The sequence below is a fragment of the Panicum virgatum genome, chromosome 5N (genome assembly GCF_016808335.1).
Source record: "Panicum virgatum strain AP13 chromosome 5N, P.virgatum_v5, whole genome shotgun sequence".
NCBI lineage: Eukaryota > Viridiplantae > Streptophyta > Magnoliopsida > Poales > Poaceae > Panicum > Panicum virgatum.
In genome coordinates this window covers 46,186,849-46,301,315 of record NC_053149.1, presented here as the reverse complement: position 1 = coordinate 46,301,315, position 114,467 = coordinate 46,186,849, and the positions used below count along the sequence as shown (strand labels likewise).

Here is a 114,467-nt window from a genome sequence, read left to right as displayed (position 1 = left end):
TAATGCGGAGGCCTGCAGAATAATGCCTTGTCTCTTGTATTCATTTCATTTCATGGTGACCCTAGAAGATCACTTTGCCAATGTCATATACTACTGTGTATATATATACATCATGAATCGGCCATGCGGTTCGTGGAGCAGACGAGCAGTAGAAGATCGGCATGCACAACTCACCTGACGGCTCGAGGGACCTTTTTGTCTGCACAGTCACTGGTGACTCATCAGCCACGCCACTTGCATGCAGGACAGCAGGAGCTGCGGACAAAAAAACCCTCCACTGCACCTTCAGCCACACCCCCAGGCAAAACAAAACCGTTCGTCATCGTGTGTAGTAACAGTGGTAAACTGGTAATAGACATGTACATGCACTAGAACAGAACACGCGCCAGCTCGGGTCAGGGCAACGCCAGGCAGCGCGACGTGTGATCTACTCAGAAGTCAGAACCCATCATCGACCACAAGGCAGCAACCAGCGTGCGATCAGCTAGGGCCGAGGGCCCGGTACGTGGCATGCACACCGCACGGGTTCGTGGCCTCGTGGGCATGTTATCCGGCATCGGATCGGATTCCAGTTGTCTAAGGACACTGCAGATAGTAACTGTATGCAATGCAACTTTAATTTGGTGAGACCACGGGGGATTAGTAGTTAGACTAACGGTAATGCTATGATCCGGGCCGTCCGAACTGTGACAACCCCGCCGAGTTAAAATACTTAATTAAGCGTAACCGCCATCATTTGAACGCATCAGGTATATTAGCTTAATTAAGTGTAACTTGACAGGCTATTTCCAACCCATAGGCCGATCGAAACACACCAGAAGTCTCGCACGAAGGCAAGCGCAGAAGGTACCAGCATGATAAAATCTTAAAAACAGCAAATAATAATAATGCTTTCACAAAACAACTTTAAATTTAAAGTTTACAAAAGAAGAGATAACAGCGGAAGAAAATCTAACTTACAGAGCATTTTTACTAGAGAATAAATAAAATAAACTAAATAATTCGAGAACTACCGAGACGTGAAGATAAGACGCCACATCGAGCCTACCGATATGACACCTAGTTAGCTCCTAAATCTAAAATAGGGTAAACAACAAACCCTGAGCAACTAATACTCAGCAAGACTTACCCGACCAGTGGGTATAACTTAGCCCACATATCTAGACATGCAAGGCTTTTTGGCTAGTGGTTGATTTTTGCAGAAAAAGCACTAAAATGAGTCCTTATTTTTTTCTTCCATTTTTAGCTCCAAATTCTATATGTCAAAATCATCAACTAGTATTTGCACCTGCTAAGCAATCGTAACAAACATAGAGTAATAATTCATGATAATCATTTCCAATCATCACTTAAATTCCATATAGCATTACTACGATGCGGTGCTGCGATCAAGGTGCTCATATCCGAGAGCGACTGACGGCGAATCGATCCGCTTTAACCTTGCAAGGTGAACCTAACCAACACGGCACGCGTATGCCTCGTCGGACCACACGCACCAACCATTCTCCTCCCCGCCTCGAACTATAGGAACCAGCCCAACGACATATGGTCAGCCGAGCTCAACGTGAGACCACCAAAAGTAAACATATGCATCCCCAATTCTCCGCGACTACTTGACCACCCCAGGAGTTGGGTGCGGGTTCCTATACTTTCGAAGCAAGGCGGTACTCGGTTTACCGGTTTCGACTACCTCCTACTCCCGGCATGCGGCTAGTACAATTCAAACTCGATCACAGGGCCAGACAACGAACGGTCCTTAACCGACACAGACGGGGCTAGACATTCCCCGCCCGGTCTCCAATTCCTTTCCTTTCCTGCATCTTCCAATATTCTATATATTCAATTTATTGAGACATCCTATATCTCGCGAGTAACAGGAAATTACTCGACTATAAAATATCTTATATCTCGCGAGTAACAGGATATCACTCGACTTCTACCGAGACCTATTAAGTATAGCAGTGCTACCGACCTACACATACTAGTATAAGGCCTAGGAAAACCTAGGGATCATGCAACTAAGATTTCAAACAACTCCTGAAATGTAATGCACAAGTAATAAGCATACATAGCGATTCATAAATTGAAATAGTAGGACATTCACCGGGGCTTGCCTGAGGGTAACACTAAGTCAGTGTTAATGCTATCAAGGCCTTGGGCCCTTCCGACCTTGGGTCGTGTCTTCAGTTGCGCCAGCTGGTCCTTCTCTCTTTAGGATACATCCACCAAACACCGTCTTAGGGTTTGGCTCCAACATCGCGTGCTTCACGCTCACGCACTGTACATCTAGCGCATCTACATGAGATGCATATGACATGAGAATGCAAATATGACATACAACAACAACTTAACAAGTACCGAGTATAAACACTACTAATTTGTACCATTTATACTTAACATTCCAAATGCAACCCGGAATATCCGGATTTTCCGGAGTATCCGGGTTAATACCCGGAGTATCCGGGTTTCACAACATTTTCGCCCCCAAAACTGAAATTCTTGTTACGACAAAACTAACCCACGAAAATCGAAACTCTTCTAAACCCTAGTAGAGTGATTCGTATGGAGATGATTGACCAAAAAGAAATCGCTTAAAACACCCTAGAACAACCAATCCATTTAGCCCTAGCTTTTTGTACCTTGAGTAAGCTTCCCTTGCAAGAAAACTCAAAAACGAAACCACCGCAAGGTGGAATACTTGGAGGAGAGGATCCCCCACGCCGATTGGAACTCCCTTAGGCCTTGGAATGGATTTGGATGGAAGGATTTAGGGTTTAGGGCCAAGGGGAAAGGGAGAGCTCGTGAGGGAGAGAGGAAAGGAGAGAAAACGGTGTAATAACGTTTGGGAACAGTCACAAGACCCAAAACACGTGATATATAATTTTAGATCCGGACTATCCGGGTGAAAATCCGGAGTATCCGGATACATCCGGAGTTTCCGGGTTCAAACTCGGAGTATCCGGGTAAACCTAACAAAATGGCAAACTACTGTGTATGCCATGGGGTGCAGCAGCGCGCGCGGCGCACGGAGCAGTGGAGAAAGGGCCGGGGAAAGGGGTGGGGAAGGTGGAGGAGCTCACCAGGAATCCATTCCCATGATCGATTTGGGTGGAGGAGAACCGGAGAAGCGGATCGACGCGAAGGAGCGGAGCTCGGGCAGCACTCCCGTGGCGGTCGGAGATAGGGCTGTCGATTCCTGCCGGGGGAAGCTCGAGCGAGGCTCATGGAGGTGCGGCGGAGGTGCGGGACGTGGTTGGGAAGGTCCACATACAAGGGATCGACGAACGGCAGCCGGAGATGGCCGGGGCGCCGTCGGAGGCGAGCACAGCTCGGCTCGGCACGTTCCGAGCTGGAGGAGGAAAAAGGAAATGAGAGAGAAAAGAGTACATGGCCGGGTATTTATAGACGCCCAACCACCTGGTCCGGAGTATCCGGACATAATTCCGGAGTGTCCGGGCAGGTCCAGACTATCCGGACATATTTCCGGACTATCCGGGCCCAACTAGTTCCAAGGCGATAAAATCTAGATTGAGTCGATTCTGATTTTTTTTGAAAATGGTTCGAACCCTTTATTACAAATCGTTTTACGAAATTTCCTCATCACCTAGGTTAAATTACTAGCAAAAATTTTTATTTAGTAGTTTTGTTCATGCAGGTTTAATGCTAATGATCATGTTAACCCCTTGACTAACCTTAATTACAGGTGATTAACACCCGGGGTGTTACACGAACCTGGTGGAAATATTGGACACACGTCCCACATGAGTCTTCTTCCCTACCTTATATTGTCCTTTTACGGTTTCACCCACACTGCACCACTAACATCTCTCTCCCTCTCTCGTAAGCTCTGATCACTGCTGGAGAACCAGCCTTTGCAAACAGGATATCACCGCCAGTTCAAAATGAACCGGCCTCATCACAGCTGGTTCCAATATAATGTTGGTGGCCGTAGTGGCCGTTGAAATTGGTGGTTATGTGCCTCAATCAAGTCCGCTGACGGCGCAACACGTGATGAGCTTGAGATAGTGCAGCCCTCGGCGCTGCAACATTGACGAGATTCCGTAGTTGCCAAATTAGCCCATGGTGGGAGGAGTCATTGTGACGGCGCCACCATTTGCAGGAGACACGCTTGCTTAGGGTGCAGTGCGTCTGCTGCGGCAAGGCAAGCACCGGAGCTGCATGCAGAGGTGCCATTGCAGCCAGTACGGGAGTCCGTGGCGAAGCTGGAGGAGCAACACGTTGATTGGGCCTTCTACCTCCCCATGGCAATGTCTTACAGAACCTCGCTTCATCGCGTCTCCGGTGGCATGCTCATCCTCAGCCACGAGGAGTCTATTTATGACATTTCGTTTATAGATTACAATGTACGCATGATTTGATTTAATGGTATTGCGATCAGTAGTTCGTGATGTTGCGATGGATAATTTGTGATGTTGCAATGATCTTTTTATAGTGCATGAGATGATTTGAGATGTTTCATCGGTTGACCTTTTGATGCTGCACAGTTATTTTTTTAATTAATGTTGCAGTATGTCACTACTACAATTCTAGATTTTGCGAGGCACTTGAAAAAGGTCTCTGAGGCGGACATAAAAAACAACCGCCTTTGTTAATACCCATCATTAACAGAGGTGGTCATTTCTTATTAACTGAGACGGTTATGAAAACCGCCTCAGAATTGTGTGATGTTGCAAGGCATAATAATCTTTCGATAATGCTGCATGAAAAATGAGGTAGGAAATATAAGTGTTAGATAGCAAAGAGCTATTTTTCTTATCTTTGATGTTGCAAATTGTGTTTTTACATATTATGGAAGGAATTTTCTAATATTGCATTTGGTATTTTTCCTTAAAAAATAAATCAAGAAGAGCTGCCGATTATATTAATAAAGAAGAAGGTTGACAAACAACATTACATACGGGTGCTTCGACAAATGCATTTGGTATTTTGAGATGTTGCAACAAATTTTGGTGTCTGCTCAATATTACACGCAACATAGCATATATATATACTATGTTGCGGTGAGAATTTTATACCTGAGGCTATTGTCCGATGCAAGGTCCGAATGTCGGACATTCGGACGCTAGCAAGGCTGTTATATTAATTGTTCTACTAGAAGTAGCTAATGACTCACCTGGTCTGCTCCATCATATCTCCCGTATATGGTGCGGCATGTGTCGGCCCGGCCGGCTCCTCCGTCGGCTATCGTCGCGCGCCGTGCTGCCCTTGTCCTGTCGGCCCTGATCGAACACTGCTTGCATATATACGGAGTAGTATATGCAGCGAAAGCAGGCTCAGTGCTTGTCCTATCAGTTTGTTGTTTAGCCTGTTTTAATTTCTTGCTAGCTTGCTGCACAAACTAAATCCAATCATATCGCATTTTCCGATCTGCACGTACGCACTGCTCGCAAACTACGCTAAAATGTTCCCGGGCCGTGTTCCGCAAAAGAAAATTATTTTTAAGGAAATGAGATCGATCTTTATATACAGATCAACGAGTCGATTACATCAAGTTGATATAGCAGCCATACAAACTAAAGGTCATGCATCCTGAGTTCCTGACAAATGATTTTGGTTAGCTCGACCATAAAACCAAGTGCACATGCTTGCTGCGGGTTTCTCCCAGAATCATGAACTTCTACTACGCTTGTTGAGTCCCTGACACTACTGCAGAAAACGTTTATAGGGGCGGGTAGATTGGCATCTTCAGGGGCGGGCGCGCCACCCGTCCCTGTCTCACACAGCTAGAAATCAACTTTTACAGGAGCGGGTAGTACAGGGCCCGCCCCTGAAAATCAATTTCCAAGGGCAGGCCATGGCACCAACCGCCCCTAGAAACCCTTTTTCAGGGGCGGCCCACCCCGTGAGCCGCCCCTGAGAGCATCTCCAACAGTGCCCAAAAACCACTCCTAATAATAGTTTTTGGGAAAAAAACTAAAAATCTAACCTCCAACAGTGGCCCAATCCTTTGCCCAATATTTTGGCCCGCCCAAAACAAACGCTGCCTCGAGCCAGATATCCGCCGAGGCTCGGGCGCTCCCAATCCCGAAATTCACCGCCGATCCCTGCCTTTTCTCGCTTCCCGCGCGCCTCCCTGCACGTTTTTCCTCTTGTCGCGCCATTTTTCTTCCTCATCCTACCAACTCAGTAGCCGCCGCGCTCCATCCCATACCTTCCACGGCCTGTTGGGCTACCAGCGCCGCCTCTGCCGTTCGCACCCCTCCATCCCTCCATCCAGGTCGCGGATCTCCGGAATCGACAGCGTATGCTCCTGTTCGTCCGGCGCCGGATCCACTTCATCGACGGCGGCGGCTCCCCTCTGCCCAGCAACGCTCTGCTAGATTGCCTCCCGTGTTGATTTGCGTCGATTTGCATCCAGGTACTGAGCTTTAGGTCCTCCACGCACTGAACTTTGTTGATTTGCTTTGATTTGCATCCCGTGAACTTGCATTGTTCCAACAAATCTGTCAAGTATCCTTGTTGGTGTTAATATGCGATCGAGTATCCTTGCGTGTGCTTGGTGTTAATCTGTCAACAAATCTGTCAAGTATCCTTGCGTGTGCTTGGTCAAGGATGAGGCGGCGATGGAGTAAAATATGCGATCGATGCGGCTAAAGGATAAAACAATATGTGAACGATGCTTCCAGTTCTAGAGGAAAAGGCGGCGAGAAGATTCTGGGTTTGTTAAACCTCCCGTGAGAAAAATCAAAGACTTGGACCCACCTCTCTTGATGATGTGTCACAGTTTAACTTTTTTGAGAAACTACTTTTGGGAACTGTTGGAGGAGCTATTTTTTTATTCTCAATAATTTTTGGCAAGGCTCCGTAATCAGAATTTTTGGACTCTAGTTTTTTTTTGGTACTCTTGGAGGTGCTCTGAAAATAATTTTTCCAGGGGTGGCTGACGCCATCACCCGCCCATGGAAAACCTTTTACAGGGGCGGCTCAAAGCATGAGCCGCCTCTGAAATTCATTTTCCGCCAAGCCAAAATTTGAAATTCCATTTAAATTTCTGTTTCCCGCCAATTTATTATAATATGTTTCCCTCTGTATTTAATTATTCTATTTTTTATTTCCCGCCCATTTCACTTGTAAAGCAATTGCACCATTCGATTTAGGTTTTCAAAATTCTATTTATGTTTTATTTAAATTTATGTTTCCTGCCAATTCTATTTCGATTCAGGATTTTTTTGATCGATGATGAATATATTTCGTAAGCATTACTAATTACAAATTCAACATAAAATCATATAAAAGTATCATTACATGCATCATTAGATTACATCCATCATAAAAGTGCGTAGATTACGGACATCATTTACATTGAGAAACGCTAGTAGAGCCAGCCCGAAGTTCCTGATTTTCCCACTGACGAAGGCTTGCATATTTTGGGTCGAGTGATAATTCATGCTCAGGGTGAACAAATTCTCCACCTATATGGACCACTTCATGCAAAATAAAGCGACATAAATCGTCGACTATAAAAAGAAGTTATTGCTCATGGAGTGGACCATTGTGGAGTGGCCGTTGATCCTGAAAATAAGAAATCCATTCCAAAATTAAGCCAAGTGTTAGATGCAAACACTTAGAATATACAGTTATGCATCTATCCTAGCAAAGAGTAGATGCTTACCAGTTCGGGATCTTTTGTGTACCTCCCGAACTCCATCACGTGCTCGCACACGTAGTATCCACAGTACACGGAACCTGCAGAACCTGCAGGTTGCTTGTGGCATGGATAGTGTGTGCGCATCACCATATTTTTTCCCTATGGGGGGGTGTTCTCCTCCTTTGAGCACGTAGTGCCTGTAAGCCCTGTTTTTTAAGAAAAGGAAAATAAATAAGTAGTTATTTATGTATGCAAGATTCAGCATGAAGTCGAAGTATAGGATCACGATTTTGCTAACATGCTGAAGATGCCCTCGAATTCCTTATAAGTCTTCAGATCAAAATCATCGGAGTCTAATACTAGCATACCTCCACGCTTTGGCTTGATTATAAGTACAATCCAATGATTTCTGCAAAAATATCATATATGATTTATTAGTCAGATATTCGAAGGAAGTGCATGTTATACCAAATCATTGAGACTACACTTACCGAAAATTATATGGTGCCCATATGACATCCCTGTCTTGCCACTCTTGAAACTGATGCGATATGTACGTAGCAACTATCGAAATAATTTTTTTATGTTCCTGCTTCCGCACTTCATTAATTTCCTTGCGCGATTTACATTTTTTGAAATCATCGTGGTCGTCGTTCCACAACATTGGGCCGTAAGGGCGCTTCTCAGCAATAGCTAACGGGTCAAGGAACGCGACCTTCCTACCTGTCGTATCCGCTTGTCGTTGCATCATCCTGTAGAACGAAATATCACAACAAATTAGATATGTATGCATTTATAAGTATAGACCATTGCATATAAGATATGAATTTGGATGCGACACATACATGCACCAGAGGCTGACCATTTCTACATTAATTTCATTGAGGCGGAACATTTCTTGGATGTCTTGAAAATCGAACATGATATCAGTGATACCCACAGTTCGTAATCCGAATATTTCCGGAGGGTACCTAGCCCAAATGCTTGTGAGGTGAAGTCTACATGCCCTTCTGTACCAAGTGTGCATCTTTTTCATAAAACCTGGACAGTCTTGCAACATAGAGTGGGGTAGAAAATCTTTACCATACTCAAATTTATTCCAAGTTGTTGTTGTTGTTGTTGTTGTTGTTGTTGTTGTTGTTGTTGTTGTTGTTGTTGTTGTTGTTGTTGTTGTTGTTGTTGTTGTTGTTGTTGTTGTTGTTGTTGTTGTTGTTGTTGTTGTTGTTGTTGTTGTTGTTGTTGTTGTTGTTGTTGTTGTTGTTGTTGTTGTTGTTGTTGTTGTTGTTGTTGTTGTTGTTGTTGTTGTTGTTGTTTGTTGTTGTTGTTGTTGTTGTTGTTGTTGTTGTTGTTGTGCAGGTGAAGCTGGTGGCGGTGAAGCTTGAGCTGTTGGGGGCGGTGAAGCTTGAGACGGTGGCGGTGATGCTGGAGCCGGTGGTGGCGATGCTGGAGCTCGTGGTGACAGGGCCGCCGGTACATAATCTGGAGCCGGTCGAGTCTGATGTGCCGGCCCTTCTGGTGAAACAAGCAGTACGATATCTCGTTTGTACCACAGAATGGTGATGCCAATGCACTCTCCAAGCGTGGTCCTCCCATCCGAAGTAGGGATGTCTATGTCGTTGTCCTCATAGCTTGTTTTCAGTAGCTCCTGCACTCGCACGCATGCATATAGGGGCGGGATTGGTTTTCCATCAAATAAACCCGCCACTGGATCCACGTGCGCCTTGGCAGCTTCCCTCGTCTTTCCAGCTCTGTCTATTGGATAGAGCAGCATGCATGGAGTAGTATTTGTGATGCAATCCACTGGATATGGTTGTGCTGTGGTTGAGGCAACACTACTCTGAGCACAGGCCGTATTCACTGGGGCTAATACCGGAGGGGGCATCGTCAACATCTGGCCGGATTGCAGCTGCCCCAATTGCAATGGATTCATCCATATTTGCCCTGATTGCTGCTCTGCTAATTGTGCAAACATTTCCTTAAACTTTGATTCCGCTGCTTTCTCGGCCGTTTGTATCATCTCTTCCTTGTAGCGGTCATGCCTCTTGTAGGTAGAGCGGTCCTCCTTGAATCCATCCCTAAAGGTCAACTTTGAGGACATGCCTCTGATGCGGCCTCCGTGCTCTTTGGTCCCAATGGCTGTACTAAGCACATCCTTGTCCCTCTTGACGCTGAACTTTCCTTGTTTCTGAAGCTCGGTAAGTTCGTACATTTTTTGTGCGACGGCTTCAGTCTCGGGTTTGTCAAAATGTGGCTTGCCTTCCACTATCTTAGGCTTCCTGGCTTGAAGCCAGAACATGGCACGCTCAGTAAGGCCTTCAAAAGGGTCTGGCTGCCCTGCGGCTATTGCAGCCTCTCTTTCACGGCGCCATTGATCGGCCTTTCTTTTGTATCCACCCGGGCCAAGATGGACTTTATGTACATCGCTCGTTGCCTGCTCAGTATTTTTCTTGCTTAGCGCTAGAGATTGTTCGGTGCTCTTTTACCGAACAAACTCTTCCCATTGTGCTTGAGTGATTTTCCTGTAATCCGCAGATGGTGTTCGGCCCTTTTTGACATACTTAGTGTTGAGTTCGCTCTTGCACCGGCGGAAACTCTCACCCAGCATCTTTCTAGTATAATGCCTCACCCTATCTTGAGTTCCTCTTGGCAAAATTAATGTTTGCCTCAACATCTGCCACATCTCCTCCTTCCTTCCCTCAGGAACTGTTGGCCAATAGGGGATCGTTGGATCTAAAACCATCGTTGTCCTTATTATTGAACCGATTACATTCCTAAACTTTGCGCAGACCTCTGGAGGCTCTATGGGCTCGCCTGCAGCACTAATTACGTTGACCACCCATTGGCCTTTGGGGTATTTGTTTCTTCTACGCTGACCCCATTTCCTTTTATTCTGGCTGCCAGAGGAAGTAGTTTGAGGTTCCAGACCAGAGCTTTCATTGCCTTCTAGTTCTTCCTCTATTGTGTTTGCACGTTGGCCTCGACGTCTACTTCTTCCTGTCGCAGCATCCTACATGGAACGTACCTGGATTCATGAACTTATTACGCGTCTTTCTTGAAAGTGTACAATAAATACTCGATTGCAAGTCCTTACCTGCGCTGGACTCAGAACGTAATCTAGATCAAAATCCGACAACGAAAACCTTTGTCTTGGAGGGATCGGATGGGGATCTATGGGATCCAACCACAGTCTTGCTACGAACGCCTCTTGTCCTTCCCGGTCCACTTCGTTTTCCCCACTTTGAACTCGGGCGTCGTCGCCGCAGTCCATCTGAGAGGCGAGTTGTTCAATTTCCTCCTCTTGCATCATTGGCGTTTCCCTTGGCGGGGAAGATGGCGATGGATTAGACATTTACAACTTCTACATTAAACGAGGATGGCCAAACGAGTTTAGTCGTATCATACGGCATGCGAGGATTTATATATACATCCAAGAATATTGCAATAAAATCATATACACAATAAAGTCCTCGCAACAAATAATAAAGTCAATAATTTATATATATACACACAATAATAGGTTTTCAAGTCAATAATGCTAAAATCCTTAATTCCACCACTTATATATAGGGGTACAACAATAACGTCCTTTAAGTCCACATATACAGAAATTCTAAGATATATTTATCAACATAAACAGAAATTATTTCTAAGACTAATAAATAACTATAAGAATTATTTCTAGAAATTCTAGGATCAACATATATAGAAATTATTTCTTAGACTAATAAATAACTATAGGAATTATTTATAGAAATTCTAAGATATATATATCAACATATACAGAAATTATTTCTAAGACAAATAAATAACTATAAGAATTATTTCAAGAAATTCTAGGATCAACATATATAGAAATTATTTCTTAGACTAATAAAGAACTATAAGAATTATTTCTAGAAATTCTAGAATCAACATATATAGAAATTATTTATTAGACTAATAAATAACTATAAGAATTATTTCTAGAAATTCTAGGATCAACATATATAGAAATTATTTCTTAGAGGAATAAATAACTATAGGAATTGTTTCTAGGAATTTTAGGACACATTTATCAACATATATAGAAATTATGTAAAAAATATATGTAGGAATTCTAGGACACATTTATTTCTATGTAAAAAAATTGAAAAAAACCCTACACTATCGCGGGGCGAAGGGGCGGAGGCGGAGGCGGCGGGGCTCGACGGAGGACGAGATCCGGGGCGGCGCTGGTGCAGGTCGAGGACGGTAGTGGCGGCGGCGGCGCTGGTGTGGGTCGGCGGCGGCGGCAACGCTGAGGACGGGATCCGGGCTGGCCCTGGTTCGGGTCGAGGACGGCGGCGGCGGCGGCGCTAGTGCGGGTCAGCGGCGGTGCTGGTGCGGGTCGAGGAGGAGGCGGCACGGATGACCGGATCTGGGGCGGCGGCGCAGATGCCGCTGGAGCTCGAGGACAGTGGCGGTGGCGCGGATCCCGCTCGAGCTCGAGGACGGCGGAGACTGCGTGGCTGGACGGCGGCGGCGGCGTGGAGAACGGGCGGCGGCGCGGGCTCGTGTCGAAATTTTGGCAGCCTGCCGGCGTCCCGCTGTTCCAAATCGAAATTTGGCTAAGTCCCTGGGAGCCTAGATATTTATAGGAGAGAGATTTTCAGAGGCGAGTGACGTTACCACCCGCCCCTGGAAACGATCTGTAGGTGCAGGTGACATCACCATCCACCCCTGAAAAGCCATTTCCAGGGCGGGTGATGGTGTCACCCGCCCCTACAGATCGTTTCCAGGGCGGGTGTGACACCCTAGGTGATTAAATCGCTAAATCAACGTCATGCATACAACATCATGCATAATTGTCAGTAAATTTGAAAATTATGTTTTCTTGCATATGTGTATGGGTGTATAGGTGTGTGCATATAAGACTATTTCATAATATGATTGTAATATTTCAAGCTCAACTTGTCATTAAAAGTATTTACTAGAAAAACACTCATAATCTAGTGCCTTGTAAGTCTACATGAAATAATTAGGAATTCAAAATCTTAGTTGTGTTAGATTTAAAATAGCTTTCAAACTGTGGCTTAATTGAACATTTTCCTGAAATAAAACTTGTAGAGTTTTAAATGTTGAACAACTTTCATGCTCAAATATTTTTAAATTTCCATACAAAAGTTGAAGAAAATTTGAGTTCAAATTTGAATCGGCTAATAACGTACGTTCGTCGGGATTTCAAATTTAACTTTTGAACTGAGCCCCAAATGAAAATAAGCCTGAAACAAAAGTGGTAGGGTTCGAAATTTGGAATAACTTTCGTGTTCAAAACTTTTCGAGTGTCAATTGAAAATTTTGAAAAAAAATTCAAATTTGAGTCAGGCAAATCTCTTTCTCTCTCTCTCTTCTCTCTCTCCCTCCCCTGTTCTGTGCCGGCGAGTCGAGAACGCCGGCCACGCGCCGCGCCCTCGCCTCTCCCCCGTCCCTGGTTTCTCCCGAAGCCTCTCGGCCTCTCCACGCGGCGTCATCTCCCTGCGCGCACGGCGAGGATGGCCGGTCGACGCGCCACGGCGACGACGCGCCGAGCCGTGCCGTGCGCCACTTCTCAGCTCGCTTGCGCCCTCTGCCCTGCTCTCCTCCTTCCCATTTGTTTCGCAAGCAAGACTCCTACCTCCCCCTCTACTCCCCTCCCTGCTCCAAGCGCCAAGCCGAGCTCCCCACGGCGTCCAGAGCCGCTCGTCGCCGCCATTAGCGCCGCCGCTCGCCGGTCTCCCGCGGAACCCCCTCCTACGCCCTTCCTCGTGCCCAACCGACCCCGCAACAAGCTTCCTTGCCCTCCACCGGTGCTCCCCGACCCACTCACCGTCGCCCACGACTGCCGGACGGTCGCCGTCGCCACCTACCGCCGCCGCCGGAGCCCCTGCTCCGCGGGGAACCCCCAAGCCGGCCTCCCCAACCCCGTCCAAGACCATCTATAGGTCCCTCTCGACGTCCTCTTGCTCATCCCCCTGTTTCCCCTCGCCGCCGGCAGCCACAGGCGCCGGATTCCGGCCGCTCGCCGCCTCCCCTGCTCCAAAGTCCGGCCACAGGCATATCTGCGAGGAAAACATTTCTTCTAGGGGCCTCAAAGCAAAAAGTTCTTTTTCCTTTTTGTTTTCCAAAGCAGTGAACTTGTAAAATCAATATAAATTTGTAGAAAAATCATAAAAATGCAAACTCAATTGATTTGAGTTCCTTGTTACTAAATCTACAACTTTCATTACACGCACATATTTATTTTCTGTATTTATTTTAATCTAGGAAAAAGATTAGATTACATAGGCTATAATTATTATAGGAGTTCTACTCAGCATCTATGGGTAAAAATTTGAGCACCAGTTAACACCTGTAACTAGATGAAACCCTAGTCTTGGCTAGATCTAGTAGGGTAATTTACTTTTTATTCCTAGATGTTCTGGTATAGACATATGAATGAAACTTTTTCTGTGTACTTACAATACTATATGAACACCACTGTCCAAGTTTCGTTGTTTTAAGAATTGTGTAGCTAGCTCTGTGAATTAATCCTTAAAAAAATGGTGCCATATTGTGATAAATAGTTGTTGCATCTGGAAAAATCTGATATTTTTACCAAAGGCTTAAAATGGGTACTCTATCATGCTGCCAAAGTTTTAGACACTAGAACTTAGTATTTCTATCGTGAAAAATGAATCTTTTTAAATACAACTATAACTTGCTATATTTATCATGCTCTGTATATTACTGATTTTAATTCTGAAAAATTATCGTAAGCTCGTATTAGGATCGCCAACACTCAATTAAAAGTTCATTACCAGCACTTGCATAGTTTGGCCTGTGCAAATCAATTTGTTTTCTCGCAGTAGCTGTGTAAAATGTTTTTCCTGCTTTTTCTACTTCTTGAAACTTACTGAATTTTTTTAGTAGGTTGTTAGCTAAGTTATGCTTGCTGTGTAAAAATCTCATGACCAGAGGCTAAGAGTAACCTTACTTTGGCTATTTGTGCATATTTAACTAGTATATGTTGATTTGTTTATCTTGTTCAAATAATTGGGTTTTGAAAACCACACCTAGTTCTTTTTATGAACTAAAACATGTTAGATTCTACTCTATAAACGGTTACCCAATAAAACAGAGTTAATGATGTTGTACCACTTAACCTGAGTTGTTGGATTACAACTCTATAATGCTTTAATCTTAACTTGTTATCATCATCCACTCATGTATCTGCATTTCATATAGACACGACTACTCTCGCCGACGGTACGTACGAGCTGGTGCCTGAAGCGGAAGAAGGTCCCGGAGAAGCTCAAGTGAACTTCGCCGGTGCCGTCGAGAACCCGAACCCGACTTCAGAAGCCTCGGAAACTAACTTAGCTCAAGAAGGCAAGCCCCGGTGCATCCATCCCCGTATTTTAAATGCTATTCCAATTTATGTTCCTATTATGTATCTGTGCATTTAAGTTTACAGGAGTTGACTGGAACCTAATTGCATGATCCCTAGGTTCCCTCAGTTGATCTACTAGTATGTGTAGGTTGTTAGTACCGCCATGCTAAATAGGACTCGGTAGAAGTCGAGTGATTTCCGTCACTCGCGAGAACTAGGACCATTTGGATTATCGAAAGGTTGTTGAGGATAAAACAATGTGGAAAGGAAATGGAGACCGGGCGGAGATGAATTTGGCTAAGGTTATGAATTGGATGGAAAGTAAGTCTCCGCCTGTGTCAGTTAAGGACCGATCTGTTGTTGGCAGTGCTGATCGAGGATTGAACAGTACAAACCACATGCCGGAAGTAGGAGGTAGTCGAAACCGGTAAGCTCAGTACCATGTGCACACTGGTAGTTATGAACTTGATACTGTCTTCCTAGTGGTGCTAGTGGGTAAACTCATGGCTGACCCTTGGTAGGTAACGGTGGGGCTAGCGGTCCCGAGTTGCAGGGCAGTTCATCTATTCGGTGTGCATATCGGAAACGGTTGACAAGTATAGTCCGACGGGACTGATACATGTCGTGCGTGTTAGGTCCACCTTGCAAGGTTTAAAATCGGATCGATTCACCGTGACTCGCGGATATGAGAGCCTTGATCTCTTTGTCACATCGTAGTAAATACTTGGAATGAGAGTGGAATGATTATACTGGTATTGGAGAATTAAATTGGTATACCATGCTTGCTCTACATAGGTGTGCGAACATAGTAAATGCTTGCTACATTGAACTTGAGATAAAATGCTGAAAGCTAGGACTCACTTTTAGCTGCGTTTTGGCAAAACAAAACCCTCAAGCCAAAAGCTTTGCATGTCTAGATAGTGGGCGGAGTATACCCAGAGTCGGGTAAGCCTTGCTGAGTATTAGTATACTCAATCTTGCTTGTGGCTATATTTTGTTTCAGGTCAAACCTTTGAGGATATGATTGCTAGTCTGACCTGGCCTTGCACTCTTCCGCCTGGTTGGTCCGTGGAGTGGGACACGTCCCCGACCGACAATGACAAGAACGAGTGATGTCACGAATCGGGCTTCATCATGACACCCATACCGTCGTTAGATATCTTGTATTGTATCCGCTGCAATAAAGAACTCTGGTGTTTTCCTTTTATACTGGCGCTACAAAAAGTACTTTGTTAAGTATGAAACTTGGTTTGTAATTCTAATATTATGTTAAACTCTGTGGTGTAGTATATTGTGAGGTGTTGTAATCTCTGGACTCGCCTTCGCGTGAGTTATGCTGCTTTGTTCGATCCAGGTTTAAGTGGTTTCATCAGGATTTTACCCGACGGACTGCCGATGTGCTCCGTCTGCTGTGCGAGTTAAACCTAATTGCCTTTGCAACGAAGGTTAGCGCACTTAAGCCGGTTTATGTCGGGCGGTTCTGCCACAGCGGGTGGTGGCGTCACCCGCCCCTGGAAATCTTTTTCAATTTATTCTGAAAATAGTTTTATGTCCAAATGAGTAGCAAATCTCATCCAAAAAATATGAAAATTTAACCCTAACATTATTGACACAAATAAAATAAAAAATATGTGCACAATATTTTGACCATATATTATAGTTTATAGTGTATAAATCACAATGTAGGCCTCTCACTACTATAACATCAAGCCATTCTTTGAGATTTTCACACCCTCATAGAAAATATACACTGGAATAAAACTTTCATATTTTTTTCATGTTCTACTGGTCATAACAATGATAGAGTTAAATTTTCAAGTTTTTTGGATCTGTTTTGCAATTTTAAGGAACTAATTGAATTTTTTGAAGAAAATTGAAAATCATTACTAGGGGCGGGTGGTGGTGTCACTCGCCCCTAGAAACTAATTATTAGGGGCAGATTGTAATATAACCCACCCCTACAAATCTTTTTCAATTTATTCTAAAAAAAGTTTTATGTTCAAATATGTAGCAAATCTCATCCAAAAAATATGAAACTTTAACCCTACCATTATTGACACAAATAAAACAAAAAAATATGAATAGTATTTTGACAATATATTATAGTTTATAGTGTATAAATCACAATGTAGGCCTCTCACTACTATAACATCAAGCCATTCTTTGAGATTTTCACACCCTCATGGAAAATATACACTGGAATAAAACTTTCAGATTTTTTTCATGTTCTATTGGTCATAACAATGATATGGTTAAATTTTCAAGTTTTTTTTGATCTGTTTTGCTATTTTTAAGTAACTAATTGAATTTTTGAAAAAAATTTAAAATTATTACTAGGGGCGGGTGGTGATGTAGAAACCCATTATCAAGGGCGGGCAGTGGCGTCACCCGCCCCTAGTAATATATTTCTAGGGGCGGGTGACGCCACCACCCGTCTCTAAAAATGGTCCACCTATATATACACGAATCTGCCACACTTAGCCACATCCAGAATAGATCTTGACGCTGCCACCTCCCCCCGCGCGCCGTCGCCGCCACCTCCCCCCCCCCCGCGCCTAGCCGCCATCTTCCAGGTACGTGTTATATTTTGTTTTTTTTTTCATTCTTTCCATTTATAAATGGAAAGTACAGTTAGTTAGCGATTTATTAATTTAGTTAGTAATTTATATATTGATGCATATATATTGATGCATATATTGATCCAGGTACGTGTTATATTGATGCATATAATTTAGTTAGTGATTTATATTTTAATGCAAATATATTGATGCACATATAATTTAGTGAGTGATTTAGTAAATAAACTCATGTATATATTGTTGCATTTTGTATATATAATTTTTTAATGTCTTTCATATTGGTGTATTTTAAATAAATACACATGTTTGAGCAGCGTATCGATATGCCAAGTGGTGGCTTTGGTCATGGTATGCCGCATCAGGATTACGACCCGCCCCAGGCTCATAATCCTGGCATCGCTTTCAGCAGAGTCAACAGGACTAGACCAAGGCGATGTTCTTAACAGAACAATCCAGCTCCAGGCATAGTAAGAATTTTTTTGTCTATAATCCATAATATTTGATCTCAGTAATAAAAATGATTATTAATGTTTATTTACATTGCCTCTAATGCAGCGTATCGATTTGTTTAAATGGCTTACTGAGGTTGTAAGGATCGATGGACCAAGAGGGGGGGTGAATTGGGCCTTTTTCAATTTCTAAAACAAAGTAAGGCAACCTTAACCTATGCAAAGCTAGTAGGGCACCAATTCACCAACCGGATAACTAAGCTACCTACACAAGCTAAGAGAGATAAAAACAAAGTAAAGCATAGCAAGGTAGAGCTAAGTTATGATCTCTAAGTCAAGCACATGAGTAAATTGCATGAAGGAAAATGCTTGAATAAAAGGAATGGACAAGAGACAACCGGATTTTTTCCCGTGGTATCGATGTGTTGGCACACACCCCTAATCCACGTTGTGACACTCTCAAAGAGTCTTGTCACCTCCCAAGTCACCGAGACGAGGGCGCTCACTAAGAGTCTCCGTTCACCATCCCGGCGTGGTGGAGATCAAGCCACGTACAATCTTCTTCTCCGGGCTCCCACAATCCTTGGCAAGCTCCGCGAGAAACACCCCGATCACCAAGATCGCCTAGGTGATGCCAATCACCAAGAGTAACAAGCTAAGGCCTTCATTTGAGCAAGAACCGATCACCAAGAACGGATGCACACTAGCTTCTCTCTACTCAAGTCCTTAATCTTGCTTCTTGATTGATTGAATGCACAAGTATGTGAATGATGAAGCTCAAGGTGGCTCTTGACTATGGTATGAGTGTTTTGATGTTGCCTGGTGTCAAGAGTGGGCGAAATGACCCATTGGAGGGGTATATATAGGTAGCTCACACAAATAGAGCCGTTGGAGAAAAGCTGCCAGAAAACTGCGTAGCGCCGGTTAATCCGACGTACCCCCCATTGTCATCGTCGGTTTAACCGGTGAATGTAAACTGCCTCTTCTGAAAACTAGCCGTTACAACTGGGGCAGATTAACCGACGTAGCATCGGTTTAACCGGTGAGTGTAGTTGTCCACTGAACCACTGAAAAACCAAGTCTCTGGACAACTGCACCGACGTTAACTCAAACCTATCGTCGGTTTAACCGGTGAGTACAACTTTTGAATTCCTCTGAAAAAACCATCTCACTGGTCAATTGCACCGACGTCTTGATTCAAACAGCGTCGGTTAATCCGGTGAATAGAACTTGAATTGCCCTGGAAAAACCAACTCTGGACTAATGCACCGACGTTAAATTCAAACACGTCGGTTTAACCGGTGTATTGAATTTGTCCAGACTCTGCTGACTTCGTTTAACCGACGTATAGAAAATTGAGAGCGTCGGTTAAACCGGTGTATAGACTTTTTCTGATTTTGTCTTTTCTGATTTGAGTCTTGAATGAAATCCAAATATTCTTGAGATATAGTTTGAGAACCACTTATTTGAACTTCTAGAAACCTGAGTGACCATAGTGTGCATCCATTTTCAAATGATCATGTCCATGCTCAAGTTACTTAGCCTTAACCCCTCTTAATAGTGCGATCACTATAAAACTATAAAACCTATACTAACCTAAGTGTCCTTCTCAACCTTGTGACACTTAGGACTAGAAAGATCCTTAGCCTTGACATATATAAGTTGAAAACCGAGATCGCCTTTTAGAATAACCGAAATTGAGGGGCCTCTTTTGACATATGACCAAATGAGCGATAATGATCTTTTAAGCTGCACAAACTCATTAGTCACAATAATGGTTGTCATTAATCACCGAAACATACCTTGAGGGCCTAGATGCTTACAATCTCCCCCTTTTTGGTGATTGATGACAACACAAACATAAATAACGAGAGAGCGAGAAAGATAAAGCAGGATAAACACAAGCAAACTCGAAGGCAGGACCAAAGAGCTCAACGGCTCAAACGAAATCCATAGATATGTCTCAAAGAACGGCAAACTCAAGCGACAAATGTACATATCCATGAATTAACACCAAATGTGATACAAAGAATCAAAGTCCTGATAACTACGAGCTCTCTCTAGCTCTACCCTCCCCCTAACTCTGGTGCTCCCCCTAACACCTCTCCCCCTTTGGCATCAAAGCACCAAAAGGCGAGCTACGGGTCGTGCTGTCGTGGTACGGCGACGAAGCGGTCCGGGTCGTCGTCGTCGGACGGAGAACTCTCACCCTCGGTGATAGACGGAAGCTGCTGGTCTGGGTCTGAGCTCACTGGGGGAGTAACTGTCGTGGAGGCTCTCGTGCTGGCACTGCCTGGTAGAGGATCCGTAGAAGTCGTAACCGGGTCAGCAGAAGAAGTATCAATATCTGAAGAGGTGACTGCTGAGGCTGCCGGCTGCGTCGACTGTGGAAGCAGGGACTCCTCTACTGCTCCTCTCCCTGAAGGTGCTGCCTGAAGTGAGGAAGGGAGGGCGACCGACTGAACCGCTGACGGTGAGTCCTGAAAGAGTGTGGTCGCCGGCAGTGGTGAAAAGAGCGGACGACCGGCAGACCCAAAGAGTGCTGACATCGAGAACGTGGTCTCCGGTGTCGCTGAGGTAGCTGGAGCTGCAGTAGGAGCTGGAGGAGGAGGAGCTGGTGTGACGGCAAGCTGAGGTGCTCCAACACCCTGAAGGCCTGACTGTCCTGGCTGCTGCGGGGCGAGTCCGGTGTGAGAGTAAAGCTGTGAGATCATCCCGAACATCGCCATCATGCCCTGCTGCATCTGCTGGAACTGAGCGTCTGTCCTCTGTGAAACTCTGTCAATGAGGCCGACAAAACGCTCCTCTGTCGCTGCCCGCTCTCGGGCGGCCTCTCTCTGTATAGCAGCAATCTGGGCCTCATGGGCTCTCCTGGCCTCCTCCTGAGCAAGCCTGTCCTCTCTCTGCTGGGTCACGAGCTGCTGTAGCAGTGAAGTGAGCTCGGACGGCTGAGTCACCTGAGACTCAGAGACTGTAGCAGCTGCTGAAGTCGGAGGTGCTGGCTGTCCTGAACCTCCTGCCTCGTGATCGTGACTGGCTGGGGCAGTTGAAGGAAAGTACTCAACGTCGTCGGAGGAGTCTGACTCAAGCTCAGACCAGTGAATCTCATCATCTCCCCCGGGAAGCTGTGCCTCTGCTGCTAGGAGTGCCTCATCCTCCTCTGCCACTCGTGCCTGAACCTCCGGTGACAGTCGAGCCATCGCTGCTCTATCTGCGTGTCTGCCCCTCCTCCTGTCCTGTGGAGCCGTGGGTCGGTAGACAGGGAACCTGGGAGCCTCGTCGTGACGATAAGGGGCACTGATGGGTGACTCTGCTGGCACTATCATAGAGCATATGTAACTGATCCAGTGCGCATAGGGAAACTGTCGCACCACACCCATCCCATCAGTGATCACATCCTCGATCTCAGCCAAAATAAAGTCAACTATGTCAAAGGGCTCGTGAGTGAGGATGTGTAGAAGCAGGAGCTGCTGCAGTCCCGTAAACCCCTCTGGGTAGCCACTCCTCGGTAGCAAAGTCCTCCGGAGGGCCATGTGTACTGCGTAAGCCTCTGGGGTCAGCAAGCTCGGCACTCTGGCGTAAGAGGCTGGGAACGGCTGGCGGAAGCACTGAGTGATCGCCTCGTGAGAAGGAGCAATCCCGCCAACCATCGCCCTGCGGGGTGGATCTGAGTCCCCGTAAACCCTCTCGTGCAGCGAGACGTCGACCAGGTCAACTCCAAGAATACCAGCAATGGTCGCCCTCGACAAACCAAAGTCCTGCCCTCCAAACATGAAGTGTACGGCTCTGCGCTCGGGGGCTATCCAAGCTGTGGCGTAGAACACTCTGACCCAGTCCTCGATATAACGGTTCTGCTCCATCTCTAGCAGTCTAGGCAGACCTCTGAAGTGAGCAAAGTGTGCTCTCACATCTGCTCCCCCTGCGGCTGTCCTCAGTGAGACCCAGTCAAGAACCCTGTGCTGAAAGATCCGGTGGCCCCGCCTCTGGTAGGTCTCGTAGAAACTGGCCTGTAGCAAAGTCCAGAACCTCCTGTCGACTCTGCTGTCTCGGGTCACCGGGAACCAGACCTCCTCGTCAACACTCCACCTGAGCCTCTTGACCTTGGCCGCATTGGCTCGGGTCAAGTTCTGGAGCAGCACACCTGGCTCCAGACGCACAACAGTGTCCATACGGAACACTGCGCGCTCGGCCTCTAGGGCCTCGGCTCTACGAGCTGCTGCAGCTGCAGCTGTGGACCTGCGAGGCTCCTGTGGCTGGTGACCTCCTCGCGTCCTCGGTCCAGTGCGACGCTCGGTCGCTGGTGAAGTCTCTGCTGCTGGGGATGTCTGCCGAGTGCGGCCAGACCGTCGTAGAGTCGGTGACTCCTGTGTGCTCTGCCCCTGAGACTGCTCGGACTGCTCTGCCTCTGAATCTGAATCTGCAGCTGTATCTGACTGATCTGACTCTGCTGCTGCTGCTGTCCCGGCTCTGGTGGCCCTGGCACCTCTCACTCTGCCCATGCCCCTGCCTCTGCCTCTGCCTCTGCCTCTGGGGTCCTCCCTGATCTGGAACGGGCGAGCGCGGCCTGATGCCTGCTCCTCGGCGGCCTTGGCCACCATCTCGGCCCTCTCGGCCTCCTTCTCTGCACGTGTCCGCTTGCGAGCGGGCTTCTCGACCACAACTTCCTTCCCTTTCCTCTTCTCGCGACCCATCTCGACTGACGGTGAGCGAAACATGAACGCGGCGCGAAAGAAGCAGCCCAGGCAAATCGTCGAGCACCTGGTGAGCGCAGATCGGCTGCGGCTGCGGCGTGGAGGTGCGGCTGCGTGGGTGGCAAGGCGTGTGGGAGCGGCGGCGTGGCTGCGAAAGTGGTGGTGGCGGCGTGAGTTCACGGCGGTTGGCGACCGTGGCGGCGAGCAGCGGCGTGGGTTGTGCAGGTGCGCGCGGGCGGCGCTGGGTGAGCGCGAGGGTGCGCGGCGGCGGCTAGGAGTGACGGCGCACGGCGGCGGCAAGGTGGAACGGTGGTGGCAGCGCGGGCGCACGGCGGCGGTGGAGAGACGGCGGCGGCGCGAAGGGAAGGCGGCGGCGGCTCGAAGATGGATGCGGGCGAAACAGAGGAAAGAGAGGCGGCGGCTCGAGCACGACTCATATATGACAGGTGGGACCCGCGATTTTCCTTTACACCGGTTGATCCGACGCGTAGGGTTTGAACGCCGGTTGATTGCGTCGGTGTAGTTCACCCGAGATTCTACCATATCTGTTTTTGAACGCCGGTTGAACCGATGCTGTCAAAAATGAACTCGTCGGTTGATTGATCAAAACACCGGCTGATTGCTAGGTCTGATTTGCATTTATGATCACCGGTTGATCCGATGCACTGACTTTTGAATACGCCGGTTGAACGCCTGAAAACTTGACTGAGCTGAGACAAACTTAGTAACGCCGGTTAAACCGATGATGATGCTCCATTGAACGTCGGTTTAACCGGTGAAGCCAAAAACCCCACACTCAGCTCACTCTTCTATGCTAAGTCCAATAAACTTATAAAATTCAAATAAACTCAAGTTAATGGACTTGCATAGGCGACTTTACCCCTCAAAATAAATAGGATAGCACACTTGCTTAAATAAATTTCTTTTTAAACACAAGGAAAAGCCGCAAGAAAGACAAAGCGCCAAATAAAATGTATGAGCCATGTCATAGGAATATTGAAGATAGAAAGCTTCAAACTCATCATGACATTGCTCACTAGGCAATAACGCACCTAACACTTTGCTCTTTTCACTTTTCATGAATTAAGATCTTGTATATGAAAACAAGTCTCATTTTCATCAAGTGATCTCCTTTGTGACCCTTACGCATGCAATGATGATGCAAACTACAACCACATGCGAAAGTATAGTAAACATGAAGTGCACACTTATATGACAAGAAATGCGTAACAAGAAATTAAGATCTACTTGTCAAGTTTGAACCCACGGGAAGCTTCTTCATGATGAGCCTTTCTACAAGCCTAGAGGAAAACAAGTGGACCACCACCTCTAGCTAAACCCTTGCTCATCACTATCTTACCATGGTTAGACAAGTGTCCTATATGTATGCATTTTTCTATATGACATGGCAACTTACATGACGTTTGCCGCATCTAACACATTGAGCTCATTTCTTAGCCTAACAAAGGTACTCTCGTCTAAAGGTTTTGTGAATATATCCGCCAATTGCTCCTCGGATCTCACACCTTGAAGGGAAATGTCCCCCTTGGCTTCGTGATCACGCAAGAAGTGATGGCGAATATCAATGTGCTTTGTGCGAGAGTGTTGAACTGGATTCTTGGCAATTTTTACGGCACTTTCATTGTCACAAAGGAGTGGGATCCTATCTAGTTTCACACCAAAGTCCAAAAGGGTTTGCTTCATATATAGGATTTGGGCACAACATGCACCGGCCGCTATATATTCCGCTTCCGCGGTGGACAAAGCCACGGAATTCTGCTTCTTACTCGACCAAGAAACTAGAGAACGCCCAAGCAAGTGGCAACCCCCGGAGGTACTCTTGTGATCCACACGGCTTCCGGCAAAATCCGAATCCGAGTATCCCAAGAGATCTAAACTAGCGCCTTTGGGGTACCACAAGCCTATGCTAGGAGTGTGCTTGAGATACCGAAGGATCCTATTCACAGCCGAAAGGTGTGACTCCTTTGGGTTAGCTTGAAAGCGGGCACACAAGCACACACTAAACATTATATCGGGCCTAGATGCGGTAAGGTAAAGCAAAGACCCTATCATAGAACGATAGAGGGATTGATCAATCGGTTTACCGTCCACATCCAAGTCGAGATGCCCATTGGTTGCCATGGGTGTCTTGATTGGCTTGCACTCATCCATCTTGAACTTCTTCAAGATATCTTTGGTATATTTTTCTTGATGGATGAATGTCCCTTCCTTCATTTGTTTGACTTGAAAACCAAGGAAGAAGGTCAATTCGCCAATCATGGACATCTCGAATTCCCTAGACATCATGGTAGCAAACTCATGGCTTAGTAAATCATTAGTTGAGCCAAAGATAATATCGTCAACATAAATTTGACAAATGAAAAGATCCCCGTTGACGTCTTTTGTGAACAACGTGGTGTCCACCCTCCCGATCTTGAAGCCTTGCATGATTAGGAAGTCACGAAGCCTCTCATACCAAGCCCTTGGAGCTTGTTTTAGCCCATAGAGTGCCTTGTGCAACCTATAAACATGGTTAGGATTCCTCGGATCTTCAAACCCGGGAGGTTGCTCAACATAAACAAGTTCGTTAATAACGCCATTTAAGAATGCACTTTTCACATCCATTTGATACAACTTAATGTTATGATGTGAAGAGTAAGCAAGAAGGATACGGATAGCTTCAAGTCTTGCGACCGGAGCAAAGGTTTCACCAAAATCCAAACCTTCGACTTGAGAAAACCCTTTTGCCACAAGTCTTGCTTTGTTGCGTATCACCACCCCATGTTCATCTTGCTTGTTCCGAAAGACCCACTTGGTGCCGATGATGTTCTTGTCTTTTGGAGGAGCTTCGAGAACCCAAACTTCATTGCGGGTGAAGTTGTTCAATTCTTCTTGCATAGCCATCACCCAATCCGAGTCCTCAAGCGCTTCCTCTATGCTAGTGGGTTCAATACAAGAAACAAACGAGTGATATTCGCAAAATGAAGCATGTTTAGAGCGAGTTCTTACTCCCTTTGATGGACTACCAATGATTTGACCAATTGGATGATCCTTGGAGATGCGACCATGCTTCACTAGCGGTACTTGCGTGGATGCTTGTTGGGGTGGATCATGGGTGACTTGTGCTTGTGGTGGAACGTTTTGCTCTTCTTGTTCTTGGACTTGGGGTGTTGGCGTAGGCACATCTTCTTGAGGTTGTGTATCATCTTTTTCTTGATCTTCATCCACTTGAGGCGCCGTGGAGGTGCTTGGTGTAGATGAGGAAGGTCCTCCCCCTTGATCATTGTCTTCATGCACCTCTTCCGGCTTGATATCCCCAATGGACATATTCTTCAAAGCTTCATCAATCTCCTCATCACCTACATTCTCATAGCCAACAACCTCCTCTTGGGAGCCATTAGATTCATCAAACTCCACATCACATGTTTCTTCAACTAACCCGGAGGTTTGATTGAATACTCTATATGCTTTGGAGTTTGATGCATAACCAAGAAAGAAACCTTCATCACATCTACTTTCAAACTTACCGAGCCTTTTCTTCTTATAGATGAAGCATTTACAACCAAAGACTCGAAAGTATGATATATTTGGTTTCTTCCCGGTGATGAGCTCATATGGAGTTTTCTTGAGGAGTCGGTGAGGATATACTCGGTTGGATGCATGACACGCCGTGTTGATTGCTTCCGCCCAAAACTTCTCGGACGTGCCATAATCATCCAACATTGCTCTAGCTAGGGTGATGAGAGTCTTGTTCTTTCTTTCCACCACTCCATTTTGTTGAGGCGTGTAGGTGGCGGAAAACTCATGCTTGATGCCCTCTTCATCGCACCATTCTTCAATCTTCATGTTCTTGAATTCGGTGCCGTTGTCACTCCGGATCTTCACAATTGGGGAGTTGTACTCCCTTTGAGCTCTTCTTGCAAAGGTCTTGAAGATTTCCGGAGTTTCACCCTTATCGCCTAGAAACATAACCCAAGTGTAACGTGAAAAATCATCAACAATTACTAGGCAATAGAGGTTACCACCAATGCTCTTGTATGTAGTTGGACCAAAGAGGTCCATGTGTAGTAGCTCGAGCGGCTTGGAGGTAGACAACATCGTCTTGATGGGATGATGTGTTGCAACTTGCTTCCCGGCTTGACATGCTTTACATAGCTTGTTCTTGTCAAAGGTGACGTCCTTCAAGCCGGTGATCATCCCTTTCTTGTGGGCTTTCTTGAGGTTGCTCATGCCAATATGAGCAATTCTTCTATGCCAAAGCCACCCAAGAGAAGACTTGGTGAAGAGGCATGTCATGGTGCTTGTTTGCTTTGAAGAGAAATCCACCAAGTAAATGTTGCCATGCCTAAACCCCGTGAATACCAATGACTTGTCTTTTTCATGAGTTACTACAACACCATTCTTGTCAAAGGCACACGTTAGTCCAAGATCACACAATTGAGCAATTGAAATAAGATTAAAACTAAGTGCTTCTACAAACAAAACATTAGAAATAGATAAATCTTTAGAGATTGCTATTCTACCCAAACCTAAAACTTTTCCCCTTGAGTTATCACCATAGGTGACATGTTCATGATCGCCGGGGTCTTCAAGGGAGGTGAACATGCTATCATTGCCGGTCATATGTTGAGAGCAACCGCTATCAAGTACCCAATGTTTTCCACCGGCTTTGTAGTTCACCTACACACATGAGAATTCACTTTTGAGTTTTAGGAACCCAAACAAGCTTTGGGCCTTGCACATGTGTGACAAGAGCTTTTGGGACCCAAAGTTGCTTGGGGAGCTTCTTCTTTGACTCCTTAGTGAGTTTGCCAATGAATTTGGCCTTCACTTTACCCTTCACCTTACTCAAGAGAAAATGGTTATTTTGAAATATTGAAGAGTAATTCTTGGGTAATTTAGGAAGAGGACGTGATGGTAAAGTGCACTCCCTAGTGTGGTGCCCGGTGACTTGGCAATGTTGGCAATATGATCCAACTTCCTTGATGAAGCTAATCTTGATCTCCGGAGAAGGAGTAGTGGCTATGTTTGGCTCCGGAAATGAACCAAGACCTCTCTTGCCATAGTCACGGGCATTGTTGAAGAGAATCTCTTTGTGGATGTATTCTCCTCTTGAGAGCTTCTCCACACTACTCTTGAGGCTTGCAACTTGATCCATCAATTCCTTTTCCCTAGAAGGTGCAAGCTCGGACAAAGCATTAGTAGCATTTGCATTAATGAGTAGGTCATCACATGAAGTAGAAGCATTGACCTTCTCAATAGTTTCATGAGCAAAGTTCTCAAGACTTGGGTCAATTGCTTCATAGGCAAATTCAAGTTCTTGATACTTGTGAGCCAACTCCCTATGCTCTTGTTTAAGCTTTTTGTGGCTCTCTTCAACTTGCTTAGCAAGTACAAGTGACTCATTGTGCTTTTTGAGCAAGTCATTGTACTTGCCAAGCAAATCGGAGTGGGCAAGCTCTAACTTTGCACGAGTGCTCTCAAGAATCTTGACTTTGCCCTTTTCCCTCTTGATGACGGATGTATACTCATTAATGAGGTTAGCAAACTCATTAGGGTCAAGCTCATCATCACTATCATTTTCACTCTCACATACCTTAGAGTTACCTTTGGCCATGAGGCACATTGGAGGTGGAGGTAGTGATGGTTCTTCATTTGTGAGGGCGATGGTGACTATGTCTTCTTCATCACTTGAATCTTCGCTTGATGAGACATCGGTCACCCACTCTTGTTTTTCCACCAAGAAGCTTCTCTTGGTGTGCCCTTTCTTCTTTGGGAAGAGCTTGGTCTTCTTGTCATGGCTCTTTTTCTTCCCAAGTCTCTTGTTTTTGTTCTTCCTTTCTTCTTCTTCATCATCGCTTGAATCATGGCGATGCTTGCTCTTGTGATCCTTGTTTCTTTTGTCCGGCTTGGGGCAATTTGGACGGATGTGACCTTTTTCTCCACAATTGTAGCAAATTTTGTTCTTGACATCCATTGGCCGGAACATTCCCTTCTTAGAGTCAAAGTTGAACCCCTTCTTGTTGATTTTGTCATTCAAGCGGGTGAACTTTCTTATCATAAGAGCAAGCTCTCCATCATCTTCAACATCGGATGAGCTTTCATGATGATCATCTTCTTCATTGCTTGAGCTAGAATCTTGCTTGATCATCTTGAGCTTGCGGGTTTTGTTTGCCTTGGTCTTTAGAGCAATTGATTTGCTTGAAGTTGGCTCTTCGGACATACCAAGGATACTCATCTCATGAGCGCGAATTTCGCCCACAAGTTCTCCTACTTCCATTGTGTCAAGATTCTCCTTTTGAAGCATAGCATTGATGATGTTATACTTGGGCTTCGGGAGGAGCATGAGAATCTTGCGATTGATGGAGGCACTGTCAATTTTGGATATTTCAAGTGCATTAATGTCCTTGACAATGACATTCAAGCGAGAGTACATATCATTGCAATTTTCATGAGCTAGCATTTTAAAAGAATCATACTTAGCTCTAAACAAGTGATATTTTTGTTCACGGACTTTTGTGGAGCCTTCATGAATTTCAATTAGTTCTTTCCATATATCACTTGCTAAGTCCATGCCATTAACTCTAGCAAAGACTTCCTCACTAATGGCTTCGAAAATTGCATTTCTAGCCTTAGCATTCCATTTTAATTGTTCGGTGGTGGGAGTTCCGGTGAACCCGGTCTTAGTCGCCAACCATACTTCGGGGGCAATCGCATCAAGGTATGCGGCCATGCGAACTTTCCAATAGGCAAAGTTCTTGCCCTCGAAGTGAGGCGGCGAACCACCCATCTTGGCCATAGCTCTAGGCGGTGAAGCCTAATGATCCAAATGAGCAACGAGGCTCTGATACCAATTGTAAGGATCGATGGACCAAGAGGGGGGGTGAATTGGGCCTTTTTCAATTTCTAAAACAAAGTAAGGCAACCTTAACCTATGCAAAGCTAGTAGGGCACCAATTCACCAACCGGATAACTAAGCTACCTACACAAGCTAAGAGAGATAAAAACAAAGTAAAGCCTAGCAAGGTAGAGCTAAGTTATGATCTCTAAGTCAAGCACATGAGTAAATTGCATGAAGGAAAATGCTTGAATAAAAGGAATGGACAAGAGACAACCGGATTTTTTCCCGTGGTATCGATGTGTTGGCACACACCCCTAATCCACGTTGTGACACTCTCAAAGAGTCTTGTCACCTCCCAAGTCACCGAGACGAGGGCGCTCACTAAGAGTCTCCGTTCACCATCCCGGCGTGGTGGAGATCAAGCCACGTACAATCTTCTTCTCCGGGCTCCCACAATCCTTGGCAAGCTCCGCGAGAAACACCCCGATCACCAAGATCGCCTAGGTGATGCCAATCACCAAGAGTAACAAGCTAAGGCCTTCATTTGAGCAAGAACCGATCACCAAGAACGGATGCACACTAGCTTCTCTCTACTCAAGTCCTTAATCTTGCTTCTTGATTGATTGAATGCACAAGTATGTGAATGATGAAGCTCAAGGTGGCTCTTGACTATGGTATGAGTGTTTTGATGTTGCCTGGTGTCAAGAGTGGGCGAAATGACCCATTGGAGGGGTATATATAGGTAGCTCACACAAATAGAGCCGTTGGAGAAAAGCTGCCAGAAAACTGCGTAGCGCCGGTTAATCCGACGTACCCCCCATTGTCATCGTCGGTTTAACCGGTGAATGTAAACTGCCTCTTCTGAAAACTAGCCGTTACAACTGGGGCAGATTAACCGACATAGCATCGGTTTAACCGGTGAGTGTAGTTGTCCACTGAACCACTGAAAAACCAAGTCTCTGGACAACTGCACCGACGTTAACTCAAACCTATCGTCGGTTTAACCGGTGAGTACAACTTTTGAATTCCTCTGAAAAAACCATCTCACTGGTCAATTGCACCGACGTCTTGATTCAAACAGCGTCGGTTAATCCGGTGAATAGAACTTGAATTGCCCTGGAAAAACCAACTCTGGACTAATGCACCGACGTTAAATTCAAACACGTCGGTTTAACCGGTGTATTGAATTTGTCCAGACTCTGCTGACTTCGTTTAACCGACGTATAGAAAATTGAGAGCGTCGGTTAAACCGGTGTATAGACTTTTTCTGATTTTGTCTTTTCTGATTTGAGTCTTGAATGAAATCCAAATATTCTTGAGATATAGTTTGAGAACCACTTATTTGAACTTCTAGAAACCTGAGTGACCATAGTGTGCATCCATTTTCAAATGATCATGTCCATGCTCAAGTTACTTAGCCTTAACCCCTCTTAATAGTGCGATCACTATAAAACTATAAAACCTATACTAACCTAAGTGTCCTTCTCAACCTTGTGACACTTAGGACTAGAAAGATCCTTAGCCTTGACATATATAAGTTGAAAACCGAGATCGCCTTTTAGAATAACCGAAATTGAGGGGCCTCTTTTGACATATGACCAAATGAGCGATAATGATCTTTTAAGCTGCACAAACTCATTAGTCACAATAATGGTTGTCATTAATCACCGAAACATACCTTGAGGGCCTAGATGCTTACAGAGGTTCTACAATACCTAGGTGGTTCACCTCTTCAGGTGGTAACCACAGAACGCCAACAATTCAAGAAAATGACAATCTCTTTCGAGATACCATCAAGACAAGATGTAGGTACCATGATTCAAATAGTGGCTAGTGGGAAAGAATCACTAGTTCAGATGACTTATGAAAGAAGAACCATAGAAGCCTGCCTTTTGGAACTTCAGAATTATGGTTATCTGATTCCAGATTTGTCATGGTTCAAAATCAAAGCACTTCAACAGAATCAACAAGATATTGTTACTCTCTGCGAGACTCTTTCACGAGAAAATCTATATGACATAGTAAGTGAATTTTGTTAATTTCAAGAATTATGATATTCTTTGATTGCGAAAAGCAGTTAATTATATTTGCATTCCATCTCCATTGCAGGATATATTTGGTAACACCTTTATGGCAATGAGCTTAGAAGAAATTTTATGTCAAGCCGTTGAGTAGTTGGGTTATTATTCGACTGAGTCCGGACTAGCATATACAAGGGAAGGTCTCTATCAGAGTTCTTATGAATTTCGAACTACGCCAGATCCTACCGCAGAAACAATGTTCACAGTCTACGGCAAAGCACTTCCTCGTAGAAGCGAAGCAAAGGACAGCTGTCTTATCCGTGCATTAATTTTCATAGACGATGCCCTGGGGTACAAGATTGGTGATGTTAACTATGTTCAGTACCTGTTGCTTCCGAATAATTTTCCTTAGATGATGTAGTAGGCATGCAATTGAACTTTTGCAACTTGTATTCGCTATGAATTTTCATGTATGTATTCTGTCGCTAGGTAATGTAGGCTATGAATTTGTTAAGTCTACTATCTCTAAGTGTGAATTTCTGAGATTGTTCTATATATTGCATGTGTGGCTGTGAATTTAAGTTTACAAATTGATATTTTCCTTGTTCTAGGATGTATTAAATTTGAAAAATAACGAAACTCTTTCAAAAAACAGAGAGAGAAATACATCAACAAATAGTTCATTAACAGGTCTGGTATTCAGAATACAAGAGAAAAATACGATTACATGCAATCCGATTTGAAATAACTACAATTTTAACCGGTTACAATTCTCGATTCGCCATCCTTACGTGCCCATGACTTGTCATTTTTTTTAAACTTGCTTTTATAATCTCCATCTTTTGGGGGTAGGTCTATGAAGAGGTTCATTTCATTGTACTGATTATAATCTTCCACATCGTTGATACCATCAACCCCTATGATATCTTATTTTCCTGGGACAACAACATGCTTTCCTTTCTTTGCGGGGTCAGCTACATACAGAACCTGTGCGACCTGTGAAGCAAGTACACATGGGTCATCTTTGTAACCAACATTGTTGAGGTCAACAATCGTGAGTCCATAGCCATCCACCTCAACACCTCTAGGGTATTTGACCCAAGGACACCGAAAAACCGGAATTTGTATATTGAAACCATAGTGCACTTCCCATATGTCATCTATGATGTCATAGTAAGTTATACTTTGGTCTGTTCTCTTGTCCAAGGCTTCAATGCAGACACCACTGTTCTGGGATACAATCTTTTTGTTTTTTGCAGCAGTATAAAATAAATATCTATTAATATCGTACCCTTGCCACGATGTGACCTGACTTGATGGGTCTGCTGCTAATCTTTTAATCATTTGTTCTTCCATGGTCTCCCCATCTGGTAGATCCAGGTCCTTCAACCATGCAGTCAATCGACGCTTGTGCTCTCTCATGATCCAATCATCTGAGCAGCCATTAGATTCAGCACGAATTATGCTCAAGTGTTCATTGAGTAAAGGTGTCATTATCGCGAGATGCTGCAAGATGCTATAATGTGCTTGTTGCACTCCTTTAAAATTCTTGTCAATAAATGTTTTCCTCCCAACTGTCCCAACCCCTTCCAACCTCCCAAAAAAACGTGGAACGGGCAAACCAATGGATACTTTATCATTTAGGTAACCAAGGCAACACTCGATTACTTCCTCAGTACTGTATCCCTCGATCATGGAATCCTCAGGGTAAGCACGATTTAGTACATACCGATTTAGAATGGACATGAAACGCTTGGGTCCTTGTACAAGGATGGACAGCTGTAGGATCAAGAACACCGACTAGAGGAGGGTGAATAGGCGGTTTAAAACTAAAAACACCAACACTAGAGAAATTTAATTAGTAACAAAAGAAAGCCTTATGTCATGCTACCACTATCTCTAGTTTGGGTTTGTAACATAGGGTGACAAGATACAATTCAAGCTCTAGTAAAGTAAATTGCTTAAAGTAAATGCAAGAATTGAAATGAGCAAGAGAAATAACCGAGCTTGACACAAGAGTTTATCTCGTGGTGTCGATGACTTGCCGGTCACCCCTAATCCACGTTGAGGTGGATTCCAAGAATCAACCGCTCCTCTATCAAGAACTCTCTTGATCTTGAGCCGGCTTGAATCAAGGAACCGCTCCACACCTCGGTTCCACTAGAGTTGCTCTTCACCACTCCGGTGAGGTGAGCACAAGACCTCTCACAATCGAAATCGGGGCTCCTCAACAATCTCCTTGGAGGTGCTCCACGAAATCTACTTGTCCAAGCCATCTAGGGAGCGGCAACTCCTAAGAGTAACAAGTCAATGACGCTTGCTTGAAGATTTCTAAGTGCCACAAAGCTCAACCACTTGGTGCAAAGTACTAGGATGCTCTCACACTCTCAAATATGCAACCACTAAGCAAGAATGTGTGAAAGAGGGATGGCTCAGCTCCAATGTGTCAAGAAAGTGATCCAAATGGCCAAGCAAGCCTCCCAATGGCCGGCATTGGGTATATATAGACATCTCCTCAAAAACTAGCTGTTACACTCTGTTATGCGAAATCGCGGACCGTCCGTGGTTCAAAAACCGGATTATCTGCCGTTATTAACAAGTGAGTCAGAGTGCAATGATTGTGTGTCAGAACTAGCCGTCACAGCCCTGGCAGACCGTCCGAACCCTAGGGGCGGACGGTCTGCGGTTCAATGTTCCACACCACCAGAGACGAAAATCGTCTCTGGTACAATTTGAAAATGACCGGCTAACCGTCCGCCGTTCAACCATCAAGCCCAACCAGAGATGCAACGTCTCTGGTACAAATTTTTAAATGACCGGCGACCGTCCGCTCCCCAGGGACGGACCGTCCGCCGTTGAACTTTCTTTTCCACCAGAGACGACACATGTCTCTGGTACAATTTGAGTTAGAGGGGCGGATCGTCCGCGCCCCTTGGGCGGACCGTCCGCCTTTCATTTTTCAGCCCACACCAGAGGCAACAGCCTCTCTGGTACAAAACCAAAGTGAGTGGTGGACTATCCGCGCCCTAGGAGCGGACTGTCCGCACTTAGACAGTCAGCACTCAAACTTGTCCCATTTTTCAGATTTTTCAAAACGTCGTTAGCCCTCATACATGCATCTAGACATTTTGAGCATAATGACACTAAAGACCCATCAAGCACGAGTACACAACCCCTCTTGATAGTACGGCTATCTATCCAACAAATCCAGTCACTTTTCATCCACTAATCGCCTTGTGACCGGTAAAATGCAAAAGCCCTATCATATACCTTTGCCTTGAGTCCGAGCTTTGCACATCATCTCCAAAACTCCATATGATCACAATCAAACCCTTTTCAACCGTGGATCAACCTATGCTCATTATCTCAAATGAAATCATTAATCCACAAACCATTGTCATTAATTACCAAAACTCGAAATAGGGGCCTAGATGCTTTCAATCTCCCCCTTTTTGGTAATTGATGACAACACTAATTTTGAAGTGATAAAAAAGTACAAGTCAACTTTATACACAAGGCATAAGGTAGACTTGGAATTGAACATTGGAAGAACTTACTCATTTTTCTTGAAAAATTTCAGAATTGATATGAATAAATTCACCTAAGTTCGATGAGTAGAAAGAACTCCCCCTTGATATGTGCTTATAAATTTGAATGAATACCAAGAGAATATATATATGAAATTTGACAATTTTGACGGAGTTTCCCCTACAAATGGAAATCGAGGCAATACAACACAATATATATATATATATATATATATATATATATATATATATATATATATATATATGAACTTGATAAAATTAGCACATCCTCAACAAGTCACGAGATGAACATAAATCATAAGAGTATTACAAGCCAACATAGTTCATCACACATTACAAACCAAATCCAAGTTCAAATCACAAATATCCATGCAAGGCCATAATATGAGCGTGCAATGCAACAGAGTTCGACAGCAAAAGCGAATGATCTCCATGTGAAGTCCATGAGCTCCCCCTAGATCCAAGCACTCCAAAGTCCATCTCCTCCTTTGGCATCAATTGCCAAGAAGGTCAATCCATCGGCGGCGGAGGCAGTGGCGGTGGGTAGAACGGCTGGTGTGGATAGAACTCTGGAGGCGGCACCGGAGCCGGAAATACTGAATGGAAGTGATCTGAGAACCCGGTGAAAGCAGTGTTGAAAGTATCAAATCTCTGCTCAAGCTGCTGCTTTCTGGTCTCAAGCTACTGGAAGTGCTCAGAAGAAGGCATATCCTCAAAGCGCGAGTCCAAAGCTGCTATATCTGAGTGAAGACTCTCCTGATCCCCTGCATCTGAGCCATCATGGGCTGGAACATGCTCTCATGGAAATGCTGTGTCATCTGCTGCTGCATGTTCTAGAAGCCAAGATTCATCTGCCTCTGCATATGGCTGGCCAAACCCTCAATCTGAGAACTCATCCCCTGCTGCATGGATGCAAAGTATGGGTCGAAGTACCCAGCTGGAGGAGCCCACTATGGCTGCAGTGGAGGCTGTGGAGGTGGCATGGCATGCTGTGCTACGGCTGCTCCCATGTGAGCGTCATCATCACTGTCACCATCATCATCATCGTGCCCATGTTCTGCCTCATCTATGTCATCACCGGGGAAGGGAGTCAAAGGCCTCATTAGAAAACCAGTATCATTTTTGAAGGGCCTAAAAGGTATATGCCTGCACTCACAAATGCCTATAAACTGGTCTTGGCCTTGATGATAGACATAATGTAGGGAGCAAAGTAAAAATTTATCTCAAGATTAAGTCTAAGATCTGCCAGCTGATCCATGATAAGAGATATGACATTAATTCTAATAGAGACCTCGAATCTTGTCCTTGTTTCCACTCTTAGGCATAAATGTGACTAGCAATCCTATTAATCACTGCAGGATGATGCCTAAGACCCTGAGCACCCCCAAAACTTCTAGCAATCCCCACATTTGCAGGGTCATAGTATATGGGATAATTAGTTTCAGGCAAGAGATTTTCCATCACAACATCCATAGTTTGTGCATTCTTCATGAGATCATATCTTTTCTTCTACCATGTTAATTTCTAACGTAGCATAGAACTGGCGAATAACAGTCTCATTCCAATCACATCTATGCTGTAGAAAGTTAGCTAGACCCATGTACTCAAATCTATCCACAAGTGCTGACATGACAGGCTGTGGCCTCATATAGGCTAAATCTATGGTCTGATGCTTAAACACAGTTTTCTTGACTACATGACCAAAATAAGCATCTTGCTGAACCATAGTGCTGAAATAGAGGATATTGGTGTCACTTGGTTCATTGAGCTGGTTTACTGACCTTGCATGTGAGTAGGACTCAGTAGTCCAGTGCCTGCTAGGAAGGTCTAACCCCATCAGATCTGTGACATCATCCTCGACACCCTCGACATCTTCATCAAAGGAATCATCTCCAATACCTCCAACAGATGATGCAACAGCCAAGTCACTTGGGTCAGGAGCATAATCAACATCATCTGAATCATCACTGTCTCTTTGCCTTTTTTATGCACTTGCTTTCTTGATTTTGGAAGTAGTGGCCTTTTGGATCTTCCGAGGTGGCCTGAGATCAAGAATGAATCATAAGAACAATTATCCAAGCAATAGAATCATTCCACATTGAAATATGTCAATCAGCATCATGTCTGAAAAATCTAGCACTGGCGGACTGTCCGCTCTCTGAACGCAGACCATCCGCGGTTCACTGAACCACCACTGTGGACCATCCGCGGTCATCAGGCGGACAGTCCGCGACCCATCTGATCTGCACATTGACTGAAAATCGCCCAAACTTTGATTCATCCACAATTTGAGTTCTAGATCAAATCTATCAACCAAATTTTAGCCACTACATCTCCTCAACACTAGCAACAAGATCCCCCAACTGATTTCACAAATCTATGGTCCAAAATCATATCAGAGCACCCAACCCGAGCCTCTTTCATGACGAAATCCAATAATATAAAGAGAGGAAACATTGAAATACCGAGAGGACATGATGGAGAATCTCGAGAAGGGTCAGGGGATGCGCTCGGACCGTCCGGGAACCACGACAAACGTCCTCCCCCTTGCAGGTTCCTCCCACATGCTTCAGAGAGAAAGAAGAGAGCTTTTGGGTGGATATGGTCGGTTTGGTAGGAGGAGAAAGAGACTTGGCAATATAAGTCCACGGGTGGCTGGTCCCACCACTCTGCGCAGGCGCAGACCGTCCGCGACCTCTAGGCGGACTGTCCGCCTTTATAATTTCCGACTCACCTTCCCATTAAAACTGCATCTGATCAATTTTTCTCAACAACAGCGGACTGTTCACGGACCCTTGGCGGATCGTCCGCGCTTTGCCTAGTGGACACACCACCGGTGTATCCGAAGCTAACCGGTTGCACCGATGACCCGCGGACCGTCCGCTGTATATTTTTTCGACTGAAACATTTCTGCAGAGCCTCTGGTGAACATTTTTCATGAACGGCGGACCGTCCGCGCTTCCAAAATTCAGTCTGTCTAGAATTCAGCCAACTTTCACACATCCAACTTTGAATTGGGATCATTGCTCATATAAAAATCAATAAATCTCAAAACTTGCACGAATACCATCCAAAGACTCATGTGAGCGAGTAACAACAAGAATTCAAAAATAAATCAAGTAAAATCATAAAAACTCATAAATGGCTCAAAAATTCCTCAAAAAAATTCAGAAAAATGCAATAAGAAATGCAATGAAGAACCACATGCCACATGTGCTAGCTTTCAAGCCATATTTGAGAAGTCAATGATACTTAACTCGTTTCTCAACTTACAAAACCAAGATTCATCCAATGACTTGGTAAATATATCGGCTAATTGACCATCCGTGCCAATTCCAGCAATCTTGATATCACCCTTGTTCACATGATCTCTTAGAAAATGATGACGGATATCAATATACTTGGTTCTTGAATGTTGTACCGGATTAGTTGCAATTTTCACGGCGCTTTCATTATCACACAATAATAGAATCTCATCAAACTTCACACCAAAATCAAGAAGAGTTTGCTTCATCCATAACAATTGTCCACAATAACTTCCGGCCAAAATATATTCAGCTTCGGTGGTTGAAAGAGCCACGGAATTTTGCTTCTTTGAAGACCAAGATACAAGAGACCTTCCAAGAAATTGACAACCACCGGAAGTGCTTTTCCTATCAACCTTACACCCGGCATAATCGGAATCCGAAAATCCAACCAAGTCAAAATGAGCACCCTTGGGATACCATATACCAATATTTGGAGTGAATTTCAAGTACCTCAAGATCCTTTTGACGGCGGTCAAATGACATTCTCTAGGTGCGGCTTGAAATCGTGCACACATGCAAACACTAAATATGATGTCGGGCCTAGATGCGGTCAAATAAAACAAACTACCAATCATAGAACGGTAAAGTTTTTGGTCAACCGGGTTACCTCCCTCATCTAGGTCGAGATGCCCATTGGTAGCCATAGGAGTCTTGATTGGTTTTGCATCTTCCATACCAAATTTCTTCAAGATATCCTTCACATATTTAGATTGACACACAAAGGTGCCTTCCTTGAGTTGCTTGATTTGAAGTCTAAGAAAGAAACTCAATTCACCAATTATGGACATCTCAAACTCCCTAGACATCATTTCACCAAATTCATCACAAAAACTTGGGTTAATTGAACCAAAGATAATGTCATCAACATAAATTTGATAAACAAATAAATCCTTACCAATAGCTTTAGTGAACAAAATAGTATCAACCTTACCAATTTTAAAGTCCTTAGAAATAAGAAAATCCCTCAATCTTTCATACCAAGCCTGTGGAGCTTGCTTAAGACCATAGAGAGCTTGTATATATGATTTGGCTTCTTTGAATCTTCAAAACCGGGAGGTTGCTCAATAAATACAAGTTCACTAATCTTGCCATTCAAGAAAGCACTTTTCATATCTATTTGATAAAGTTTTATGGTGTGAGAGCAAGCATAAACTAATAAAATTCTAATAGCTTCTAATCTAGCAACGGGGGTAAAAGTGTCACCAAAATCCAAACCTTCGACTTGAGTGAAGCCTTGAGCCACCAATCTTGTCTTGTTCCTCACAACCATTCCATCTTTATTTTGCTGGTTTCTAAAGACCCATTTAGTACCAATGACATTGTAATTCTTAGGTCTTTCTACTAAATTCCAAACTTGATTCTGGGTGAAATTATTCAATTCTTCATGAATACCATTTACCCAATCCGGATCTCTCAAAGCTTCATCTACACGGTTAGGTTCAAGAAAAGATATAAAAGAATAGTTTTCACAAAAAGAAACTATACGAGATCGAGTTTGGACACCCTTACTAATATCACCCATGATTTGATCCACCGGGAGATCCTTTGCAAGAACATGATGAATTCTATGAGGAGCAATGGGCTCTTGAGTTGATGTAGAAGGTGAACTGGATGAACCCACTTGATCTTGCACTTGAGCATCATCGTTACTTGAATCTTGTACAATTGGTTGTGCTTGATCATTTGAGATAGAAGTTGAAGGATTTACTCTAATAGAGATAGAAGGACCATCTTCATCTTCTTCTCTTAGTCTAACATCACCAATTGAGATAGTTTTCATTGCATTTTTCAGGCCATCATTCCTCACATCATCAAGATTGTCTTGTTCATCATGAGACCCATTGGTTTCATCAAACTCCACATCATATGCTTCTTCAACAATGCCATGAGTTTTGTTGTAGACCCGATAAGCCTTGCTACAAGATGAATACTCTACAAGAAAACCTTCATCACATTTGCTTTGGAACTTTGATAACCGAGTTCCCTTCTTGAAAATATAGCACTTGCAACCAAACACTCTAAAATATGAGATATTTGGCTTCCTTCCAATGAGTAATTCATATGAGGTCTTGTTATGAAATCTATGGCAATACAATTTATTAGAAACATGACAAACTGTGTTGATTGCTTCGGCCCAAAAGCTATCCAAAACATTGTATTCGGAGAGCATTGATCTTGTCATATCAATCAAGATTTTATTTTTCCTCTCAACAAGACTATTTTGCTCCGGAGTGTACTTAGTTGAGAATTCATGCTTGATTCCGTTCTCATCACACCATTCCTCAACTTTTGTGTTTTTAAATTCACTTCCATTGTCACTCCTCACTTTCTTCACCTTGAGCTCAAATTCATTCTCGGCCCTTATCATGAATTTCTTGAATATGTCATATGTATCGGCCTTGTCATGAAGAAAGAAAACTCATGTATATCTTGAGTAATCATCCACAACCACAAGACAATATCAATTTCCTCCAATGCTTCTATATGTAGTAGGACCAAATAAATCCATATGCAATAATTCTAATGGTCTCTCGGTTGACATAACACTCTTAGTAGTATGAGTATTTGCAACTTCCTTTCCGGCTTGATATGCACAACATAACTTATCTTTTTCAAATTTCACATTCTTCAAGCCAACTACTAAATCAAGCTACAAGAGTCGGTTAAGTTGCTTCACGCCAACATGACCAAGTCATCTATAACATAACCAACCGAAAGATGATTGAGAGAACAAGCAAGTAGACAACTTTGCCTCTCTAGTAGCAAAATCAACAAGATATACATCCTCATGTCTAAATCCCGTGAAAATATGATCATTTCCATCCAAACTAGTCACTACAACATCATCTTTAGTGAAGCTAATCTTATAACCAAAATCACAAAGTTGAGTGACCGACAAGAGATTGAACTTGAGAGAATCAACTAGCAAAACTTTTGAAAGAGAGTGATCACTTGAGATAGCAATTGTACCAATTCCTTTGACCTTTCCTCGGCTATTATCACCAAAGATGATATGACTATAACCAACCACATTATCATCAAGAGAAGAGAACATCTTTGGATCTCCGGCCATGTGTTGAGTGCATCCACTATCAAGCATCCAATGTCTTCCTCCGGCCTTGTAATTCACCTACAAAAGAGAAGTAACTCTTTTAGGTACCCAAATTTTCTTGTGTCCTTGGATGTTAGTGACCAAGGTTTTAGGCACCCAAATGGTATTCTTTTTAGCACCATATATAGGTAACCCAACATATTTAGCACTAACATAACCCTTAGAATCTTTCATAAGAACATAGCTAGAGTCAAAGGATACGGCTTTGTTGTTGGTGCAATTCTTCTCATTATGGCCCATCTTCTTGCACTTTTCACAATATGACCGTCCATCTTTCTTCACAAATACGGTCTTGATTTCATAAAAAGGCCTTCTTGCCCTTCTTTGGAATATATTCAAGACCTTGCCTATTCAAGGTGAACTTTTGGCTTGACCAACAATGGTTGAATTTGGCTCTACTATTATAGCACTTGCTCAAATCATTGGTCAAACAAATCACCTCCTTCTTCAATTTTTTATTCTCCAAGACAAGTGACTCATCACAAGAAGATTTATTATTTGTGCTACATGAGGGGTTAGTAGAGCTAGATACACAACATGATTTGCAAGTTTCACTACTAGCCCCCATGCTCAACATAGCCTTGTCCTTGTGATCAAGCAAGGTGTTGTGAGCTTCCTTAAGCTTCTCATGAGTTTCTTTAAGATTCTCATGAGAGGTCTTTAGTTCCTCATAGGAAGCTTGGAGTGAACCATACTTCAACTCTAAGTCCTTCAACTTTTCTTTTTCCTTGATCACATGCTCACCGGCGTCGGTGAGCATGTCTACAAGATCATCATATGAAAATTCTTCATGTTCATCATCTTGTAATACCTTTGCACCACCTTTTTCCATAAAACAATGTGATGAGTAGAAGAGTGATGGAGCCTTCTTGATGGCGATCCCGGCAACCCCCTTGGATGGCTTGTCGTCGTCATCATCATCATCGGAGTTTGCATCGGAATCTCACACAACAAAATAGGCTTGACCATTTCTTTTTCTTTTTGATGAACTTCTTTTTTTTCTTCTCATCATTTTTCTTGTCCTTCTTGTTCTTGTCATTCTTTTTGTTTGGAAAATTTATGATGATATGACCTACTTCACCACATTGGAAGCAAGTCTTGTCAACAAAAGAATTTTTCCTTGATGATTGTCCTCTCTTGCCAAAGTTCTTCTTGCTCATCATTCTATTGAACCTCTTGACAAAGAGAGCCATCTCCTCATCCGATTCTTCTTCTTGACAACCACTTCATTCTTCATTTTTGCTATCTTGAGCCTTGAAAGCCACACTTTTCTTTTTCTCATCAATTTCTCCCCCATGAGCTTCATCTTGGGATTTCTTGAACATGTCATGGGTAAGCACTTCTCCCAATATTTGTGTGGGAGTAGCGGTCTTCACATTTGACCTCACAAGCATGGTCACAATGGTGTCATATCCTTCCGGAAGACTTCTAAGAAACTTGTGATTAAAATCCGCATCCGGCACCTCAAATCCAAGCCCCTTGAGTTCATTCACAATATCATTTAGCCGGTTGAACATCTCGGCTACACTCTCATCCTTCTTCATGGCAAATTCACTAAACTTACCCTTGAGCACATATAGCTTAGCCTCCTTCACACTTGATGTGCCCTCATGAATTTCCATGAGCTTCTTCCATATATCATTTGCATTTGTGAGACTCTTGACTCTATTGAATTCACTTACATCAAGAGCACTAAATAGCACATTTACCCCTTGATCATTTAGCACTTCATTTTCCTCATCTACCGGGGTCAAATTCTTTGCATCATTCACAACTCTCCACAATTTTCTACTCATAGCCATGAGATGAGCTGACATCCTATTCTTCCAATAATCATAATTATTCCCATCAAAAAAAGGTGGCTTCCCAACATGAATACCATTGTCACTAGTTATTGTTCTTCTCCAAGATGGTTAAATCCGCAATTTAAGGAGTACTTAGCGCTGGTACCACTTGTAGGATCAAGAACACCGACTAGAGGGGGGGTGAATAGGCGGTTTAAAACTAAAAACACCAACACTATAGAAATTTAATTAGTAACAAAAGAAAGCCCTATGTGTCAGAGTGCAATGATTGTGTGTCAGAACTAGCCGTAATAGCCCTGGCGGACCGTCCGCGCCCTAGGGGCGGACCGTCCGCGGTTCAATGTTCCACACCACCAGAGACGAAATCGTCTCTGGTACAATTTGAAAATGACCGGCTGACTGTCCGCGCCCCAGGAGCGGACCGTCCACCATTAAACCATCAAGCCCAACCAGAAATACAACGTCTCTGGTACAAATCTTTAAATGACCGGCGGACCGTCCGCACCCCAGGGATGGACCGTCTGCCGTTGAACTTTCTTTTCCACCAGAGACGACACATGTCTCTGGTACAATTTGAGTTAGAGGGGCGGACCGTTCGCCCTTCATTTTTCAGCCCACACCCACCAGAGGCAACAGCCTCTCTGGTACAAAACCAAAGTGAGTGGCGGACCGTCCGCACCCTAGGGGCGGACTGTCCGCACTTAGACAGTCAGCACTCAAACTTGTCCCATTTTTCAGATTTTTCAAAACGTCGTTAGCCCTCATGCATGCATCTAGACATTTTGAGCAAAATGGCACTAAAGACCCGTCAAGCACGAGTACACAACCCCTCTTGATAGTACGGCTATCTATCCAACAAATCCGGCCACTTTTCATCGACTAATCACCTTGTGACTGGTAAAATGCAAAAACCCTATCATATACCTTTGCCTTGAGTCCGAGCTTTGCATATCATCTCCAAAACTCCATATGATCACAATCAAACCCTTTTCAACCATGGATCAATCTATGCTCATTATCTCAAATGAAATCACTAATCCACAAACTGTTGTCATTAATTACCAAAACTCGAAATAGGGGTTTAGATGCTTTCAACAACAGAAGATATTTCCTCTTCTGGCACAACCATGTAGGCAGGTTGTACATCGTCAAGATCACCGGCCAAGTGCTGTGAGTGCTAGTCCTTTTCACCAAACGGATTCATTCTGTCTGTACTCAACGCAAACCTAACGTTCCTTGGGTCCTTTCCAAATTCCAGATAATACTGCTCATCGAATTTCTTCCACTGCAGAGCATCAGCTGGATGTCGAAGCTTTTCATCGCTTTTCTTGCGCTTATCTGAATCCCACCAGCGCATCAACTCAGCATCCTTTGGGTTGGAGAAGAAACGTCTTAGGCGGTCGGCAACCGGGAGGTGCCACATAACCATCGTCGGAATTCGTCTTTGCTTCTTAGAGATGCCTAAAGTAGTATCTGGTGCCTCTGCAACACTATTCGCTGCACCCTTCCTCTTCCTTTTGTTCCTATCTCCTGGACCTTAATTATCGCCGCCACAATAACCAGCATTGTTTTTGTACCTATTTGCAGAACATATAGGGCATTTGATCAAGTCTTTGAAAGCATCCCCACGATACAAAATACAATGATTCGGGCATGCATGAATTCTTTCCACATCCATTGTGAACGGGCTAACAAGCTTTTTTGCTCGATATGTGTTCGCAGGCACTTTATTTGGCTTCGGAAGCAACCAGGCCAACATACCCAGGAGATCATTGAAACTACTGTCTGACCAGCTGTGCTTAGCCTTTAGGGTCAACAACTCAAGTACAAAACGAAGAATCGTCTAGTGTTTCGGACATCCTTTAGACCGCTCATATATATTTTCTTCTGCTGATTTCTTCACCGTCTCGAAGTTTTCTAACCTCTTAGCACTACAAACCAATAGCTCCGCTTTAGTGTGACGCAACAACTAGCTCAGAAAATCACCATCATCAAGTTCATCGCTATCATTATCACAGCCAAGATCGATGGGACTCCCGTCGACACCATCAAAATGACCACCACCAACACCATCATCCTCACAGCCAGCATCATCAAAGGCATCAAACAATATATTAAACTCGGGCTCTTGCATTATTTCATCGATTGAATTCTCTCTCTGAGGTTGTTCTTCTTCACCATGCTTATTCCAGATCATGTAGTTGTCTACAAAACCACTAATCAACACATGTGATCTAATTATAGTTGCGTTGCTGAATACTCTCAGATTTTTGTAGGTTCTGCATGGGCAATGTATCATCCATGTCTTCTCAATTCTTGCATTGTTTTCTGCCACTTGAATGAATTTATCAACTTCTCCATGGAAATATGCATCCGTCCTTCGTGCTTTGTACATCCAAGTTCTATCCATCTCTAAACAGTAAACACCAACAATAGAAAAACAATAAATGATTCAAACAAATTAAAACAAACTCTTAAATAATTTGCGAAATATATGCCAATTAAATCTACACATAAGCGTAAATATTCGATAAAGTCAATTTACTATGTCATCCGATATAATAATAAATCTTTGAACAAGGGTTAATCCTAGGGTTAAAGTCTTGCGTTTTCTGAAAGTATTTTGTTATTCTTTCGGATTTCACATAATTTCAAACAAGAGAAATAATAATTCGTGTGAAAACATAGGATGAAAAAAATATCTTGCATGTGTATAAATATATGAGGGAAATCATATTATTTTCTCTCTCCTCTATAATTTTTGGAAATATGTTCACATCTAAATGAGGCTAAAACTTAAAGAATGGGCTCAAATAATTACCTAGTCATGTGCTCCAACTAAAATAGCGTAGATTTACTCAAAAAGTTAAAGCAATTCGTGGCTTAAATGTTAAATCCACCTAATTTAGATCTACATCTAGCTAGAGGAATGAGAGCACAATTTGACCATTAAAATTAACCCAAAAGCTTAGAAAAAACATAGAATTAGGTGCTACTTACCTCATAGAGCCTCCAACTTCAAGGAAATCGAGTTCAAAACCTTCCCTCCCCTATTTATGATCCAAGGAATTTTCGGACAGCACCTCCCCCGAGAGAGCACTGTTCTGTCGGGAGGAGGACGATGGTGCGCGACCAGATATTTATTGCGCATTTCCAAGGGCGGCTGATGGCACCGGCCGCCCCTGGAAATCGGATCTTTAGGGGCGGGTGACGGCACCACCCGCCCCTGAAAATGAGCCCTGTTTACAGGGGCGGGTGGTGCCGTCACCCGCCCCTGAAGATGCATTTCCAGGGCGGGCGAAATGCTACAGTACCCATCTCCTGTTGTAGGAGCGGGATACATTTGCACCTGCCCCTGGAAAAAAAACGGGGTGTCTCTGGAAATTATTTCTGTAGTAGTGTGAGATAGATGCATGCCACTTTATTTTTATTGTGCATGAGTGCTCCCACTCGCTTCGATGGATGATGGGGCAACTAGCAAAACTATTTTTGAGTTCCCCCCTTCAGCATTCTTAGCGTTTCAGCCGTATGCTGTGGCACGTGAACATCCCCATCCTCTTCAACAACCAGACAGTGCTAGCTGATCCTCGTATTTTGCTTCAATTGGCAGCATCAGGCAGTGTCTATCTGGTGGATTAATTGCATAATAACCCTCCTGGTGTCCTTCTGGTTAGTAGAGTGTGCACGGCGAAGGGACTAGAGCGGGCACGTGCCCACTGCATCATACAAGCACAGGTAACAGTGACTCTGACATGGACTTTTGGTCACTCAAACGGTACAGGTACGGTGCATGCTCAAGCATAGTGGCTAGCGCTGGCCATGGCCATTGGCCATTATCAGCATAGCTGCTGAAGTGCTGAGCATCTAACTGCATTCCAAGTCTTACGCGATGAGAAATGAAATTTGCCACTTCGTGTTCGGGTCAAAACCGGGTGCATCATGAACATCTCCATACCATTTTTTTCCATTACTGCATGTAAGACGGAGGCGTTCAAGGTGACTGGAAGGAGGAATGTAAGAATCGCAAAAGAGGGCTTGTAGTATAGTGGTTGCATGGCAGTTTCATATTAGGATTGACAGTCATTAGTATTTTCGTTTGTGTTTCAGACTTTTTTAGGTTGTGTGCCATTTGGCATAGGTCAGGAAAGTTTCAAGTCGTCGTATCACATTGATGTAACTTCTTGAAATCAATAAAGTTTCCATTTTCCAAAAAAAAAAATCGTAGTGGTTGCAGCACCTCTATGTTGCGGGTTTGATTACTCATCATGTGAGCGAATCTCTAAGCTAATTAAAAAGTCTCTCTGGCTGGTGAAATAGGGGTTCGGGGATCGGATCTCTTGACCAGTAGAGAAGGTTAACCTTCTTCTTTTAGAGAAAGAGGAAATTATAATTTATAAAGGACACAAACATTTTGTCCATGCTTTGGTGGAAGCTCTAAGCTTATATTTATGCTTATAATTCAACTGGATGTCCCGATCGAAGTTGCGATGCATACTTTTCTCTCATCGTTGTGTTTTTATTATGGTGTTATTTTTTCCGGTTTCCATTTCATAGGATTCAAGAAGTTGGGCAAAATGTTTTTACACATTTTCACATTTTAAGAATCCCCATTTTAAATAAACCTCGGTGACGGATGTTGGCGTAGTTCGATAATGACCATACTAGTGCCCAATCCTTACCTTACGACCAAACGCAGTCAGAAAGGCAACAAAGATTTTCCAAAACCATGTCCATTGTAGCGAGAACGCTACATTTTCCACTACAAGACAATTTGCTGATCTTACATATCCTGTGAGATCCAACGACAGTACTGAACGAACTAAATCCATGGCAAGCGACAACCAGCGAGGCCCGGGGGAGGGCAAAATTGGCATTTGCTTTCCACCTTATCCACTTGAGGGCCTACCACTACCAGCGCTGGTCCACGCATGCAAATGGCAGCACAACCTAGTAGGCTAGTTCGGCGAATGACGGACGTCCAGCAGCAGCCAGCCTCGTGGACCCTTTCTCATTCTCAACCATATTACTTTCGAATAAGCATCGCAAATCCGGATATTGTTGGTTTCTATACCCATCTCGTTGAGTCATTATCTAGGCCAACATATACAGTTGAGATTTGCCGATTATGTTTTTTCCACGTATTATAGTATCTTCAAGAGACTCTGTAAAAACAAAATGAATAGTTAAAACAGTAAAACTAGAGTAAACCTGGATTCAAAAGTCTCTCTATTTTCCTCTCCTTGCTATCCCGCTAGCTATCAACTCCCCTGCCAAAATTATTACCGAGCAACTCCCACTCGCCATCCCACGCTCATCACCCCACCGCCCAGCGCTCATAAGAGCCTCCGTCGGCGACTGACCCCTGCAACCTCCCCGACAGCCACGCCCTCCCTGCCCTGCGGCATCCCCCGCCATCCCGCCCTCCCTAGCCTGTCGTGTTCTCCCAGGCTGCCCTATCATCCCGGACCCTCCGCCTCCGGGTCCGGCCGGCTCCGCGGAGGTGAGCCAGCTCCGCGACGGCGGCGGTGACCGGGGTTACAAAAGAGCCACTAGAGAACTTAAAAGTAGCTGTATTATGAGACAAAAGAGCCACTTGCATTGGGAACTTAAAAATAGTTGTATTATGAGACAAAATTTGAATGCTAGAAGTAGGTATATTTTGGGACGGAGGAAGTAATAATTTTTTGGAAGAAGAAATTATGTTATGTTATTTATGATTATTCCGTGTCAAATATTTGCGCCTTCGAATTAGTGAGCAAGTTTGTTGAATAGATCTACGACTTATTTATTTTTCTAAATAAGAATACAGAGCAACAAATACAACACGCGCGCTCATATCAGGGATGCAACGCATGTGAATGTACATCTATCTCATACATCAGTTACTCCACTACATAATTAATAGTATTTACTTTGATGAATGTGTTTCGATAAGTATTTTCTTCATCTATATAGTTGTATTCCCCACCAAATTCAGACCACATGCTATCAAGATTATACGAGGGTTTTAACAACAGATAAGCACTTGTCCTCTGTCAATCTAAAGGTCCATTCTTCGTGTATGTGGTTTTCTGTTCATCTTACTTTATTTGGGGGTTTCTTTAATGAGATTATGATTGGTTATATGTTTAGGTCACATCCTTTCATATCCCCCTTCCCCTTCCCCGTGTGCGCACGTGTGTGTGGTGTTCCATCCGATGCTAGTAAATGGCTTATTATGAGGAATATGGTTTGTATTGATGAATTGCAGCATACGATCAGATCATGTTGTGGCTCAAGGTGCAGCCTGGTTCTGAAGAGCTCCATGGAGTTCAAGGATTCCTAAGGCTAAGGATCTCATTGTGTACAAAAGAGACTCAAAATAGGGGTCTGAGGGTTTATTTGTGAAGTCTAGAAACTTAGTTGCAATATCCAAGAACCTATTTATAAAATTTAGGGATCTTCTTATAATAATACTCGATCCCACCAATGAGATAAATATAAACAACCGTCTCCTTCTTCTTATAAATAAAGTCCATAAGACTAAGTAACAAAATTAAGTAAACCACGCCAAACGTGCTTGTTGGCTTCTTAGGTGTTTTAAAACATTCACCCCTCGAGTGCGTGCACGCCCACACGGAAAAAGTCTATATCACCCCCTCACCTATGGAAGGTGAACTACATAACCCCCCAACCTATAAAACGGTCTATATCACCCCATGAACTTTCCAAAACTGTTCAAATTACCCACTAAAGCAGTTTCAAAAAATTATAATAAATCACAAAAAAATCATAAAATAAAAAATCCAATTGTGTTGGACTCTAAATGAGTAGATCTACACAGTGGACATATAATATAATATGCTTTAGTATATTTTTTACAGCTATGAAGAAAAGCATAGATCTAAAGCTACAACAAAAAATATACTAAACCATACCATATTATATGTTCATTGTATAGATCTACTCATTTGAAGTCTAACACAATTGGATTTTCCATTTTATAATTTTCTATGATTTACTATGATTTTCAAAACTGCTTTAGGGTGTAATTTGACCGGTTTTGGAAAGTTCAGGGGGTGATATAGACTATTTCATAGGTTGGGGGTTATATAATCCACCCCCATAGGTGAGGGGGTGATATAGACTTTTTCCCGCCCACACAGGTGAATGCTCGTATCACATTGATGTACAGATAGTCTATAGAGATAAACTCCTATATTTTATATTATATCGTCTTGATCTCCAGGGGCGAAGCCAGCCGGCTATGGCACTGGGGTCGGCTCCGTTAGGACGGCGGGGTCAAATATAGAGATCTACAGTAGTTTACATGAAATTTCAGAAATTTTGTCGGGGTCGCCGGACCCTGATGAGCTAAGGTGGCACATCACCAAAGGTTGGATTTTGGCCCTGTTTGGATTTTTCTAGAATGGGCTAAAACGCACTTTGACCATTAATTACGGTGTCAAACAAAGTCAGTTTACAAAAACCAATTTCAGAACCCCACGCTAGGAACACTGAAGATTCTAACGAGGCCTTTGACCACGTGATTTGAGGATGGTTACTGTAGCATCACTATAGCTAATCATCGATTGCTTACCGTCATTAGATTCGTTGCGAAAAGTTACACCCATCCCTAAAGAGGTTTTGCAAATAGACTTCATTTAGTACTCCATACATGCGAGATTCTTCTCTCAAAAAACGTGCGCGCTAGGAATTCGAGAATGACCACGCCAACAGGGCCTTTCTCACTCTCACGAGAATCTTAATTGCAAAGTAAAAATCACATGTATAAGAGAATATTACTTATTATCTCAATATTGATGATTTAAAATAAAGATATTTCTCATATATAAATATATGTGTATATATAGTTTATTGTGGTCTCTTAATTACCACAATAAACTGGATAACAGCTAGTAGGCTCCTAATCCTATTGTTTTTTTATTACAAACACTTGTCTTGTATGCGCATCCCCTTCCCTCCTCACCGGGTGGCGGGGTTGTGTGCGCTGGGTTGCCCGTGCGCCGCGTGCGAATCCGGCCGAGCCTTCTTCGGCCGGTCTCCCGCCGCAAGCATGCACGCACTAGCCGGCCGGCCCTCCCGTCTTGTGATCATGTTCTATGCATGTGATATGCTAAGGACAAATCAGAATCTTTGAGTAGCTAAAACCCGTTATCCGCGCTGCATGCATTCCTGTGATTTCAGTGTGGGCCCACTACGAGCTAAGATGGACCCACAGGTAGCTAGGTCCAACCAGCAGGAGAAACCCTTTAGGCCCTCCACAGTGTAAAGTGAAGCTAGAAAAAATAATGAAGAAAACAAGCATGGAGTTACTGTGCTGCAGTATGTGGCATTACTTGTGGCGTCACTTGTGGAGCTTACCAAATAACAAAATGATTGTTCAAGAATGGTAAAAAATGACAGATTGGTACTTGCAAGAAAGGAACAGTTGTTTTTTCAATTTGTTTACTTCATGGGCATCGATGCTTGTAGATGCACCGCTCCCATTTCTTTTGGTATTGGCATATCACTCGAGATTGGCAACTGCAGTGTGTGAACTGTGAAGTGATGCTCGGATCTTCTCTCTATTTGGAGCATCACTCAAAGCTCAAACTGCACAAGGCCGTGTTGGGGCTTGCTTGAGTGTCCTCTCTTGTTTGTGCATAAACAACCGGAGTAGATATTATCTAAAAAGATAAACAATAGACAACAAAAGTGAGAAAAATCAATCTTTGAGGATACAATACTGTATGATTCTATTGATTAATTATGTGATCAAATGCTGTAATTATAAATCGCAAAAAATGCTGTAATTATGAAAAAACTTTTGCTACACACGAAAGTTACCGTGTCCAAGACTCCTGCCAGTACTTTTTTAAACAATAAATAAATATTGTCAAATAGAAGAAAACTAAGTGACAAAGAAAATTAAGTGACAAAACTAACGGAATGAAATAAATATATATAATTGTTTATCTAGTGGCCTCATGGCAGGACAGCTGATATATGTAGACAATAGAGACGGTAAGATGATTGACGTAACGGTGACGTGAGAGACAGTTTGTCTCATAAGTTACATATAGATGACACTGATGCCTTAACGAATAATAAAAAAGAGACAAACTCTACAAACTCCTAAGGTTTGATAGGTATCCTGACGGCGGCAAGGATGCTAGGCATTGTTTTCATGGTGAGCGAATTTACTCCATATATGTAACTAGACATATTGAGCATAAATAAATAAAAAATAACCAAATTAGATACTTTATATTGTTGTTGATGTATTATTTGATATGGCAAACCAAGAAAGTGATGCCTATGTGTCAAAACATCATATGGCAGTCAAGGCCCTGAAAGCAACGATATATATTTCAATTAGATCCGGTATTCAATGTCCCAAATATGCGTAATGTCGACTGATTGATGCGCATGCTACAGAAATATCAACATGAAATTGGCGGCATTGCTGACTGCAATTGTTGTTATCAGTGTCTTGATTGGTTACAATAGACATGGTATGGTACAATAATCATCCCCAGGTAATAATCACAAATGCCCATCAGCATAACAGTAAACTTATAATGGGGACCGGGGCACTGGTGTTCTTATCTTAAAAATAGAACTACTTTGGACCACAACTTGAGCACCTGAAAAATTTGTGGATGGGAATTGTGATGGCCTGTATGTGTAATTTATTCTCATTATCATTTTGTTTGTTGGGTAGATAGCCTGGATATTAACTACACTTAACCTGAGGCATGGGTATGTACGTACACCTAAAACAAGTTAGTATATAAAAATGCCTTAGCTTGTTTTCTTAGTACAAAGCTAATAATATCCGAATGTCCATTGAATTATAAAGTGTTGAAATACCTTGCACACGTGTCAATGAGTGTATCACCGTCATTATACAATTCTTTATATATCCAAGAAAAGAATTTTTTTGTTGTGCCACAATGTGCAGCAAAAATGTCCAGCATCACCATGTTATTTTTTTATACAAATATATACCTAGAGCAATGGAAAAGAACAAAACAATAATATAATGGAATCCAAGTCAGCACCATAAACAAGTACTCCAAAACGGTGTTGTCAAGTGTAATCATGCATCCAATTGCAAGGATAAAACTTATTTCTCTGAATTTTCCGATCCGTGGAGTTGTAGATGAAATGGACGTCATGTACGTATTAGCGTTTAGCAAAGCTAATAAGTAAACGGATTTAACGAACTTGGGGGTCACCGTCGACGTGAGTCGGGTAGCTGTCGAAGCACTTGGGGATTGGAACGTCGGATCATCGCCACATCAATCCGGTGTCGTCTCCAACTTTGATTCGTGCGCGTCACATAGGTCATGCAGCCCACCATGTCATTAGGATTCTGAGATCGGTCGATGATATTTTTGTCCTTGCCGGCCAGCAGCAGAAGCAGCCAGGGTCCCCGGCCGAACCGTCAAAATTTAAATATAATTTCGATTAATTCCGTGGCAAAAAAAAGACAGACTGTGTGTGTGTGTGTGAGAGAGAGAGAGAGAGAGAGAGAGAGAGAGAGAGAGCGATAATGTACGGTCCAGGATAGAGCTAAATTATCTGGGTTTTTTTTAGAACAGCTAAATTATCTGGTTGATAAAGCTATATTGTCACATACTGAAATATGCATACAATATTTAGATTATTCTTAATTAATTAGGAGCTTTCAGTGACGAGTGATACGGTCATGTACATATATATCGTTGAACACTCTTCAATTGCTTAACCTGTTAGTTATGTTGTAATAAAGTAGCATAGCACATGAACATGACATATGCCTGTTCGGATCGTCGGAGACTAAAAGCAATGGATGTGGTGGGTAGTCGACGCACCCCAATTAAGCGAATCAGATGCCTCATGCCCTCATGGCCATCGATCGGTCGATGAGTCCATGAACTATATATCCGCTATTGTTAAATAAATAAAATCACGTACTGAGATATCCACACCTAAATGGTCGGTGGTGACGAGGAATTTGAATCCCGATGTCCACGGCTTTGCTGTTTGCACACATTATTGGTCTTGTAATAATTGAAAAAAAATAGTACTCCCTCCGTTACAATTTATAACTTTTTAACCCTAATTTTGGTCACTCCACTTATTCAAATAATTTGTGAAAATATAGTCAAATTTAAGTTATTCTTCAAAAACTTTTATTAATATAAAGCAAGACACCACAAAAAGAAGTGACATTTTGCATAATTTTTTTAGCAAGACGAGTGGTCAAACTTAGGATCAAAAAATCAAATGAATTATAATTAGGAGCAGAGGGATTACTACTTAATATTGCGGCTACAAAACACCTGTTAGTCACAATGATTATGTTATCATTAATTGTCAAAATCAAATTAGAGGACCTAGATGCACTACACCGCGGCACCCCCAATGCCGACAACAGTTTGGTTGGCAAAGACCGAATCAGCGTATGACCATCAGTCGTTATAGACTTGTACCGACTCACGCCTTAGGTCATTGAAAGTGGTGTCGGTATAAACTTATACCGATTAACGTCTTACGCTAATCTAGTATTGTGGTATGATGCTCTTTCATCTTGTACTAATTGAAAAAGGAAACTACTTCTATATTCTTTTCGCGGGTAAAAATTTTTTTGGAGTGTGTTAACACATGATATCTTTTTTGTTATGCACAATCAGGCGTGCGGAAGAAAATCAAAGCAAAAATGCTATTAAACACTCTCCAACTCGCCGCTCGTATCCTCCTATCCGATCATCAAGTGCCGCGCCGTTGCCCGGGCTGCTGGTGCTTCTGCAGATTCTGCACGCGACTCCTGATCAATGATTTCGTCGATGATGCATTGATGCTCCATGATTTCGTCGATCGAGCTCTGACTATCCTGTATGCATGGACGACAAGTGTCGCCGCCGCCGCTGGATCGTCAAGCCTCCAGCTCTTCCAGGCTGCAGCACGATTTCAGGCGATACGTTCCACGTTCCAATAATAAGCCGGTCTCGATCTCGAGATTGAATTCCTTGTTCCACCTCCTGACACCGTGACACGTACGTACGACCAGTGCAGGCTTGAATTGGAGTGGCATCGCAGGTTGACCGACCACAGGAATTCATGCACGTAATAGAATCAGTACGTGCAGTGTAGGCAGCAGTAAAAAAAATACAAACATGGATGTGCAGTGGAGGGTCTAGCTAGTAGGGCAAGGGAGGAAAAAAAAACCGTAAGCAGCGATCTCAACACGTACGATGGGAACTGATCGATGAGATAAATTCAAACTTGCATGATGTGCTCTGGTGTGGTGGCCAAGCTAGGGTGACGGTACGGCTCTACTATTTATAGGTTTCGGACGTGTGATAGGAGCGCACTCGTGGATTAGTATGCATGTGTGGCGGGCATACAAATATGTACATGAAGTGGTGTGTGGGCGTGTGTGTGTGTGTATACTCAATCTTGTAATCAAAAAATATTTTCATTCGACTATTGGAGATTCATTATTTATCCTGAGTATCCATCAACGGTGGGGAATGCTCACTTCCACGACTAGAGAAGTGAGCACATGTAACGGCCGCAAACCACTATTTATTTAGTATCAGGCACCCGACCAATATTGGTTGTTCGGTACTAAATAGAACGTCATTTAGCAACGGCCAAAATACCTGGTACTAAGAGTCCATTTGATATCGGTTGGTAACACAGACCGGTAATAAACACCTTTACACCCATAAAATAAAAGAAAAAAATTGATGAATCCCCGATATTAAATTGTCCATTTACTAAGTCACGCATAAATGCGTGTGCACGACCGTGAAGATTCGAACCAGGCCTCTCATTCTTAGTACCAATTGTTCGGTACGAATTGTCACTTTTTAGTACTGATCGGTGTCATTGAACGGCACTAAATGGTCGTGCCATTTTAATTAGTACTGGACCAAAACACTAATCGGTACTAAAAAGTAACTTTTAGTACCGGATGATGTTATGACCTGGTACTAAAATGAAGTCGGAGGCTTTCAAAGTTGGACCTAGTACTATAATACCATCATACCAACTTTAGTACCGAACTAAAAGTTAACCGGTATGCGCAACGAAAGCTCTTTTTTTTTAGTGTTTAGATTATGTTGGTGTTCACATCCAATAATACGAAAAGGTTATTCACCTTCCGGCAGCGGTATGTGTACGTGTTGCATGGTTTTCTCTTGGTCTCCATCATCTGCTACTACGGTGTTGGAATAATCGCCGAGTGCAATGCACAAAAGACCAAGTGCGGCCTTTTTCTCCCTAGACGCATGCATGATTCTCAACATATATATGCCCTCAACTTCACATGCCCCGGCCCGGACAGACACGACCATGCATGACTGTCTCTACCCGTAGGCCTTGCCCAAATTATATTGGCTCCTAGTATAGCACCTAGCTTGATCGGCCAATGGTTTCAGCCTTTGAGAGCGCGCAATGGAGCGACATGGCACACCGTTTCATTAGCTTGGGGTGACAGACATGGTGAACAACCTAGCATAAAAATTACAGCTTGAGCTTGGACACCTTCAAAAGGTACAGTCGCAGGTAGGAGAGACCGTGTACATAAAGAAACATTTCCATCTTAACACACGCCACGGGGGTTAACAATTGACATCGTAAGTCCTTTCATTGTCACGTATCTATAAAAACTACTCCCTCCATATCTTTTTAGATGTCGTTAGGACATAAAATTTTAGTTTATTTTAGTATAATTATTTGGTCTGAAATGACATCTAAAAATATATGGAGGTAGTATATAATTAGGACTAGTTTTACAGAACTATTATATAACAACCTAGAGCAAAATAGCTATAGCTCTGTGAAAAAGGGTAATGCGTCACTGTGTCACACAAATGCATTTACTTTTATTTTTAATCTTTTCCTATGCATGCTCTCCATGATCTTAACCAACATTTCTTTCCTAAATAAATGTTTATAATATTACATTATGTATATATGTTCTTAATTTTATTGTACTAAGGCCTTATTTGGTTCGCGCTAGTTTTGTAGCGTGCTAGTGAATAGTATTACTTTGACCGTTAATTACGGTGTCAAACAAAGCTAGTTTACAAAACCAACTTCAGAACCCCCGCTCTAGTGACCCTGAAGAATCTAATGAGGCCTTTGACCGCGCGATTAGAGGATAGTTACTGTAGTATCACTGTAGCAAATCATCGATTCATTACCATCATTAGATTCGTCGCGAAAAGTTACACCCATCCCTATAAAGATTTTACAAATAGATTTTATTTAGTACATCATGCATGCGAGATTTCTTTTTCGAGAAACATGCGTGCTAGAATTTTTGCACATCCAAACAAGGCCTAAATTTCATAAAATACGAATACAAGCATTTAATCAAGAGCTTATTGTTTTGGAGCCTTTTGGCAGGACTCGGCTGAATGGGCCTCTGCCCTGAAGTTAAACCCAAGCCCAGAAGACGCACAGAGAAAAATAATAAAGAAAAAAATCAGACAGAAAAATAGGGACACGGGCGTATAAATTGCCACCCCTCCAAAGCCCCCCTCCTCCCTCTCTCTATCCCCAGCCGCCTTGCCTCCATTGCCCCCCATTGCCTTCTCCCCCCTCACCTCCTAAAACCTCCCCTGCCCCTAGCGCCGCGCGCTCGCGCCGACACAGCCGTGCCTGTGCGCGCGCGCGGACGTGGGCGCTGACGGGAACTGTCGCGCGGGACAGGGGATTGAGGAGGGGGAAGGCGGCGGCGGCGGGCGGCGGCGTGGGATTTGTCCGGTCCGAGATTCCCGGGCGAGGCGAGATGAAGTACGTCCTGGTCACCGGCGGGGTGGTTAGCGGGCTCGGCAAGGGCGTAACGGCCAGCAGCATCGGCGTAGTCCTCAAGGCGTGCGGCCTCCGCATTACGTCCATCAAGATCGGTACGTGCCGCCCGCCGCCGCCGCCGCCGCCGCCTGCCTAAACGAACCACGCCGCACGCGCGCAAATCTTCCATTTTAAAACCCGGCTTTTCGTGTCCTGGAAAGGGCGCGTTCTTAGAGGGGTTGCTCTGGGGGATTTGGCCCAGGGCGGCTATGAACCTATGAGCCCTCGATCCGTTCCGGCAAGATTGGCCGGCAAAAGATTTGGTTTTGGAGCGATTCTCGTGGCGGGGTAATGTGGGTGGGGGTTGGTGTGCGGAGGACCGGGGGTTCGTGGTCCGGTTAGGTGAAAAGTCCCTCTTTTGAACCTTCCGCTCAGTGCTATTGCCGTTGTATTCGTTGGTGCCTGGGGTTTAGGGGGATGTTGGTGCCTGGGGTTTAGGGGGATGTGGTGTAAAAATGGATGTGATTTTGATGCTAAGTTTGTCAATCTTGTCTCGTGTGCAGCAAGAGAGTTTTTATTTCTTTTTCTCCAAAGATTGCCTCGTTATGGTTGGCACTTACTCTAGGTTACACTTCGGGCAAAGGGGATTTCCCCTCCACTTTATTTTATTTGGGAGAATTTATATTTATGGAGGGATGGCACCTTCTTTTGACTTCGTAGTGGTGGTTGGGATCTTCTGCTTGAGCCATAAAGCTTCGAAGTTTGAACAATGGTGGCCTAATATTCTAGAGCCTTGTGATTTTACTTCACTGGTTGGTGGTCAGCGCTTATGCTTGCACTAGTGCCTATGGCAATATGTTCGCCTTTTTTTGAAAAAAATAATGCGGCAACTTGCTTACCTTTGGATCAACAATATGCCATGTTGGCTGTCCATAAATTGGATTCGGCTCTCAAAGTTGAGCGTAAATTTTTGTTCTCATGCGGCGGTCATGGAAACAAGGTGGTTGGAGAAGACTAGGTTTCCTCTCCCATCCGTGTCTTTGTCTTCCAGATAGCTTGTGCTGAGGAGGGCTTGCCTATGCTGATTTAGATATCAGGTGATGCCAACGCTGATTTAGATATCATCATTTCACGAACCATGGAAGCCAGCTTCGTACAGTGGAATCTTTTGATTTAATTCAATCTAACGTTGTATGTTTTGTTTGCCCCTAGTTATTCTTATCCACAACCACCTAAGCTCTTCTTTGTTTTTGCTGTTGTTGCTTTGTGACTCTTTGTACTATTGCTGCACTTGTGCTTTGATTGTGCCCTTTGCCTTGTAAAATTTATGGCGGCAAGCCAGCTAATACTTGTTTGAATGCTTTAGTTGCTTGTGCTTGTCTTCATGTGGTTGACATGTTCTCTTTGAATTACCTGAATATGCAGATCCTTACCTTAACACCGATGCTGGGACTATGTCCCCATTTGAACATGGCGAAGTGTTCGTGTTGGATGATGGTGGTGAGGTATTGATAAAGTGATGTGCCATAAAGTCAAATTTTGCTAGGGGGTAGCTCATGTTAGCCCATGAGATTTAAGTATTATACTTTTGCATCTTTTAGGTTGACTTGGATCTTGGGAATTACGAGAGATTTCTGGACATTAAGCTGACTCGGGACAACAATATAACCACTGGAAAGATCTATCAAGTAAGCACAAGCAATTATATTATCTACCAGACCTTCATTTGTGGTGGTGAATTTTCAATATTGGAGATGTATTTAAAAGTTTAAACAGAACTTTTGTTTGTTAAGTTTTAAATGCATGGCATGGGGAGCTAAATAGCTACATAAAAGCATTCTTCGGTGTATCAGAAGAATTTTGAAATAGTTTTTTTTTTACATTGATATCTTGTACTACATATGGAGGAAAAGGATGTCCTTGTTGTCTTTATGTGATTTGAGCATGTTAATAATGTAAGGAAAAAAATTATCACAACTATATAAATAAGAATGAACATGTCACATATGTGATTCTGGACATACAGTTGCTTTTCCCTGCATAAAAGGCTACTCTGACTTTTCTTATTTATAAATTATACTTCTCTGGTTTATGCCAGTCTGTAATTGACAAGGAGAGGAAGGGGGAATACTTGGGAAAGACTGTCCAGGTATTTTGGATCACGTGATGTGGACTTGATTTTGTTTCATCTGTCTTGGTAACTTCTGTCTTTATTCTTGTTCTAGTACTGATCACCCCAAAAAAAAAAATTAAGGTTGTGCCACACATCACAAATGCCATACAAGAATGGATTGAGCGTGTTGCCATGATACCAGTGGATGGCAAGGAGGGACCAGCTGATGTCTGCGTGATAGAACTGGGGGGCACTATAGGTGGCATGAGATAACCTTTTTGTTTGTTTGTTTGATAGTTGTTCCCTTTAGCATTTTAGAGCTGGTTTACCTGTTATTTGATTGCATTTTGAACATCTTCAGGGGATATCGAATCTATGCCATTTATCGAAGCTTTGGGTCAGTTCTCCTATCGTGTTGGTGAGAAGCTTCACACAGGCTGATGCATACAATCTCCATCTTCAGTGAGTAAGCAAGAGTGATGGTCTCACTTCTACGTTATTTTGGTTTGACATTTGGCAGGTCCTGGGAACTTCTGTTTGGTGCATGTTAGTCTTGTTCCAGTTCTTAATGTCGTTGGTGAACAGGTATATTTGGCCATTAGTTATGCCCCACTTTCTTGTTACTAATCATAAGATTTACATGTTATTGTTTGGACAAATCTGCTTGGGCCCACTGACCTTCATTCTCTATGTGTTGTTTGCTCCTGCAGAAAACAAAGCCGACTCAGCATAGTGTACGTGGCTTAAGGGGACTCGGGCTCACCCCAAATATTTTAGCTTGCCGCAGTACAAAGGTTAATCTTCAAACTAATTATTTTTGCACACCATCTTGGTAGACTAGGAGTCTATGACCTTGTTGAGCACTACTTATAAACTGAAACTGTCTCTAACAGGAATTGGAGGATAATGTGAAGGAGAAACTCTCCCAGTTCTGCCATGTGCCAGTAAGGACACTAAACTTTGCCCATATAAAATTTCATACTCTTTAGCAACTAATAATTCCTGGAATTTAATGCATAGTTGTTTGCTGCAGGCAGCAAATATTGTCACATTGTATGATGTTTCCAATATCTGGTGCATTCCTTTGTTGCTACGGGTATGTCATATCTGTTTTCTTTGGAGTCATTTTCCATTGTTTTGGATTTTGGAATCCATATTCTGGGCTGAATTCTTGTGCATCCTGCAGGACCAAAAGGCACATGAGGCTATTCTTAAAGTTCTGAACCTGGACAGGGTGGAAAGGTTTGTTTCAAATATCTAGATAGTAGGTTCTCTGCAAAATGTGACATTGCTTAGTGCAGGCAACAACAACAACAACAACAACATAGCCTTTTTTCCCAAACAAGTTAGTGCAGGCAACTTATATTTATTTATAACTTTTCCAGCATTGCTCTGGAGCCAAAGTTAGATGAGTGGGTTGCAAGAGCTACGATATTTGATGCCCTTCAAGACACTGTTAGCATATTCTCCCATTAAGATCCTTGCTGTCAGAAACGTTTTCATCCTTTGTTTCATGTGACTAGAAGTGATGATTTCAGGTGAGGATTGCTATGGTGGGGAAGTACACTGGCTTATCAGATTCATACCTCTCCGTGTTGAAAGTGAGTTTCGCAGCTTGTTCAACAGTGATTTGTCTTTCCAAATGTGGCCACTGATATCTAACTTTTGTGTCTTGAAAATTTTTACAGGCCCTCTTGCATGCATCTGTTGATTGCCGTAGGAAGCTTGTTGTTGATTGGGTTGCTTCAACGGATCTTGAGGACTCCACGGCCATTGAGGTTTGGCAGCCTTCTATTATTCAGCATACTCAGTCTTATGGTGGTGTCTCATTTTCTTGCCTCTTGCTAAACTTTACAGGCACCTGATGCATATAAAGCAGCATGGGACTTATTGAAGGTAAGGAGTTATGCGATGGGGTTTTTAGGACACGAATACTTAGATTTCTGTCACATCTTTGATTTTTGAGTTTTCATTGCAGGGGGCAGATGGAATTTTAGTACCAGGCGGCTTTGGTGACAGAGGTGTTCAAGGGAAAATTTTGGCTGCTAAGTATGCCCGTGAGAAGAATGTCCCATATCTTGGTATTTGTCTTGGAATGCAGATTGCTGTGGTGGAGTTTGCTCGTCATGTCATGAATCTCACTGATGCAAATAGCACTGAATTCGATCCCGATACCAAGACCCCGTGTGTAATTTTTATGCCTGAGGTAATTGTTTGCGAGTGGCTTTGCATTCTTGTGGATTTTACCTACACTGATTGCCACCGAGATTTTGATGGCAACAGAGCAATGTTTTGTCAGTCTGATACAAATCAGCATGGAACTTTATTTTGTTTTAGGGTTCCAAAACACATATGGGTGCGACGATGCGCCTAGGATCAAGGAGAACATTTTTCAAGGTTGCCGATTGCAAGTCTGCTAAATTGTGAGTGCCATATGGAGCCTTTTGCTTAACTCATTGTGACCCTTTTCAATCAAGGTTCTTGTAGTTTTATCACCTCCCTCACTGATTATTACCACCATTTTAGGTATGGGAATGTCACGTATGTTGATGAGAGGCATCGGCACAGATATGAGGTATGTTAACTAAGCTTGTGTAAATATACCTTTATATGCTATTAATCTTGCTCTCTGTTATGATGATGTTCCTACTTCTTGCCTAGTCTTTGCACTGAAATATTGCCATCATCACAGGTGAACCCTGACATGGTTCCAGAGTTCGAAAATGCTGGCCTTCAATTTGTTGGCAAAGATGATACTGGAAGGAGGATGGAGGTCTGACTCGAACTGGGACTTGCTTTTTGTTTTTGTGAAACTTTTCTCTTAATCAACTTGTTATCTTCTAGATTATTGAAATACCCAATCACCGATATTTTGTTGGTGCACAATTCCATCCGGAGTTCAAGTCAAGGCCTTCAAAGCCATCTCCCCTATTTGTGGGTAAGAAGCTATCTGCGAAACTTGGTATCTGTTCATTGTTTCTGAAACGTTTGTGCTTTCTTTATATTTGTGAAATAAGTGCTCTAAGAAACATATATGGTAATCCTCATGTACGCTTCTGCAGGACTAGTTGCGGCCGCATCTGGGCAGTTGGATAGGGTCCTGCAAGACTGCTGCAACGGTCATGTGGTCCCAGCTAAACACATTCTAAGCAATGGCTCTTACCCTTCTATAGTACACCAAAATGGGCATCCTAAGAAGCTCGCCAATGGTCTTTCAAATGGAACATACTATGCCAATGGCAATGGTGTGCATGCTTAGAGCATCAGTGGAGGGCCCCAAGGATTTGCAACTATTTGCTTCAATTTTGCATTTCTCGTTGCATCAGTTTTGGCATGGCTGGCTTAACTATATCATGGTCGCTCGAGAAAGAAAAAGTTCTTTACTCGATGCAGACTGTCTGCAGGGGATAGTGCTCGTTCGGTGGTTTTTAGTGAAGGAACCGAGCTGGATCTCTTTGAAGGCGTGAGATAGTGGTATCCGTGTTCATCTCTACCCTCTTCTGTCAGCAAATATAACAGATTTGGGTCAGAAGAGTTTTTATGCTGTATATCTGAAAGAAAGGCTGAATGTTTTGGTTGCTTAATAGATTTTCGATGAGTTCTAAAGTGGACACTGGGAATGCACTGTAGTGGGTGAGAGAATTTCGATCTTAGGCACTCTGTATTTGGATATTGGACAGTTTTTTGTGCTCTTGCGCAAATAAGTTAATGCTCTGCATGATATTGGTTCTGCATCGATAATGTGCATCCTGAGTGCATGATTTTCAAATTAATTTTGCATTATTTGTTACGGTACCATAGAAACAGGGAGGTTTCCTTGTCCTCTCCATGTAGTTGGTATCCTGTTGTCTGGTTGAAGTTCTGCCGCAAATGTGTGTGCCAATATTTTCATCTCAACTCATAGTTTAGATTGCATGTTTTGCCAGTCGTGCCTTATCCATAGTAACAATATTTTGCGCAGATCAAATGTAATGAAGGAATTATATGTAGAAAGTTTAATATATTCATGTGCTTGTTTGGCACAACCGTCTGTTCCAAAATATCAACTATACATAGTTCATGCTGTGGTGGAATTAGCTCGTCATGTCATGAATCTCACTGATGCAAATAGCACTGAATTCGATCATGATACCAAGACCCCATGAGTAATTTTTATGCCCAAAGTAATTGTACTATGTTTTCAGTCAAAATTTAAAACTCAAAGCCAATTGCCATCAGGACACAACAACATCAACAACAACAACATAGCCTTTTTTCCCAAGCAAGTTGGGGTAGGCTAGAGATGAAACCCGAAAAAAATAAGTTCAAGGTTCAGGCACATTGATAGCTAGTCTCCAAGCGCTCCTATCCAAAGCTATCTCTTTAGAGATGTTCCAATCCTTAAGGTCTTTCTTAACCGACTCATCCCACGTCAGTTTAGGTCTACCTCTACCCCTCTTTACATTATCGACTAGCTCGAGGATCCCATTACGCACCGGCGCCTCAGGAGGCCTTCGTTGGACATGTCCAAACCATCTCAGCCGATGCTGAGTAAGTTTCTCCTCAATTGGTGCCACCCCGACCCTATCCCGAATAACTTCGTTCCGGACTCTATCCCTCCTTGTGTGCCCGCAAAACCACCGCAACATCCGCATCTCTGCTACACTCAGTTGCTGCACATGTCGTCTTTTTGTAGGCCAACATTCAGCACCGTATAATATCGCCGGACGAATTGCTGTCCTATAGAATTTGCCTTTTAGCTTTTGTGGCACCCTCTTGTCACAAAGGATGCCAAAAGCTTGCCGCCATTTCAACCAGCCAGCTGAAATTCTATGCCTAACATCTTCATCAATGTCGCCATCCTTTTGCAACACCGATCCTAAATACCGAAACGTATCCTTCTGGACCACCACTTGCCCATCTAGACTAACGTCTCCCCCCTCATGCCTAGTCGCGCTGAAATCGCACATCATGTACTCGGTCTTGGTCCTACTAAGTCTGAACCCTTTCGACTCTAACGTGCGTCTCCACAGCTCTAACTTCCTATTAACCCCTGCCCTACTCTCGTCAACTAGCACCACATCATCAGCAAAGAGCATACACCAATTCTAATTTCTAAATCTGCTTAGATACCTATTCTAATTTTTAAATACGCCCAATGGCATCCCAGCCAGTATACATAAACAGATTCTAAAACTACAGAAGATAAAAGACATTGCCATCTTAGGTAGAATTCAAAGATTAATTTCTGGGTGAAGTCTGTTCAGCCGAAATCTGTCCTCTGTTCTGAATATGGATCAAGTTGTGCAGACCAATCATCTCTTCCAGCTCATCACGCCTGCAACTACACAAATTTGAGCTCGAATTATTTAACGCACTACAAAAGAGAACAATGAAATTCGGTTCCATTTCCACAACCACAAAATATTGCCCATGCTTATACCTGTTTTGAAAGAACTGAACATATATGAGGTTTTACTAATTCATGATAAAATGTGCGTTAGGTACAACATATACTTGCAAAGGGAAATGGTGTAAACAAGCAGCACTCCTAGAGTCCAGAATTTCGAGAAAGTTAAATACAGTAAACGCGGACAATTTATCAAACAAATGGCATTTAGTATGAAAACTCTGGTGTGATGACTGACACCTCATGAACTCCGATACTGCAATAATCCAATACCAAAACCACTCCAGAAATGACCTTTGCCCAATTATATCCACATTGATCTATCAATTCAAGTCTTGCAACAATGTTTCAGTGAATTATGCTCTTCTGCATGGCAACACTGAGTTCTTGGTGCTGAATAACCATCCAATGCCAATACAAATTGCCAGATGGCTGCCTCAGCAGATTTTATTCAAGCTACAAATTCATTAGCACTAAACGTTGCCATCAACTCTAGGTCAACGCATATTGAAAATTTCTCACCGTTGCATCAAATACAGGGAAGCACCAACCATGCATTGCTCTTCCTCCTGAAAGGCTCAGGGTTCCCACTCCGTAAGAAGTTTGTCCACCAGCTCCACTACCTTGTCTGTCTCCGGCAGCCGCATCGCCTCCTCCAGCGCCCACGCCTGCTCGATCCTGGCGTCCTGCAGCATTGCATCCCGCACCGCCTCGCGCAGCTCAGGCGAGGCCTGCAACCCGTCCGCGGCCATCTCCCTGAGCGCGCCGAGCGCGCCCCTGGGGTCCTCGAGGCGGCAGAGCCCCGCGACGGCGGCGGCGTAGGTGGCGGCGTCGGGCCGGCGCGGGGAGTCCGGGCGGCAGAGCCACTGCAGCACAGAGGCCGCGTCGCGCGCGCGGCGCTGGGAGAGGAGGCCGTCGAGCAGCGGCGACGCCAGCGGGAGCGGCGAGGGGCGGGCCGGGTGGTGGCGGAGCGCGGTGAGGAGCGCGTAGGCCTCGGAGAGGGTCGGGAGCGAGGCGAGGTGCGCGGCGAGGGCCGGGAGAGGGAGGCGCTCCAGGGATCCCGGGAGGAGGAGCGCAGCGGAGAGGAGGCGCCCCGCGGCGGGGACGTGGCCCGCGGAGAGGAGCCGCGGGAGGAGCGCGGAGATGGCGTCGAGCTCGGAACGGGAGAGCCGTTCGGGTGGGGGTTTGGATGGCGGCAGCGCGGTGGTGCAGATGCCGCGAAGGACGCGCGGGAGAGCGCCGGCGAGCGGCGGCGCGAGGCGGCGAAGCATCGTGTTCTGGGCCCGGTTCTGCTCGGGGACTGGGTTGGGGAAAATTGGTTATGCAGCACTGAAAGATTGCGACTTTCATAAAATACCACCGAAAGTTTGAGCTTCCGTAAAATACCACCAAAAAGTTCAACTGTTACCTATATATAGCATTCTGTTAGATTTTGGTTGGAACTCTGTTAACTTGGACAAAAATGTCCCCAAACAGTTATGGCACCTATCTGTCTCATTTGTTGCAATTTCCGTTGAATCATTACTGATTACTGACATACCCAATGCATACTAAAATCGGTCCAGATCTGATCCCAAATCCACTTGCCATCTACTACCAACCTAGAGGAACCATGTGCAAGAACAGAGATGAGGAGGATTTGATGCTTACCCTTCGGGAACCTCAGATGAATACATCGGTAGGCTCTGGTCATCGGCGAGCACCACTGGTCATCGGCGAGCGCCACTGGATCCGGCCAGGAGGCGACCCTGGCCGGGGGCGGTCCTGCACGCCCCTTCACGCGCGCCCCTTCGTCAGGTGGCCGGCGCAGGAGGAGGACGGGGCGGCGCAGTCGCGGCCCGGGGCCGAGGCGGTGTCTGGAGGGGCGGCGCAGTCACGGGAGTGGGCAGGGGCGGCGCTGGTGCAGCGCTCTTGGAGGGGAGGGGCGGCGCAGTCGCTGGAGGGGGCCGGGGTGGACCCGTTTCAACAGAGCTGGAGGGGAGGCGGGGCGGCGCCTGTGAGCAACAGCAGAACAGAAACAACTAGAGGATAGAGGCGGCTAGGATAAGGATGGTATGGCGAGGGCATATAAGTCATTTCGTGTTTGGATTTTGAGCTCAAAACAGACGAAACAAACCCTTCGGTGAAGAAAATCTAACAGAATGCTATATACAGGTAACGGTTGAAGTTTTCAGTGATATTTTACGGGGGCTCAGGAGTGGTATTTTACGAAAGTCGTAACTTTTAAGTGCTACAGAACTAATTTTCGGGAGACATCCAAGCTCGTCACTCGCAGACCAAAACCACTGTGTTATTATTTGAACAGCATTGTAAAGATTAGGGTGAAAAATATCTTGTTTCACAGTTTAGGGTGAAATTTGAAGGTCAGGTCAAAATTTAGATTATGTGATGGCACATTGTTAGGACATCCCACTTGTTTGTGACCTTTTCAAAGAGCATTTGTTTCTTTTTTTATCACAAGAGGCATTCGACAAAAACAGGTGCTGCACACCCGTGTGTCTATCGGATACTCACCCAAATGGCAAAAATGCGGCGGGGCACTTCACGAATTCGAAGTTCTAAGCTCTAACATGCGAGCATTTTTGAAGGCACCAGTAGGACTGGGATTTAGAACCAACGAACACAACCATTTGGTATCAATAAGATACGAAACTGGAGGTGTTAACTGTTAGCTGAACTAGAAATCTTTTCTCCGAACACCCAAAAGGACAAGCGAGTTTTTGTAATCTGTCGATTCAATTATTCCATTGATCTGCCCTTCTAAACCAAAATCGCCACCGTTTCTGAAGAAGTTCACCAAGCAGCTCACCCTGCGGCCGTCGTCGCCGCTGGCTGCACGTCGGCGCCATCGTCCTCCTTGCCAGAGGCCGGCAGCCCGGCAGCTTCCTCGAGCTCCCTCCACGGCCCGTCGAACCGCTCGGGAAACTTCTTGCGCAGGCCGACCACCACCCGCCTCGCCGCGCGCCCCTTGCCGGCGCCCTTGAGCCCGCGCACCAGCACGCAGAACGTGCCGAGGTCGGCCAGCTTCCGGCGCTTCACCCCCTCACGGTGGCGAAGCCAGCCCAAAAAATAACCTAGGGCAGAGTTCTATGCTAAATTTTTTGCACAGCCAAAGTGAGGCATCGAGGCTAGCTGCCCAGTTGCAGGCGCCCGCGGCAACAGTGCACAGGAACCGCTGACGCCGCTGGCAGGTGTCGAGGCAGGGTTACAGGACGGACGGACGCGGAGCGCCATCGCGCAACGACAGCGACGCATCGGTGTGAGTGCCTGAGCGGGATTGCAGGCGGGGTTGGGGGGAGGGGCGATGGTGAACTGCCAAAGTCATCAGCGGCGTCTGGTGGCAAGAAGACACAGCGTTGGGCTGGGGCTAGACTGAACATCTTAATAAGAGGCTGCAGTTCACTCGGCCGGATGGCCCACGAGATCACGAAGTCCTCTCGCCCAATGCTCCAATGGCCCAATCTGAGTCTCGGGACTCTCGGCGGTAGAGGACCGTCGTCCTCGCGTTCGGGGGATGTGGCGCCATCGCACCGTCATGAGCCCCTGCCGGAGTTGAGAACGGAGGGATATTGTCAGCACTCACGAACCGGAGGAAGCATCTACTACTATGGGCCGCCGCACCAGAAAGTCGTGTTAGTTTTGGCGGCGGCGAATGGGTTCACTAGATTTGCCTGCGTGCACGTATCAAGCCCAGCCCATATAAATGCAAGAGAGTCGCCGGTTAAAATACTGAGTGCATACGAGGAGAAGGGTGTATGAACTCTTACTCCTTACTCAAGTACTCTGTCCTCTGAAAGCTAATTTTTTTTATTTTCCTCTGTTCTTCCTATATTTCTCAGATCCATCCTACTTTTTATTCCCCGCTACCTCTGTTGTTAACAGGATGTTTTGGATCTCGCCTAAAAGGACCAGGGTGGCCGCCCGGGCTCGCCCTAGTGGCGGAGCCACCACTGATCACGTCCTCCGCCTCCGACCACCGCCCCGCCGCACAGCGCGCCCACCACGCATGTGTACGTCGCGCAGTCGGGCGCCACCTCGCTGGCCTCCAGGCCGCGGTACACCTCCACCGCCTCGTCCACCCTCTTGACCCGCGCCATCGCCCGCATCAGCGCGTTGTAGGTGACGACGTTCGGCTGGAGCCCGGCCTCCTCGCGCATGACGCGGATCAGCTCTTTGACCTCGTCCACCGTGCCGTTGGCGGACTTGTAGGTGATCCGGACATTGTAGGCAGCGGTATCGGGGGTGATGCCGTGGTCCTGCACCATGGCGCGCCACAGCTCCTCGGTGCGGTGCGGGAGGCGCTGCTTGTAGAAGCAGTCGATGAGGGTGGTGAAGAGCTGGAGCGACGGAGGCGCCCCCGACGACGGCTCCCGAAGGAGGTGGAGCGCGGAGTAAGCGCCGGAGGTGAGGCAGAGTGATTTGGCGATGATGATGTCCGTGAAGGCGTCCCGCGGGATGGAGGCGTGCGCGGCGAGGATGGATGGCACGAGCCCCGCCAGCCGGCGGCGGCGGAGGAGCGGGCTGAGGACTGCGTTGAGGTGCGCGGCGGTGGGAGAAGGGATGGTGCCGAACAGCGCGGAGGCGCGTTCGGGGAGGCCGACGGAGGAGAGGGCGGAGAGCGCGCCGACGGTGTGGGAGGGGACCAGCGGCGCCAGGGTCGCGTCGATTTCGGCGAGGCTGCCCGCGCGGGCGAGCCGACGAATCTGGGCGATAGGTATGGCTAGCTCGGTTTTCTCAGCGGCCGCGGCGGGGGGAGGGGGGAGGAGCCGGCGGCAGGCGGCGAAGGTTGCGGCGGCCATGGCTGCGGAGGTGTGGAAAATGGAACAGAATCGAACGATCGCAACCAGTGTTGCTAGGGTTTAGAGGATTTTGCGGGTTGGGCCCTTGAGAAAGGGGTAATGAAAACGAATTTGGAGAGGTGGGGCCCATTCATGGCCCAATTTTCTGCCGGACCGTCCTTCACCTATTTTGCCCACATTTTACCATATAATAATTGCTTGGAACGATAGAAAAGTAAAGTAGCACGTACAACCCCTCTTAAAAGTTAAAATGCTGCAAATTAATTTGTACTTGCTGCGTCTTTTACTCTAAAAGAACAAACATTCACAAGGTCGTTTAACTATTTGCCAAGATTAAGATGGTAAGGTTCATATGATACATGTTGATAAGTATAGCAATTGACAAAAGAAATAGGACAGCTTAAAGGAAACCTGAGGCCGTCATCAACTCATCATGATGCAACTAGCTGAATAAATAGTTGTGCTAAGAAAAGAGGAAGACAAGGTTGATGCTTGCCCGGATAATAATGGGGGGCAGGATAACATACCGAGTCAGACCATTCACATATCACATGTAAATTATTCATTGTATTAGAGCAGCGCTGGTAAACACTGTCCTACAGTCAAAGTAACATGGTAATGTCTCGACAGTTTTCATGTCGATGAAACAAACAAATAGAACAAGGCTGGATCAGCAAACCAGACTCTGAATTATCTCATGTATGGGTCGTCATCTTTCTTCGGCAAATTCTAGTGTGTCCAAGCACAATAGGGTGAATGGAGGCAGACACTGAGACACCACATACAGAAACTAGCGCTACGCCGTAGCACCAGCTTCTTCTTTCCTCTTGCGAGCCCACCTAGGGCTAATCTCGATGAGCCGATGCGGCATAAGCTGCCGCTCCTTTCTGGTTAGCTTCTTGTAGTTGCTCACCCTGAGTTTGGCAATCTTTGCCTCTTCCTCAGCTGTAGCTTCTCTAACCACCACTGTCAATCTGCACCTTGGTCGCACCATGACACCGCACCTCCCCTTGGCATGGTAAGATAGCCTCTTCAGGTAAAGTCCCTTTCCCACAAAGGCCTCCTCTGCAGGTTTTCAAAGGTTGCCGGAAGTATGTAGTATATATCAAATGAAGTGGATCACACATGCTTTATTTAAGAATCTTACCAACAATGAGCTTATCAGGATCCAATCCGTGGTTGTGAGATGCATTGGCACAAGCAGAATGGATCACCTGCGGTAATTAGTAAAATGAAATACTGATGGAGTTTTTGGTCATTTTGACACTATGTGTTACAGGAAGCAGTTGAGTAGTCAAAAGTGGACTAAGAGGACCTGGTAAACAGTTTTTTCAACTGTCACTTGCAGCTGCAACAAGGCATCTTCCACACGCATACCTCGGACAAGCTTTGCTACTAGATTCACCTTCTTTGGGCTCTAAAACAGCCAGAAAGCTTCAGATATAAGAGATATAAACATCTGATTATACTAAATTACAGGGGGGAGGGGGGATGTGCAGTATATCAGTTGATGCAAGCCGTGCAACCTTCTTCTGTGGTTACCATATATGCTTAATATTTGTATCAAGTGTTTTAGTAATTCGAATTGAACTGAAGTTAAGTAATAGCGCAGCTTCTAGAAACTCCAATATCGATTTGGCAACTTCAATTGAAACCTTGGGACTAAAAGGCTTTTGGTGATGATGGCGTAACAATTGAAACGGCATGAAGCTATAGTTGGCTATTTCAGAGAACACACAGGCTACATGCAGCTAATTATGATATTTTTTTCACATTAATAGATATGCCATTGGGGACATACTCACATACCCAATAAATTGTTCCACGGAAAGAAATAACTAGTCCTGCAGTGTTGTTACCTATTTGATATCTTTTTTATGGCTTGGACCTTCAATCGCTTAACCACAGCTAAGGTTGAAAAGGGACGGGAAAAATCCCGTTTCCGTCCGTCCGTTTTTCTATTTTTGTCCCGTATTTTGGCTTATACAGAAGCGGGACGGGAAAGTCCGGGAAACGGGATGGGAAACGGGACGGGTGCATCCGGGAGCAGGACGGGAAACGGGAGAAGGGGTATCCCGCCCGTATTTGCGGGATCCCGTTTTTCGATCAGGATATCCCGTTTTTTATCCCGTTTTAACAAATACGGGATAGGCCCAGTTAATAAAGCCCGCAGGTTACTATCTCCACTTCTCCGGCCCAGACCAACAACATGACATATAAAGTTAGCATTTCACTCTACAATCCTAATTTCCCCAAATCTCCAATCCCTGGCAGCAGCTGCCGGCCTGCCCCTCCCGTGCGGCGGCGCCTCTGCTCGGCTGTTGCCTCCTTCCTTGCGCCGCCGGCCTCCGCCCTACCTCGCCAGCGCCCCTGCCTACGCCGTCGGCTAGCCCCTACGGCCCTGCCTGCGCTGCCGCCGGCTGCGTGTGCTCGGCCGCGACCTGGCATCTGCGAGCATCTGTGCAAGAGCCAAGGAGGCAAGGATGTCGCGCTCGCATGCTAGTGAACAGATGGTGGAGGTAATGATTGGTTAACTCATCAACATGTTTTCATAAATTCAGGAAGAAGGAATGGCAAATGATCAAGACGTGACGAAAGACCAGGATGAGCTGTGATGGTCCATGTCAAGATTATTTATTTGTGGACTTGTTACTATGTTTGGACGTGTGGTCTCTGTCTCTGTGTTGACTCAAATGTATTGTAATGGCTGGTAAACTGTGGTATTGACGTATTGTTTGTCACTTTTACTTGTCAAGTGTCACTACTGATTGGGGCAGATTATTATTGCTTAATGCTTATAATCTTCCTTTGCACTTGTGTCGTTGTATATTCATGTGTATGTCCCGGTCAAAGTCCCGGTTCCCGTCCCATTTCCGTAGTATTTCCACCCATATTTGTCCGTTTCCATATTTGTCCATTTCCGTGATCCCGTATATCCCGATCCCGCTCCCGTTCCCGGCCATTCCGGTCCCGCTCCCGTTCCCGATCAAAAAATATGGCAACGGAAATGGGAGAGGAGTTTTCCCGCCCGTTCCCGTCCGTTTTCAACCCTAACCACAGCCCCCTTTTTGTCAGTCTCTTCACTGTCACCGAGTGGTGGCGTCAAAGGAGAAGAAATAGGAGCCATAGCATCATCTGCAAGCAAGTTCCTTGTAGTTGATATTCCCTGCAATGAATTGCCAAGATCCATACAAATAGTTACCCTAGAAACTTAAATACTTAATAAAGAATGACAATGTAATTCTGCTCCATATACAGAACCACCATACAATTGAACAATTATAGAAAGTATTTTGCTAAAATTTTCTGTTGGTATCAAACAGAAATGGTTGCAAGGTTCTAATCAATTATTATATAAAACATGCTGGTTGCACCAGAAAGAAAAAACATAGATCATTTACTACGGCTTTTCCTTTCTTATTCTCATAAAAAAATAGAGTCACAAACATATAAGAAGCATGAGGGAAGCGAATTACATCATTGCGGATAAACTGATGAAAATTTTCTGGGATACTCCTTGAGGCAAAGGCATGTGCCCTGAATAGATTTGCATATTGACCTACATGAAAGCATCACAATTAGAAACTACAAAAAGATATTCCTGAACAAAGATCCATACTTGGAGAAACTGTGAAATCAGCAAGTAGATAGATTGGCATAACATAGGGGTGTCAATTGGTGACCCTTAGGTGCCCCTCCAGCCCTCTTTAATATGAGGGTGGTGAATAGCTGGAGCGACGGAGGAGGTGGAGCGCGGAGTCAGCGCCGGAGGTGAGGCAGAGCGATTTGGCGAGGATGCTGTCTGTGGAGGCGTCCCGCGGGATGGAGGCGTGCGCGGCGAGGATGGATGGCACGGGCCCCGCCAGCCGGCGGCGGCGGAGGAGCGGGCCGAGGACCGCGTTGAGGTGCGCGGCGGTGGGAGAAGGGATGGTGCCGAGCAGCGCGGAGGCGCGTTCGGGGAGGCCGACGGAGGAGAGGGCGGAGAGTGCGCGACGGTGTGGGAGGGGACCAGGGGCGTAGCTAGAGGGTGGTCCGGGTGGGCCATGGACCACCCTAGGAATCCAGCCGAAGGTACATGACTCTTGTTTAGCAATTCAAATCGATTGATTCTGAAGAAAAAATACATCGCTCCTGGTGTTCATCGCCTTCTTTCGCTATGGCGATGTTCTGCATTCAGTTTTTCCTCAAGACAACAGTGTGACACTTACTGAAATCCAAGCATGGAGGGTTAGAAAAGACGACACTGGACCACCCTAAACTGAAATCCTAGCTACGCCACTGGAGGGGACCAGCAGCACCAGGGTCGTGTCGATTTCGGCGAGGCTGCCCGCGCGGGCGAGCCGACGAATCTGGGCGATAGGTATGGCTAGCTTGGTTTTCTCAGCGGCCGCGGCGGCGGTGGAGAGGAGCCGGCGGCAGGCGGCGAAGGTTGCGGCGGCCATGGCTGCGGAGGTGCGGAAAATGGAACAGAATCGAACGATCGCAACTAGTGTTTTCGAGGCTTCATATCGAACCGAGGATGCGTATGAATACAATACTGAGGCATCAAAGGATCAAAGCTAGGGGTGATCTCGCGCTCACCTAAGCCGGATGTCGCATTTCCGCTGCTGCTAGAGATGGCTGGGAGCACACCGCCATGACATCTCCCCGCCGTCTCCGCTGCGGTGCCGAGCCGCCGAAGAACGGCGCGAGCGCCCACCGCCCGCCATCCCGCCATCCCCGACACCCGCCACCGACCGCCGCCGCCGCCTAACGAGTGCGGAAGGGAGAGAGGAGGGTCAGTTAGCACGCGAGCGAAGGGTGGCGAGTCGGGTTCTCTTGTTGAGTTCGGCCCATTGGCTGAGAGAATTGGCGTTCTTTTCTTTTTTATATTTAAAAAAATCAAAATTTCAAAAATATATGTCCGTTTTGAAAATTTTCAAAACTACCCCCGGTCGCCCTATGGGGGGGCGACAGGCCCTAGATGTATTTTTTTTTCAAATTTGCAATGAGGTCCATGACCGAAAAAAAATGAAAGGGGGGCATGTCGCCCCCCCAACGGGCGACAGGGGGGCCTATCGCCCCCCCCCCCCCCTCGGGCGACCGGTGGCCCACGCCCGCAGGCGCGACAGGGGGGCCTGTCGCCCCCCCCCCCCCCCCCTCGGGCGACCGGGGCATGCCCCCCCTATATAAGCATCCGACCCCGTTCCCTTCTCATTTGAGCCCGAAAATTCCACCAAAAATCCAGAAAAAAAGAGAGGGGTGAGGAGAAGGAAAGCGGCGAAGCCCTGCCAGATTCCGCACTTGTGATCTGCAAGTTAGTACATTTAGTTTATGTATTTTTCCATTGGTATTGTAGAGTAATTTAATTTAATTAGTGCTATAGTAGAACCATTTAAGTAGGAGTTTAATGATACTTTAGTTACGTAGTAGTAAATTAGTTTAGAAAATTAGTACTACGCATTTATTATTACAATTGCAGTACTATTAGAGACGTGTTTATAAATTAATTACGATTTAGAATAGAATTTGGCATATGCAGTATAGAATTTGAGTGTCATCATGTAGTTATGAATACTTATACGTTGTAGTTAAATTCCATACTTAGTTTTTACTGATTATTGAATAAGGTAGTGAAGTAAAGAGTATAACTCGATAAGTATTCTGTGATATACAGATATGTAAGTGGCTGCAGCGTGGGTTCTGTGTTGATCCGTTGACACATGTGATGACCGTCCAGTCTCTTGTTAATTGGGAGGTAGAAAGTGATTTATGAGAATTGATGATGATACACAGCACTGATGACTGCCAGAAGTACATGCAAGCAGCTCTAGAGCGTGGGTGGCCTCTGGCCATTCTTGTTCAAATTCGAGAGAAGACACAAAATGAAATCCAACATGGTGCAGATCAAGCAACTCCGAGTATTCGAAGAGAGACCAATTATGTTGAGCAAGATGAGTCAGAAGAGATAGAGAACCAAAACATGGGACCATAGGGCCTTGCTGATGAGGGAGGGAGGATACATAGCATTGTGGACGAGATGGAGGCAGAAGACCAAACCGCAATAGAGATGGAAGAATATGAGGGCTCATCTGATGACGAGCAGTACTCGTTGCCAAAAGATTGGAAGGAGCATGGTTTTGGCAGTCATGTCGCAGAAGACGTACGAAATCAGGAGTGGGAGTACAGAGGGAATGAGGTAGTGCAAGGTGCAACATATCCAAACATTGAAGCCGTAAAAGATGATGTGAGACTATGGGCAATATCATTGAAACGAGAATTCAGAGTCGTAAAGTCTGACAGTAAAGAATATGAGGTGAACTGTGTGAATGATGGATGTCCATGGCGAGTACATGCATTCAAGGGAAAATGGAAGTCGAACTGGAAATGTTCCATTGTGACATAGCACACTTGTTTGCTGTAAGAAATTCTTTCCTCGCATCGCAATATATCATGCGACTTTGTTGCAAAGCAAATATATGGGTTGATTATGGACAACCTAAATTATGAGCAAAAAATGATTGTTCGACACATTGAGCAGACTTACCAGTACACCATTAGTTATTTGAAGGCATGGCGGGCTAAAAAAAGGGTGTTCGAGATGCGGTTCGGCACATACGAGGTATCATATGATAACCTACCTCGTATGTTATCCCAGGTTGCTGCTAGAAATCCTGGAAGCTTTTATGACACATACCTCGTACCAGCCGTGACTAGGGGCAAAGAATTATGCAACGAGCCTTCTTTTGCATAGGTGCTTGTGTTAGAGCATTTCAGTGTTGTCTTCCGGTGATCTGCATTGATGGCACATTTCTGACTGGAAGGTATAAAGGTCAGATACTCACCGCAATCGGGGTAGATTGCAATAACCAAATAGTTCCGCTCGCATTTGCATTTGTTGAGAATGAGAACTTAGACAATTGGTATCGCTTCCTTGAACGAGTGAAGGTTCATGTTGTTGCTGCACGTCCAAATGTGTGCCTTATTAGTGATAGGCATGCAGGTCTGCTGCAATCAATACTGAAATTGCAACGTGGAACTGCGATAACGCCTCCATTGTGGCCCGATGTCCAAAACAGGTGGTGCATTAGGTATATGGGTGCAAACTTCTATGACCACTTCAAGAATAAGGATCTTAAGAACCTGTTTAAGAGGTTGTGCACCCAAAATCAACAGAGAAAATTCAATGCATTATGGCAGATGCTTGATCAGTTGACTGCAGAGCCAGTGAAGGTAAGGGCATTAGGAACAGGTACGAGTCAGGTTGCAGAGGCTAGGGATTCAATTGAGAAGCCATTTTCACACTGGATTCGAGGTGCACCTAAGGAGAAATGGTCATTCCTTTATGATACCAACGGAATATGGTATGGTATTCAGAGAACGAACCATGCAGAGTGTTTCAATATGGTTATGCGTTCTTGTCGTGCCTTTCCTCTTGTAGGAATTGTTGAGTTCATCATGTATGGGTGCATGAAGTATTTCAGAGAGCGTTACATGGCTGCAAGCATAAACATCAGCAACTCCCAAATTCAGTTTTACACAAGAGTGACACAATATATGCAAGAAAAGATTGAAAAGGTCAAACTGCACCGCATCATATCGACAGGTACAATGGAGCATAGATTTGAGGTTCTATGCAAGGATAGAACTGGTCGTGGTATCCGTAGAGATAGGGTGGTACAGGAGAGTTTGATTACAGTAGATGGCAAAGTCTTCTGCTCCTGCATGAAACCTAAGTTATTGCATTTGCCATGCTTGCATCTCATTGCGGCATGTGCAGTCTGGGTTGCAGCCAGAAGTATTTGTTTCACCTTACTTCAGCAAGGAAGCAGTTGTATCCACCTGGGGACATGAGGTATACGGGATTGGAATAGTGGGGCCTTTCATTCAGGATAATGAGAATAAGATGTTTATTCCTGATCCAGCCACTAAGAAAGGCAAAGGCCGCCGTCAGACATGTCGTATTCGGAATGGTATGGACGAGTCCGAAGCAAGCAAGGCACAAAAGCGTTGCAGCCAATGTGGAGCATTGGGTCCCAACTACAAGAAGTGTCCTCAGAATACACTTCACGATGCTGCTGACATCGGTCCTTCCGGAAATCCCAGAGATGGAGCACCTCCTACGTTCAGACGACCATCGACGAGAATTGCTCATGGAAGGCATTCGGTGTCATGATCCACAATTGTATCGAACATATTTGTAATATGTAGTAATCGTGCGTCCAGTTTGTATGGAACATATCTGTAATGTATAAATATCATGCATGGAGTTTATATCAAACCTATCTGTAATATATAGTAATCGTGTGTGGAGTTTGTATCGAACGTATCTGTAATGTATAAATATTACGCGTCCAGTTTGTATGAAACATATATGTACCTATGTGTTCTCATATATTTTTGAATGCAAGTATGAAGATGGACTCCTTGCTAGACCCAGTTATCGACTCGAGCCACAGGTCTTACTTTGCAGCAGTTGAGCACCAAGCCCTAGAGGTGCTACGTCCTCGTCCATCCGGGGAGGCGATCTCTATACACCATGATTGGTGTGACATATATGTAATGAAATATTATTGTTTATCACTTATGTATTGGTCGGTATTCCTTTATTTCGACAATTTTATTTATTGCAGGTTACATGAGGCCGGTCTACTGAATCTGAGCCGTCTTGTCGAGGGTGGGCCTATTCAGCTCGACCGATCCCTCCTGACGGCGTTCGTTGACAGATGGAGGCCGGAGACACACGTTCCACCTCCTGTATGGGGAGATGACTCCTATGCTGCAGGACGTGGCCTACCTCCTCGGCCTCCCTATCGCCGGGGAGGCTGTAGGTCCGTGTGTGGTGGCGGCCTCATGGAAGGTTGACCTGGAGGCCCGTTTTGCCCTGGTTGGTCGCGTGGAAGAAGCAGGTCCGATCAACCCGCACCCGTGAGCAGCAGGTCCTTCGAAGACCTAGTTCCTACAGTTTACAGTACGTATTCATTCCATATTTAAATTTAATTGTTATAATTCACATGTTCCATTGTCAGTTAAAATCATTAATCTTAATTGTTTATGCAGCCTGCCCTGTTGGCTGCGGATGCCGATGAGTACAGTGTGACCAGATCGCTAGAGGCGTACCTACTTTGGTTGTTTGGTTACATCATGTTCAACAACACTCATGGCAACTCGGTCGATAGGATTCTCCTTCCGTATGCACGGGAGATTGCGGATGGGGACGAGGACGTACCGCCCTACAGCTGGGGTGAGGCGGTACTTGCAGCCACTTACCGTGGACTTTGCGACGGCTGTATGAAGACACATGGGAACGCTATCCTGGCAGGGTGCCCACTACTACTACAGCTTTGGTCGTACGAGAGGCTAGCCGTTGGTTGGCCCATGGTCAGCCACGAGCCTTACCACGGGGCCATGTACGGCGATGAGGAGGACGACAGGCCCACTATTGGAACTATCTGGATCTGGCATCAGGTACGTTCGTAATAAATCTAATTTTGTTATTCATTGTTACATGATGCATTAGCGCACTTTTAATTTTACTTATTTGGAATGCAGAGGTCCTGGGTGCATGCCCAGGTTAAACGCGCATATCCTGAGTTTGTTTCGGAGCTTGACATGCGGACTCCCGAGGACGTTGTCTGGGAGCCTTACAGCCCAGAGGCTGTGGCTACCCGTGCACCAGCAGGCCTGTCTTCGCACTGCTCTGCGAATGCGAGCCTGTGGCTCTACAGCCATCCTGGTTTATGACATCGCGGTTGAGGCATATTGCCCCTGGAGAGTCAGGAGACAGTTTGGGCTGCGCCAGGAGTTTCCGGTGCCCACCACGTTGGAGCGTGTCAGTCGCCAGGACCACAGGTAATTATGAATGAACTTGGCTCATACATTCGTGTCGAATCTAACGATTCTTCGTGGTCCACTTTTGTAGGTTGTCAAGGAGTGGCTTGCCGTGCTCTGATGATTGGCTCACCAAGATGCAGCCGTGGGTGGACCAATGGGAATAGGCAGACGAGCACTTGGTCCATCCAACAGGACCACACACAGACAGCTCCTTTAGGGCTTACCTCACCTGGTACTTACCCCGGACTCGGGCTCGTCTGGTTTATATTGACACTCACCCGCAGCCATACCAGCCGAGGCCTCAGGATGGCTATGCCCGGCACCACGTGGAGGCACTTGCTGGCGCGGTGAGTCTCTTGATCATATTTGCATATATATATTTCGTATTTCGGTTTCTACATGTCATGACGAAAGACACGAGCGTACGCTAATATCCGTATTTTATGCGTAGGATTCTACCCCGATGCGGGCGCCGGACCTTCTTCTTCCTCATTTCGACCAGATAATGAGGGCTTCACCTTAGACGACCTCGACAGCTTGACTCCAGAAGAGCCTGCCGCGCAAGGTGACCCCGATGTCTTGGGGTATTCATAGCTAGGAGAAGCACCACTTGGGATCTCTCAGCAGCAGACACCGCAGCCCCTTGCGCGTCCTGAGCGACAGGTGAGGTCTCCGGATGTTCTCACCTACTCCGAGGGCCACGTCCGTGCCCAGCAGAGGGCTAAGAGGGTCCGACGCCTTAGGGGTGGTTATATATATATGATGTTTGTATCTCTGATGTTTATTTGTAATGAGATAGCTGTGGACCGCTTATTTGTATCCGATGTTTATGATTATGCTAGTTTACTTGTCATTTGTTTCTATTGATACTATTGATGTGAACTTGTTATGTTTATGGGTTCCATAATGCTCTTGAAATAAGGGAAGTTCTTGCGAATTTTTTCCGTGATTTAATGAAGGACAAGTTAGGTGCGGTAGGAGTTAGCGGCCGAGATCCCGCCGACGATGATGATGACTACACGCTCGAATAGCTCAAAATAGGAACCATAGTGTATTTAGCTGCGAGTACGAGATCACAGGTTGCCACTACTCAGCACGGCGATCACGGGTTTCCCAAATGTCGCATTCTTTGCCCAGACATACGTGACAAAAGACGACAACCCAATAGGAGTGCCCTTCCACCGTTTCAAAAAGATGTGACAACACGGAAACCACACCAGCTCACCTTCAAAGCAGCCTCTCTGGCGAGGACGACGGACCTGTCATTCTACAGCGAAGGTCTGTGGCGTGTAGTGGGGAAGGCGACATCTAGGCGCGATCGACCGAGCGACAGCAATGCAGTGCTGTGAGTCTGCATGCACAGAGATGCATCGAGTAGTCATTTCGAGAATCGAATCTAGCCTTTTCAGTATTAGGTCAGCTAGCCTCTTCACTGTGTTGTCATGTCGGCTTTTTAGGTGCATTTACACTCCACACTCCAGGTATCAGACCTTTGTGCGCCTATAAAAACTCCAAAGTTTGTGAACTCCCAGCAGCACTCAAACACCAAAGCTCATTGTATACCCAATGTCTGGAGGTGGGTTTAGTGGGAAGAATTACTACGGTTTTGGGAAAGGAAAAGGGGGAAGAAAGGAAGACCCCATAATATGGGAGGAGCCTCTTGGACCTGATTCCTTTCCGGAACCAGTGTTTGAGTTTCCGCCACAGCACAAGAGTGAATTTACCAATGAAACTCCTCTTCGACAATACGATAACCGTAGAGAACCATGGCCAAAATGCAGACATGGTGAGGACTGCTTAGTGCAGATGTGCACCGACGGGATGGATGGCGGTCGGCATTTCTTTAAATGTCCACACGCATGGGTAATACTCGGTTGTTTCATTTCTTTATCTTCAATGAGACACCTTACATGAAATTTGTTTTGCAGTCTTCCGATGCTCCAGAAAACTGTGGTTTTACTAGGTGGGTCGATCCTGCACCAATTGATTCTGTTCAGGAGTTCATCGAGTACCTCCAAATAAAGATCTTTGATCTGGAATGCAAGGTGAACCATTATGAGGAAGTGAGCGAGGGTAACAAAGACGACGAAGATGATGATACCAGCAATGCTGCCGGTTCACAGGATGAACCATGCACTATTTCTTACTGCAACCGCCCTTGTCACAAGATGAAGAGCCCTGCGCCTCCGGCACCACCGCCTGCACCACCTGCAATGGGTGGATACTGCGGAGAAGCCTCAACGCAGTTTGCTACGTGGGGGTACGGCTACTAGGACTACTTAGTGCTAGTGACATGCTGCATCGTTGTGTTTGTTGTGTTTTTTTTTAAATTACCTAAGGCATGTTAGGTTAGTCCGGAATCTGTTTACCGTAGTTTGCAACAGGTTCTGCCATGCCACTGCATGTGTAATGTGTGTTTCATTATCGTTGTATTATGATGTAAAATTTGATGGTTCACATTATGTAATGCATTTCTTAGTTCTTATTTCTTATCGTTATATTAATTAAATGTGTGCTTTTTAGTATTCTAGTGACATGAAAAGCTCCGAAAATATTAAGGACAAGTTCAAATATTTCATAGATTCCCAGCTACAACTGCCAATTAATGGTAAAAGTTACAACACCCAGAGTCAAGCTCTCAACTGAAAACATAAACAACTAATTGCAATGGCATGTGCACGCGACAAGGTAATTTCTTTTTGCATCTAAACCTACCATGCCATATGAAATGTAAAATGTCGGGATTACATGGTACTACTCTACTTAGTGCACCGAGGATATTTGCCCTTCCTAATTGCTTCGGGGCCGGCTTCCTTCGCACGGCATGCCCTCTCTCGCTTTCTCTCCCTGTCAGCTTCACGTTCGGCCGCTGCCTTATGATCCACCTCCTCCATCCTCTTGCGGATCTCTTCTTGCTCTTTTTTGCGCTTCTCCTCTTACTGTTACTCGTGCTTCATTCGGCGCCAACGTTCTGCAGCTCACCTTGCTTGTTGTTCCACAAAGTCCTTTGCCTGCTGCGACTGGACGGTGTCGAACCACTGCATAAAATCACAAAGAGGCGGAGGAGACTTTGTCCAACAAAAGTTAGAATCATAACTCAATGTTAGGTCACAAAGAAAAATAGGGTATGTTGTCCAGCTACCTTGGCCCGGTCTTTGCCGTATCGCTTAGGTGGATCATATTCGTAGTTCTCACACATAAAGAACCTCATACCATAGTCATCTTCTAAAACATCAGATTGCATGAACTTGCATAACGAACCGCAGAAGCACATTAGCACATCAATTCCTTCAGATAAGGTGGCTACACACTTGCTCCACGGAATGTAGGTTGATCCTGACGAAGACATTGGCGCTATAGTGTGGTGCGCCAAATGACGAACAATGATTTAAATAATGCACATATCGTATACCAAATCGATGCGTGAAAATATAGGTACTGTCATAATTCTATTGTCTTATGCTGCAATATCAATAAGATACTGTCATAATTCTATTCTAATGCATAATTAATTTAAAAACAAGTCTGTAAAAGTACTCAAATTGTAATACTAAACGAGTGTTCTAAAGTACCAAATCTAATTCATTTAATCCGCTAATTAAATTAAATTATTATACAAGATCAACGGATTCATACGGAAGTTACCGGTAGATCACAAGTGCGGAATTCGGCAGAGCTTCGCCGCTTTTTTTCTCCTCACCCCTCCTTTTCCTGAATTTTTAGGCTCAAATGACAAGGGAATGGCGGCCTGGGCTTATATATGGGGGAGGGACCCTGTCGCCCCTAGGGTGGGCGACAGGCCCCTGTCGCCCTTGGGGGGGCGACAGACCCCCCTTTCATTTTTTTCGGCCATGGACCTCATTGCAAATTTGAAGAAAAAATATTACATTTAGGGCCTGTCGCCCTCCTATAGGGCGACCGGGGGTATTTTTGAAATTTTTCAAAACAGACATATATTTTTGAAATTTTGATTTTTTAAATATAAAAAAGAAAAAATTCCAGAGAATTGTATAGGCTTTGTGGCCGGGTGAGCTCCCACGGTGGGCCGAGCAAAGTTGCACGGCCCAAAAATCATACAGTGGTGTGACTGGTGATTTTTTTTCCAGCAAGTGTGACGAGCTTTTTTTTATCACAAGAAATTGAAGTAAATTACACCCATTTTTAACATAATAACTTAACAGTTGCTTGCAGATTAGTCCAACAACTTGTAAACTGCTATATGGTGTAACAACTACAGAAAAGTAAGTTTGGAATACTTGTATGTTATATGTTATAATACCATAATATTTTCTTATGTCCGACCATACTCTTTAAATTGTTCAACACTCAATCCCGCATTTAATTCACGTCGTCATATATATTAGAACAAATATTGTAATGGGCTAGAAGCTGACTGATATGTAGGTGCAAAAGAGAAAATGAAGAAAGAGAAAAAGATCAGCGTATAGGGATGCGCCTGCTTCGGGCGGGTGGAGAGGCAGCAGGTCTGCTGCTACTGGCTAAAAGCCTGCCGTTGTCTCCCGCTATTGGCTGTTGTTGCTCCCATTCAATAAATAGTGGTGGGATCCACCATCACCCATGCATCCGTCGCAACCGGCTAAGACCGTCCACAGTGGAGGGAGCAAATGAAGGAACAAATACACTGTTTGACACTGTAGATGTACTGTTTGGTACTGTAGACACAGAGGGCGTGGGAAACGAGGAGGGAGCAAATTTGCTCTTGCTCCCTCCGCTGTGGTCAGCCTAACGGCGAAACCATTAACCATGCTCTTGCAGTACACATCAGGTAGATCAGGTGTTGGATTTTCATATGCTTCATGATGTACATCTTTGCAGATTCATAACCTAAATATTATCAAAAACAAACAACAACTAATAGACTTCAACCCACTTTCTCTGTTTACTTTGTAGAACACGGGATTTGTCCTCGACAAAATACATCTTCTTATCTCCTTCCAATGAATTGAGTGGTTCGGGTACACCTCAACGTGATATAACTTTGCAATGTCCAATACTAAATTAAACATAGCTAACGCTGAGCAAAGTTATCTTATGTGAAGGATTCCTTCTAGCTAGCATATAGAAAAAAAAAAGCTCTAAAGAGAGTAGTAAGTTGTCACCTAATTACCATCTGCTCACTCGCGAAAATAGTTGGTGGAAATTAGCTTCCTAAACTCCTATTTCCGGTCCACCAAAACTGCTGCTACCATCAAACAAGCAAGCAATTTGTAAACCGTTCTTCTAAACTCCTGTTTCATTCCCCCATTAGCTCCAGCCAAATACACCGCGAACCAATGCAGCCGCCGCCGCCGTAACTCTGTTGAGTGTTGAAGCAGGCGAAGTAAAAGCCTTTAGAAATAGAAAGAGAGATAGAGAGACACAAAGGAAATGGGGTTATTTACATTTTTATCATTATAGGGAAGGTCACTCGCTGGTTTAGTACTCTTAAACGAGCTCCTACAGATTTAGCACTACTGTAGCTGGAAATCTTACGTTTTTACCATTTTTGCCTACGTGGCAGGACACGGCGGCAGGCTACGTTGGCGTCCGGTCAGCAAAGCGAGGCGAAATGTCCTTTGTGCCCTGCTCGTGACCTGCACCTCTCTTCTCCATCTCCGACAGCTGGGCCCTACAGATCCTCTCACCACCAAGTGGGCCTCACTTGTCAGATTCATCTCCTACCTCTAGCAGGTGCGCACGGACGCCGCCCGCCTCATCCGGACCCCTGCGCGCTGCCGCCGGCGCCGTCCCTCACCGTGGCTCTCGGTCCGCGGCGACCGTGACCCAGACGACGTGGCGTGGCGTGCTGCGCTCCCGCACACCTTCTCCGCCAACGCGCTCTTCACCACGCTCGCCAGGCTCCCCTCGCTCGCACGCCTCTAGCTCGTCGGGCTCGGTGCCTGGGGCCCGCTCCCGGGCGCAAGCTCCGCCGCCTCCCGGCCAGCGTTCCTGGAGGTGGGGAAGACAGTGGCACGACTGGTCCTCACCGACAACAACTTCACTGGGAAGATTCCGGCGGGGTAAGAAGCACCAATAATTTGAATGGATCTTGGCATTGCTTTGCTTGCATTTCGATGAATTGAATGCATTTCTCCTATTATCTATCTTCCGCGAGTAACTAACGAAAGCACTAGCTTGCTAGCTCTCGCTCCTCTGTTCCTTGCTTGTCCTGCTCTGTTCTGTTCCCCAAGCCCTGTGCCCCTGCCCCTGCTGATGGAGCTAGCAAACCGGGCAGGTTACAGCACGCACACGTGCAGCGACGCAGGCACGAGCGGGCGTAGGCCGGGGCGAGCAGACGGCACCAGACGGCAGCCCAAATCAAGCAGGAGCAGGTCAGCTGTAGCAGCACCAGGAGCAGCGCTGGTCCGAGGGCCAGGGGCCAAGGGGCGCGCCGCGTGCGGCCAGCGAGCAGGGCGGGCAGGTGCCCGCCTGGCCGTGGCGCGGGGCCAGGGCCCAGGGGCGACGTGCTCGCGCGTCTTCCCGCCATGGCCTGCTTCCGAGCGTGCGCCTGGAGAGGATGGCGCTCCCGAGCCATGGCCACCAGCTGTGCGCCGCTCCCAATGCCCCCGGGGCTAGGGCCCAGCGGCACGGGGAGCGGAGGCCGGAGAGGAGGGGGGGGAGCTCGGTGACCGGGCTGGTGACAGAGGTAGAAGACGAATATGACAAGTGGGTCACGGGCACATGAACAAACGGCAGGGGCACAAAGGACATTTCGCCTCGCCTTACTGACCGGGTGCCAACGTGGCCTGCCGCCGTGTCTCGCCACGTAGGCAAAAGTGGTAAAAACGTAAGATTTCCAGCTACAGTAGTGCTAAATCTGTAGGAGCTCGTTTAAGAATGCTAAACCAGCGAGTGACCTTCCCTATAATGATAAAAATGTAAATAACCCAAGGAAATGAGGGGAACAGTTTTTTTTTTTTTTGACGGTTGCGGGGAACAATTTTTGTGTGACAGTTGCGTCTGCGTGCCTGCGGCCCTGCGCGGTCATTCTCAGCCTCGGCTCGGCTTCCTCCCCATGACCCCATCCCCACACCGCGACGCGTGCGGAAACCCTAGCCGCCGGTGATGTCGGACCCCCGCTACCCGTACTCCCGAGGCGCTTTGCTAGGCGGCGACGGCGAGCCGCCGCCGCCGCCGCCGCCGCGGTACTCCGACTTTGAGGTCGACCTCATCGCGGCCCGTTACGCCGCCGCCCCGCCGCCTCCGCCCTACCCCTCCTCCGCCGACGCCAGCGCCTTCGACTCGCACGTCGGCGCCTTCGACTCGCTAGTCGGTGCCTTCGACTCACCCGTCGGCGCCTTCGACTCGCACTTTGGCGCTTTCGACTCGCACGCCGGTGCGGGGCGATCCGCGGGAGGTGAGAGCGGCCATCTCCCTGTTTCGGTTGGTGTAAGTCATTTCCCTTGTGTGTTCATCGGCAATGCTGCTGTATTTTGGCTGATGCATGGGCCGGCCTGGGCAATTTGTTCCCTGTTCCTGTTCGTGGTTACCGTGGTGTATGGACGTATGGCTGCTTGTTGATCTGAAACTTAGTAGACGAATGTACGTTGATACGTTGGCTGTGGCACTTTGAGCATATGTTAGTGGGTTATGAAAATCATGGGTCCTTTGAATTATTGATTGGGTGTTGTTACTTGTTTGCGTTAATGTAGCTTGTACTGATCTAGTGTATATATAGAGTACTTACGATCAGTATATTATGCTTCGTATAATTGTGAGGGTCCATAAAGCTTGTGATCACCGCAGCGAATAGATACGGGTAATAAGTAACTGCACCATTTAGTATCGGCAGTGCCATTACCTTCTACTTATGTATGGCTGTCCCATAGCCTTATATAGGCTCTCAGGTGTTTGAGTTGTTTGAAAGTATTTATGTAAAATGTTGTGTAAATTGTATTTTCACGGAGCGTTCTTTGTGAACGATCTGAGCAATTAAGAACAAAAGGATCACCAGCCTAGTTATCTGAAGGTGGTAGAGTCACGTAGCTTCTAAAAGAGCTTTCAAGTAGGCTGAGCTCAGTTGTATTTGTATGAACTTTGTTTTAGTTGTCCTTTTCGAGCATCTGAGACCTTTATGTATGGAATAAGCTTAGAACAACAATGGTATAATATTCGAACAGGGAAGAGCCTTGGTAATGGCAAGTAGTAACTAGTAACTGCGCTAGAAAACAGAATACTGGGAGTTTGGACCTTTGGGCTTGTCATTTTGAATGTGGAAAAGCTATCACCATGTTTCTATCGAATAGATCCAGGCCAATTTTGAGGCTAGCTACCAGCTATAAACACACTTGATTATTACCATTCTGCTATGATGAAACATAAAAAGTTACATTTTTGCAGTACATCTGAAGTGAGTGATACTAATTATCACTAATAGGTTCTCAGACAGCATTAGAGCTATCATTTTCCCTTATACTAGTATTACTTTTAAGTTTGATAGCTATGCTTTCATTCATGTCAGTACTTTATAATTATTTTCAGTATATGGTGCCTAATACACCTGGCTTATAAAGTTCCTTTGTATATCTACTATAGCTCTCTATCACCAATCTTTTATGGGAAGTCATAGTACTGTTGGCCAGAATGAGGCTTTATATTCATCAAATACTATGGCTAAACGCCCTAGGCTTGAAAGCAGCTTTCCTATGTATCCACAACGACCGGGGGAAAAGGACTGTGCCTTCTATATGAGGACCAGAACCTGTAATTATGGAGAGGCCTGCAAATTTGACCATCCACAATGGGTTCCAGAGGGTGGAGTTCCGAACTGGAAAGAGGTGACTATCTGTCGTTATTTTTTATAGCAGTCTATATATATTTTATTATTTCAAATATTAATTCTATTAAGCTTATTTGTTGTTTGTTTTTTATGTGCGTACCTTTATGGCTTTATCTATTTCCAAAACCATGCTTGTATCTTTGTTAGTAAAACTGGCCACATAAATATAAGGTAAGAACACAGTTAGCTGGCCTCTATTTCTGCGTTTAAGTGTTAAACAGGTGCATTGCAACAACATGCTTTTTTTTGTTTTTTAAAAGCAAGCTAGTTAGCTGCAGCCTGCAGGGTAGCCATTCAATCATGGTTGACAGAGCCTAATCCTAGCAGAGAATTTTTCACAGACTTCATCGAGTTGCTACAAATCCAGCCACTTGTGAGTTGTAGCATCCAAAGTGGGAAGGGGAACAGATCGTTGGTAAAAATACTTTGTTTGGGTTTTTTATGCACAATATATGAAGCTGGAAAAGGCTCCAAAGTACCCCCTACTCAGTATTTATAGAATGGCATTGAAGTACCACTCTTTAACATACGGTCCCCAACTCGTAGTTGGTGCAATATTGTATGGTGTTTTTTCACTGAATATATACTATATACATTGCTTATTTTTCTGTTAGCTAGGGAGATTGAGGTAATAGTCATTAATGTCTAAGCCAATGCTACACTTCTAGCAAATGTTTACTAATCAACACTCTAAGGTTGCATTAGGTGTGCTGGTCTTTAAATTAATTTCCACTTCACTATTCTTTTTTGTGTATATTGAGCGATTCACATCCTCTCTCCCTCTCTAGTATTGTTGTTGGTGACCTGTACGGTGAAGAAGACAAGTTCCTACCATACTTCAGTCAAAGCTTACTTCTACACCTGTCCATATTTTGATTTAGAAGATTGTATTTTGAAAAAGGAAAAAAATAACTTTTGTCTCTCTTTGATAAAAGAAATGTCTCTGTTTAATTCATGACTAAAAAGTTCATATAGTTTTAATCACATTCAGATATTCCTCACTTGAGTGTGTGGTGTGCCTGTGTGATTGTGTGCATATGTGTTCATACTCTTCCTTCTGGAGGGGTACATACAATCTGTCCGATGCTCTCTTTCTTCAATACGAAAATATGCTGCTCTCCTGAGTGTTTGAGGGGGGAAAATCCCTCAAGTTAAAAGTTAGATTTGTTATTGATATATTGAAACCTTACAATTCCTGAATTTGCTCCTGATGTCTGTTTCCCCTTCACTTCTCATGCATATCTCTTGCCTCCTCCCTATCCTCTTTTTGTCCATGATGCCCCTTGGAACTGCTTTTCTTAACACCCATACACCTACAGCACCTGCCATTCCCCGTTTTCCCTGGCTATATATGTAAGGTGTGTGCAAGATAACCATTTAATTTTTAATGAATGTTCTGTCTGCATCTCTACATGACATGGTTTGTAAATCACCGCCTAGGTAGCTAGGCGACAGGTCACGCCTGAGTCCTGGGCATCGCTGTTGCCTTGGCCAAAGCAGTGAGAAGAGGGCAGGGAGGGAGGGAGGGAGACGAGAGAGAAGACCGGCAGGGAATCAGCACTCAGCAGGGCCAGGCAACCTCTGTCCCCTGTCCCTGCCGGCTGCAGTGGGCGATCTGGATGGGGCAGTCACGACACTTGATCTGGACGAGAACAGCGGCAGGGGTTTTTATAGGTCTGGTGGGTTTGTTGTGGCTCTCTCTGTGCTCGATCGCTGCTGGCGACACGTTATAGCGTTGCTACTGCTAGCAATTTGCCCAACCGTAATCGGCTGGAATAGTTTAGCGATATTCCCTCTGCATTTTGTACCATTTTTTCTTTTCTCTTGAGAAGTAAGCATGTGTATCATCATGTATGGCATCTTCGTGCCTTAAGCGCCTAGGTATAGAGGGTCACTGTATTGCTGTTAGAACCATGGTACATTGTACTCCTACCATATGTATGCATGTCTTCTTTCCTCCAACTACATGTTGCTGTTTTCTTTCTTTCTGAATTGCATACCTTTGTTTTATTCCTCACCATCCTGTTGCAGAACATAGAGACTCAAAATCATTACCATGCCATCCATTGGCATTTGCCGCTTATGGTTCAACACAACCTGGTTCCAGTCTTTGCGTTTTTGCTAGCTTCATCATGCTGGACAAGTGACTCCTTGTGCATTTGCATGTGCACTACAAAGCTGGCACACCTATGCTACATCAACTCTTAATATCTCTCCCATTAAGACCCTGTTTGGATCACCTAGGACTGGAGTTTAGTCCGGACTAAATTTTACGTGCTTTAAAGTTAGGTGACTAAAATTAGTCCATAAGGTAGTTGAGAAACACAAAAAGTCCATTTTGTCCATCCTTTTTGCATTTGAGTGAAAAGAGATAAGGTGGAGGGGTACTCTTGTAATTTCTCTGATGGTTAGCTACTTTTAGTTCAAATTAGATGGGTTTTGAGGACTAATGGACTAAAGTTTAGTTGGGCTGGAACTAATTTTTAGTCTACCTAGTCCACCTGTTTGGATCGACTAATGGACTAAACTTTAGACCTAAAGACCTAAAGTTTAGTCCACGGATCCAAATGGGGTCTAAATAATGTTTAACTAATACTTATTCAGTTTAAATGCTGATAAACATTGACACAAGCAACTATTTATATGGGGGCACACCTAGTAGCTAAGGGCAGCTCCAGCGTTGTGTGACTTGTGTCTTAAGGGGGTGCTAGGAAGAGAGAGAAAGGAGGGAGGGTGCAATACATTGGACCAAGGGTGCTAGCTTAGCAGTTGCTAGCACCGGTGTCCTATCCTAGCACCCGGGGCAAACAGGGGAGAGAGAAAAGGAGAGAGAACCAGGGATTCGGGAGAGGAGGGAGAGGGGGGAGGCTGTGGCTTGTGGGCTCCAGCTTAATCCATGGATGAGGTGCAACACGGTGCTATACACTGGACTGAATTTTACTAAGGTAGCAACTATGACGTGGCCAAGTCTTAGCACTCCCTCATGTTCCATACACTGCAGATGCCCTAAAAAAAACAGTTGCACTTTCATGGGAGTGCTATTTCTGGATTTTTTTTTCAATTTTCTTGGCTATTACTTGGTTTGCCTTTCTATATTTGGCACCTTCTGGAGTAATCACCATAATGTTATGTAGCTGTGCCTTCTGTCTTGTAATCCTCTGAATGAATTTTTTTCCTGTCTTGCTTTTGCAGTTCCGTAACGTTGAAGATTCTTATCCTGAGCGACCAGGGGAACCAGATTGTCCTGTAAGTAATTCATATTCTTGTTTCAGTCTTTCAGAATATGTATGATCAATATATTCATAATATTATTCTTGACTTTGCAGTATTTAGTGAAGTCTAATCGCTGTAGATTTAAATCGAAATGCAAGTTCAACCATCCAAAGGAAAAGGTGAATGCATTATCGGCTGGAACGGACAACGGAGTATGTTAATTATATTTATTGACTAGCCTAATAGTTTTTGAACCCTCCATAATGAAGTCTCAATGACTATGCTTTCCTGAAATACAGCAGTCTCTAATTGCCGATAGTGCCATCTTACCAGTGAGGCCTTCTGAGCCTGTTTGTTCCGTAAGAACATCTACCATGGCATATTTTATTATCATAAAATTATCTTTGTTTTTCTCAGTTGTGTAATTCTTAAGTTCATTCCTTAAAGTGTCCTGTATTTCAGTTCTATGTAAAAACAGGCAAATGCAAATTTGGTGCAAAATGCAAGTTCAATCATCCCAAAGATGTTGGGATAGCACCTGTGATTGCAAAGGAAACCATATATACAGCAACAACTGATGCAGCAGCACACATTGGTACAGCAGATAGTTCAGTTCCAGCAAAGACGCATGCACCAACTGCCCCAGCTGAGGCACATAATGCAAAGGGGCTTCCTATAAGACCAGTATGTGTTTACCAAGTGATGTTTTTCTTTAGCTAGAGCAGTAAACTTTATTTACATACCTGTCTTAAGGTGGTACCTTTTTAATTTGCTATAGCATCAGATACACTAAGTTTCAGTTTATTCATGTCTTTTATTTGGAAACCATATCAATTAGTCTGTCACAAAAAATGCAGCAAATTAACAAATTTAAACAGGCTCTATGCCTACTGCAGATTCTGTCGGTAATTCAGTCTTGGTTTGTAAAAGGATGTTATGGATATAATTGTTATCTCTCTACAATTCCTTTTTCTTAGTTCTCTCAAAGTACTATCTGCTAGAGTATCTTTTCACATATCACTACAGTCTAATAACCTTTTCTCCCATATTGCAGGGTGAAGTTGATTGCTCGTTTTATATGAAGACAGGCAGGTACCTTCTTCTCTAACAGGATCACCATCTTAGTTGCCTTTGTCTCTTAATACAAGTTTGTAGATGTCTGAATGTCTGATATCTTTTTCCTTTTTGCACTTTTACAGCTGCAAATATGGTTCTATTTGTCGCTTCAACCATCCTTATCGGCCAGGTTTGTTCTTTTCATAACTAATCATTTGATCGAGTTAAATTATCATGACATCCTGTGGGCCATTTTTTTTTCTATTTTCATTGTGTTACTTCCGGAAGGATAGAGAAACCATCAGTAAATCACTCTATTCAATGTCATAACTTAGCCTGCAATGTATTGGATTGGCCTGTTGAATAGAAGACTTGTCAAGTACAGATCAAGCTTGCAGTGACCTTGTAATTGTTTAGGTTCTAAAAAGTCTTAAAATGGTATAGAAGAGACAGAACCGGATATTCTAATCTTATATGTTCTTGCTACGAAATTATGATAGAAACACTTCGAAATTTTGTTTGAAGTGTCTGTTACTCATTAGCTTAGCTTTTGTGGATCACTGACAGTCTCTCTTGCGGTTGTGACCATTATTATGTAGCTGCTTTTTATTCTCATGCTAAAACATATTGACCTTATGCTGCAAATTTTCAGACATCAATTTTAAGATAGTTTCTCATTCCATTTTCAAGACTGGTACCTATCAACTTCAATGTCACAACAGCATTAGTGCTTAAAATTATGACCTCCAATTTTGATGCAACTTTTTACACATGGAATTGTTTTTAGACATTTTTTCTGATATTGTTTTGCACCATGTGCAGTTGTGGATATAGCATCGATGGCTCCACTGGTTCAAGCTACTCTTCCTACTCCAGAACCCATTACCTCTGCAGCGGTGTTAAATCCAGTTGCAAATATTACGCAATGCTTTGATTTTCATGCGACTCATCTCCCGGTAAGTGTAGACTAAGAATCTAAAATGGCAGTGTGGTGCTTTTTGTGCCATACAGTAGCACTATGTAGCCTAAGAATCCAAAAATGACAGTGTAGACTAACATATGCTTTCTTTTGTAAAATGCAGATTGAACCTGTGCCTATAATCTATCCTCAGAGGCCTGGAGAAACTGCTTGTGATGTATGTGGCATGACCATCTTCTTTAGTGTCCAATTCAGTTTATCAATGTGCTATTATGCTCGATTTATTATGCTTATTTGATCCTTTTGTCCTTTTCTCATTTTTGTTTAATGTAGTTTTACATGAAGACAGGATCTTGCAAGTATTCTCAGAAGTGCAAGTTTCACCATCCTATCAACCGCTCTGCACCTGATGCCAATGAAAATGGGGATCCTCAGCAGCCTGTGACACTTACTCTTGCTGGCCTTCCAAGGAGAGAGGTAACCTTGCTAGACTAAATTACTGGTAGCTAACACACTTGAAATTGTAAAATGGTATCTGCTAAATAGTATCCAACTTTAAAACATTTTTAATGCCTTCCAGTCATTCTTTTGGGATAGCACCTTTTATAAACCAAGAATAAAGATCCAAACTTGTCTTAAATCAATTTGGACGTTATATAAAAATGTTGTATTTTTATTCCATGTGTTGGCTGGGATTGAAATGCCTGCCTCCTCCGCTGCATCACCTGAGAAAAATAACCTGGCCACACCATCTTGTTGGCCAGTACTTGTCAGGCATTAGACATGTTGTGACAAATGACACTTCAGCAAATTGGTTTTTCCATTAATTTTATTGACAAAACTAATTTGTAGGTCAAGCCAGCAATCTGCTGGTAAGCTGGCATTTGGAATAGTAAACCGATGATGTGACCGGTTTCAGGGGCAGACCTAGGATTGGACTAGACCCTGGGCTGAGCTAGTTAAAACATGTTGCAACTCATATTTGGGTCTGATATTTATGCCCAGGCAGCCTGGGTCAGAGATCTGCCCCTGAGGGTTTCCTCACTGGTCTGGTTTCACAAACTGCAGCAGTTTCTGTTGACAGAAGTCTCTTAGCAGTACAGTGTCCATTGTTATGACCTATATGTTCACTCTTACTGGAAAGGAAGCTTTTGTGTTGTACGCTGGTTTTCAGCTGAGACTTGCTTGGTTTGCCCTTCTGTTTATTTTTTGCAAATGTTCTCTTAGTTACCTATTTCAGTAGCCAAGGACTATTGTTGTTGAATTCATCTCTCCCTCCCTCGTCAAATGCTACCTGTAATGTTAGTTCAATAGTGGCTGACGCTTGCTGGTGCTTACGCAGGATGCTGAGATCTGTGCATTCTACATGAGGTCTGGCACGTGCAGGTATGGCGCGCTCTGCAAATTCGACCACCCTCCCCCACAGGAGGCTATTGCCAAGCTGCAGGCAGGTGGAAAGGAAGGTGAGAAGGAGAAGGAAGGCGAGGAGAAGGAGAAGAAAGGTGAAGAGAAGGAAGGGCTGAGCGTCGTCCTGCGCTAGGCCGTGATGCTGCATCCTGTCAGCTGCCTCATTAGATTGTAATGCGCTAATCGCGCTGGTGGTTAAAGGTTTTGTCCGGGTTGTGGTGGGCGTCCGATTAGTGAAGTTGAGTTACCCCCGCTACAGTTTATTGGAACAGTGCTGGTACTAGCGAGTTTTTTTTAAGCATGCGGGTACTAGCCAGTTATATCTTCGTTTGTTGCCGTAGATGACAGTAGTCTGGCTGTGGTAGGATGTCATGTTGACATGCCCTGGTGCCTATTGCAGCAGTACTTTCTTGGCCGTGATACCACCTTGCAGCAGTGCTGTCTTTGTTGTCCTCATGTTTGTAACTTTGCATTGATGCTCTCTGCCCGCGTATGACTTTAGTTCCCAAACAATTTTCTACGGATCACATCGAGACATATGCATTGAGTATTAAATGCAGTTGAAAAAAATAATACAGTTCAACTGTAAATGACGAGACGAATTTTTTAAACTTGATTAGTCAATGATTGAATATTAATTATTAAATAACAATAAAAGTGTTATAGTATGTAAATCCAAAAATTTTCGCAAACTAAACATGCCCTTATGAGGGCACTGTTGCTGCATAACCGGTGAGGGATGTGGACCTGGAGGCGACAGAGCGACGCTCCATGGGTCCACTTAGCTCCATGTGGCGCTCTGAACGGCTACACGGTCGAGTAGGGTAATGGCCTGATGATGGGCAGGAGGCGGCTAACTGAATGCGTGGTCGTCAGATCTGCCGAGGCGCCTACGAGCAGCAGCCCCAGTTTGCCTGATTGTCGCATCCTAGGTGTGGGCGTGGCGTTGCTACATGTGTGTTGGAGAGAATAATTGTTTTTTATTCCTCCAAATCCTAGAAGAGTGGGATAAATAGTATTTATATGAGCCTCTATACATGGGCTCAATATACACCAACACTCCCCTGCAATCTGAACTACCGGTGCAGCGGTGTTCAAGATTGGACAACAAGAAAGCCAACACCCCCCGCAGTCTGAACAATCGTCGCAGCGGTGTACAAGACTGAACAAGAAGAAAGTACAAAGGGCAAATACCCCCCGGCAGCCACAACTAGCCACCGGCTACGTTGAGGCTGGAGCGAAACTCCGAGAACGTCGAGGAGGGAAGACCCTCGGTGAAGATGTCTACAAACTAGGAGGTGGTCGGGACATGGAGAACCCGAACATCGCCGACGGTGACCCTGTCGCGCACGAAGTGCAAGTCGATCTCCACATGCTTCGTCCGCTGATGCTGGACGGGATTAGTGGAGAGATACACGGCGTTGACGTTGTCGCAGTAGACGAGCGTGTTCTTGGCGAGCGGGCTGTTTAGCTCCGCCAAGAGCTGTCGGAGCCAGGACGCCTCCGCCACGCCGTTAGCGACAGCCCGGTACTCCGCCTCAGCACCGGAGCGGGAGACAACCGGCTGCCGCTTGTACGACCAGGAGACAAAGTTGCCTCCCAGGAAGACGGCGTAGCCGGAATTGGAGCGGCGAGTGTCCGGGCAGCCAGCCCAGTCAGCGTTGGTGTAGACTACTAGCTCAGATGTGGGAGAGCGGTGAAGAACCAAGCCGAAGCCAACAGTGCCACGGACGTAGCGTAGGAGACGCTTCAGTGCAGCAAAGTGAGACTCCCGGGGATCATGCATGTGAAGACAGACCTGCTGAACGGCATAGGTGAGATCCGGTCGGATAAAGGTGAGGTACTGCAAGGCACCGGCAAGGCTCTGGTAGTCAGTAGGATAAGCCACGGGATCACCCAGATCAGCAGACAGCTTCGCCTGAGTATCGACAGGAGTGGAACATGGCTTGCAATCAGTCATCCCAGCCCGCTCCAGAATGTCGAGTGCATACTGCCACTGGTGAAGGAACAGCCCAGATGGGCGAGTCTCAACAGTGACACCCAAAAAGTGGTGGAGCTGACCAAGATCCTTCATAGCAAACTCCAGCTGAAGAGAGGAGATAATACACGCAAGCAACTGCTGACTGGAGGCGGTGAGCACAATATCATCAACATAGAGCAGCAGATAGGCAGTATCATCCCAACGGCGGTAGATAAATAGAGAAGTGTCAGCCTTGGCCTTGGTGAATCCCAAAGTCAGCAAGAACGTGGCGAACCGAGAGTACCAAGCCCGAGGAGACTGCTTCAGACCATAGAGGGACTTGTTGTATCCGGACGACTCGAGTCCACAAATCCTGCTGGCTGACTGCAGTAGACTGTCTCTGATATAGTGTCATGGAGAAAGGCATTCTTCACATCCAGCTGGTGCACATGCCAGGAGCGAGAGAGTGCGAGCGAGAGGACCGTGCGCACAGTAGCAGGCTTCACCACTGGACTGAAGGTCTCATCATAGTCCACACCAGGCCGCTGGGTGAAACCTCGGAGAACCCAGCGAGACTTGTAGCGCTCCAGTGTGCCATCAGCCCGACGCTTATGCGTCCAGATCCACTTGCCAGTGACCACATTGCAACTAGACGGACACGGCACGAGATCCCACGTCTGGTTGGCAAGGAGAGCCGTGTACTCCTCTTCCATCGCGCGATGCCAGTGAGGATCCGCCAGGGCGTCACGGACAGAGGAGGGTACCGGAGAGACCCGCGGCTCCCCCTCGGTGGCGGAGAGAGTCGCGGCCTGAGACGCCATCCGCCGAGTCACCATGGGATGGATGACTAGCGAGTGGTACACCGCCGGCTCGGCTCGAGAGCGAGTCGGCAGAGACGGCGGCAGTGGCGGCTCCGGTGTAGGCAGCGGAGACGACGACTCCGGTGTAGGCGCCGCAGGAGCCTCCGGAGCTGGTGTCGGCGCCGAACGACGCCGGTACACCTGCACCGGTTGAGCGTACTGCGCAGGTGCAACGGAAGGCATCAGGGCCGCGCGTGGCGCAGCAGGAGACACCGGGTCCGCGCGTGGCGCGACAGTGGGCACCGGGGCCGTGCTAGGCGCAGTAGTGAGCACCGGGGCCGTGCTAGGCGCAGCAGTGAGCACCGAAAACGGTGCCAGTGTGTCGGGAAATCCTGCAGAGAAAGTACAGACAGGTAAAGGTGGCTAAACCACCGATTCAGTCGGAAACAGGGACTCCAACTCGGGGTCAGGAGAAGGTGTGGAGGAGGTGGAGTAGGGAAAATCCGACTCGTCAAACACAACGTGTCGGGAGATAAGGACCCGGCGAGAAGTGAGGTCAAAGCATCGGTACCCCTTCTGGTCAGGGGAGTAACCAAGAAACACACAACGAGTCAAGCGGGGCGCCAGCATGTGAGGAGCAGTAGCGGAGATGTTAGGGTAACATGCACACCCGAAGACCCGAAGGGGGTCGTAGCGAGGAGGGATTCCGAAAAGAGTGTGGTGTGGAGTGGGAGCAGGAGAAACAGTGGACAGAAGGCGGTTAAGCAAGTAGGTGGCGGTGTGGAGTCTCTCTGCCCAGAAGCGCGGGGGCAGAGAGGCCTGGATCAGAAGGGTGCGCACGACGTCGTTCATCGTGCGAATCATCCGCTCAGCCTTGCCATTCTGAGAAGAGATATACGGACAAGACATACACAGTTTAACACCCGAGAGAGAAAGAAGGAATGGGAGGTGGAGTTATCGAACTCACACCCATTGTCATACTAGACGGCCTTAATGGTGAGGCCGAACTGAGTGGACACCCAGGCAAAGAAGTGGAGGAGGGTGGGGAAGGTCTCAGACTTGGCGCGCAAAGGAAAAGTCCAAGAGTAGTGTGAGAAATCATCGACCACCACAAGATAGTATCTATAGCCAGAAAGACTAATAACAGGAGAAGTCCACAGGTCACAGTGAACAAGAGCAAAGACATGCGTCGCATGCGAAGAAGAAGTAGAAAAAGGAAGTCGAACATGGCGACCAAGCTGGAACGCATGGCAGAGGTGCTCAGCATGGGCCCTAGTACAAGGAACATCGGTACTACGGCTGAGCTGGGCCAGAACGTCGCGGCCAGGGTGACCAAGACGGCGGTGCCAGGTGATGGAAGACGGCGTCGCAGCAAAAGCGAAAGTGGTGCTGTCAGATCGGAGGAGCGGACGTCAGGAGGCCGAATCCTTTATAGTAAGACTAGAAGAGTCAAATTCGATGGAACAAGAATTGTCAGCTGTAAACTGGCAAATGAAAAGAAGGTTATGAACCATCTGAGTAGCAACAAGGACATTGGGAAGACGAAAAGAACTAGAAGCAGAACCCACGGCGGTGACAGGAAGGCAAGACCCATCGCCAACCATGATGGAAGAAGGATAAGAAGGGTGTGGGGGTTGGACGGTAGAGAGTATACCAGCATCTGGGGTGGTGTGGAAGGAGGCACCCGAGTCAGCGATCCACTCGATCCTGACCGGTGATGTCAGCCCCATGGTGCTGAAGGACTGCGCTAGTGCAGCCTGGTCCCACCCCCCAGGCCAGGCCGGCTGCTGGCTGGGCTGAGTGGGCGGGGTCCATAATGGCGCGAACAGAGGAGCAGCGCCGGTGAACATGGCCACCGGCTGGGGCTGAGGGCGAGCCCCCCCTCCTTGACCCTGGAACGGCCACATCGAGAGGTGCCCTGACCATGGGGTGCTGAAGGATGGCCAGGGCGTACTTCCAGGGCCAGGAGCAGGAGCAGGAGTGGGAGCCGGGTTCGGAGTGCCCCGACGGCCTCCACCACTACCACGAGGAGCAGCGCCGCCAGCACCACCACCACGTCCACCCCGACGACGACGCCCGCGGCCTCCCCCACCCCCGGTCTGGCCGGGGAGAGGAGCACCAAGAAGTGGGTCGGTCCAGGACCCAAATCCAGATGGCGGAGCCTGATGGGCAGATAGAGCATCGTGCTCGGTGAAGGGGACGCCGAAGCTTCGGATTTGGAGGCGAGGAGGGCCGCGGCGAGAGCAGCTTCGGCCGTAGCAGCGTCGGCAGCGATCTGCTGTCCGCGGAAGGCGGCGGCGGCGAACGGCGTGTCCGCGGGGGGCATACCGAATGTAGGGCACGCGCGCCATGGCCAGCGCGACCATCGCGGTTGCAGGCAGGGGCGCCGCGGGTGCCATGGTCAGCGTGGCCGTTGCGGGCGCAGGGGGCGACGCCGCGGGCACGTGCAAGGGCGCAGGCGTAGCGGCCGGCGCGGTCGCGGGCTCAACGGCTAGGCCGGTAGCAGGGACGGTGCCAGGTGCGCTCGGAGAGGATCCGGCGGCAGAAGCGCTCGGAGAGGAGCACCTCGCCCTCGCGGACACCACGGGCGACCACAAGGCCACGAGCCCGGCGCCGGCGCAGAGGAGGCGCGTGTGCGCGGCGGCGGCGCAAGCCGGGGAGCAGAAGGCCGCGACGCGGTAGGAGGCACAGGGGAGGGGCCACGGTGCAGGGGCGGCGGCGGCGCCCTGGGGCCACGGTGCAAGGGCCGCAGTAGCCACAAGCGCGGCGGCGGCGGGCAGTCTTGGCCACGCGGGCACGCCAAGGACGGCGCCATCTGCACCCGCGCCTGCGCGCCCCACGCCCGCGGCTGGAGAAGCGCCGGGAACAGTGGATCCGGCGGCAGGGGCAGCGACAGGGGCGGCGGCGGGGGCGGGCAGCCCCGGACCAGCCGCACCCGGGGCGGCTGCTGCAGGGGAGAGGGAGAGGGAGGGAGGCTAGGCTAATGATACCATGTTGAAGAGAATAATTGTCTTTATTCCTCCAAACACTAGAAGGATGGGATAAATAGAACCTATATATAGACCTCTAGATGAGCCTCTATACATGGGCTCAATATACACCAACAATGTGTAATCGCCAAAGGATGCAGCAGGAGCCTGATCCATCTAAATCAAGAGCATTTTTAATTCTCGAGTTGATTCCATAAAAACAACAGTTTTTAAGATCAGTTTCATAGAATTATTTTGTGACTTAAGCTAAGTTTCCTAGTATATGATTAGGAAATCGATGTAAATCCTTGTTCACAGTCCAGAAGCCTTCAAAACGTACCAATGATTAGGAAATCGCTGTAAAAATCCTTGTCCACAGTCCAGATGCCATCTTAAGTAAACACTACACTGGTACTTGTGGGGTACAGGAATAAAACACGCTGCTTTAAAAATTGAGAGCTGCGAACTGGCGCATCAAATGTGAACCCTGGGGATTTATAACATTTTTACATGGCTCCAGACAATATGGGTCAATGAAAAATACTGTATGACAACAATGCACGTTGCATGACCTGGAAGGTTAGCATGGATGGAGCTAACCGAGCCACATTAACTGAAACTGTCTATCCAGAACAGACCCCCAAAACCACTGAAACAAACACTGGCTGGAGCAGCCATTTTTCTGCTTCGATTGCCAAATACCCCTCCCAAGATTATACACACGGGCAAATATTATATAACCAGATTCGCTTGGAACTTCGTAGTGCAACGCCAATCATTTACACATTTCACCTCTTCATTGGGAACCTGCATGTTTTCAGTTGAGTTAATTATGAACAAGGGGAATGGTAACTTAGATCATGCAAAACAGAACATGGAGTTGAATAATAATATTTCCATAGAAACCAAATCGTCCAAACTTCTTCCCATCTCTATTCCAAACACCTTACTTAAGTGTAAATTCCAAGCAAATTCTATAAATGTTGATTTTTCCAATTACAATTTTCTTTGATTGTAGTAGTAAGCAGCCAAAAGAAAATGGAGGCAAACTAATGTGGTTGCAACATGTTTTTAAAGCCACAGTAAAGCTTACATTAAACTAGGTTCTCAGCCCATTAGTGACTACCAAAATTTAAGATCAACAACGTGTAGGCATCCAATTATCAGGATCATTAGTAATATTGGACATTGGACAACTGGATGGATACAATCTCTCTTTGAAGCATATATGCCTCTTTATCTGATAAATCTATCTTGACAGAGAATTGTGCACATGTTTCCCGTATTTAAATTAGCACATTTGAACTTGTGATATCTCTTTATCAAGCCAGTATATCCTAACAGTGATTGTAAAGTACAGAACGATATCATCACAATGTTCCAGTGACAGAACATTCCACCTATAAGATATCTCTGGAGCTAAGACAATTCCTGAACAATCAACGATTCAAAATATTCAAATGAATAAAAAGAGTAAGAATAATTTAACAGCTAGCTACTGTGTGCACATTTCTACATCAGACCTATACTAAGAACTACTGTTGAGCAATATACGACTAGTAGGCCACTCAGCATAGCTACCAGTGTTTGGGCGGGGTCAGGGTTTCTGGGATTTTCTCGGTCTGTGGAAGAAGACCTTAAGAGGGGGGGGGGGGGGGGGGGGCTTGTCCCCTCGCAGGCCGAGTTTTTTTACCAGGTACCGGCAACATAGTCCCGTAGAAGGAACGGCAAATAGATACAGTGAGGCAGAGCGAGATCAAACATTAACCTGATCACAATGCCATTTCAGCTTGCAGTGCAGCAAGCTCATCATCTTCAGCTGTAGCTTTCTGTGGAGCAGGGCGAGTTGGTTGCTTGTTGGCTGGGACATGCACTGGATGCACTGGAGGAGCTGCAACAGGCTCCAGAAGCTGAGATTCCAACTCTGCTCCCTCCAGTTCTTCAAGTTCCGCTTCCAGTTCATCCTGAGAGTTTTTCAGTGCAATAGGTGATAAGTAAATCAGGGAAACATCAGAGGAAACAATGTAATGCAAGATCTAAAAGTTAAATGGCTACAAGGAATACCTCATCGAAATCAGCAGAAGCTCCAAGAGGAGCTGATAAAGCATCTTGAATTTGTTTCATGTTTTCAGTCTGTTCGTTAATTTCATCCATAGTCTTGTCGACATCATCAATATTTCTGCAGGGACATGGTAAATAATCAATTTGATACCTCCCATATTGTGGGAAAACCCTAAAATGGGCTCAAAATGACTAACGTTGCTTTTTGCATTGCTTTCATAGCTGCAGCTCCAGTCCTCAATGCATCAACAGTCTCTGTTGTCGCTTTAGCTGCTTCTAACATGATCATCTGTATAATGAAAGGATATACAATTAACACGCATAACATATAAACAAAAAACTCCAAAAGCTTGAGTTGGAATATTAACCTGATCATGGATTCTCAACTGGAAATTTCCAAGCTGCTCGATTTGTTGTTCATAAAGTTTTTTCCTCTTCAAGGACTGAATAGCCGCTGTTAAGATAAAGAATTATTATTTGCATTAGCACAATCTCCTATAAATCTAGGTTTCATCGGACAGCAAAGAAGGTTGGTGGCACTTTAAAGATAACCAACATTGGTTTAAATGAAAGTAAAACAAGAAGCCAGAAAAAAAGTGACTACATTGTATCCGCCAGCGAGTTAAAGATGGTGAAGATTTATTCAGAAATAATGTTTTATGCAATGTGCATACTGTGCGCCTCAAGTACAATGCAGGTACATACAAACCTAAATTTTGATTTAATAAAATACAAAGTCGTCATGATGGTACTAACAATGATGTGCACAATAACTGTGTCAAAAGGAATACCGACATATTTGATAATCCAGTGTACCATGTACCAAAAGAAATAATTACATAAAAATAGGCAAATATGGATACTTTTTAAGTTTACAGTGCAACATGCGTACACAGAAAACTTTATGTGCACTAACAAAAGCATAGCATCTCTGCACCAAAACACAGTATATCTTACAAATGGCAAAATGGTGAATTGAACATACCTCTTTTATTTTTTGCTCTTGAGAACTCCTTCGCCCTGTCAAGCTCAGCAGCCGCTTTTTTCTCCAGCACCTTTTCTTTCTTCTCCAGCATATCAAGAGTCTGAATATAAATAATGTAACCTTTTAGAACCTCTAATTCGACATGTTATAGGTATTACGATCTTCCTTATCGTCAGTTAGTGCGCTAGTGGGCTAAACATATAGAGAGCTAAAGAACCTGGTCCTTCCCTAAGAGGTAAAACATTAGATCTTGAGGCCCAAATACACTGACACAAAGAATGATCAACCTATCATGGTGTCAATCGCAAAAGGCTTGATGGAGGAGCTTGCAAATGCCATGGGAACAACTCATGCATCCCATAAGTTGAGATGATGTTGAGAAAATGTGAGAGTTACAAAACACTAAAATATACAGGTGTGAACTCTGATTCCAGAGCTCCATGGTATGAACCAACAAGCAACTAGCTATGCATGTTCATAGTGAACCTTAACATTCAATACAAAATGAAGGATACTCCAAGGTTACAGTCATAATTAGGCTATCCAAATAAGGAAAGGAAATCAATGCATGGGAAAACATATTAATCAAAGAAATCAGATGTCATGAAATAGAGGGCAAAAAGGGTCACCTCATTTAACTTGTCCAGAGTGGCCAACGCATTGGAGTTAGCCTGCTCCTTGGGCTTCCCGAAGATCCTGTTGAACATGGACATAGCTGCGCTCGCGACCGAAACTCAAAATACCTGCAACGCGAAGCAGCAGCAGAAACCAGCATCACTCACGGGCAAATTCGAGAAACTCATAAGTAGCAACCCCGACCACCGCGCCAACTAAAGCAGACAATAAATAAGAAAGCGCGCACCCGGCGGCGGCCCGCTGCCCCGACCTATGCTACCCAGACGCGACGAAAACCCTTAGCGTGGAAGCGGGCGCGATCCGAGCAGAGACCGCGGACCAATCGATCGCGACGAACTGGGCGGCCGCAAGACGGGGCCCGCGCGCAGATCGCCAATCCACCCCCTCCTCTCTAATAGTCTAATCGCGGGGCAGCACCGATCTGGGCGCGGCGGATCTAGCCGGAGCAGGGGGGGAGGGAGCGGGGCGAGGAGGCTTACCGGGTTCGTCGCCGGCGGAAGCGCGGCGGCGGGCTCTGGGATTGGGCGGCCTCGACTCGAGAGGGGGGCGCGAGGAATCTGGTTAGCAGGCGGCTCGGGGTGGGAGTTGGGATCGATGGGGGAGGATTTGGTTTAGGTTTTTGATGATTGGGGGAGACGAGTTGGAGTTGGGGGGCTAGGGATGGATGGAGACGACCGCGTACGCACGCACCGCGGAAGGTGACCAGGCGAAGCAAACGGAAACACGGTTGCCGTTGGGATTTTTATTTTCCCTGTCCCCTTTTTTTTCATAATCCATACTCTCAGTAGATTATTGGATTGGGCGGGCCCGTGTTGGGCTGTAAATAGGCTTGTACGTAGATTTCATGGCAAATTAGGCACCGTTTAGTTCCCAAAATAAAAGTTTTTGTTGTCAAATCGATTGTTTGATCAGATGTCGGAAGGATTTTTTTACACTAATTTAAAAACTAATTTCAGAACCCGCTTGGAAACCGCGAGACCAATCTTTTGAGGCATTTGACCGCACCATTAGCACATGCGGATTACTGTAGCACTTATGGCTAATCATGCACTAATTAGGCTCAAAAGATTCCTCTCATCGTATACATACAAACTGTGCAATTAGTTTTGTCGTTTACCTACATTTAATACTCCATTCATATGTCCAAAAAAAGAGGCAAAAAAATTTGGGAACTAAACGGCCCCTTAGAGATGAACGGGTCCGTGTTGCTTCAAATGCACAGCTCCCTTTTTCCAACAAAAAAAATGCACAGACCCCCGAAGAAACTCAAAAAAAAAATCTGGAGTCTGAATTTTTCTTATACCGTTGCAAAAAAATCACGTTGGTTGGACTTTAGTAGCCTTTTTCCTATGCAAGTAGTGGTGTCCCAAAGGCTAAACGGAACAGAATTTGCACCTAGTATCCATCGTTTACAGTTAGAACTACTTTCCGGAATTGTCTAGCTAATAAGGCTGATTGAAATATGAAACCACGTCAAGTTTTTGCGTGACAAGAAAAGAAAAACGACGGAAACATTTGCTTTTGGGAGAAAAGATGACTACAAATACAAGCCTCTCCTTGACAGCTAGTACTACGCAGCGGTCAACTGCTTGATCAATTTCTAATGGCCAAACTCTACTGTGCGCAGCAATTGGAGTTGTTTTTGCAAAGGACAACAAAGAAAAATATTAAAAAAACTAAGAAACACACGTACTGCTGTTTGCCGCTGCCCAGTACCAGTGAGGAAGTGCAGTGCCACTGTGCCAGCTACGATGGCTAGGTTGGGGATGGGCCTGGTTGGGGCAAGGGTAGAAAAGCAAGCAAGCATTTCTGACCTGAGAAAGTAAATGACCGATAGATATTGGTATATCGTTTGACCATAGCATAGAATCCCCTTATGCGGTTCTGCCTATGGGGATATTCTCAAATATGAGTCTTTTAGTTGGTTAACAATGTTTCCCAACTGAAGTTAATGTCCTTATTTAGCTTGGCTATTTTTTTGAAAGAATTTTCATTCCATTAAACCAGAGACTATCACTGGTCACAAGATCCTCGATGCCCGAAGGCACATTTTCCCATGATAGGACGGTGCTGGGAGGACACTTACATCCAAGTGCCGCCACAGAGTGCGCAACCCTATTACATTTTCTAGAACAATATGCCGCAATTACTGAAGTAAAGAACAAATTCATTAAGCACTTAATCTCATATACAATCCCTCCTACTGGTGCAAGGGCAAACGTTGCCGATGTAAACGCAAATGTGCCAGCATTGAGTCAGTCTCAATTATGACATTGCTCATCCCCATCTCCCCTGCTGCCCGGACTCTGGCCAAACAGGCTAGCAATTCAGCATGCAGCGCATCCATTAGATGAGAGCAGCCTGTCCTGATGATCACATACCCTGATTCATCTATGATCCCAAAGCCCCAGCTGCCGGCTGAAGTTTCCCACCATTTCGTGCTCCTTTGCTCTGAAGTTATGCTTCTGAAGTGGCATCTTATTATTACTAATTGGAGGCTCCTTTAGAGCCTCTACATGAAGCCACCTAGGATCCTAGGTGGAAACTCTGAAAAAATAGAGAAATTCTATAAATTCTCACAAAAATAAAAAACATCCAGCCATCAATCCAACAACTAAAGGAGTCTCTACATGAAGCCACCTAGGATCCTAGGTGGACACTCTGAAAATATAGAGAAATCCTATAAATTCTCACAAAAATCAGAAACATCCAGCCATCAACCCAACAACTTTAATTATAATAACCATCAGATCTACTATTTTTCCTATTAAATTACTTAGCTCTGCCATTATAAAAATAGACTAGAGTAACTCCCTAAACATGTATCTAAATTACACACCCCTGCCATTATAAAAAATCTAAAGTAACTCCCTAATCTTTGTGAAAATTACCCACCCATGCTATTATAAAAACAATACAAATAACAGCCTAAATTTGCATATAAATTATTCAATTATATCATTATTATTACAAGTTAAATTACTCCTAAATCTGAATCTAAATTATATAATTATAATGATATATTAAAGTGCGCAAACGTAAAATTCTATATTAATATTTCTATCATTATTAATATATTATTTATATTATTGTTTATATAAAAATACTACCCACGATATATGTTATCATATATTCATGTATGATGTTTCGCAAAAAAAAATATATTCATGTATGATGGAAGAGATAAAAGTACCAATTTACAAACAAATAAACTAAACATATATTGAATACATATGGAGGTGTGATATAAAATAAAATATATTGTAACTATATAATGAAAAATATATATTTTGGAGTATGTGTTAGAATATTTAATATATGAAAAAGGTGTGATATAGATAATTATAATATAGTTACTGACCTCATTCTTATATTAATTCTAATTCGTCCGTGCGGGAGCACGGGTTGATAGACTAGTGTAATGTAATTTGATCACCCCGCCAAAATTACATTTACAAACGTTAGAGGGATTTACATCTCAACGGCCCTCGATCTTATGTCTTCCTTTTTTTTTGAATAAATTGATCATGTCGCTTAAATGGAGAATTGAGTCGTTCAAATTAAGAAAAGCTATCCACTACCGCACTACGCCGCGCCGTGCGTCCTGTACATGTATAGGCCTGTAGGGTGACAGGGTTGGCGTACCTCCAGATAGGGTGCTACACGGAACAGTCGAGAGATAGAGCCTGTGTTAGCAAGACTGCTTTTTTTTCACAAATGGATTGAAGAGCAGGAGCTGGTTGGAACCACGTTTTGTGGCTCCATCACCACAATGGAAATTGTTACGGCCTTCATCAACAGCTTCTTGCGTAAAAAGCTTCAACAGTGTATCAAAAGCTTGCATGTTGAAATGAGAAATCAAGCATCGGTTGGGACGAGAAGTTTGGAGCATCTGTTGTCCGATGCACGCTGTGGCTGCCCGTAGCGTGACGCCGTAATGGGCGCGGCAGGAGCCCGGAGGAAGCTCGACGCATGCGCGGCGGTCAAATCGGCTGAGCACGAGCGCGCGGCCCCGGCAGCAACCCCGGGCGGCTTCCTCCATCTAGGCCTTGTCTTTTAGTTTTACATGAAAAATCAAATGAAGTCTATTTATAAATTTTTTTCAGAAATGAGTGTAATTTTTCGCGACGAATCTAATAACGGTAATTAATCGATGATTTTCTACAGTGATGCTACAGTAACCATTTTCTAATCGCGCGATCAAATGCCTCATTAGATTCTTCAGCGTCATTAGCAATGGGGTTCTGAAGTTGATTTTATAAATTAAATTTATTTGACACCGTAATTAATAGTCAAACTGTCACTATTTACTAATACGCTGCAAATCAAACGAGGTCCTATCATTGTCGGCTTGCGCTAGCTGCCGCGTTCTCCAGCTCTGCGTGCGTGCTCCGTCACCCTTTCCCGCCTGACAGACAGCGATGGAGACCGGAGAACGCGTGGTCCTCGAGCCGCCAGTGGAGGCTGCTGCCATCCTGCCAAATATCGATGGAGGCCCTGTTTAGTTCAAAAAAAAAAATGTTATATAATACTTATCACATTGAGTTTTTAAACACATACATGGAGCATTAATACAGTTGAAAAAATAACTAATTACACAGTCTAACTAATTAGCACGAGTTGAATTTTTTAAATCTATTTAGTCTATAATTAAATATTATTTGTGAAATAATAATGAAATATACTGCAGTATTAAAACTCAAACTTTTTCACCAACTAAACACACCCGAGTCCTCGTGCCCAGAGAGAGTGGCAGGCATAGGTGTGTACCCTCGGTTGGCAACACACACGGTTTGCGCGTGCACAGGCATCGTCGGGCGCCGAGGCAGCATGCACCGCCGGCGACCGGCGGCTGACGCGCGGCGCGCAGGCAGGGCCGCCGGGCGCGCGGCCGCGGTTCTCGCTCGCTGCAGGTGGCGGCTGTTAGAAATCTAGGCAATTTTCGGTATATTTTAATTCCAAAATTAAATATATAAACTAGCAATATTTCTATGACTTTAAGGAGTAAAATAAAACATGTGAACATGTTTATACTTATCACACATATAAGCATAAACAATATAAATAACCAAAGTTTCAGGGAGTACCCTAAAGCGGGGCCGTTGCCGGAGGCATTGGCTGCGCTGTTACCAACTGGAGTAGACATCTACTCGGTTGGCCTCAGTCGAAGTAGTCGAACTAAATCGGTGCAGGAAGAAGTTCGCAGTGCAGTCCCACGAACGGTCACCAAGATGTAGTCGACGTAGTCGTTCGGCCACCAGAATGTAGTCGACGTAGTCGTTCGGCTCGTCCACCAGGAAGTAGTCGTACAATCGGGCAAAGCCTTAGTATTTTTGAGCAGTCACGCTAAAGCGTTACCCAAAACCTGATTGCCCGCCTATCCCGTGCAGGATCTCAAGGCGAGCAAGGTTTCGGAGGCCTGCTCACGCTAATTCTGTGCGCGCAGAAATTAGCGTTGGGGAACTCAGTTGTTGCAACTGGAGAGGGAGAAGAGAGGAGCCGAGTTGCCTCAGTGCTCTGGTGCAGGATGATGAGGGGAATGACACTCCTTATATAGTGACTCAGGTGCTCAGGATCGTTGAACCTGGACACCATCAGAGTCATTTAGGTGATGCGGTTATGGCCATTAATTACAGATTTAATTGCACGTTTAATCGCACGATTAATTGCTGTCAACGGTAAAATAGCCATCACATCACATCGCACCGCGCCACGCCGCACCGCACCGCACCGCAACCGTCGGCGCGCGCGCCTCGCCTCGGCCTCGGCCGGCCCGGCCGGCCCGGCGGCGAGGCGAGCGAGCGCGCGTGTGGTTCACCGTCCTCCTCTTACCGGCTTCACAAGTGGTGTACAAGAAGTCCACCTTTTAAGTCGGTTGAGATCCTCCTCAATTCCCGGTACGGAATTAAACATTGATTCCCTAGCATTAATAGTGGGCTTTAAATTCTTTTAATGCTTTAGAATAAATGGGCCAAGCCCATTACTCCAACAATCCCCACCAAGAAATTCAAGCCACACTAGAAATACCCTCATTCTCTCATTGATATACCAGTATTCGACAGAGACTGTTAAGTTGAACTTCCATATAGGACAAAGGCTACACTTATTCACAACTGTGCAATGGACTATGCCTTGAATTGCCAGTTTTGTGCAAAACAAGTTTGACCAGAGCCCTACACTGGTACTAGGCTGCAAAAGCATCCCCGCGGTTTGGAGCTTATAAGTCATACTCCAGGCCCTTCATGAGTTTCTAGAGAATACCCAATTCTCATAGACCATGACCAGTGGTCAAACTCATATAGGTGTGTTCCTTTCAGATGTTCTGTAGGACACATCTTTGTTTCAAGAAAACAACTCATTTGTTTAAAAGAAACACCTGGCACACATTAAGGTATAGACCAACCTGCCATACAGATTAGAAGAGAAATGCCACCTTATACACGGAATGAGCCCTTTCATCAAAGGTTCTCTTCTCAACAGTCAGACTTTAGGTTTGTTTCAACCATCCTATTCAACGGGATCCTCCGATCACAATAGGACAGGTTTCCACTATAGAATGACTCACGTGGGTCTCAGCCCAATTCCATAGATGCATTGTCTATCACATTTCGTGAAAGACCCTTTGTAAACTGATCTGCCAGATTTTAGCCGTCTGAACATAGTCCAGGGCTATAACTCCGGAGTTTCTCAATTTTCTGACAAGATTTCAACCGCCTTTTCACATGTCTAGATGACTTCATTTATCCTTTGAACTATTCACCTTGACAATTACCGTTTGATTGTCACAGTTCATTAGGATTGCCGGTAACGGTTTTTCAACTATCGGCAAGTCCATAAGGAGCTCACGAAGCCACTCAGCCTCAACAGTGGCGGTATCTAATGCTGTGAGTTCTGCTTCCATAGTTGACCTCGTTATGATGGTCTGCTTGCAAGACTTCCAGGAAACAGCTCCACCACCAAGTGTAAACACATATCCACTTGTGGCTTTTATCTCATCAGCATCAGAAATCCAATTTGAATCACTATACCTTCTAGTACCCTTGGGTACCCGGTGTAGTGAATTCCATAGTTCATTGTCCCCTTCAGATAGCGCATTACTCTTTCAAGACCCTTCCAATGATCATCTCCCGGGTTTGAAACAAACCGGCTCAGTTTGCTTACAGCAAACGAGATGTCAGGTCTTGTAGCGCTCGCTAAATACATTAATGAACCAATGATCTGAGAATATCTCAGCTGATCTCGCATTATCCTTTTGTTCTTTCTAAGAATTAAACTGGCATCATATGGTGTTGAGACAGGTTTATAGTCACTATAACCAAAGCGACTTAACACCTTCTCCACATAGTGAGACTGTGTAAGAATCACCCCACCATTGATCTTTTTACCAGCTTTATATTAAGGATAACATCAGCTTCTCCCAGATCCTTCATCTCAAAATTTTGAGATAAAAACTCTTTGACTTCCTTAATCACATTAAGGCAAGTGCCAAAGATCAGTATGTCATCCACATACAAGCACAAAATCACTCCTTCAGCCCCACCATAGCGATAGTACACACATCTGTCAGCTTCGTTCACAACAAAGCCGGCAGAGGTCAAAGTTCTATCAAACTTTTCATGCCACTGCTTAGGCGCTTGCTTGAGACCATATAAAGATTTTAACAACTTATAAACCATTCCTTCTTGACCCTTTGATACAAACCCATCCGGCTGATCCATATAGATCTCCTCTTCTAACTCTCCATTGAGGAAAGCCGTCTTAACGTCCATCTGATGAACGAGAAGACCATAAGAGGCTGCCGAAGAAAGTAACACTCGAATTGTGGTCAATCGGGCAACTGGTGAATAAGTGTCAAAGAAATCTTCTCCTTCTTTTGTGTATAACCCTTGGCCACAAGCCTAGCCTTGTACTTTTCAATAGTACCATCTGGCAAAAACTTTTTCTTGACACCCACTTGCATCCAACCGGTTTACATCCATAAGGACGTTTCAACGACCTCTCAGTTCCATTAGACATAATAGAATCCATCTCACTCCTTACTTGCTCCTTCCAATAGTCAGCATCAGGAGATGAATATGCCTCTTCAATGGTTCTGGGTGTATCATCTATGAGGTATACAATGAAATCATCACCAAAAGACTTTACAGTCCTTTGTCTCTTGCTCTTTCTCGGAGCATCATTGTTATCCTCCTCAGGATTTTCTACAAGTGTATGTTCATTGTGTTCTATCGGCTCAGCAGAGCCATCATCTGATGAACTCTGCCTAGATGAACTTGTTTCATCTCTCATGGAAAAATGTTTTCAAAAAATGTAGCATCTCTGGACTCCATTATAGTACCAACATGCATGTCAGGTACTCCAGATTTCACTATTAAAAATCTATATCCAACGCTGTGAATAGCATAACCTAGAAAGATACAATCCACAGTTTTAGGTCCAAGCTTACGTTTCTTGGTTATTGGCACACTCACTTTTGCCAAACAACCCCATGTACGTAAGTATGACAGTGTTGGCCTTTTCTTCTCCCATTCCTCGAAAGGAGTATCTCTTTATTCTTTGTAGGAACACGGTTTAGGACATGACATGCAGTCAATATAGCCTCACCCCACCATTCCTTGGAAAGTCCCGCTGTATCTAACATGGCAGTTAACCAAATCCGTTAGAGTGCGGTTCTTTCTTTCGGCAACCCATTTGACTGAGGTGAATAGGGAGGCGTCCTCTCATGAATAATACCATGTTCCTCGCAGAATAAAGTAAATAAATTTGAGAAATACTCGCCACCACGATCTGACCTAACTCTTTTGATCTTTCTCTCAAGTTGGTTTTCTACTTCAGATTAGATTTTAAAGTAGTGTAAAACTTCATCTTTGACTTCAACAAATAGATGTAACAAAATCTAGTACTATCATCAATCAAAGTCATGAAATATTTTTTACCACCTTTTGTCAACACTCCATTCATTTCGCACAAATCGGATGAATTAATTCTAAGGGTGCCAAGCTCCTTGCCTCCGCGGTCTTATGAGGCTTACGAGTTTGTTTTGATTCAACACATACATGACACTTAGAATTTTTGACAAAAGTGAACTTTGGAATTAAGCTCAAATTAGCTAAGCGCATCATACAACCAAAATTAACGTGACAAAGCTCGAATGCCAAACATTTGTTTCATCAACGTTAATAACATTGTATGCAATTTTATTACAAACATCTGACAAAGAAAGACGGAACAAACCTCCGCTTTCATAACTTTTCCAACAAAAGTACCAAACTTAGACAAATACATTATTGGACTCAAAGACTAATTGAAACCATCTCTACACAGTAGAGAGCCGCTGACTAAATTCTTCTTGATGGTGGGGACATGCTGCACGTTCTTCAGCTGCACGGTCTACCCGAAGTAAACTTCAGATTTACCGTACCAACACCAAGAACACGCGCATGTGATTCCCCATCAGCAAGGAG

At 45.0% G+C, this 114,467-nt stretch overlaps 5 protein-coding genes and 3 long non-coding RNA genes across 15 annotated transcripts; 3 read left to right on the top strand and 5 right to left on the bottom strand.

The window, feature by feature from the left end:
* The first annotated feature begins 18,055 nt into the window (after positions 1 to 18,055).
* On the top strand, positions 18,056 to 31,703 carry LOC120676997. The gene is made up of 3 exons (XR_005676074.1): positions 18,056 to 18,139; positions 31,239 to 31,556; positions 31,645 to 31,703. It is a non-coding gene; the product is annotated as an uncharacterized LOC120676997 (long non-coding RNA).
* A 26,157-nt stretch (positions 31,704 to 57,860) lies between these two features.
* Positions 57,861 to 63,952, top strand: LOC120673067 (CTP synthase-like). Its single transcript, XM_039953745.1, has 21 exons — positions 57,861 to 58,220; positions 59,530 to 59,609; positions 59,706 to 59,792; positions 60,203 to 60,253; positions 60,359 to 60,476; positions 60,579 to 60,635; positions 60,738 to 60,802; positions 60,928 to 61,011; positions 61,111 to 61,161; positions 61,251 to 61,313; positions 61,404 to 61,459; positions 61,603 to 61,672; positions 61,756 to 61,818; positions 61,906 to 61,995; positions 62,075 to 62,113; positions 62,196 to 62,423; positions 62,555 to 62,640; positions 62,744 to 62,792; positions 62,910 to 62,990; positions 63,062 to 63,155; positions 63,280 to 63,952. The coding sequence occupies exons 1-21, from the start codon at positions 58,103 to 58,105 to the stop codon at positions 63,474 to 63,476; spliced, it is 1,827 nt and encodes a 608-aa protein (XP_039809679.1). The 5' UTR covers positions 57,861 to 58,102; the 3' UTR covers positions 63,477 to 63,952.
* Positions 63,953 to 65,305: 1,353 nt separating this feature from the next.
* On the bottom strand, positions 65,306 to 67,601 carry LOC120676282. 4 transcript variants are annotated; one of them, XR_005675750.1, is made up of 3 exons: positions 67,257 to 67,601; positions 66,129 to 67,014; positions 65,306 to 65,540 (listed from the first exon to the last, which is right to left on the bottom strand). XR_005675750.1 is itself a non-coding variant. In XM_039957517.1 (3 exons), the coding sequence occupies exon 2, from the start codon at positions 66,875 to 66,877 to the stop codon at positions 66,185 to 66,187; it is 693 nt and encodes a 230-aa protein (XP_039813451.1). In that variant the 5' UTR covers positions 66,878 to 67,014; positions 67,257 to 67,601; the 3' UTR covers positions 65,306 to 65,540; positions 66,158 to 66,184. The 4 variants fall into 4 exon arrangements, 2 of the variants coding, with proteins under 2 accessions (XP_039813451.1, XP_039813450.1); XR_005675751.1 differs by having other exon boundaries at positions 65,306 to 65,534; XM_039957517.1 differs by having other exon boundaries at positions 66,158 to 67,014.
* A 1,937-nt stretch (positions 67,602 to 69,538) lies between these two features.
* On the bottom strand, positions 69,539 to 70,405 carry LOC120674862 (pentatricopeptide repeat-containing protein At4g36680, mitochondrial-like). The gene is made up of 2 exons (XM_039955966.1): positions 70,397 to 70,405; positions 69,539 to 70,309 (listed from the first exon to the last, which is right to left on the bottom strand). Exons 1-2 carry the CDS (start codon positions 70,403 to 70,405, stop codon positions 69,539 to 69,541), a joined length of 780 nt encoding a protein of 259 aa, XP_039811900.1.
* A 539-nt stretch (positions 70,406 to 70,944) lies between these two features.
* Positions 70,945 to 71,716, bottom strand: LOC120676705. The gene is made up of 2 exons (XR_005675963.1): positions 71,553 to 71,716; positions 70,945 to 71,470 (listed from the first exon to the last, which is right to left on the bottom strand). It is a non-coding gene; the product is annotated as an uncharacterized LOC120676705 (long non-coding RNA).
* Positions 71,717 to 72,270: 554 nt separating this feature from the next.
* On the bottom strand, positions 72,271 to 75,112 carry LOC120676706. The gene is made up of 3 exons (XR_005675964.1): positions 74,987 to 75,112; positions 73,455 to 73,571; positions 72,271 to 72,302 (listed from the first exon to the last, which is right to left on the bottom strand). It is a non-coding gene; the product is annotated as an uncharacterized LOC120676706 (long non-coding RNA).
* A 12,057-nt stretch (positions 75,113 to 87,169) lies between these two features.
* On the top strand, positions 87,170 to 96,068 carry LOC120672904 (zinc finger CCCH domain-containing protein 8-like). 5 transcript variants are annotated; one of them, XM_039953514.1, is made up of 12 exons: positions 87,170 to 87,575; positions 88,754 to 88,995; positions 92,190 to 92,243; positions 92,324 to 92,422; positions 92,510 to 92,569; positions 92,673 to 92,894; positions 93,265 to 93,302; positions 93,410 to 93,456; positions 94,089 to 94,222; positions 94,349 to 94,402; positions 94,519 to 94,662; positions 95,528 to 96,057. In XM_039953514.1, exons 1-12 carry the CDS (start codon positions 87,284 to 87,286, stop codon positions 95,723 to 95,725), a joined length of 1,584 nt encoding a protein of 527 aa, XP_039809448.1. In that variant the 5' UTR covers positions 87,170 to 87,283; the 3' UTR covers positions 95,726 to 96,057. The 5 variants fall into 5 exon arrangements, with proteins under 5 accessions (XP_039809448.1, XP_039809451.1, XP_039809450.1 ...); XM_039953517.1 differs by having other exon boundaries at positions 87,181 to 87,575; positions 92,324 to 92,389; positions 92,513 to 92,569; positions 95,528 to 96,068; XM_039953516.1 differs by having other exon boundaries at positions 87,181 to 87,575; positions 92,324 to 92,389; positions 95,528 to 96,068.
* Positions 96,069 to 101,744: 5,676 nt separating this feature from the next.
* LOC120673955 (vacuolar protein sorting-associated protein 32 homolog 2-like) lies at positions 101,745 to 105,719 on the bottom strand. The gene is made up of 8 exons (XM_039955002.1): positions 105,483 to 105,719; positions 104,997 to 105,110; positions 104,368 to 104,467; positions 103,751 to 103,836; positions 103,580 to 103,671; positions 103,386 to 103,500; positions 103,090 to 103,285; positions 101,745 to 102,128 (listed from the first exon to the last, which is right to left on the bottom strand). The coding sequence occupies exons 2-7, from the start codon at positions 105,078 to 105,080 to the stop codon at positions 103,094 to 103,096; spliced, it is 669 nt and encodes a 222-aa protein (XP_039810936.1). The 5' UTR covers positions 105,081 to 105,110; positions 105,483 to 105,719; the 3' UTR covers positions 101,745 to 102,128; positions 103,090 to 103,093.
* Positions 105,720 to 114,467: the final 8,748 nt, after the last annotated feature.

What these genes read in the sequence shown, in the direction of transcription:
- LOC120673067 (XM_039953745.1), top strand. Translation starts at nt 58,103, where the DNA reads ATGAAGTACGTCCTGGTCACCGGCGGGGTGGTTAGCGGGCTCGGCAAG. An exon ending in CCACTGGAAAGATCTATCAA is followed by an intron (nt 59,793 to 60,202) that starts GTAAGCACAAGC and finishes GGTTTATGCCAG; the next exon opens with TCTGTAATTGACAAGGAGAG. An exon ending in GATTGCAAGTCTGCTAAATT is followed by an intron (nt 62,641 to 62,743) that starts GTGAGTGCCATA and finishes CCACCATTTTAG; the next exon opens with GTATGGGAATGTCACGTATG.
- LOC120676282 (XM_039957516.1), bottom strand. Translation starts at nt 66,877, where the DNA reads ATGCTTCGCCGCCTCGCGCCGCCGCTCGCCGGCGCTCTCCCGCGCGTC.
- LOC120672904 (XM_039953514.1), top strand. Translation starts at nt 87,284, where the DNA reads ATGTCGGACCCCCGCTACCCGTACTCCCGAGGCGCTTTGCTAGGCGGC. An exon ending in TGCGGGGCGATCCGCGGGAG is followed by an intron (nt 87,576 to 88,753) that starts GTGAGAGCGGCC and finishes TATCTACTATAG; the next exon opens with CTCTCTATCACCAATCTTTT. An exon ending in CTGGCCTTCCAAGGAGAGAG is followed by an intron (nt 94,663 to 95,527) that starts GTAACCTTGCTA and finishes GTGCTTACGCAG; the next exon opens with GATGCTGAGATCTGTGCATT.
- LOC120673955 (XM_039955002.1), bottom strand. Translation starts at nt 105,080, where the DNA reads ATGTCCATGTTCAACAGGATCTTCGGGAAGCCCAAGGAGCAGGCTAAC. An exon ending in CTCTGGACAAGTTAAATGAG is followed by an intron (nt 104,468 to 104,996) that starts GTGACCCTTTTT and finishes ATTTATATTCAG; the next exon opens with ACTCTTGATATGCTGGAGAA. An exon ending in AGTTGAGAATCCATGATCAG is followed by an intron (nt 103,672 to 103,750) that starts GTTAATATTCCA and finishes TTCATTATACAG; the next exon opens with ATGATCATGTTAGAAGCAGC.